At 44.2% G+C, this 144,179-nt stretch overlaps 1 protein-coding gene and 2 long non-coding RNA genes across 7 annotated transcripts; 2 read left to right on the top strand and 1 right to left on the bottom strand.

The window, feature by feature from the left end:
* Positions 1-40,392: 40,392 nt before the first annotated feature.
* Positions 40,393-64,407, bottom strand: LOC140468527 (NACHT, LRR and PYD domains-containing protein 3-like). 4 transcript variants are annotated; one of them, XM_072564615.1, is made up of 11 exons: positions 64,236-64,407; positions 60,859-60,955; positions 54,578-54,744; positions 53,707-53,878; positions 53,547-53,612; positions 51,332-53,063; positions 42,396-42,482; positions 42,108-42,278; positions 41,821-41,991; positions 41,521-41,688; positions 40,393-41,365 (listed from the first exon to the last, which is right to left on the bottom strand). In XM_072564615.1, exons 1-11 carry the CDS (start codon positions 64,299-64,301, stop codon positions 41,278-41,280), a joined length of 2,985 nt encoding a protein of 994 aa, XP_072420716.1. In that variant the 5' UTR covers positions 64,302-64,407; the 3' UTR covers positions 40,393-41,277. The 4 variants fall into 4 exon arrangements, with proteins under 4 accessions (XP_072420716.1, XP_072420717.1, XP_072420718.1 ...); XM_072564616.1 differs by lacking the exon at positions 64,236-64,407 and adding an exon at positions 64,120-64,198; XM_072564617.1 differs by lacking the exon at positions 64,236-64,407 and adding an exon at positions 61,734-61,847.
* On the top strand, positions 64,120-91,083 carry LOC140468530 (uncharacterized). Of its 2 annotated transcripts, none has more exons than XR_011955677.1 (4): positions 64,120-64,204; positions 84,250-84,366; positions 87,586-87,753; positions 87,867-91,083. It is a non-coding gene; the product is annotated as an uncharacterized lncRNA (long non-coding RNA). The 2 variants fall into 2 exon arrangements; XR_011955678.1 differs by having other exon boundaries at positions 84,250-84,375.
* Positions 91,084-96,400: 5,317 nt separating this feature from the next.
* Positions 96,401-101,041, top strand: LOC140468531 (uncharacterized). Its single transcript, XR_011955679.1, has 2 exons — positions 96,401-98,026; positions 100,830-101,041. It is a non-coding gene; the product is annotated as an uncharacterized lncRNA (long non-coding RNA).
* The last annotated feature ends 43,138 nt before the right edge of the window (positions 101,042-144,179 follow it).

Raw genomic sequence — 144,179 nt, 5'->3', positions numbered from 1 at the left:
CTGGTCCAGGTAGTGTGCAAACTGAAGTGTGTCTGACCACAAATAAATTGGCCAAATCGCAGAGAGCTCTGAAGATGTGAATGTAAAAGGATCAATCCACAACATTGTCGGCCCCTTAGCCCCTCACAAGCTGAAAATGGGCCAGGTGTGAAAGGCAAAAGAAATCATTGCCCTTCGTCCAAACCAACAAGCGGTGCAATTGTATTTTCACTGATGCTGGGTTTCGCCTCCTGTCAGCTTCCTGCTTTCCCGCACCAGGCTGTCAATTGATATAAATACAAAGCCAGTTAAATTTTACGATGTGGAGGTACCGGTATTGGATTGGATTTGTCAAGATCAGAAGCCACATGACAACAGGTTGTAGAAATCACAAGCTTTTGGAGCACTGCCCCATCATGCGGTGAAATTAAAAAAGGGGAGCATTTGGAAAGGTGGCGGATTCAAATAAAGATTTTGGACTATAAGTTGTTGGTTGGCGACTCGTTAAATTCGAGGTTGGAATATCATTCAAACTTATTACGATATCCAGCAGTAAGTGAACTAAGTCTTATCCCACAAAATCTCGGTTTGTCAGATCTGGGATTAAGCATGTGTGAGATCAGCCAAAATCATAAATGCAATGTTTATGTTTATAATTTAAAGCCACATTTTGTTTGGTACTAAAGTGAATATCAGACTGTATGTTTGGTTCAAACCTGTTCTCTTCTCTCCCCTGCAGTTAATTTAGTGGCGCTCTTGATTCTGTCTCAGGGAAGGTGTGGCCTGTCCTCCTGCACCACTTGCTACCTGGTGGCCATGGCCGCATCGGATTTGATGGTTCTTATTACAGAGGTTGTACTGAGGCACATCAATGGTTATTACTTCCCATTATCTTTCTTGGATTTGACTCCCATGTGCAGTATAATCTATGTCTTATCAACAGCAGCCACCTCCTGCTCTGTTTGGTTCACGGTCACTTTCAGCTTTGATCGATTTGTCATTATCTGCTGCCAGAGACTGAAACTTCAATATTGCACAAAGAGAAATGCAGTTGTAATTCTGTCAACAACCTGCACCCTGATCTGTTTAATGCATGTTCCTTTCTACTTTAGATTTCAACCTTACACAATACTGTACAATCTACCATGGCTCTGTGTTTCAAAGCCAAGTTACTATAGTGAGCCCAGCTGGGTGGGATTTAAGTGGTTCCTCACAGTTTTTAATCCATTATTACCATTTGTTCTAATACTGCTGCTCAACGCTCTGACAGTCAGACACATTATAGTGGCCAGTCGAGTCCGGAAAGGACTGAGGGGGCAGAGCAAGGGAGAGAATCGCAGTGACCCAGAGATGGAGAGCCGGAGGAGGTCTATAATTTTACTCTTTACCATTTCTGGCAGCTTTGTAATTTTGTGGTCCATATACGTGATAAATTTCATTTATACCATTATTCCTGGAATTGATTCCACAGATGGTGATCATTCTTTACTCGTATTTGGACAAGTCGGAGTCATGTTGGTGAATTTAAGTTGCTGCACCAATGCATTTATTTATGGGGCGACACAATCCAAATTTCGGCAGCAGATCAAGGAAGCAGTGAAATGTGCTTTTTGCATAAAGCAACATTGTAATTATCCAAATTAAACAAATGCATGTCCAGAGTTTACGTATGGGTGCTGTTTTAATATACTAACTTTGCATTACTAAACATCTCCATTGGCTGGTTTGAGGGGTAGCAGAATTAGGTGCTACTGGGAATGGCACAACCTTAGAATACAGGGAAGACCCTTCTGAATGGAGATAAGGAGAGACGTCTTTAGCCAGAGAGTGGTGGTCTGTGGAATTCATTGCCACACAAGGCTGTGGAGACTCGGTCATTGAGTATATCTAAGAGAGAGACAGTTAAGTTATTGGTTCACACGGCGATCAAGGATTACGGGAGCAAGCAGGAAAATGGGTTTGGAAAACCTATCAGCCATGATGGAATGGCAGAACAGATTCGATTGACCAAATTGTCGAATTTCTGTTTCGATGGTCTAATGATCATATGGTTCAGAGGTGGCAAAATTATTTACATATCTCCACGAGAGCTTTCTAGACCAGTATGTACAAAGTAACACAAGGGTGAAGGGTCCTAGATCTAATTCTGTAAGTGGAGTTGAGATGACTATTTCCAATTTTACAACTGAACAAAGTTCATAAATGTTAAAAAATGATGACCACTACTCAACTAGACTTCCAGTTGAACTTTTCTCACCTTCAATAGCACGCCACTTTGCAAGTGAGGTTCAGAACGAGGGTTTACAAAGCTAGCTCCATCACATCTTATGCAGTGATCTCCCACACAGAAAAGAATAAGACCCTCTGTATTCTGACACACAGTTAATATTTTACAAATAAAATGATCATTCATAATTTGAAATGGCTTGCGGATTTTGAAAACACCTTGAAATGAGAGCATCTGGGAAATTAAAATGTGGGACTTCTCCAGTTCTATTAGCAGGAATTTCTCCAGAACAACTTGTGTAAATTTGTTGTTAACTGCAATGAAAGACGAATATGTTAAATCCATCATAATTTTCAACGCTAACATTTACTTAATTCAATTCTGTACGGTTGTACTCTGAAATGTAAATATTACATTCACAAAAACGCAGTTGTAATTCTGTCAGCAACCTGCACCCTGATCTGTTTAATACATGTTCCTTTCTACTTTATATTTAAACCTTAGACAATACTTCACAAACAGCCATTATAATAGTCAGTCAAGTCTGGAAAGGATTGAGGGACAGAACAAGACAGCTTTTGTTACATTGTCATCAGTATATGTGATGAATTTCATTCCTAACACTATTCCTGGATCTAACGACTCTCTGAACATAATTAAATTTGAGAATGACATGGTAAACGATGAACACAGATTGAAGTTTTTGACATGTCAAATTTCCTGGACTACACAGCAATCCCAATTCAGGCAGCATTTTAAATGTTACATCAGTAAGCTGAGCTATGTCACATGCAGCCAGGTATACATATTCAAACATTGACTGAGCTGACTTATCTTCAGCAGTATTACAGCTCCATTCTAATGCATCTTGGTTCTATGTGGAAATCATTCATCTCATTTCCAGGTTTAAACTTCCCTCTCACTAGAATGTTTGCAAAGTGTCTGAACATTACCTGTTCCTGCCAAAACTTACGCTCAACTTTAACTAGATTTATCGTGAAACTTTGAAACTTGACATTTATGCCACTGCTTCAGACTCCCCAGATTCTGAAATTGCATTTATAGATACTTCAGTCGTCCAGAAAGTCAATCATTGCTGGAGGGTCAGTCCTTATGAAGTGCCTCATTTCAGGGAGTAAGCGTTGAGGGTGTGCATCACAATTTGGTGGTCAGTCTTCGGTAATGCAACTCAATTCGAGGGACAGTATTGAAGGACTGCTTCACTGTCAGAAGGTTAGTTTTAAGTGAAGGCCGCATTATCTGAAGAAAACTATTGTGCGAGTGCATTATTGTCAGAAATTCGCTCCTAAACATGTTCCACTTTGCGAGAGGATTCATTGTGAGACAATGACTCAACATAATGCGGTCAGATCTGAGGGAGAGCAACTAGATGAGGAGATGAGGACTGAGGCATTGCAGCTCTGTCAGAGGGTCAGATCTTCGGGAATGTGATGTGGTGGGGGCCAATACTGACAAAGTGCTATACTATGTGGGTGCCAGAATTGAAGGAGTTCCACCTGTTAAAAGGTCAGTCCTGTGTCTTGCTGCACTGTCAGAGGGGCAGTTCTGTGGGATAGCCTCATCAGCAGACCGTCAGTACTGATGCAGAGCCTCATGGAGGATCCTTTCTGAGGGAGTTTCTCATTGTAAGGGGTCAGACTGCCTCATTTTAGGGGTTCCATCTCCACAGTAAAATTGTTATAAAATATTAGTTCATTATCTCCCTCACTTCCTGTGCTCCCACACATAGGCTGCCTTGCCAATCTTTGATGGCAGCTATTAGCCTTTGGCATTAATGTATTAAAAATCCATTTGGAATCTCCTTAATGCCATCTGCTAAAGCTATCTCAGGTCCCCTTTTTTTGCCCTACCTGATTTCTCTCTGAGCTATACCCCTATTGGCTTAATCCTCTCTTAATCTTGATCTCCACTGTCTATACTTGACGTATGCTTCTTTTTTTTTTAACCAAACACTCAATTTCTCCAGTTATCCAGCATTCCCTACGCCAACCAGTCTTTCTTTGCACACAAACAGAAGTATACTGTATCTCAACTCTTTTTTATCTCATTTCTGAAAGCTTTCCACTTTCGAGTCGACGCTTCACCTGCAAACCTCTGCACCCAATCAACTTTTGAAAGTTCTTGCCCAATACGGTCAAAATTGGTCTTCCTCCAATTTAGAACTTTAACTTTAAGGTCGGGTCTATCCATTTCCATCACTATTTTGAAACTGAAAGAATTCTGAGCGCTGCCCCTAAAGAGCTCCCCCATTGACACCTCAGTCACCCGCTCTATCTTACTTCCCAAGAGTCGGTCAGGTTTTGCACTTTCTTTAGTGGGAACATCCACACAGCAAATCAGAAAATGTTCTTGGACACACAATACAATTCATGTCCATCTAATCCCTTAATACTATGGCCGACCCAGTCAATATTTGGAAAGTTAATATCTCCTAGCATAACCACTCTATTATTCTTACAGAGAACTGAGATATCCTTACAAATTTGTTCCCCAATTTCCCACAGATTATTGGGGAGTCTTGTCATATAATCCCAATAAAGTGATCATCCCTTTCTTGTTTCTCAGTCCAAACCAAAAAACTTCATTGGATGTAATCCCAGGAACAACCTTCCAAAGTAAAACTGTAACGCTGTCGCTTGTCACAAACGCTACACACTCTTCCTCAATTGCCCTCCTTTTCTGTTATTCCTAAAACATTCGTATCCTTGAAAATTCAGCTGTTAGTCCTGTCCATCCATGAGCCACGTTTCTGTAAAAGTTGCAATATCCCAATACGATGCTCCTAACCATACCCTGAGTTCATCTACTTTCTCTGTTAGGTCTCCAGCAGTGTAATAAATACAGTTTAATTTTGCGTTCCTACTTCATTCTCTGCTTTGTCCCTGACTGTCCTAGTCTTTGAATCGCTCATTCTCCCAACTGTACCAGTCTCAGACTGATCACTTTCCTTACTCTCTCCCTGGGTTCAACACCCCCGCCCCCACCGTACCAGTATAAATCCTACTGTGCAGCTCTAGGAAATCTCTCTGCCAGTGTATTCGCCCCCTTTCAAATCAGGTGCAAACAACCTTCTTAGACAGGTCACTTCTACCCCAGAAGAGATGGCATTGACACAATACACTGAACCATTCTCCCCTGCAGCATCTCCTTCGCTACTCCATCCTCGTATTTCCTCGCTCACACTCTCGTAGCATTGGGAGGTATTACTACAGACGAGAATCTCCTTTAGAATTCCTGACTAACTTTCTATATTCTCCCTTTTGAATCTCATTCCTTTCCCTTTCTGTGCCACTCGTTCCAATGTGTACATTGAGCTGCTGCTGGTCCCTCTCCATTTTGAGAACACTGTGTCCTCTCTCTGAGATATCCTTGATTCTTCCACCAGGGAGGCAACACGCCATTCTGATTTCTCACTGCAGAAACGTATGTCTGTAAATCTGACTGGATATTCCCCAAACACAATCGATCACTTGGAACTTGACATTACCTTTGTTACATTAGATTCAGTCTCGGTACCAGAGACTTGGATGTTCGTGCGACATTCCCCTGAGAGTTCATCACCCGTTACATTACCCGGAACAGAATACTTGTTTGAGATGGGGATAACCACAGAAGATTCCTGCACTACCTACCTCCCGCTCCCACCTTTCCTTACTGCATCTGTCATTTTCTTCCTTCCTATAACGTTCACCCATCAAACTCCCTCGCTCATTTAAATCTAACTCGTTTCCTCTAACTGCTACTCCAAACGATTCATGCGATCTGATAAGATTTGCACCAAAAGGCACATTCTGCAGACATAGTCTTCAGTAACATGGGGACCCTCCCTAAACTCCCACATCCAAAAGGGAGAACACATCCCTCTTTGCTCCTGTCCCGATGTGCAAATATGCAACAGAGTCAGGGAGCATCAGTCTGGGTTGTGGCTACCACGGGTGTATTACTTCTTGTCCTCACAGGACTGTGTGTTCTCTTTGGGAAATATGAAACTTTGAAAAAGTATAAACGTGCGGTATAAACATTTGAAATTGACTGTTGTTCAAAAGATTTTCTTTTCCAGAATTCAGTCACTGTTTGGCAAGTGAAGACAAAAACTTCACTTGATTTGCAGACTATTTATGTCCCTGCAATTATGTATTTATTCATTGAAAATTTAGAACCACATGTCCTTAGCAATTTATTACAAATTTCTAGTTTCAATTTGTAAACAGTCCACCTATTACATTTTCATTTTGCCTCATGATTCGAGCACGCTGATCATTTTAAAGTTTTGAAATATGTTCTTCGCTGACTGTTGTCTTTCTTTTAAAAAATGCCATATTCAGTAATTTTACCGAAAGTTGGGAAGGTATTCAGTAGTTTTTGTTTGCATGCTTCCCTTTCAGAATCCTCTCTATGGATATGGTCGAATCACTGAAAGATGATTCAATCCTTACTTGGTTTACAACCCCTGGATATTATACAACTTAATAAAACACAAAATGAAAGCATTCCATCTGTGTAACAGAAGTGCATTGTGACCGTTAATGGCAACATTGCAATCATCTCCTCAATTTCCAAAACAATCAACAGCACAGAGGAAATTACTTCCATCATACAAATACAAGGATGGGGCTACTTCGGATGCAGTACTGGGCAAAAGATACATTTAGAGTCATAGAATCATAGAGATGTACAGCACGGAAACAGACCCTTCGGTCCAACCCGTCCATGCCGACCAGATATCCCAAACCAATCTAGTCCCACCTGCCAGCGCCTGGCCCATATCCCTCCAAACCCTTCCTATTCATATACCCATCCAAATGCCTCTTAAATGTTGCAATTGTACCAGCCTCCACCACATCCTCTGGCAGCTCATTCCATACATGTACCACACTCTGCGTGAAAAAATGCCCCTGAGGTCTCTTTTATATCTTTCCCCCTCATTCTAAACCTATGCCCTCTAGTTCTGGACTCCCCGACCCCAGGGAAAAGACTTTGTCTATTTATCCTATCCATGCCTCTCATAATTTTGTAAACCTCTATAAGGTCACCCCTTAGCCTCCGACACTCCAGGGAGTACAGCCCCAGCCTGTTCAGCCTCTCCCTGTATCTCAGATCCTCCAACCCTGGCAACATCCTTGTAAATATTTTCTGATCATTTTCAAGATTCACAACATCTTTCCGATAGGAAGGAGACCAGAATTGCACGCAATATTCCAACAGTGGCCTAACCAATGTCCTGGACAGCTGCAACATGACCTCCCAACTCCTGTACTCTGTTCTCTGACCAATAATGGTAAACCTTACCAAACGCCTTCTTCACTATCCTATCTGCCTGCGACTCCACTTTCAAGGAGCTATGAACCTGCACTCTTTGGACAGCAACAATCCCTCGGAACTTACCATTAATTGTATAAATTCTGCTCGTAAATGATAGAGTGAAACAAAGCTCAGAATGCAGTATCTGTGACATGGATCAAATTTATCGTTCAGTCCCAGAGCAAGAAAGGAGGTTTAGAAATAATTATGCTTAAAGTTATCATGTGTAAATGGAAGAAATGAATGTAGTTGGAGAGTATTTTACCACAAAAGACAGTCGAAGAACAATAACAGACATTTAACATTTCATTATGTCTCAATGATGAAGAAATACTAATGGAAGTTTTCAAACTAACCATGGAAGTTAAGAGCCACACCACGTCACAATGTTTGAACAGCATTTGGGTGGGTATATGAAAAGGAAGATTTTAGAGGATTATGAGCTACATATTGGCAAATGCGACTAGGTCAGACTGGGATATCTGGATAGCTTGATTGGGTTGGATCGGAGGGTTTTTTTAACACACTCTATGACTCTGCATTTCTGTAAGTGCAGGTGTAGGCCATTCAGCCCTACTGGTCTGTACCATCATTCCATATGATAGCATCTGGTTGCCAGTAGTAACATCAAGACAGACAGCAAGAGAGTCTTACGAAGGATTTGAATACAGACACTGAGGAAATCATTCACTTCTTGGGAAGTGTGTTTGAGAAATGAAAACAGTAAAGCAGGAAATGCCAGATTTCTTTTAATATTTTTTGCTTCAGTCTTAATTGTGGAGAAATAAAAATATAATTAAGGTGGAGGACCAGTAGAAATAAATACCATAACTGAGCGAGTTGTGAGATTTGTAGGTCAGGTTGAGGTTCTGGTTTGTAGGTTTGTTCACTGAGCTGGAAGGTTCATTTCCAGACCTTTTGTCAGCTGATCAGTGCATCTTCAGTGGGCCTCAGGCGAAGCATTGCTGATAAGTCCTGCTTTCTATTTATATCTTTGGGATTCTTTGGGTTGGTGATGTCATTTCCTGTGGTGAAGTCACTTCCCGTTTTTTCTAAGGGAGTGCTGGAAGGGGTCAAAATCGACGTATTTGTCGTATTCGGGTCGAAATACCATGCTTCTAGGAATTCTCGTGCATATCTGTGTTTGGGTTGTCCTAGGATGGATGCGTTGTCCCAGTCGAAGTGACTCCCTTCTTAATTCATATGTAAGAGTATGAGTGAGAGAGGGTTAGGTCTTTTTGAGGCAAGTTGGTGTCCATGTATCCTGGTGGCTTGTTTTCTGCCTGTTTGTCCAATGCAGTGTTTGTTACAGTCCTTTGCAAGGTATTTTGTAAACGATATTAGTTTTGCTTGTTTTCTGTGTAGGGTCTTTCAAGTTCATTAGCTGCTGTTTTAGTGTGTTGGTGGGTTAGTGGTCTATCATGATGCCAAGGGGTCTGAGTAGTGTGACAATCATTTCCAAGATGTCTTTGATGTAGGGGAGAGTGGGGTAGGGTTTCTGGACATGTTTTGTCTGCTTGTTTGGGTTTGTTGCTGAGAAATCGGCATGGCTGTGTCCATTGGGTACCCGTTCTTATTTAATGCATTCTTTTGTATACAGTCAACAAGCAAAATTAATGTAATTTACAAAATACCGTGCAAGGACTGTAACAAACTGTAGTCTGCTCCAGCTGATCTGGCCTTCTTCTGGGATGCTGGGATGGGTCTTTGGCACCACGTTGCCTGCTGCCTTCATTCAGTCAGCTGGCACTGGCGATCGGAGGAGCTTCAAACCTGTGAGTTGAGAGAAAACAGAGTAATTAGAAATTTTTAAAAGCACGTGAGTAAGTATAAAGACTTGAGAATGATTATCGGAAATAGGAAACTTCGATCTGCACGCAGGAGTTCGTAAGGTGTCGACCATATCCAGCGACATGTTGTAGAACCTTTGCTGTGTATGTGGTTGCCCAAGACAGCGTGAGTGTGTGCGTGCAATGCTGTGACAGAGAGTGTGTCTGTGAGCGTGTATCTGTGTTAAGAGTGGGAGAGAGAGTTTGCGAGAGCGTATGTCTGAGGGAAGGGGTTTTGGAGAGAGAGGGTTTTGGTATTGCACAGTGAAAATGATTCTCAGGTAGGAACAGCAAGATCCCACAGGGCTGACAGAGAGAGAGGTGTGGGGAGAGAAGAGAAGGGAGGTTGAAGCTTGAACAGTTCCAGGAAAGAGGGAGGAACCAGAGAGTTGTGAGAAGGGAATTTACAGGAGAATGTGAACAGGGCAGAGATGGGAAGAATGAGGATTGAAGGAAAGATATGGGACAGACAGAGAGAGAGGTGTGAACATAAAGGTCGAGATGGGAGGGGTAGTGAGAAAAGAAAGCAGCTAAATTTGTGGGATCAGATTGTGCAGCATCTCCCTCTCCATATATTTGCCCCTTTGTCACCCCATCACCAGGTGAGACAATCTTAATCGCCCCCTCACTGTGTGTGTGTGTATGTGTGTGTGTATGTATGTGTGTGTGTGTGTATGTGTGTGTGTGTATGTGTGTAGGTGTGTGTGCATATGTGGGTGTGTGTGTGTATGTGTGTGTATGTGTGTGTGTATGTGTGTGTATATGTGTGTGTATATGTGTGTGTGCGTGTGTATGTGCATGTGTGTGTATGTGTGTGTGTATGTGTGCGCGTGTATGTGTGTGTATGTGTATGTGTGTATGTGTATGTGTGTGTGAGCGTGTGCGTGTGTATGTGTGTGTATGCGTGTGTATGTGTGCGCGTGTGTGTCTGTGTGTGTGTATGTGTGTATGTGTGTGTGTATATCTGTATGTATGTGTGTGTATGTGTGCGTGTGTGTGCGTGTGCGTGTATGTGTGCGCGTGTATGTGTGTGTATGTGTGCGCGTGTATGTGTGTATGTGTGTGTGTATGTGCGTGTATGTGTGTACGTGTATGTGTGTGTATGTGTGCGCGTGTATGTGTGTATGTATGTGTGTATGCATGTGTATGTTGTGCGTGTATGTGTGTGTATGTATGTGTATGTGTGTGTGTATGTGTGTGTATGTGTGTGTGTATGTGTGTGTATGTGTGTGTGTATGTATGTGTGTGTGGATGTGTGTGTATGTGTTTGTGTGTCTGTATGTATGTGTGTGTATGTGTGTCATGTGTATGTATGTGTGTGTGCGTGTGTGTGTGTATGTGTGTGTGTATGTGTGTGTGTGTATGTGTGTGTGTATGTGGGTGTGTGTGTATGTGTGTGTGTATGTGTGTGTGTATGTGTGTATGTGTGTGTATGTGTGAGTATGTGTGCACGCGTGCGTGTGTATATGTGTATGTGTGTGTGTATGTGCGTGTGTATGTGTGTGTGTGTGTGTGTGTGTGTATGTGTGTGTGTAAATGAACAACAGGGAGACAGGACAGTTTCTCATTATTCTCTCTCTCACACTCCCTCTCTCTCTCCTTCACCCCCTCCCCCCTCCCCCACCTCCCATCCCACCTCCCATTCCCAGTTCCAGCTCTTGTTTGCCGATTCCTTGTGGCAGAAATGGTTTAATTCTCTCTGTCTTTGCACCATCCCAATGTCCAGCTCCCTGATCCGATGGCGTGCTCTTGGCAGGGTAGGGAGGGAAACAGACGGAGGGAAACAAAGATCTATTTGAACTAAGCAAGATTCCAAAACTTTCCTGCCTTCCACAATCTCCCACTTTACCCTGTGACACTGGTTCAGTTTAATTATTGCATCATTAATGCGTTGCAGAACATCACAACAGCATCGAAATACATAGTAATCACGATAGAACAGTTGACCAGAGGCTAGAATCATTAACAAATACACACTGCAAGTTCCTATAAGCAGCAGTGTGACCGCAGACAGAGCGTGTGTGTCACTGACGCTGAGTAAGGGTTCGATTCTGTCCCCAGGACGATGGAAACTCGCTTTCTGTCACCATATCCACCCTCTCTCTCTGTCTCCATCTCCCTCTCTATCTCTCAGTTTCCATCTCCCTCTCTTTCACTGTCTACATCTACTACCCTCTATCTGTGTCGATCTCCCTCTCTCTGCATCCATCTCCCTCTCTCTCTCTGTCCCCATCTCCCTCTCTCTGTGTCTCCGTCTCCATCTCCCTCTCTCTGTCTCCATCCCCTCCCTCTCACTCGGTCTCCATCTCCCTCTCTCTCTCTCCATCTCGCTCTCTCCCTCACTGTCTCCATCTCCCTCTCTCTCTCTCTGTCTCAATCTCCCTCTCTCTCTGTCTCCATCCTCTCCCCCTCACTCGGTCTCCATTTCCCCCTCTCTCTCCGTCTCCCTCCCTGAATCTCTCTCTCTCTCTGTCCAATCCTTATTTATTTGATAGCTCAACAAAAGAAAACTGGAGAGGATTCAAGAGAGGGGACTAACGGAGAAAGACACAGCGAGTCCCCCCGCCTTCCCAGATACTGAGTGAATTGAATTGAAATGGCCAGCCTGCGGCTTATTTCTGCGATTATCACAATTTATCCCCCTGGCCTGCACACATCTCATATTATTCTGACATTACACTGGGTCTTTGGTGAGTTTTTCACATTAAAGGTTTTAATTCCTTCCTTGGTGAGTCCTCTGCCTGTCAGACACTCTCTGGGGATCGACATGTTGGTGTCAAATCCCAAGGACCCATTTACTTTAGCCACAGGCTTCAAATCTGTTTTAAAAATGACAGGGCCGCAATCCGACAGGACACAGTTAACCAAAGGCCCCTTAAAAGGCCACATTGCCCTCCACAAAGAGGAGAGTAAACCTCAGGGTAATAAGCAGAGAAAACTCACCTGGGCCCCACGGGATGCAGCCTGTCAAACATACCTCGGAACATTCTGAAGGTTTCCTGGTCCCAAACTCTATCTCTCTTCGAACCGTCAAGTGGCTGGAAAGATCCCTCTGGCAGGAAAGAGGCATCATCCGTTGAAAGGCAAAGCAGGAAAATCTTTTGCCGGGAGATGGCACAGCAAGATCCCACGTTTTCCCCTGTCAGTGACACAATCCGTCACCAACATCCAAACGCAAACATATTGGTGATGAGTTGAGTTTCCATGTTGAAAACCAATTGGAAATGATGGGTTAAAGTGCTCTGCCTTTAACAATGGCATTAGGGCAACTGGCACACAGCAAGATCCCACATGTGACAACTCTGCAGCAGCTTAATAACCTGTTCATTTTTTATTTCCCTCTGTGATGCTGGTTCAGTCTAATTAGTTCACGTCACCCTAGAATCGATCATTACACCTCCCGCACCCTCTCTCTTTCACTCGTTGTCTGTTGTATCTCTCTCTCTCTCTCTAAGGCTGTACTTTCCCCGCCTCTCCCTGGCGATTTTCTCTGTCTTTTCCTCCATGTTCTCTCTCTCCCTCTCTCTCTCTCTCTCTCTCATGGGTTGTTCTGTCTGTTCAGCTGTCTCTCTCTCTCTCTCTTTCCCTCTCTCGGTCTGTCTCTGATGGGTTAGTCAGTGTTTGTTCAGGACTCTGCCTCTGTCTCTCTCTCTCTCTGTCTGTCTGTCTCTCTGATGGGTTATTCTGTGTTTGTTCAGCAGTCTCTCTCTCTCTCTCTCTGTCTTTCTCTCTGTCTCTGTCTCTGTCTCTCTATCTGACGGATTATTCTGTGTTTGTTTAGCAGTCTGTCTGTCTGTCTATCTCTTTCTGACGGGTTATGCAGTGTTTGTTCAGCACACACACTTTCGCTGTGAGGGCTGTGTGTCTATGTCCAGGCTGAACAGTGTGTTTCTTGGTCAGTACTGAGGGCTGTGTGTCTATGTCCAGGCTGAACAGTGTGTTTCTTGGTCAGTACTGAGGGCTGTGTGTCTATGTCCAGGCTGAACAGTGTGTTTCTTGGTCAGTACTGAGGGCTGTGTGTCTACGTACAGGCTGAACAGTGTGTTTCTTGGTACATATTGAGGGTTGTGTGTCTATGTACAGGCTGAACGGTGTATTCCTTGGTGCGTACTGAGGGCTGTGTGTCCCTCTGCAGGCTGAACAGTGTGTTCCTTGGTCTGCACTCAGGGCTATGTGTCTATCTACAGGCTGAACAGTGTGTTTCTTGGTATGCACTCAGGACTGTGTGTCTATCTACAGGCTGAACAGTGTGTTTCTTGGTATGCACTCAGGACTGTGTGTCTATCTACAGGCTGAACAGTGTGTTTCTTGGTACATATTGAGCGATGCGTGTCTATCTACAAGCTGAATGGTGCATTCCTTGGTATGTACTGAGGGCTGTGTGTCTGTCTACAGGCTGAACAGTGTGTTCCTTGGTCTGCACTCAGGACTGTGTGTCTATCTACAAGCTGAATGGTGCATTCCTTGGTACGTACTGAGGGCTGTGTGTCTGTCTATTTTTTCTCTCTGTCTTTCTCTCACACTTTCTCTCACTTCTCTGTCTCCATTTGTCACTCTGTCTGTTTCTGTCTCTCTCTCTCTCTCTCTTTCTATCCATCTCTCTGTCTCTCTCTCTGTTGCTCTCTCTCTTTCACACACACACACAGTACCCACCCAGTCACACTTGCCCATATTCCATCCACCTCTCTTCCCTTGCCCAGCCATGCACTCAGCCTGCTCTGGGTTCAATGTGGCTCAGTGGGAGGCAGAATTCTCACAGCACACCATGAGGCCTCTCAGTTTTTCAGGCTGGCTCTCTGACGGGGGAATTCACATCCACCCATTCTCCTCCCATCCCACCCGTGGACCTACCCAGTCTTCCTTCCTGGCCGACGGGATTGGGATAAGGAGCAGATTGGAAATAATGTCTGCCTCCTGTCATATCTCAGCGAACCAAGTTGGAAAGATCTTTTATCCAGAAGGAACCTTTCGGAGTGACCCTGACCATCACCACGGCCTGAAGTCAGCCCCTTCAGCTGCCGCTGCACCCCCTCCACCCACCCCCCCACCCCACCCCCAGTTGGAGCTATCGCTGCAGATCAGTAGGAAGACTGCACAGGAAGATCCCAGTATCCAGAAACCCACCCATATCCCAAAACCCTGAGCCTCAACGAGTTCCTGGCTTGGCCTTCCCCCGAGCCTCGGACAAGCACAGCAAGATCCCAGGCTACGGCACCACTCTGAGCCTTCAGTGGGCACAGCAAGATCCCAGGCTGTGGCTTCAGGGAATCAAAGACCCTCAGGGGTGGTCAGGACGGTGAAAATCGAACCCATAACCAAATCAGAGGCGATCACATTGAGCAGGTGGAGGGGCCAAATGGCTTAGCACTTGTTCCTATTACGTGTGTTGGTGTGGAACACAGACTCGGTTTCTTCCCGCACATGCTGCCTGAGCCGTTCAGGGGATTTTCCGGACGCTCTGTTCACTCCGAGATGCAGAAAGGGCTCCTGGTGACTGTTAACCCTCAGGGAAGTGTATTGTACTCAAGGCTTCGGAAGTGCATGCCAATGCAGTGGCTTTGCTCAGCTGCCTCATATGCCAGTCCCTGGGCATGGTGAAGCAGGGCACAGATCCTGAATTCATTACCCGGCACAGCGAGGGGGCATCTATCCTCTTACTGGCACATTGATCCATTCAGCCCCTTCTCTGTACTGTCCCACAGGGCAAGGCCATTCAGCCCCTTCTCCAGCCTGTCCCATAGGGCAAGGCCATTCAGCCCCTTCCCTCAGCCTGTTCCATAGGGCAAGGCCATTCAGCCTCTTCTCCACCCTTTCCCACTGGAACAGGCCATTCAGCGCCTTCTCCAGCCTGCCCCACAGGGTGAGGCCATTCAACCCCCCGCTCCAACCTGTCCCACAGGAACAGGAAGTCCATTCAGCCCCTTCTCCAGCTTGTCCCACAAGAAGAGGCCACTAAGCCCCCTGCTCTAGCCTGTTTCACAGGAAGAGGCCATTCAGCCCCTTCTCCTTCCTGTCCCACAGTAGGAGGCCATTCAGCTCCTTTTCCATGCTGCCCCACATGAACAGAACATTGAGCCCCTACTCCAGCCTGTCCCACAGGAACCTGCCATTCAGCCCCCTTCTGCACCCTGTTGCACAGGAACAGGCCACTCAGCCCCTGCTCCAGCCTGTCCCACAGGAACAGGCCATTCAGCCCCCTGCTCCAGCCTGTCCATATAAACAGGAACAGGCCATTCAGCCCCTTCTTCAGCCTGTCCACATGAACAGGAACAGGCCATTCAGTCCCCTGCTCCAGCCTGTCCCACATGAATAGGAACAGGCCATTCTGCCCCTTCTTCAGCCTGTCCATATGAACAGGAACAGGCCATTCAGCCTCCTGCTCCACCCTGTCTCACAGGAACAGGCCATTCAGCCTCCTGCTCCAGCCTGTCTCACAGGAACAGGCCATTCAGCCTCCTGCTCCAGCCTGTCCACATGAACAGGAACAGGCCATTCAGCCCCTTTCCAGTGTGTCCCATCGGAACAGGGGTGGTCCATTCAGCCTTAAATCACAAGTGTACACGTTAGTCAGAACAAAGCTGATCAATATTTCTGGTTTATTTTGCTGCATTTGTTCTGAAACTTTTAATCTCCTTCCCCACAAGACACACGTTATCAGGTTTAAAGTTACACATTGGCCCCCAATATAGGGAGAGAGTTCCGGATTCTAACTGCTGTGTGTGGCTGTTTCTGAGCCCACTGCTAACTCTCTCAAATGTTCATGATCTATTGCCGTGTTCTGCACTGCTCCTTCTAATTCCTGTCCCCCACCCCTCCACCACGCCCTCATCCCAGTCAATTTAGATGGGATTGGATCAATCTCTCTGTACAGATACATCATCATCACTCATTGTCTCTGTCTGCACCACATTCACAAACATCCATTCCCTCCATCACTGACGCTCAGGAGCAGCAGTGTGTACCATCCACAAGATACACTGCAGAAATTCACCAAAGACCCTGAGACAGCACCCTACAAACTCATGCCCACTTCCGTCTGAAAGGACAAGGGCAGCAGATACATGGGAACACCAACCCATGCAGTGAATGAAATACTGTGTCCCTGTCCCAGTCAGTATTACTGAGACAGTGAATTAAATACTGTGTCCCTGTCCCAGTCAGTATTACTGAGTTAGTGAATTAAATACTGTGTCCCTGTCCCAGTCAGTATTACTGAGACAGTGAATTAAACACTGTGTCCCTGTCCCAGTCAGTATTGCTGAGTTAGTGAATTTAATACTGTGTCCCTGTCCCAGTCAGTATTACTGAGTTAGTGAATTAAACACTGTGTCCCTGTCTCAGTCAGTATTACTGAATTAGTGAATTAAATACTGTGTCCCTGTCCCAGTCAGTATTACTGAGTTAGTGAATTAAACACTGTGTCCCTGTCCCAGTCAGTATTACTGAGTTAGTGAATTAAATACTGTGTCCCTGTCCCAGTCAGTATTACTGAGACAGTGAATTAAACACTGTGTCCCTGTCCCAGTCAGTATTACTGAGTCAGTGAATTAAACACTGTGTCCCTGTCCCAGTCAGTATTACTGAGTTAGTGAATTAAACACTGTGTCCCTGTCCCAGTCAGTATTACTGAGTTAGTGAATTAAACACTGTGTCCCTGTCCCAGTCAGTATTACTGAGACAGTGAATTAAATACTGTGTCCCTGTCCCAGTCAGTATTACTGAGTTAGTGAATTAAACACTGTGTCCCTGTCCCAGTCAGTATTATTCCTATCAAACACCCACTGGTATCCTTTCTGTAACCTCTCAGTCTTCCCACCAACTGAAGTTGTGCTTGATGATTAACATCCCAGTTCATCTTGGTTGTTAGTGACAACATGAACAGTAAATACTGCGCCAACAGATTCACCAATAAAGCTCCATGATCAGAGAATGGAGTTGAATGTTCATCACTCCCTCAGAACTGACCCTCTGACAGGACAGCACTCCCGCAGTAATAACCCTCCAAGAGGACAGCACTCCTGCAGTACATACCATCTGACAGGACAGCACTCCCTCAGTACTGACCCCCGACAGTGCGGCATTCCCTCAGGACTGACCGTTTGGCAGTGTTGCACTCCCTCAGTAATGACCCCCTGACAGTGCAGCACTCCCTCAGTACTGACCCTCTGACAGTGCAGCACTCCCTCAGTACTGACCCTCTGACAGTGCGGCACTCCCTCAGTACAGACCCTCTGACAATGCGGCACTCCCTTAGTACTGATCCTCTGACAGTGCAGCGCACTCTCAGTACTGACCCTCTGACAGTGCAGCGCACCCTCAGTACTGACCCTCTGACAGTGCGGCACTCCCTTACTACTGACCCTCCAACAGTGCGGTGCGCCCTCAGTACTGACCCTCGACAGTGTGGCGCTCCCTTGTACTGACCTTCCAACAGTACACTGCTGCCTCGATCACGATGGCTTGGTCTGGAACACTACACTGTGGGGTGAGGCAGAGTTGATTTCGTCTCTTGATGAACATTGGCAATTTGCAATGGGATCGGGGCTGACCACAGGAAGTTCGGTTTTGGCAGTTCAGTGTTCAGGAGTCTATGTCTGTGTGTACAGGTCTATGTGTTTGTGTGTATTTACAGGATTGCATGTGTGTACAGGAGTGTGTATATTTACCAGGGTGTAAATGAAGGTCTGGAGAGAGAGAGAGGGGATAATTTTTCTTGAGGTTCGAATGGAGCAGCTCAGTGCCAAAGGAGTCTATAGTCCATGCCTGTTCCCGTTGTGTGAACCGGGAACTTCATCAATTCAATGAGAGATGCTGCAGTACTGACCGAAACTGACTGGTCTCCCACGGGAAAGAGTCATCCTTCGGGTGAGTGTTACAGACTGACACGTGCCAAGATCCTGGAAAACGTGCTGAAGGACTCACTGCAACTCAAGACAGTGAGTAATCCCCATTCAGGTAAATCCGACTACCTCAACTCGATCTGCTATTATGGAGTGAACGCTGGTACCTTGGAATGTGCTCACAGCTCCAATTAGCATGTATATATTTATTAGCATACTCAGGTAATGTTCCGTTTGGATGGCAACACATAACAGGCCATAAGAAATAGGGACAGCCTGCTCCATCACTCAACAGTATCATGGCTGATCCCATAATCCTCATGTCCACATTCCTGCTCTTACCTCGTTACCCACGATCCCCCACTGATCAGGAGTCTATCTGTCTCAGCCTTCAATATACAAGGACTCTGCCCCCACATCGCTCTGTGACAAGGAGCCCCTAAGAATCACACCCCTCTCAGAGGAGAAATTCCTCCCCATCTCAGTCGTATATTGGTGACCAGAGTACACCCTCTGCTCCCAGACTCTCCCATAAGGGGAAACACACTCTCAGCACTTACCATCAAACTCCTTCAGAATCTGATATATTTCAATGAGACACCTCTGATTCTTCTGAACTGCCGCAAGTAGAGTCCCAATCTGTTTAGCCTTTGCTCATAAACCAATCCCTCCATTGTGTCCAGTTCTGGTCGTCCGACTAGAGGAAAGATACACAGGTTTTGGAGAGGGTGCAAAGAAAGTTTACCGGGATGCTGCCTGGACTGGAGGGCTTGCTGTATGAAGAGAGGTTGAATAAGCTCGGACTTTTCTCTCTGGAGAGAAGGAGGAAGAGAGGAGCCCTGATCGAGGTGTACAAAATGATGAGAGGAATAGATAGAGCCAGAGACTTTTCCCCAGGGCAGGATTGACTGGTACGAGAAGTCCTAGTTTGAAGATATTAGGAGGAACGTATAAAGGAGACGTCAAAGATAGGTTCTTTACACAGAGTTGTGAATGCAAGGAATGCGTTGCCAGCTGAGGTGGTGGGAGCAAAGTCATTGGGGACATTTAAGCGACTGCTGGACAGGCACATGGATAGCAGTGAGTTGAGGGGTACGTAGGTTAAGTTACTATATTTTACATTAGGATTAAATCTCGGCACAACATCGTGGACCTAAGGGCCTGTTCTGTGCTGTACTTTTCTATGTTCTATATTCTATACCAGGAACCTTCCTCATGAATCTTCTCTGAACTGCCTACAAATAAATCATATCGTTCCTTAAATAAGTGACCAAAACAGCTCACAGAGCTCCAGATGCAGTCTCCCCAGCAGCAGTAAGACTTCCCTACTCATGCTCCAACCCCCTTTGAAATAAGGACTAACAGCCCATTCGCCCCGTTCCTGATTACCTGCTATTGCTGTGTGTTGGCTTTCTGTGTTTCACGCACAGGTCAACCCTTTGTGTTGTGTCTTACTGTTGCTTTTCTCCGTTAAAGTAATACTTTCCTTTTATTCTCCCTTCCAAAATGACGTTGACATTTTCCAACTTTACATTCCATTTGCCTCATACCTGCCCACTCATTTAACTGATCGATATCGCTCCGTAAATGCCTATATACCTCTCACAACCTGCCTTTCTTCTACCTTTCTCTCTTAAGGTAAACTTGCAGAGTTACGATGGCAAATGCATTGATGGCATTGATTTTGAGAGATGTATTTCTGAGGCTCTATGAGGCTCTGGTCAGACCACATTTGGAGTATCGTGTGCAGTTTTGGGCCCACTATCTCAGGAAGGATGTCCTGGCCCGAGAGCGCATTCAGAGGAGGTTCACGGGAATCGTCCCAGGAATGAAAAAGCTTAACATATGAGGAAAGTTTGAGGATTCTGGGCATATACTCAATGAAGTTTAGAAGGATGAGAGGTGGGGGGGGGGGGAGGAGCGGGTTCTAATTGAAACATACAGAATACTGAATGGCCTGGACAGAGTGGATGTTGGGAAGATGTTTCCATTGGTAGCAGAGACTAGGACCCGAGGCCATAGAGTAAAGAGAAGACATTTTAGAATGAAGATAAGGAGAAACTTCAGCCTGAGAGTGGCGAATCTATGGAATTCTTTACCACAGAAGGTTGTGGAGGCCAGGTATTGAATATATTTAAGATTGAGATAGATAGGTTCTTGAGTATCAATGGGATCAAAGGGTATGGGGAGAAAGCAAGAGAAGGGGGTTACGAAACTTATCAGCCATGATTGAATGGCTGAGCAGACTTAATGGGCTGAATGGCCTAATTTCTGCTCCTATGTCTTAGGGTCTGTTTGTGTTTGTCATCTGCAAATTTGGCTCCACCGCACTTTCTTCGGTCAATAAAGTGAAAATGCTCAAGTGAACATTTTGATAAGTTGTTGTATTAGGTGCTGAGCATGGCCATTGATTTAGTTTAGTTGGTTGGACAGCTGGTTTGTAGTGCAGAGCACTGCTAGTTGTAGAGGTTTAAATCCCAGCCTGGCTGAGGTGACTACGAAGGACTCTCCTCACACTCTCCCCTTGCCAGAGGTGTGGTGTCCCTCAGGTTAAACCACCACGAGAAGCCTCTCTCTAAAGAGAGAGCAGGGCTATGATAACTCTGCCTTATCTGTTATGTCTGATTTGAAGTGACTCTAATTTAGAGTCATAGAGATGTACAGCACGGAAACAGACCCTTCAGTCCAACCCGTCCATGCCTACCGGATATCCCAACCCAATCTAGTCACACCTGCCAGCACTCCGGCCCGTATCCCTCCAAACCCTTCCTATTCATATACCCATCCAAATGCCTCTTAAATGTTGCAATTGTAGCAGCGTCAACCATTTTCTCTGGCAGCTCATTCCATACACGTATCACCGTCTGTGTGAAACATTTGCCCTTTAGGTCTCTTTTATATCTTTCTCCTCTCACCCTAAACCTATGGCCTCTAGTTCTGGACTCCCTGACCCCAGGGAAAAGACGTTGCCTATTTATCCTATCTATGCCCCTCATAATTTTGTAAACCTCTATAAGGTCACCCCTCAGCCTTTGACGCTCCAGGGAAAACAGACCCAGCCTGTTCAGCCTCTCCTTGTAGCTTATATCCTCCAACCCTGGCAACATCCTTGTAAATCTTTTCTGAACCCTTTCAAGTTTCACAGCATCTTTCTAATAGGAAGGAGACCAGAATTGCATGCAATATTCCAACAGTGGCCTAGCCAATGTCCTGTACAGCCGCAACATGACGTCCCAACTCCTGTACTCAATACCCTGACCAATAAAGGAAAGCATATCAAACACCTTCTTCACTATCCTATCTACCCACGACTCCACTTTCAAGGAGCTATGAACCTGCACTCCAAGGTCTCTTTGTTCAGCAACACTCCCTAGGACCTTACCATTAAGTGTATCAGTCCTGCTAAGATTTGCTTTCCCAAAATGCAGCACCACGCATTTATCTGAATTAAACTCCATCTGCCACTTCTCAGCCCATTGGTCCATCTGGTCACGATCCTGTTGTAATCTGAGGTAGCCCTCTTCACTGTCCACTACACCACCAATTTTGGTGCCATCTGCAAACTTACTAACTGTACCTCTTATGCTTGCATCCAAATCATTTATGTAAATGACAAAAAGTAGAGGGCCCAGCACTGATCCTTGTGGCACTCCACTGGTCACAGGCCTTCAGTCTGAAAAACAACCCTCCACCACCACCCTCTGTCTTCTACCTTTGAGCCAGTTCTGTATCCAAATGGCTAGTTCTCCCAGTATTCCCAGATCTAATGTACTGTATACTTCTACAACATCAACAAAACATTAATTCATGTAAATTATCCAATTTTATTATTTAACAACTCAGTATCACCATTACAACACACTCTATTGCAACCATTTTTTGACACAGATTTGTTTTTCCCAAATCGTAAAATAGAACTCTTTGAAAATGTTGCAATCCTCATATCCCTGTGGACATTCCCAGAGAGTATAGATAATGGGCTTCATTAACTCTGGAGCTGAATTTAGTTAGATTGTTCATCGAGGCAGAGTAGTGCATTCGGAAAATGCATGGAATAATTCGGGTTGCCAACAGAATATGTTATGTGATCCTGGCTGTCATTGGTGTTCCAGGTAAGTGGGTTTCCACAGAAACTGTGTAAGTATGCTGCCCCTGTTTTTACTGTGGGACTGACACTGCGTACAAACCTTTATGCAGATACCGCATCACTCATATCATTTAATTTTCCGAACGTCAATTGACCTGAATTAACTCCGGTGTTTTGATTTACTGCAATCATGTGCAAGAGGGTTTCGGATTGTCGTTTGGAGATAGTGAGCGCGACAGATGCTAGAAAGTCATGTTCAGTAAACTGGATATAACGCAACAGGTGAGGAAGCGTCCGAGGAACTGGAGGGTCAGTGTTTCAGTCAGGACCTCATTTCAACCCTCCTGCTCCTCTGATGCTGCTTGACCTGCTGCACTTTTGTCAAGCTCCCCAGTTTATCCACTCTGATTGTAGTTTGCATGATTGTGTTTAGTACAATCACGCCTCATCTAGAAGCACCGATTGACTCAGGCTGATGAGGCATGTATTTACAGCACTGATAGCTCTCCTGGTTATCAGAAACATAAATTACTGGAGAAACTCTGTAGGTCTGGCAGCAAATGTGGAGAGAAATTACAGTCAACATCTCGTGTACCTTCTTCAGAATTCAATCTGTACAACCTGTGAAACATGAACTCTGCTTTCTCTTTCCGCGGGTACTGCCAGACCTCCTGTGTTTCTCCACCAATTTCTGTTTGTGCTTCAGATCTTCAGCATCCTCATTTCTTTGTTATATTTTTGAATCGATCTGTTTAGAGTTGTCATTACCTGAGATTATAAGATGGGAGAGGTGATTTTGGAAGTGTACAGGACCTTGGTGAAGCCACAATTGGAATACAGTGTGCAGTTCTGGTACCCACACTATAGGAAGCATGGGATTTTAGGGGGGGTGGGGGGTGGGGGGGTTGGTTGCAGAAGCGATTCATTAGAATGTCCCCTCCCCACTCCCACGGGATGGATTCAGAGATGGAGAGAGGCTGGATAATCTCAGGTTGTTTGGAGCAGAGAAGGCTGAGCGGGAAGTGTCTCCCATTCTGGGGATATGAGGACACCAATGGATTTTAGAAGGACTGGGGGAGGGGATAGGGAATCTGATTGAGATTTACAGAATACTGAGAGGCCTGGATAGAGTGGAAGTGGAGAAGATGGTTTCACCAGTAGCAGGGACTAGGACCCGAGGGGTACAGCCTCAGAGAGGAGGGATGACTCTTTAAAGCTGAGGTGAGTTTCAATCAGGAAACTCGCCAGCACGAGTTCATGTTCTCTCGTTATTTCCATACTCCTACTGCCCTGTCTTTTAGTGAAATTCAGGACAGTGATTCTGGTATAACTCCTTGATCCTGCCTTCCTCTCTCTTCTCATTTAACATCCTCATTATGACTTTAGACCAAACGTTTTCCTCCCCATCCTATCAGCTCTGGTGTGTTACCCTTCCTCCAGAAGCACCCTGAAAGAATTTGGTGTGGTTTTGGGGGGGTGGGGCATTCAGGAGAGGTGATGCGACACTGGATGTGTTTTCACCGGCTTCATTGCCCCACCACATCATGTTCTCCTGCCCCATTCCCCCCCCCCCCGCCCCACCCAAATTGGACATCCAGATTAAACAGAGATCCACCTGTACTCTGTTCACTTCACTGTTGGAGCTGCCTGCTCAGGGTCTGTTTCCTTGCACACTCCCAATTTGGATTCAGTCACAACTTTGATGAAAGCTTCATCCGATCGATTCAGGTGATCTGAAATGACCTGTCTCTCTCTCTCGTTCTCTCTTTGCCCCACTCCCTCTCTCGCTCTCTGAGAGAGCTGTTGTGACTCCCTCCCCATCTGTTCTTGCCCTTCAATGCTGTTGGACCGACCACCTTACCAAAGATCAGCAAAGTATCGGCACATTTTACCCTCTGGTTTTGACAGGGAATGAAGAGGTGGGGTTTCTCACTGGAGTTGAAGGTGCCACTTTGTAACATGACTAATGGGCTGCACCATAGCCCCGGCCTCCCTGTGGCTTTCCTGCTCCTACTGACAGTGACCCAGAGAACTCTCTGTTCTTCATTAAGGCACTTTCATTTCCACTAACCCGTCTTCTCGCTTATCCACCTCATTAATCTTTCAGTAGAATCAGATGTGAACCAAGTCAGACACAAACGTTATCAACCTGACAGCTTCACTCAGCTTCTTTCCCAACTGATGCGACCTGACCAGTTGTGAGTTTCCGTTTATTTATAAGTACATACTATTTTTGGTAAAATCACATTCCTGGCTCTCTGAGTATTTCCTTTCATTGTCAAGGATTTCCAAATAAATAGCTCGAGGTCATAGAGTCATAGAGATGAACCGCGCAGAAACAAACTCTTCAGTCCATCTTGTCCCTGCTAACCAGATATTCTAAATTAATCTAGTCCCATTTGCTAGTGGGAAATGAGTGTGAGGCATCAGGGGAGGTGGAATCTCTGATTGAAAATCCATGTCTTAAGATCAAAAGAAATATGAACAGGAGTAGGTCATTCGGCCCCTCGAGCCTACTGGTCTTTCAATAGGATCATGGATGATCCGACATTCCTCACTTTCCTGCTCTTATCCCAAACTCTGGCTGATCGAGAGTCTATCTGTCTCAGCCTTAAATACACTCAAGGACTCTGCCCACCACCACCCCCCTCCCCAGCTCTCTCCAGTAAGGATTTCCAAAGACTCACACCCTTCTGAGAAAAGAAATTCCTCCCCATCTTAGTGTTATAGTGGTCAAGGGCTATTCCTTCATCAGGTGAAGTGACAAAGGGGCAGTGTTAAGAAAGGTTGTGATTTCAAAGAAACCTGTTGGACTATAAGATGGTGGTGTGTGACTAGTTAAAATTGAGGTTGGGAATATCAATCAAACCTATTAAGCAGGAAGTGAACTACGGCTTAACCCATAAACTCTCGGCTCATTTGACCTGGGAATAGGCACGTCCGAGATTAATAAAAATCATAAATGTGATGCTTAAACAATTTAAAGCCATTTTTTGGTATCAAAGTGAATCCAGATAGTATGTTAGGTTCAAACATGTTCTCTTCTCTCCCCTGCAGTTAATTTAGTGGTGCTCATGATCCTGTCTCAGGGAAGGTGTGGCCTGTCCTCCTGCACCACCTGCTACCTGATGGCCATGGCAGCATCGGATCTGATGGTTCTCATCACTGAGGTTGTACTGAGGCACATCAATACTTATTACTTCCCATTATCTTTCTTGGATTTGACTCCCATGTGCAGTATAATCTATGTCTTATCAACAGCAGCCATCTCCTGCTCCATTTGGTTCACGGTCACTTTCAGCTTTGATCGATTTGTCATTATCTGCTGCCAGAGACTGAAACTTCAATATTGCACAAAGAGAAATGCAGTTGTAATTCTCTCAACAACCTGCACCCTGATCTGTTTAATGCATATTCCTTTCTACTTTAGATTTCAACCTTATACAATACTGTACAATCTACCATGGCTCTGCGTTTCAAAGCCAAGCTACTATAGTGAGCCCAGCTGGGTGGGATATAAATGGTTCCTCACAGTTTTTTATCCATTACTACCATTTGTTCTCATTCTGCTGCTCAACGCTCTGACAGTCAGACACATTATAGTGGCCAGTCGAATCCGGAAGGGACTGAGGGGGCAGAGCAAGGGAGAGAATCGTAGTGACTCAGAGATGGAGAGCCGGAGGAGGTCTATAATTTTACTGTTTACCATTTCTGGCAGCTTTGTAATTCTGTGGTCCATATACGTGATAAATTTCATTTATAACTTTATTCCTGGAACTGGTCCCACAGATGGTGATCATTCTATACTCCTATTTGAACATGTCGGAGTCATGTTGGTGAATTTAAGTTGCTGCACAAATGCGTTTATTTACGGGGTGACACAATCCAAATTTAGACAGCAGATCAAGGAAGCAGTGAAATGTGCTTTTTACATAAATCGACATCATAATTAACCAAATGTTTGTCCCAAATTATGGATGGTGCTTTAGTATATTAACTTGATATTTGTAAATGTCTCCATTGGCTGGTTGGAGGGGTGACTGAATTAGATGCTACTGGGACGTGTACAGCCTTAGAGTAAAGGGAAGCCCCATTAGATTGGATATTAGAGCAAACGTCTTTAGTCAGAGAGTGCTGAATATGTGGAATTCATTGCTGTAGAGGGCTGTGGAGACCGGGTCATTGAATGTATTTAAGATGGAGATAGATAAGTTCCTGATTGCCGAAGGGATCAAGGGTCACAGGGGAAAGGGGAAAAACCTATCAGCGATGGGCCAAATGGCCTAATTTCTGTTCCTATGGTCTTGTGGTCTTATAGCTTAGAAGAGGTAAACTTCTTTGCAAGTAACCAGGAGAGCTCTCTCAGCCAAAGTACAAAGTAACACAAGGGTGAAAGGACCTAGATCTAATTTTGTAAGTGGAGTTGAAGTAACTATTTCCAGATTAACAGATTGCACAAAGTTTATAAATAGTAACCAAAAGAGAAAATGCTGGAAAATCTCAGCAGGTCTGGCAGCATCTGTAAGGAGAGAAAAGAGCTGACGTTTCGAGTCTAACTGAGTCTTTGTCACAGCTTTGACAAAAGATCAGTTAGACCCGAAACGTCAGCTCTTTTCTCTCCTTTCAGATGTTGCCAGACCTGCTAAGATTTTCCAGCATTTTCTCTTTTGGTTTCAGCTTCCAACATCTGCAGTAATTTGCTTTTATAATTAGGAAAAGAGGTGACCACTACTCAATGAGACTTCCACATGAAACCTTCTCAACTTCAACAACACGCCATTTTGCAACTCAGGATCTGAAAGATGATTTGAAACGCTAATCCCACCATTTCTTATGCAGTTATGTCAAGTGCAGAAAAGAATAAGACTCTATATTTTGACACTTGATATTTTATTCAAAATTCATTTGGAGTTTGAAATGACTTGTGGATTTTTCGGAGACCTTGAAATAAACAGATCTGGAAAATTAAAATCTGGAACTTTTCTCATTCTATTCCCACATCCTTGCTGTCAATTCAAGAAATAGAAATAGAAATCCATACAAAAGAGCTTCTGGAAATTTATAGTTAACTGCAATGAAAGATGAGTATGTTAAACTCACGATGATTATCAACTCTAACATTAATTTAATTCAATACAGTATAGTTGCACACTGAAACTTAAATATTGCACAAAGAGAAATGCCGTTATAATTCTACCAACAACCTGCACTCTGATCTATTTAATGCGTATTTCTTTCTACTTTAGATTTAAATCTTATAAAATACTGTACAACCTGCCATGGCTCTGTGTTCCAAAGCTGGGTTGTTACAGTGAGCCCAGCTGGGATTTAAATGGTTCATTACAGAATGTTATCTATTACTGCCATTCATTCTAATTCTGTTGCTCAATGCTCTGACAGTCAGACACATTATAGTCGCCAGTCAAGTCTAGAAGGGCCTGATGTGACAGAGCAAGGGGAAGAATCACAGTGACCCAGCGCAGGCGAGCAGAAAGTGGTCTATGATTTTACTCTTTACCATTTCTGGCAGCTTTGTAATTTTGTGGTCTGTATATATGATAAATTTCATTTATAACATGATTCCTGGATCTGACGACTCTCTGAACATAGTTAAAATACAGGAATGATTCGATTCCCTCCAGTGTGGAAACAGGCTCTTCAACCCAATCAGTCCACACAGACCCTCCGAAGACTAATCCATCCAGACCCATTTCGCTCTGACTAATGCACCTAGTGCTATGGGTAATTTATCATAGCCAATTCACCTGACCGGCACATCTTTGGACTGTGGGAGGAAACCAGAGCACTTGGAGGAAAACCAGGCAGACATGGGGAGAATGTGCACACTCCACACAAACAGTCATCTGAGGCTGGAATCGAACCTGGGACCCTGGTGGTAGCAGTGATAACCACTGAGCCACCATGCCGCCCCAAATAACAATGTAAAATATGAACACAGATTGAATTTTTTTGAAATGTCAAGTTTCCTAGGCCACACAGCAATCCCAATTGAGGTAGCAGTTTACATTTTGCATCAGTTAGCTTAGCTTTGCCACATACTGCCAGGTATACGACTTCAATCGTTTACTGCTCAAACCTCATTCACCTTGGTATGTGAAAACATACATCTCATTTCAAAATTTAATCTTGCCCCTCCCTGGAATGTTTGCAAAGAGTCAGAACAATACATGTTCCATCCAAACAAGTTGCTCAACTTTAACTAGATTTAACTTGGGTTTTTAAAACTTGACACTTATACCACTGCCTCAGACTCCTCAGATTGTAAAGCAGTCCATGAACCTGATGCAGCAAGGCCTGAGCAAAAAATTAAATTTGGATAGAAGCATGAATGGAGTTGAAAAAATGTGGTGCTGGAAAAACACAGCAGGCCAGGCAGCATCTGAGGAGCAGGAAAATCGACGTTTCAGGCATAAACCCTTCTTTCAACTCTGGTACTTCAGCATCTGCAGTCCTCACTTTCTCCTAGAAACATGAATAGGAAAGGTTTGGAGGGATATGGGCCAAGAGCAGACAGATGGGTCTAGTTTAGATTGGGATTATATTCGGTATGGACTGGATGATACATGACTGGAATGATGGGGAAATCTGTATTTATGGATCCTTCAATCTTCCAGAGAGTCAATCATTTAAAATTGCAGTTGGTGCTAGCTACAACTGTACAACACGTGGACTTCGGTAGGTTGTTATGCTTGAACCATCAGACTGTAGAAAACAATATTACAACAGTGTCTACTGAACAAATTAAATCTGTTCCTAAATGACTGCTAACAGCAGCTACACAAAGCCTCATCCTTACAACCTGGAGATGTCACATTCCAAGTGAGGAGACAGTTTCAGACCAGGTCGTGATGTAAAATTTACCAAACGTGTGACGAACCCGATCCCACAATAACTGAGGTCCTCTGGTTAATGATATGCTTCACTTAAACGTGAGCTGACCGTGTCCGTCTCTCAGTACCTCACATTTGTAACAGGGGTCGTCTTATCTCTCCAGTACAAGTGACACTTGAACCTATGATGTATCTAACCCTGCTGCTTTTGTCCCACTACTGGTATTGATCACGTCTGACCATGTTAATCCCATACTACTGGTGCTACACAAATAACGAAGGTGGCCATGCTCTAGTACACACAAAATCCTACGCTGTCAGTCGATGTGACTACTTGGATATGAGGAGGACGATCTCATCAACATGAGATGTAGTAATATTAGCTCATTAATGCTGGTGCCCTGTGGATACAGCACAGAAAACCGTGCTGGTCTAGTACTAATGCCCAGCTACAGATATCTAGATGTGGTTCTCTGGTAATGTTTGTGTGTTGATACATGATGGAATAAAGATCGTCTGATAGGAGCGGTACTGCTACATGTACATGAGGTGTCGCAGTGCTTCTTTGAGATGAGACTTTGCTCTGAGAGTTACTGGTACCAGCCCTCTCATTTATTGATGCCCTGCACTAACTCTCCAGTTTATTGTTCTCCAACACCAATTCCCCCATTTACTGATTCTCTCATTGAGGGGTGCTATGCTCTAATTCTCCCATTCAGTATTGTCCTGTTGCAATTCTCCTCCTCAGCGCTACACTGCACTAATTCTCCCATTTCGTGCTGCAATACCCTAGTACTCACCCCAAAATCATTTGACACCCCCACAGTTCTAAAGCTTTTATAATAAAAGTACTGCCTCAGTATTGACCAGCTCACAGTGATGCATACCACAGTTTTGACCATCTGACAGTGCTTCAGTATCTCAGATAATGGGAGAACTGGTGCAATGTAGCACTAAATGGGTCAATACTGAGGCAGTGCCTCATTGCATTAGCATCAGAATTGAGAGACTGCCACACGATTAGAGGGTCAGTACTGAGGGACTGATGAACTGTGAGAGCTTGAACACTGAGGGTGTGACCCCACTAGCAATTCTGTGAGGACAGAATTGTGGGAATGCGTTATTATCGGAACATCCATCCTGAGGCAGTGCCTTATAATCCAGGATTCTGAATTGAGGACGTGAGATGTCATTACTGGGTAAGTCCTGAGCTATTCTATCATGGGTAAGTTCTGAGGGAATGCCTCTTTGTCACAGGGACATTCTGAGGCAGTGTCCTTTTGTCAGAGGGTCAATACCGAGCCGCTGCCTCATTGCATGGTGATCATAACTGTGTTGAGAGGTTCAGTACTGATAGTGTAGCACAGTGAGAAAGCCACTACTGTGGGAGCCCTCACCATCAATACTGAGGGACGACCTTATTGTCAAAGGCTCATTCCTAAGTGCATCATTGTCATTGTCAGACCATCTGTTCTGAGGCAGTGCCTTACTGTCATGGGGTCAGAAATGAAGGAATGCTACATTTTTAAAGGCTCAGTACTGAGGTATTGCAGCACTGTCAGAGGGTCAATGCTGAGGCCGTAGCTGATAGCCAGAGGCTCAGTCCTGAGGCAGGGCCCTGTTGTCACAGTCAGTCCTGATGGAGGGCCTCATTGTTACAGGGTCAGTCCTTACGGAGCGCCTCATTTTAGGAGGTCAGAGTTGAGGGTGTGCCTCTTAATTGGATGATCAGAACTGGAGTATTGCAGCTTAATCAGAGGGTCAATACAGAAGGGTTGCCTCATTGTCAGAAGTTAAAAATCACACAACACCAAGTTATAATCCAACAGGTTTATGTGGAAGCACTCGCTTTCAAAGTGCTGCCCCTTCATTAGGTGGTTGTTCACAACCAACTGATAAAGAAGCAGCACTTTGAAATCTAATGTTTCCAAATAGACCTGTTGGACTATAACTGGTGTTGTGTGATTTTTTTAACTTTGTCCATCCCAGTCCAACACCTGCACCTCCAAATCGTCATTCTCAGAAGGTCAGTTCTGAGGGAGGTCCTCATTATCAGAGGTTCAAGATTGTGGCAGTGCCTTATTGTCAGAAGTTCACTCCTACGTGAGTGCCACTTTGATAGAGGGTTCATTCTAAGACAGTACCTCAATGTAATGCAGTCAGAACTGAGGGAGAACTACATGATCAGAAGGTGAGTCCTGAGGTATTGCAGCTCTGTCAGAGGGTCAGGTCTCTGGGAATGTGTTATTATTGGAGGGACAATACTGACACAGTGCCTTACTCTGAGAGGGTCAGTATTGAGGGAGTGCCACCCGTTCAAAATTTCAGTGCTGAGGTGGTGTTGCACTGTCAAAGGGTGAGTTCTGTGGAAGCTCCTCACCTGCAGATGGTCAGGATGGAGGCACTGCCTCATTCTCAGAGGGTGTATTCTGAGGCAGTCCATCACTATAAGAGTCAGAGTGCCTCATTGCAGGGGTCCTTTTCCACAGTAAGCATTGATGCAAAATGCTTGTTTAGTATCTCCCTCATCTCCTGCGGCTCCACACATAGGCGGCATTGCTGTTTTTTGAGGGGTCCTATTCTCTCCTTAGTTACCCTTTTGACCTTAATGTATTTATAGGATCCCTTTGGATTCTCCTTAACACCATTTGCCAAAGCTATCTCATGTCCCCATTTTGCCTCCTGATTTAAGTATACTCCTACTGCCTTTATACTCTTCTAAGGATTCACTTGATATCCGGTGTCTATACCAGACATACTCTTCCTTCTTTTTCTGAACCAAAAACCTCAATTAGTCTAGTCATCCAGCATTCCCTATACCTACCAGCCTTCCCTTTCACCCTGACAGGAATATACTTTCTCTGGATTCTCGTTATCTCATTTCTGAAGGTTTCCCATTTTCCAGCCGTCCCTTTACCTGTGAAAATCTACCCCCAATCGGCTTTTGAAAGTTCTTTCCTACTTCCATAAAAATTGGTCTTCCTCCAATTTAGAACTTCAACTTTTAGACCTGGTCTATCCTTTTCTATCACTATTTTAAAACTAATAAAATTATGGTCTCTGGCCCCAAAGTGCTCCCCAACTGATATCTCAGTCACCTGCGCTGCCTTATCTGCCAAGAGTAGGTCAAGTTTTGCACCTTCTCTCATAGGTACATTCAAATATTTACTCAGAATTTTTTCTTGTACACACGAAACAAGTTCCTCTCCATCTAAACGCTGAGCACTATATCCCAATCTATGTTTGGAAAGTTAATATCTCCTACTATACCAACCCTATTATTCTTACAGATAACCGAGTCTCCTTACAAATTTGTATCTCAATTTCCTACTGACTATTCGGGGTTCTATAGTACTATCCCAATAAGGTGATCATCCCTTTCTTATTTCTTGGTTTCACCCAAATAACTTCTCTGGATTCATTTCCGGGAATATCCTCTGTCAGTACAGCCATAATGCTATCCCTTATCGCAAATGCCACTCCCCCTCCTCTTTTGCCCCCGTTTCGATCCTTCCTAAAGCATTTGTATCCTGGAACATTAAGCTGCCAGTCCTGTCTATCCTTGAACCACATCTATGTAATTGCTACGATATCCGGGTCTCATGCTCTTAACCATGCACTGAGTTCCTCTGCCTTCCCTATTCGGCCTCTTGTATTGAAGCAAGTGCAGTTTATCAGTCTTACCTTCTTCCCTGCTTTGTTCATATCAGTTCTGACTGTGTGACTTGCTCCTAATCCCAACTGTACCAGTCTCAGATTGATCTCTTTCCTCACTATCTCGCTGGGTCCCACCCCTCCACACCTTACTAGTTTAAATCCTCCTGAGCAGCTCTTGCAAATTTCCCTGCCAGTATATTAGTCCCCTTCCAATTTAGGCGCAACCTGTCCTTCTTGTGCAGGTCAGTTATACCCCAGAAGAGATTCCAATGATCCAAAAATGTTAACTCTTCTTCCATATACCAGCTCCTCAGTCATGCCTTCTCAAACCACTGCAGACCATTTGGTGTAAGAACACCCACATAGAGTCAATGGGCACGAAAACAGACCCTTTGGCCCACTCATCCATGCTGACCAGGAAACTAGTCCCACTTCCCTCTATTTGACCCATATCCCCCTGAACCTTTCCTATCCATGGAGCTGCCCAAATGTCTTTTAACTGATCCAGCAACACTGGAGGAACGGTGATATGTTTCCAAGCCAGAAAGGTGAATGTCCTGAAGGGAACTTGCAAGTGGTGTCATTCCCATCCATCTGCTGTTTCTGGACAGTAGCGGCTGTGAGGGTGAGAGGGAGCTGTCTGAGGGACCGCGGTGAGCTGCTGCAATGTGTCCTGTAGATGGTACACCATGCTGTTACTGAGCAGCAGTGGGGGAGGGGAACAGATTGAAGGTTTGTGGATGTGGTGATAATCAAGTGGGCTGATAATTCTGTAATAAAGGCAAACTATTGGAGATGCTGGATATCTGCAATAAACAAGGAAAATATTGGATAAACTCAATAGATCTGTCAGTTTCTGTGGAGAAAGAAACAGAAGTTACATTTTCGATTCAGGAATGTCTCTTTTTCAGAATTTTCCATGGTACTTGATGGTGTTCAGCTTCTTCAGTGTAGTTAGAGCTGCACCTATCCAGGAAAGTGGAGAGTATGCTCTCACACTCCTGACTTATGCCTTGTAGATGGTGGACAGTCTTTGGGGAGTAAGGAGGTGACACTTTTGCAGCAGACCTCCTAGTCTCTGGCCTACACTTGTACCAATAAAACTTGTCCTGCTGTGCTTTTCTAGCAGCACTCTGATCTCGACATAATTGAGAAGGTGTACGTCCCCAGTGACCGGTCAGTTCAACAACCAAAAGCTCATAGTTAACCAGCTCAGTTCCCCTTCAGAAAATTGTCGTGGTTGCTTGTGTATTACATCCCTGATTGGGTCCATTGCTGTAAAATACCTTTTCCTTATTACCACTCTAATTTGGTTTTTTTCCCCCTAGGAGAAGGTGAGGACTGCAGATGCTAGAGACCAGAGTTGAAAAATGTGGTGCTGGAAAAACACAGCAGGCCAGGCAGCATCCGAGGAACAGGAGAATCAATGTTTCGGGCATAAGCCTTTCTTTTTCACCGTGCCAGTTTAATCAGCATGAAAAATCTACTGAACATTTCGGTGAATTTGTCAGCATGACATAAAAATATTTCATTAATTGGAATTTTTATTCCTCATTGATTTGTTCATTTATTCTGTTTGCTCAAAACATGCATTCTAGTTTGCTTCATTCATTAGTTCCAAATTTTCACCATGGATGGTGTAATTGCGTTACTATATTAATCTGAGGCAATTGGTGTGATTTAGCAGACATATTAAGCTGATGTTTTTGCTGTGACTGTAATCATAAAGGAGTGTACCTTTCTTTATTTTACTTACAGTTAACATAATGGGAATTGTGATCCTGAATCGACAAAATTGTGGGCTCTCCAAATCCATCACTTGCTATTTGTTGGCAATTCCTACAGCAGATCTACTTCTCTTCATCCTTAATATCTTACTGGTCCAAATCAACAATCTTTATTTCCAGTTACTTTCCTCTCCATCACTCCTGGGTGTGCCTTGAGAGTTGTTTTGTACATTGCAACCCTGACCTGATCGATTGGCTCAAATTTGCTTTCACATTTTATCGGTTAGTAACAGTGTGTTGCCAGAAGCTCAGAGCAAATTGTAATACGAGAACTGTGTTTGTAGTTATAGTAACTGTGAGTGCGGTCAGCTGTTTGTGGTAAATTATTTGGCATTTTGTATTTATTCATCCAACTGTTATTGACAATGTGCCATGGTTTTGCATCACAAAATCAGAGTATCATACCTCATTATTTTGGAAAGTGTTTGCCTGGATTAACGTTATAATGATGCCAGTCATTCCAATTGTACTGATTTTGGTATTCAATGCCCTGAATGACAGGAATATTATCAGAGACAACACATCCATTATCGCCTCCAGATCCATGGACATAGACAGAATAATACTGATCCAGAGGTGATTACCTGGAGATAATCCATCATCTTGCTTGTCACACCATCTGCTAATGTTATATTGTTGTGGTCATCATTTATTGGATGAGTTTTAATCCAGCAAGAAGCAAACCATAATTATAAGGACAAGACGTTGAATGATCCAACATTTGTCTTTCAAGAAATTGGTTTCATGCTCCGGCTTGTGAGTTCAGACACAAACTAAATTCAGAAAGGAGTTAATCAACAGAGTAAAATATCCATTTACCTGAACTGTTAAACTGTGTAATAGGTCTGACCACTAGTTGAAGATGTATTTCCAGTCATACAACAGGATTTTCAGCTTGAAAGAGCTTCTGGAATTTTCCTTGGCTGCATTAAATGAAAAGATGTCCAGGTCCTTGTAATTAGAAATGTGCCTCTCAGCCACAAAAATTGAAATTAATCAGTTGTGCAAAAAATTAATTAATTTAATTTAGAATAATATATCATGAGATTGAGTATGCTTAAAGGATATTGCTGGTCAAAAGATAAAGTCTTCTCTTTTCTGTTTCATGTTAAGACCTGTTCCAATTTCTAATATATTTACAGCTTGGATTTTCCTCATTAATACATTTATGTTCGTGTGCTGAGAGGACAGTGACAGCCTCATTTGAGTACTTTCAAAGACCGACTACCATGGCAACCAAATACAAAGATTAAACTTAAAATCTTCCAAACTACGGTTTTTCTGGGACTGGATGTGACTAGCATTATTCTCAGCTGGGACCCATAACATACAAGATTTAAATGCATTCCACAATTCACATTCAGTCTCTGGCACTGTTACCTAAAAAAAGCTTGTCCACTTGTACCCATTGTCATATGCCATCTCCCACCCTCCATCATTGAAACTAGCCCATTGTCAACACTCGAGAACCTCCTTTGCATCTGCCTTGCATTTTGTTTTGTTTAATCTGCGATAAAATGCCAGTTGAGGTTTCAGTTCTACCCTACAATTGTGACTCTTTATTGTTACTTTCTCCCTTTTATGTCCGGCCACATTATTTACAACGTAGAATGGATTGTCACTTACCTCACCATATCTAAGCAGCTCCCTGAACATTGGGACTTAGCACCCAAGATTTACTGTGACAGAAATACTAACACTAATTAAGAACAAAATTCTTAACCACTGAGACTCATCGTGTAGGACATCCTGAAGCAGCCAGGATGTGCTGAAGGAAAAAGTAAGCAAAGTGCATGATCTCCTTTGCTGAGCAGATAAGAACATGGTAAACTCAGTGACATACTCCCCGCTGGCTATAAAATAATGGAACTGGGTGTTAAGTGATTGTCTTCAGTCATTCCTCTCTAACATGTGACATTTGGTGGCTCAGTGGGACATTGGGTAGATGTTCTAGAAGACCACGATGCCATAATAAATAAGAGCAGGAGGAGGCTGTTCGGCCCCTTGAGCCTGCTCCACTAGTCAATAGGCTCATGGTTGGTCCTACAGTCATCATGCCCACTTCCCTGTATTTTCCCGAGAACCAGTCATTGCCCAACGGATCAGGAAACTGTCTCTCTCAGCTTTAAATATGGACAAGGACACTTTCCCAACACCTCTCTGAGTCAAGGAGCTCCCAAGTCTCACAACCCTCTGGGGGCACAAATTCCTCCTCATCTCAGTCCTCTTAATCTACTTACCTGCATGAGTACAGACCCAACAACACTGAAGAAGCTTGACACCATCCAGGTCAAAGCAAATCACACGATTGTAACCACATCCAGCCCCTCCACCACAAATATTCAGTAATTCCAAACTCAGGACAATTTCCGTCTTGAAGGAGAAGAGAAGGAGAAACATGGCAACACCATACTCCACTCCAAGTCATTTACTGTCTAGTCTGGGAAATATATCGCTGCCCTTTCACTGTCGTTGCATCAAAATCCTGGAATTTCCTCCCACAGGGTATTGTGGGTCAGATAAGAAGCCATTTTCTCAAGGGGCAACTAGGGACAGGCTATCAATGCTGGCCCAGTCCCAATCACTGCATTATAACAGAGAGCAGTAAGCTGACTGGGTAACTTGTGCTGAAGTAAACAATTAAAAACATTTCGCTTCCTTCCTTGTGGCACCCAGCAGACACACTCTGCTAACACACAAGTGTCTATTCTCTTTTATTCCAGTTCAGATTTCCAATCAATTCTCATTTGTACCAATGGAATGCATTCATTTAACACTGAAATAACTGGACAGAGGCTAGTATCAATTCACCCAAGTCAACCTTTATTCACAAGCTCACAGTACATGGGCTCTAACGAGCCAGCTCAAAGAAGGGATTTTGCCAGAAACGTTGATTTCGAAGCTCCTTGGATGGTGCCTGAACTGCTGTGCTCTTCCAGCACCACTAATCCAGAAGCTCAAAGCCAGTGCCGAGAGTGAGGAGACCGTCCTGTTTTCTTTCTTTATTTTGCTCTTTGCTTCTTGTTGATTTATTCCTGACAAGACAGCAGTAGCGCTTGCATTTCTCCCACGTCACCCGTGTACCTGCGGCTGTGTGTGTGTAAACAGACTCAGTAAAAAAGGCACCATTGTGTCAGAACTTTATGCTGTAATTCCACCATCAGGGAAAAAAAAACGCACTAATGTGGTCAGGGAACCATGAACAAGCAAAGCCCAATAGGGGCAAAGCCTACATGAGTAAACAACGGGAATGGTAAAAATGAAATGAAAGCTCTATCGCCCGCAGTTATAACCACTCCCTAAAAGCATCGAGGGCATTGGTGGACACTGCATGCTCCCCTCTCAAAGGACTATCGGCCTCCAACATCACCACAGAAGAGAGACAGGCATTTGGCAGAGACAATCTCCAGTTGAACACTGTCAGCCAGGGCACCCTGATATTGGCCCTGGTTAACAGCACCAGTCAAGAATGTCATAATCAATGTGAGCCAGCTGGCCCTCATCCAATGACAACCTTACTCCCCCACCAAATCCAGGGACATGTGCCTGCTCTTTGTCTTGCAGCTCCTTCCGAGATGTTTTTCCCACAGGTCTGGTTCCTCCAACGCTGACACGCTGACTCAGATACAGGTGATGTTTACTGGACCATAAACAGTCTCTTGTCCCTGGAGCACCTCGGGAGAGTTTCCTCCTCTTCTTCAGGTGTAACAGCATCAAGGCTGCATCCATCTCAGACTCAGGTTTCTTCGACATGTCACAGAGGGGGGAGAACACCGTTTCTGACAGCCTTTCTCGCTGCTCTGGCGGGGGTGGGGGGGGGGGGGGGGGTGGTGAGGGCAGGTATGTTTTGCTCCAGCCCCGTTTGCAAGGGGGCAGCTCTCATGTGATCTCCATGTTTGTTCAGGACTGCCTCACTCACCCAGGAATTACATGTCATGAGATCTGACCTTGCATCGCCCGCCCCCATTCAGGGCCATTTCTGTGGTTTTGACATCAAACTTCATCCCCTGAAGTAAACGGTCTGCCTTGCTGCGAGGAAGCATGTGGCCGGTATTGGTGTTTCTGATGCTGTTTCAGCCTCCCCACCTCCCAGGTCAGGTTTAACCTGGTGCATCATCTCCTTCCCATCAGCAACTCTGTCGGAGCTATCCCTATGATTGCGTGAGTAGTGGACCAATAATGAAACAGGAACTGGGACAGTTTGGTATCAAGTGAAGCTGCATGATGTTTCTCTAAGCCTGCCTTCAATGTTTGGTTTGGCAGAAAGAGCAATCCATTGATCGACGGATGGTACCGAGAGCCGAACATGCTGAATGCTATTCAACATCTGGAAATATTCAAAATCCCTGCTGGAATAGGCCATCTCATTGTCAGTGACCAATACTTCTGGAAGCCCATGTACCGAGAATGCTGCTCACAACTTGCCAATCACTATCACGGAGATTGCTGAACGAGCTCTAACCATGTTGAATGGGCATCCACAATAACCAACAGCATTGAGCTCACATGTAACTGAGTCCATGGTTTACCCAGCTGGTTCCATGAGTATGGGGGGGGGCACCTGCTGGAGGTAATTTTTATCCTTGTTGGTACTCTGGGAACTGCCCCACTAACGTCGCTATGTTGGCATCCAAACCTGGCCAGCAGACATAATGTCACGCCAACATCTTTATTTTGGAAACCCGTGAGTGACTCTGCTGGTGTTTAGCCAGTAGGTGGGGAGAGATTTTGCTCAGGACAATCCCCCAGCCTCCCGATAATAAAATGCCATCCTCTATAATGAGGGATTGTTTTTTTTTAAAAATCTAATTGAGAGAATTGCTTCACAGTTTGTTTAAAATCCCCACAATTGGTATGCCTGGTCCTGCCCATTCTGCAAACTGTACTTGGTTGATGATTCCTTCCCTTTCCAGCCTCCTGAATTTCTGCCTCTGCTTTTCCCCGTAAGGAAAATGACACTGGGCGGGCCTTGCAGAATCAGGTGATCGCTTCCTGGTCAACATGCAAGGTGGCCTTTGCTCCTTTGGTAATCCTGAGACTTTCCTGAAAAAGATCTGGGTACTTCATTAGGACATTACCCAAACAGTCATTTTCTATCAAAAAATGCTGAGCCAATCAAAGTGAATCTTTCTCAGCCAACTTCAAACTCCCCCACCCTCCTCAGACTTGGGGTGCGAGCCTTTTACTCCAATCAATCAGTAGAAACTGAACCAACTGCTTCACTGATTAGCTTGCTATATTTTCATCATCTTTGCCTCTACTGGTATTTTGTGCAGCCAGGTATCACACTGCAACATTCTCTCCTGATTTCCACAACCCTACTGATAACCCCTCACACAGGTAGAACAAGTCCCAGGAATCTGAAGCACCTCCTTCCTGCATCATCTTTGCAGCTGAGCCTCATAGTCTTATTTCTGAACTCGCTTTGGCGTGGAGTAATCCTCAGGTTACCTTAGAGATCCTAGCTTCCTAAATTCTAATCGCAAGACCCGACCTCTGCTGCTGCCTATGCGGTTGGCTCCAATGGAGACCGTTACCTCTGCTACTCACCCTCCCTCTCAGAACATCCTGTAGCCACTCTGTGACATCCAAGACCCTAGCAGCAGAGATGCAATACACCATCTTAGAGTCACACTGACAGCCACAGAAATGTTTCTTTGCTCCTTTAAAGGACTCCTAACACGACTGCTGCTTTTGAGATGGGTATTCGGGGTTAGTTGGTAGGTCGGGCAATTTTTAAGTTGTTAAAATCCCTGACCCTGCCCTTGGTTAAGACAACATATCATTCAATTCAAAAACAAGCAACAACTGGCCTCAGTTCTTTACTTATTTAATCCAGGAAGCGTGTAGCAGAGGTGAAGTTTAACAAAGTAGGAAACATTTCCAAGTTGTGCATCATTATACAAAGCCACACAAATACAGGTTTATACAAGTCCGTTCATTAGTACCTCCATTTTGCAGTATGTTCTATGGGATCACCAGCTCTTTTGAAACATCTCATGATCCACAACGAATCCATTTTAAAATTCAGTCTGCAGTAATTCTAAATTTCCTTGGGTAGCACCGGTTCCCATGATGACGCCAGAATTACAGGAAGATCGGGGGCCTGAAAACTGCAAAGGCCCACAAAACAACCCCACAAGGGCAGATTCCCACGTAGCAGTTTGCTGCTTTCTCCTCTCGGCTTGTTGACCCAGCAGGGGGGGGGGTAAGCCGACACGAGATGCTCACCGCCTTTGGATGGTGGAATCAACCCAGCTGAATATACCGTATTTCCATCCTGAATTCACTCACGTTCATTTGCCGGGAGGATCGATGGGAACTGACACTGAGTGTGGGCACTGATAGTGTATTTAATAACCCAGAAATACTGAGTGTTCGTACTACAGGCCAGACTGAGCCCCAGGACTGCCCCTTCCTGAGCACGCATTTCCTCAGAGCTTGAGGCAGGGAACATTCAGGCCAAGATACCCCTGCAAAAGCAGAGCCCTGGGGCCAGGCGATTGAGTCTCATGACCCTGTGCCCCTGGCATCACGAACGGGGTGGCGGGGGTGGCACTAGGGCTCGGCTCGAGCTTGGAACGAGCAAACAGCCAAGAGGATCTCAACCCGGAGGGTGGCCGATTAAAGGGAAGGAATCGAAGATCGGCCCAAACTGTTCACGTAACAAGACCAGCAACAACAGCAAATTGAAACGTTCATACTTCGACGCTCAGCCCTGGTCTGGAGTTCTGCAGCAACTTGAGGTGTCTCTTTTTGCTTGGACTGAACCGATTTCGCCCCAGCCTGAAACAGATTAATGATGACACAGAAAGGTAAACAGATTCAACAACAACGCGACAGGAAGACGGGGCTTGGTATTCAGACAGATGCCACGCCGAGAAGTTACAAACCGAACCTGTCATTCACTTATTCCCTAGATTATCTACATGAGCACTCACCAAATCCACTTTAGACTCCTGCACGTCTGTATGAGGTGGGAGAAAGCGGGGACCGATCGATCCGTGAAGGCGTTTGACCCCAGGTTTAGATCCGTCAGAATCCGGTTTGTACTGAGAGCAGAAATGAGATCCTCGGTACAAGAATCAGTGATTCCAACATCCCACAGTCTGGGGGCAAGACAAGAGAAGCAACAGAGGTTAATGTAAATTCACAGTGTTTGCGAATACACTATTCCCGATAAGTTAAACTCTCAGACGTCCAGTTCCAAGCACACAAATCTCTCACAACCTGGAACTCACAGCAGTTTCTGGATCTTGCAGTCGGGGCTCCTCAGAGCTGCGGACAGTAGTTTCACTCCTGAATCACCCAGCTTATTCCCACCCAGAATCAGGTCCGTTAGCGACCGGTTTGTGCTGAGAGTGGAGGCTAGATCTTCAGTGCAAGAATTTGTGAGAGAGTTATTCTTCAGCCTGAGAATCAGAGAGAGAAAGAGAAGGAATTTCAGTGTTTACTAATAACACCATAATTTATCATCATACTCCCAACCAGCATCCAATTAAGTCACAGTACCACAATTTGACCTTACACTAATGTCTGGATTTTACAGTCCGGGTTCCTCAAAGCCACTGACAGCAGTTTGACTCCTGAATCGCCCAGTTTGTTATTACTCAGGGACAGAATCAACAATGTCTGATTTGTTCCAAGAGCAGAGGCAAGATCCTCAGCACAACAATCTGTGAGAGCGTTACTCTTCAGTCTGGGAGGATCAAGAAGAGAGAAGGAACAGGAATCAGAGCAAACCCACAGTATGGATCATTTCTTTTACTAACACCACGATGTGTGAGAGAAACAAAACTCTCAGTGTGATACTTACTCCAGTTTCTGTATTTTGCAGTCCTGGTTCATCAGAGCTGCAGCTAATAGTTTAACTCCAGGATCTCCCAGCTTATTTCTTCCCAGTCTAACCATAAACAGACAGACAGTGAGAAACAAACAAACAAGTCCATCTACAGATACAGTATTTCTTTGCCGCATATCAGTGGGGGGTGGGCGGGGGGAGAAGAGAGAGACAGAGAACTAAACAGTGAACTGGCAATGATTCGCACTCTGCACAACTCAGAGACTCACAGTGTGGAAGTGGGACATTCGGCCCACTGAGTCCACACTGACCCTCTGAACAGCATCCCGCCCAAACCCACCTCCCGTCCCCTACCCTACCCTGTAACCCTGCATTTTCCACCAAACCTGCACGTTGTTGTACTGTGGGAGGAAATCAGAGCACCCGAAGGAAACGCACAGAAAGGTGGGGAGAATGTGCAGACTCCACACAGACAGTCGCCCGAGGCTGGATTCAAACCCAGGCCCTTGGCGACGGGAGGCAGCGGTGTGTGCTGCCCTCACAACATTCACAGCAGTGTCATTAAACATTACACAAGGGGGTAACAGAAAATCAGAGATGATTCGTTGGTCTTCTTTAAAACTAGAAATGGTCCGACTGTCATCGAAGGGAAGTTGTGGATGGCAGACTATTTCAGACTCCAACGTTAGGAAAGACCTGCCTTGTGTCTCAAAGGTAGAAACATTCTAAAACAGAATTGGGGGTATGGAGAGAAACTTCTGAACTGTTTTATTTGAAAGACAATTACACTTGAGAGGAGATCACAGCAATGAGATGCAGAGCATGAGTGTGCTGGGTACAACATGGCGGGCACCTGGGATACGTTCAGGCAACAGTTCCCCGGGCACTTGTCCACCCAACAGGTACAATGCTCTGGGTACAGGGACTGTGATGGCACTTCACTGTGAAGGTTGCTCAGGAAGGGAACAGCTATTGTAATAAAGCAGTAATACAGGATTCTATCAAAAAGGAGACAGATAGTGTCCACTGTGGTGACACTAAGAACCCTGTAAGACATATTAGCTACCAGGTGCCAGGCTAAGGGATCTCTCATCTGGAAAGGGAGAGGGATGTTCAATATCTGGTGGTTCATGTTGGAACTGAGGGCACGGGTAGGAACAGGATGGAAATTCTGCTGGGCAAACATAACACATGTAGATCAAAGTTAAAATCTGGACGCAGGGAGCAATAATTTCTCAGTTATTGCTGTGGCCAATGAAATCTGACAAACAGGCTGTCAGATCTGAAGAATTAAAATGTAGCTAATGAGATGATCAGGTGCAGATATGGTCAGTTTTATGAGACATGAAAGAAATTGTACTAAAGAAATTGATTTCACTTAAAATGGGACGGGATCCCATGTGCCAGTACAGACGATTAATAGGGAGGTTTTCACAGCCCTCCACGCTATCCATCACTCCATCAATCTTTGTGTCATCAGCAAACTTACAAACCCACCCTTCCACTTCCTCATCCAAGTTATTTATAAAAATCACAAACAGCATAGGTCTCAGAACTGATCCCTGTGGAACACCATTGGTCACCGAGCTCCAGGCTGAATACTTTCCATCTACTACCACCCTGCGTCTTCTATGGGCCAGCCAATTCTGTATCCAGACTGCCAAATGTCTCTGTATCCTATGCCTCCTTACTTTCTGAATGAGCCTAGTATGGGGAACCTTATCAAACACCTTGCTAAAATACATGTACACCATATTCACTGCTCTACCTGAATCAATGTGTTTCGTCACATCCTCAAAGGATTCAATAAAGATTTGTGAGACATGACCTGTCCCTCACAAAGCCATGCTGACATGACATCAAACTATGATTTCCCAAGTAATCATAAATTCTGTCTTTAAGAATTCTCTTTAATAACTTGCCCACGACAGATGTAAGAGTGACTTGTCTGTAATTCCCAGGATTATCCCTATTCTCTTTCTTGAACAAGGACATAACATTTGCCAACCTCCAATCATCTGGCACCACTCCAGTGGACAGTCTGTGCTGCGGCTGGGACATAGGTAACCCAGGAACGGTGGGGGCAATAGTATCTGTGTGGTATAATTCTTAGAGCGCGGTTATGTTGCTTGACGAGTTTGTGAACAAGTTTCCATAACTTTGGCACAAGCCCCTAGATGCTAATCAGAATGGGTTTGCACAATTGAGGGGGCTGGGTCTGCCATGCTCATATTGTGTTGTTTCAGTGGGTGTTGGGTGGTCCATTCATTAGCTTGTTTGGGCATTATAGAAGTTCGTTACAATCGAGTCATTACTCGGCTTTCAGAGGGCAGTTACGGACAACTACTTGCTGAGGTGGGAATAAAATCCCGTGTCACCTGAATGTTAGCCTGGAGCTGAAGATTATTCTTACATTGATATTACCACATACCACCAGTGTCCTCACAGAAATAGTACATGACAGTAATGCAATGATTAAATTACTTGCTTTTAAGAAAAGTCAGAGTCACACAGCATGGAAACTGATAGACAACAGACAGTAGGTGCTGGAGTAGGCCATTCAGCCCTTCGAGCCTGCACCGCCATTCAATATGATCATGGCTGATCATTCCTAATCAGTATCCTCTTCCTGCCTTATCTCCATAACCCTTGATTCCACTATCTTTGAGAGCCCTATCCAACTCTTTCTTAAATGAATCCAGAGACTGAGCCTCCACTGCCCTCTGGGGCAGAACATTCCACACAGCCACCACTCTCTGGGTGAAGAAGTTTCTCCTCATCTCTGTCCTAAATGGTCTACCCCGCATTTTTAAGCTGTGCCCTCTGGTTCGGCACTCACCCATCAGCGGAAACATGTTTCTGGCTGCCAAAGTGTCCAATCCTTTCATAATCTTGTATGTCTCAATCAGATCCCCTCTCAGTCTTCTAAACTCAAGGGTATACAGCCCAGTCGCTTCAGTCTTTCAAGGTAAGGTAATCTCGCCATTCCAGGAATTGACCTCATGAACCTACACTGCACTCCCTCAATAGCCAGAATGTCTTTCCTCAAATTTGGAGACCTAACTGCACACAGTACTCCAGGTGTGGTCTCACCAGGGCCATGTACAGCTGCAGAAGCACCTTTTTGCTTCTATACTCAATTCCTCTTGTTATGAAGGCCAGCATGCTATTAGCCTTCTTCACTACCTGCAGTACCTGCATGCTTGCCTTCATTGACTGGTGTACAAGAACACCCAGATCTCTTTGTACTGCCTATTTACCTAAATTAATTCCATTGAGGTAGTAATCTGCCTTCCTGTTCTTGCCACCAAAGTGGATAACCATACATTTATCCACATTAAACTGCATGTGCCCACTCACCTAACTTGTCCAGGTCACCCTGTAATCGCCTAACATCCTCATCACATTTCACCCTTCCACCCAGCTTTGTATCATCAGCAAATTTGCTAATGTTATTGCTGATACCATCTTCTATATCTTTAACATATATTGTAAAAAGCTGCGGTCCCAGCACGGATCCCTGCGGTACCTCACTGGTCACTGCCTGCCATTCCGAAATGGGGCCATTTATCACTACCCTTTGTTTCCCATCAGCCAACCAATTTTCAATCCAATCTAGTACTTTGCCCCCAATACCATGCGCCCTAATTTTACTCACTAACCTCCTGTGTGGGACTTTATCAAAAGCTTTCTGAAAGTCCAGGTACACTCCATCTACTGGATCTCCCTCGTCCATCTTCAGAGTTACATCCTCAAAAAATTCAAGAAGATTAGTCAAGCATGATTTCCCCTTCATAAATCCATGCTGACTCTGTCCTATCCTGTTACTACTATCCAGGTGTGCCGTAATTTCATCCTTTATAATAGACTCCAGCATCTTTCCCACCACTGAGGTCAGACTAACTGGTCTAGAATTTCCTACTTTCTCTCTCCCATCTTTCTTAAAAAGTGGTATAACATTAGCCACCCTCCAATCCTCAGGAACCGACCCCAAATCTATCGAACTCTGGAAAATAATCACCAACGCATCCACGATTTCCCGAGCCACCTCCTTCAGTACCCTGGGATGTAGACCATCAGGCCCCGGAGACTTATCAACCTTCAGACCTAACAGTCTCTCCAACACCAAATCCTGGCAAATATAAATTCCCGTAAGTTCAGGTCCTTCAGCCACTGTTACCTCAGGGAGATTGCTTGTGTCTTCCCCAGTGAACACAGATCTGAAGTAGCCATTTAATTCCTCTGCCATTTCTTTGTTCACCGTAATATATTCCCCTATTTCTGTCTTCAAGGGCCCAATTTTAGTCCTAACCATTTTTTTGCCTTGCACATACCTAAAAAAAGCTTTTACTATCCTCCTTTATATTATTGGCCAGTTTAGCTTCGTACCTCATTTTTCCTCTGCGTATTTCTTTCTTAGTAATCCTCTGTTGTTCTTTAAAAGCTTCCCAGTCCTCAGTTTTCCCACTTATCTTTGCTATGTTATAATTTTTCTCTTTTAACTTTATATGTTATTTAACTTCCCTCATCAGCCACGGCCGCCCATGCCTCCTCCTGGGATCTTTCTTCCTTTTTAGAATGAACTGATCCTGCAACTTCTGCATTATACAAAGAAATATCCGCCATTGTTCCTCTACGGTCATCCCTGCTAAGGTATTGCACCATTGAACTTTGGCCAGCTCCTCCCTCAAAGCTCCATAGTTCCCTTTATTCAACAGAAGTACTGTCACTTCCGACTGTACCCTCTCCCTCTCAAATTGCAGACTGAAGCTTAATGTATCATGGTCACTACTTCCCAATGGCTCCTTCACTTCGAGGTCTCTGACCAATTCTGGTTCGTTACACAATACCAGATCCAGAATTGCCTTTTCCCTGGTCGGCTCCAGCACCAGCTGCTCTAAGAATCCATCTCTGAGGCACTCCACAAAGTCTCTTTCTTGAGGTCCAATACCATTCTGATTCTCCCAGTCTACCTGCATGTTAAAATCCTCCATAACAACTGTAGTAACATCTTTGCGACAGGCCAATTTCAGCTCCTGATTCAACTTACATCCGACATCCAGACCTTGGGGGCCTGTAGATGACTCCCAAGTGGGTCTTTTTACCCTTAGTATTTCGCAGCTCTATCCAAACTGACTCTAGGTCCCCCCGCGCAAGGGACTGAATTAGCTCCCTTACTAACAAGGCCACCCCACCCCCTCTGCCCGTCAGTGTGTCCTTACGATAGCATGTGTAGCCTTGAATATTCATTTCCCAGGCTCTGCCCACTTGAAGCCACGTCTCAGTTATCCCCACAATATCGTATCTGCCAATTTCCAAAAGAGCCTCAAGCTCATCCATCTTATGTCTAATGCTTCATGCATTCATGTGTAGTATTTTTAATTTGTTACTGCCCTCACCCTTCCCATCAACCCCTATTTCACTCACCTTACAGCATGATCCCTTTCCAAGTTTTCTGCCTCATTGATACAGTTGTCTTTCTTGACTTCTCTTGTTCTAACTTTCCCTTCAATTTCCTTTTTAAACATCCAGTTTGTCCCCTCCCCCCCCCGCTACTTAGTTTAAATGTAGCGGTGTTGCAGTAAGAAACCTGCCTGCCAGAATGCTGGTCCCTAACCTATTAAGGTGCAAACCGTCTCTCTTGTAGAATTTATGCTTGCCACAAAATATACCCCAGTGATCCAAGAACTTAAATCCTTGCTTCCTGCACCAGTTCCCCAACCACACGTTCAAGTCCATTATCTCCCTGTTTCTAGCCTCACCTGCCCAAGAAACTGGAAGCAAACTGGAGATAACCGCCTTGGACGTCCTGCTTTTCAGCCTTCAGTCCAACCAGTCCATGCCGAACATAATCCCAAAATAAACTCGTCCCACCTGCCTGCTCCAGGCTCACATCCCTCCAAACCTTTCCTATACATGTACCTGTCCAAATACATTTCAGACATTGCAATTGTAGCCACATCCACCACTTAATGCAACACAAACTAATAAAGGTCAGAGAAAGTGGAGTCAGAAAGCAGAATAATCAGCTTGATGCCTTCAAGACAGTAAGTGGAGAATGAGGATAAAGGGTAGTTATAGGGCAGTTATGGCGCAGTGGTAGTGTCCTTGCTCTAGGCCAGAAGGTCTGGGTTCAAGTCACAACATGTTCAGTCATGTGTCATAACATGTCTGAACAGATTGATTAAAAATACCTAAAGGGAGGTTAGTTAGAGTTATTAAGTTACAGAGTGATGCTCCACAAGCAAAATTGCTGACAGCATTGTTGTTCACAATTTGTATTCATAATTCAGATGTTTGTTTGGAATCAAAAACAATTGTCAACTTGCAAACGGAAGAAGGTGGGAGGAGGGGAATCCTCACTTCTGTAGTGAATGCAACAAACTATTAGACCTTAAAAGGAGTCAGCACATCACTCAGTAAATACACGTTATATTAGCGTAGAGGCTTACGGGAGGTGGGGAAACACAGAGACACTGGTGAATCGGTCCGTAAAACAAGCAGGCTTTATTTTCAATTCAGTCTGTCAACAAATAAAGGCAAACAGGAATGTAGCCCTGACCTCTGGCCTAGAGCTAGGGACACTACCACTGCGCCATACCAGCCTGATGTTGAGGTTTGCTTTAGACCACACGTGGAGTTCATTGTATAATTCTGGTCACCACCTCATTCTTGGAGAATGGGCTGATTTTCTGAGAATGAAATGATAAAGCGTCGATTCTCTTTATACATTGTAAGCACTAGATTATACTCAATATTATATAAATATCTATAATAAGACCAAGACAGTAATACCATTGAGTGAAATGTCTATGCCCATGGGGCAGCTCAGTGGTCAGCACTCTTGCCTCACAGTGCCAGGGACCCAGGCTTGATTCCAGCCTCGGGGGACTGTCTGTGTGTAGTTTGTGCATTCTCCCAGTGTCTGTATGGGTTTCCTCTCACAGTCCAAAGATGTGCAGGTCAGGTGGATTGGCCTTGATAAATTGCCCATCGTGTGCAGGGATGCACTGGCTCCAAAGATGGGCCATGGGAAATGCAGTGTCACAGGGAGAGGGTTAGATCTGGGTGGGACACTTTTCGGAGGATCGGTGTGGATTTGATAGGCTGAATGGCCTGCTTCCACACGGTAGGGAGTCTATGTAGCCTGACAGGACAATCCCACTGTACTGCCTTAAACATTAGCTCACCATTTCTTGCAGGTGTACCTGGCCCAGGGGTTTTTGGCAATACTGTGAAAACAATCCTATCCTTGACAGGCGCCCACACATAATGGCAGATAACAGGAAATTCCTGAGTTCATTATCTGCTGTGTGCACAGCCTCATTATTAACCATTGTGCACTCTGGGAACTCAGCCCCACAAGTCATTGAATGGGAGCCTTTTCAATTGGCATGTTTCAGCTGCGAGATATTGCAACTTAAACGATCAGATTGCAAACGCTTCCAAATAATTACAGCAGGGAAAAAAAAATATCATTTTCCTTACAGGCTATGCCCAGGAAAACTAAGCACCTGACAAAATGCACTTAATTTAAACTAATCATGGATTTTTCTTTTCAAAACTTGGGGTTTCTGTCCAGTGACAAGTTAAAATGGTAGACAGGAAAGGAAAAAATATTTTGTGTTAATTTCCTGACCAGCCTCACTATAATTCGTCAGACCCTGTACTTACTGATCTAACAGATACGGCAAAGCCCTAATGTGTCACAAGAATGCAATTTAGATTCCCCAGTCTTAAGGACGCTATGAACTGATCCCCTAATCATTGATAACTTCTCTGCTACATCTTGTTTGTTTCCCTTCATTATGGAGGACATGTATAATCATCACTGATAAGACAAAAATACAAAGTTAAAAATCACACAACGCCAGGTTATAGTCCCAACAGGTTTATTTGGACGCACTAACTTTCGGAGTGCTGCTCCTTCATCAGGTGGTTGTGGAGTACACAATTGTAAGACACAGAATTTATAGCAAAAGTTTACAGTGTGATGCAACTGAAATTATACATTGAAAAATACCTTGATTGTTTGTTAAGTCTCTCATCTGTTAGAATGACCATGTCAGTTTCACTTCTTTCATATGTAAATCACAAAAAAAAGTTACATCCACTTCAGAATGCAACTTTGAAAAAACGCTCTGCGATTCAGTTCATAGCGTCCTTAAGACTGGGGAATCTAAATTGCATTCTTGTGACACGTTAGGGCTTTGCCGTGTCTGTTAGATCAGTAAGTACAGGGTCTGACGAATTGTAGTGAGGCTGGTCAGGAAATTAACACAAAATATTTTTTTCCTTTCCTGTCTACCATTTTAACTTGTCACTGGACAGAAACCCCAAGTTTTGAAAGAAGTGAAACTTTTACATTAGATTCCCTACAGTATGGAAACAGGCTCTTCGACCCAACAGGTCCACACCGACCCTCCAAAGAGGGATCCACCCATTCCCATTCCCCTACCCCATGTTTACCTCTGACTAATGCACCTGACACGATGGGCAATTTAGCATGGCCAGTTCATCTAACCTGCACATCTTTGGACTGTGGGAGGAAACTGCAGCACCCGGAGAAAACCCACGCAGACACAGGGAGAATATGCAAACTCCACACAGACAGTCACCCGAGGCTGGAATTGAATCTGGGCCCTTGGTGCTGTGAGGCAGCAGTGCTAACCACTGAGCCACCGTGCTGCTAACATGGTCATTCTAACAAATGAGAGACTTAACAAACAATCAACTGTATAATTTCAGTTATATCACATTGTAAACTTCTGCTATAAATTCTGTGTCTTACAATTGTGTACTCCACAACCACCTGATGAAGGAGCAGCACTCCGCAAGTTAGTGCTTCCAATTAAACGTGGTGGGACTCTAACCTGGTGTTGTGTGATTTTTAACCTTGTACACCCCAGCCCAACACCGGCATCTCTAAATCAAGACAAAAACAGAGTTACCTCAACTCCCGACATTTGTGCAGTACAGGGCCCAGTCGCTGTAGTCCTTCGTACTGAATAAAGCAGTTCTCCAGATTGAGGTGTTTTATTGTATTGCAGAGTCCAATAACGTGAAACAGAACCACACAGTCAACCGGGGTCAGTCGCAACCCACAAAACTTAAATGTCTCGACAGACCCGACTGTGGATTGCGCCAGTGTTTTATTCTGAGACTCTGCCAAATAGTGCAACGTGTTCATGTGGTTCCTTTTCCCAATTTTGTTCTTTGTGTTTACAAGCTGTCCATTCACTTTCTCCTTCACCCAGTCAGTCACTCGAGAGGTTGTCTGCTTCAGAAAAGGACCCAGAAACTCCTCCAGGGGCTGAGCCGACTGCGGAGAGGAGAGACCAGCAACGAAACGGAGAAAGATCTCGAATCGCCCACCTTCCTTGCTTTGGGCTTCGTTCAGGAGCTTCCCAATGTCCTTTGGTTCGGGAGTCAGGAACTGTGCGAGCGCAGCCACAAACTCCTGGATGGTGAGATGTGGGAATGCATGCGTCGCACTCTGTGCAGAATCGTCTCTTCCCAAAAGATCCATCAGGAACCCAGACAGGAACCGGGAAGGTTGTAGATTGTACTTGATCAAATCTTCGTTTGTGAAGACAACTTTCTTCTCGGAGATTCCTGCAAAGGCCATCTCACCGAGGTTCAGAAACACATCACGGAGATCCTCGATCTGGCTATGGCTTTTCAGCAAGTTGCAAATATAGTGAGAATACAACTGGGTGATGGTCTTGGGAGCTTCCTGCTGCTTCCCATCTCCTGGCATAAAGAAGGGACCAAGTGACAGACCTAGGATCCAGCAGTAGGAAGGGTTATAGCTCATGGGATACAGGATCTCATTCTCTTCTAAGTGTTTGAAAACAGCTGCTGCCACTGCCTGATCTTCGAAAATCTTGTTGAAGTATTCCTTCCGCTCATCACAAACCATTCCCAGGATTTCAGCCCAGACACCGATCGCCGCCTTTTCCAACAAATGCAACGCTGTGGGACGGCTAGTCACCAGCACTGAACATCCCGGGAGCAGCCTGTGTTGTATTAAACTGCACACGATGTCCGACACCTCACACTGGAACTCTGGATCTGTGCACGTGGATTGTGATTCAATAAGTTTTGGATTGTCAAAGTTGAGACTCCCGTTAAACTCGTCTAGACCATCAAATATAAACAGCAATTCTTCTGGACTCTTCCACAGCTCTGCCAGAACATTCCCAAAATAAGGATAGAAAGTAAGAATAAGATTCCTCAAGTTTATCTTACAGTTAACAGAGTTCAAGTCCCGGAATTTAAAACTGAAAATAAATTGAAATTGCTGGTACATTTTCTCTGTGGCCCAGTCATAAACAATTTTTTGGACCATTGTTGTCTTTCCAATGCCATGGACTCCACTGAGTGCTGACGAGATCCCGGATTTGTTTTCCGATTCCGGAGGACTGGCCTGGAACAGTTGATCAGGTTGAATTTTGGTCATTTCTCTGCGGAGATGCTTCTCTCTCCACACGTCATGTTCTCGGCTCCTTGCCAGCAGCTCATGTTCCACGAGCTGAGCGTCCCGAGGAGTACAAATGATCGATAGCTCAGCGTAATGATCAACCAGCTCGAAAATCTTAACCACCTCCTTCTTTAAGATGGAATTCACTCGCAGCGACTCAGTCTGCTCCCGCAGCGTTGCTCTGTGCTTCACTTGAGCATCTTCAATAAGAACAGACAGGAAAGTGATTCCCAATGAAAGATAAGTGGTCATTAAAAAAACTCTTAATTATATTACCATAAAATCCATACCGTGTGGAAACAGGCCCAACAAGTCCACCCAAATCCATTCCCTTATCCTATTACTCTATAAATACCGCTAAATAATGCACCTAACTTACGCATCTCTGAACCATATGGACAATTTAGCATGGCTAATTCACCTAACCTGCACATCTTTGGATTGTGGACCACCCGGAGAAAACCCACACGGACACTGGGAGACTGTGCAAACTCCACACAGACAGTCGCCCAAGACTGGAAACAAACACGGGTCAATGGTGTTCGTCTTTTGTTCGTTTTCCATCAGCCTCTACACGTGATTCACAGAATTGGACAATTTTTCTAGGCAAATGGGAATGTCAATAGACATTCTAATTGTCACAAGTGAAACCAACAACGTGCAGTCTCTCTTTCATCCATTACCTTTCAGTTGATTGGGAATTTCAGATAAATCCTGCCCAATGTACATACAGTCGAACGAACCAGATCCTGTTGAAAGCAATTACATTTCATGAAGTCAGACTGGTTCACAGCCAGCAGCATCTGAATCTGAAATTAAATTACTTGTGAGATTTCACTGTACCCAGTTCTTCTATTTCTTTCAATATTTTATCTAACTTTGGACGCCCATCGCATTGTTTTGCGAAGAACTCCCACATCATCCTTCTTGCCCGAGAGCCCTTCTCCATCACCAGGTTTAGGAGAAGTTTGGAACTGTCTGCCCGGTTTCCCTTCTCCGTGAGCTCAGTGACTTTCTGTGTGGAATGATAAAGAATACATTTAGCAGCAGAGAGAAAAATATCAACAAATTTAGAGGGGAAAGAAAGGCTCGGTTACGGAATTTCCCAGCATTTTTCAGCAGGGGCTTATTCAAAATTGAGAATGAATCCTGTGTTCACAGCTTTTTTTGCAATCGCAAATAAATGTGAACAAACCAAATTCAGATTTGTCCTTTGTCCTTCAGTGTCTGACATTAAATGAGATTACTGACTGATAATACAATCTATGTGTCTCTTGTGCTTTATTTTTGCTGCTGTCACACTCGGCAATTTCCTCAGAAATAAAACTGCTGCAGGTCAAAACTTGAGTGGAGGGCTTTGAACTGAGCACAATAATGGCAGTAAAATATGATTTGGAGATGCTGGTGTTGGATTGGGGTGCACAAAGTTAAAAATCACACAACACCAGGTTATAGTCCAACAGGTTTAACTGGAAGCACTAGTTTTCGGAGCGACGCTCCTTCATCAGGTGGTTGACAACCTGATGAAGGAGCAGGGCTCCGAAAGCTAGTGCTTCCAATTAAACCTGTTGGACTATAACCTGGTGTTGTGTGATTTTTAACTTATTAAAATAACATTTAGAGTGGACTTGGAAAAGGTATTATCAAAAGTGAGATTACCAAATTCATTGGTGCCTTGATGGATCTGGCACAGCTGTGCTAAATTTAGACTTACACAATGTTCTTGGTCAGTGAAATATCCCTCTTCTTTGAGCAGGAGGCTGAGTCTGTCCGTCCCTTCTTCAATCGCCCGTTCCAGTCTGTCCCGGTAAAGTTTTAACAACTGGAACAGCTGGTAGTCGTCGCACATTTTCAATCGCTCAGTGATAGCAGAACCAGAATCTGTGAAAACAATTAGCTACACTATCAAATACTGTCCAACAACCCACTTACGTTGACTATTTTAGATCTGAATGGCAAATTTGCTTGGCCAGAAAACATTTCAAATTACAGAGGAACCTCGATTATCCGAATATCAATTGTCTGAATATCGGACTATCCAAAGAAAATTTCAAGATCCCGCAAGAGCGCTGTATCAAAGAGATAAATGTATTTGATTTATGTGCACTGAAGAACACATGAAAACGCTGGCAAAAACAAAGAAACACAAGCACCTCAAGCATCAGCGACTGAATGTTTTTTAGGTAAGCCCTTTGCAAAAGTAAGTGTTTTACAGTACTCCTGTCACTTCACCGGGCCATTCATGAAAAAAAGTTCAAAAATGCAATCACACGCACGAGGCGGTGCTTCTGTCTTTCGAGTCATAGAAATGTACAGTACGGAAACAGACCCTTCGGTCCAACCCGTTCATGCCGACCAGATATCTCCACCCAATCTAGTCCCACCTGCCAGCACCCAGCCCATATCCCTCCAAACTCTTCCTATTCATATACCCATCCAAATGCCTTTTAAATGTTGGAATTGTACCAGCCTCCACCACTTCCGCTGGCAGCTCATTCCATACATGTATCACCCTCTGGGTGAAAATGTGGCCCCATAGGTCTCTTTTATATCTTTCCCCTCTCACCCTAAACCTATGCCCTCTAGTTCTGGACTCCCCCCACGCCAGGGAAAAGACTTTTCCTATTTATCCTATCCATGTGCCCCTCAATTTTGTAAACCTCTATAAGGTCACTCCAGGGAAAACAGCCTATCGCGACACTGAGTTCCCAGAAACTGATAAATGCTCTTGCAATCGTAAAAGCTGTTTGGGACGTTGTTTAAGGTCTTTCATCATTTAAGGTAAAATTGATTATCCAAATAATCAATCGTCCAAATGAAATAGCGCCTGCCCACCTCATTCGGATAGTCGAGGTTCCTCTGTATATTTTTGATTGCAGGTAATGTCACCAAATGTATTATGACTTGGTAAGGGACGAATAACTTTTGTTTCTAAAATAAATGAAACAATCAAGATTGATCCTCTATCTCGATGATATATTCACGCTCTCTCTCCAAAACCTTGATGCCTTTAATAGCTAAACGTTTATCAATTACTTTCTGGTATATACTCAGTGACACAGACCTAACAACCTTCTGAGATCCAGTGAACTTACAAAGACAATAAAGTTGTAAGTTTGCACAGATTTGAACAAACTTACCAGTTAGAACATCATTATAATGTTTAAAATCCATTTCTAACACTCAGGATTAACACGTGGTAAACATGGGAAATATACTGCAATCAAACTCTCATTCATCAATTAGCAAATGTGGCCCACAATGGCTCCAGACGTTTCTCAGCAACAACCCTCAGATGTTAATAACAATCATATCTCCTTAAGCTGCACTAGGGGTTACAATTCTTCCACTGATCTAGTGTTGAATCACCCTCTGAAGAGCCACTGTACTGCCTTAACAAATGCTCCTATTTCTAGTTTATCGCTCTCCTGTCGTGGGTTCATCCTTCAGTGGACTCCAACTGCACTCTTGTGTTAACTCACTAACGAAACTGCAGCTCTTCACCAAGCTACAAACTGCCGTTGGGTTTTTCCAGCCTCCACTAACTCAGCTGTGCTGAAGTATTAATGACGGCAGGGCTTTGTCCAAGACCCTCACACACACACACAGCCAGTGGCCCTCCCACTTTCACAACCCTCCAGGATTTCCTCAGAGTTTTGATCCCATCTCGGCCGCTCCCAGAGATCATTCTAACAGCACCAGGCCCATACAGTGGCAATGCAAGCGAATAAGAGAATAAGGATTGCTTGCCTTTATCGGTCAGGGCATACAATGTAAAAATTAACAAGTCATGCCACTGCTGCATAGAACTTGTTAGGTCGTTTTGGAATATTGTGTACAGTCTAGTCGCCACACTAACAGAAGAATGTGCAGGCTTTGGAGAGAGTGCAGATAAGGTCTAACTGGACATTGTCTGGTTTGGAACATATTAGCTACGAGGAGACAGTTGAAAATTTTGAGTTTGTTTCACTTGAATGTTGGAGGCTGAGGGGCGACCTGGTAGAGACTTACAAAATTACGAGTGTCATGGACAGACTAGATAGTTGGGAGTATTTTTCTTCCCCCCACCAAGGATAAGAAGGTCAATTACTAGGGGATGTAGGTTTTAGGTCAATGGGAGAAAGTTTAAAAAGGATCTTTGAGAGGCAAGTCTTTCATTCACAGAGGGTTAAAAGTGCCCGGATGTGCTGCCAGAGTGAGGTGGTGAAAGCTGACGCAATAGCCACATTTAAGAGGCATCTTGACAGACAGCGGGGAGTAGAGGGATACTGACTGCATAGAGGCAAAAGGAGTTTAGTTTAGAAAGGCATGTGTCAGTGCAGGTTTGATGGGCTGAGTAGCTGGGCAGAACTGGGTACTGCAGATGCTAGAGATGAGAGTCAATATTGGCATGGTGCTAGAAAAGCACAACAGGTCAGGTAGCATCCGAGGAGCAAGAAAAGGAGCAATTACATGGCCAATATCATTCCTGAAGAAGGCAAAAACCAAAATGTCGATTTTTCTTGTTCTTCGGATGCTGCCTGACCTGCTGTGCTTCTCCAGCACCACACTAATCTTGTTTCTATGCTGTACTGCTCTTTGTTCTTGTTCGAATTGCTCTGCTGTTTCAGGTAGATATAAACAATTTAGACTTGAATGTACTAATGCAGGATAAAAGCAGATAGGAAAAAAGTTAAGTCCTGAGTTTTGTGAAACATGAGGTTCAGCTGAGCATGACTCAGATCAGAAAAGAACTTGCAGTTAACAATGGGGTGCTGGAGGCAAGGGTAATGGGTGAACAAAGTGGAAAAGTATTCATCATGTACAGCCATTTAACAATATTGGAAGCATTCAGTATGTAAGGTCAGTTAGCAAGGTGAAAAGTATTCACTGTGTGAAGCCAATTAAGGTTAAGAACGTTCATGGTGGAACAGATGGCTTAATTTTTACTGTTGATGCTCACTGATTGTAACGGGCATCCAATCAATATGTATGTTGCCTGATCTGGATGCTCCTCCCTGTAAAATGATTATACAATTCATCAAGAAACTGCTGTTCCAGAGAGAAGACCGAGAACTCATGTCTCTGTGCACATGGGCAATCCTTCTCTCCCTCCAGGGCCCGGAATAAAGATGAAGGAGGTAAAACCACACTGCATCTCAGTGTCTTGCTTAGACTGAGGGGGGGGGAATGGGACAACAGTAAGTCTGCAAACGATATGAAAATTGGTGGGGTGGTAAATAGTGAGGGGATAGCTTTAGATTACAGGAAGTTACAGATAGGCTAGTCAGCTGGGCTGATCACTTGCAAATGGAATTCAATCTGGAATGAGTATAGGCAATGCACTTGGGCAGAATAAATAAAGTAAGGGAATACGTGATGAACTGTAGGACCCTGGGAAGCACCGAGGATCATAGGGACCTTGGTATTCACATACACCAGTTCCTTTAAGTAGAAGGTCAGGTAAATAAAGTGGTTAAGGCAGCATACGGGATATTTGCCTTTGTTAGCTAAGGCAGAGTGTTTAAGAGCAGGGAGTTCCACTGGAACTGTTTAAAATGTTGATTAGGCCACAGGACTGTAGCGTGTGCAGTTCTGGTCCCCTCAAGGCTTCAGTTTAGCTCAGCTGGCTGAACAGATGGGTTGCAAAGCAATGTGATACAGCCAGTGTGGGTTCAATTCCTGCACCGGCTGAGATTACCACGAAGGACTCTTCTTCTCAAACTCCCCCCTCGCCTGAGATTTGGTGGCCCTCAATTTAAACCACTACCATTTGTCACGCTGTAACGAAAGAATAGCTGTTTGGTCCGGTAAGACCACGGCGACTTGACTTGATAGCATCAGTCAAAGTATGTCAAAGTGGTCCCCACACAATAGGAAGATATGATCGCGTTGGAGAGGGTGCAGAGGAGATGCACCAGAATGTTGCATGGGCTGGAGAGAGTCTCAGTTATGAAGAGAGGTTGGACAGACTGGGATTGTTTTCCTTCGAGCAGAGAAGATTGAGAAGGAAGTGACTGAAATATATAAAACTACGAGGGGGATCGACAGGGTAGTCAGGAAGAAACTTCTCCCCTTGGTAGAAGGATCAAGGTCCAGGGCTCATCGATTTAAGCTGGGGGTGGGGGTGGGGGTGGGGGTGGGAAGGCGGAGATGAGGAGGTTTAGTGGGGATGTGAGGAGAAACATTTTTAACACCGCAGGGTGAAAGGAATCTGGACCTCATTGCCTGAAAGGGTGGAAAAGCAGGCCCCCTAAGAGGCATTTTGAAGTGAACTTGTGACACCTAAGCATTCAAGGCAAGTGCTGGAAAATGGGATCAGAATAGTTGCCGATGCATTTTTAGCCAGAGCAGACTCAATGGGCCGAAGGGTCTTTTTTTTGTGCGACAGATCATTAGGACTTCAGCTGCCTTCCCGTATGTACAGCTCACTAGCCCACTGTTTTCTTAGTGACCCCTGAACTGATCTGGCTGACTGACTGGAGACTACACAATCAGCCCCAGCTCTATCACAGCGCAGAACTGGATGCTGCCACCTAACACACTCCAGGATGGTCTGCTCTCTGAACATTACATTCTATCAAAATCGCAGAAATGGAGTCTATTGTAATGACATGCTGCATACTACATTATGAATCCACGGGTTGTTCTGTTATAATGCGTGTTTTGTCAACGCGATTGACAAATTCTAAAAGGCGAACTTTAAAAATGCGTGCTGGTTGGAATGCGATTACACGGCCAACACATTAAGCGCTGTTTCTGAAGTCCGATTTTTCTATAATGCGGGGTTTCACAAGAACACAACCCTCACATTATTGAAGAACTGACTGTAGCCAATTCTTTAAAACAAAGTACACCAATTTGTCAAACTTATCATACCTTCAGTTTGTTTCCTTTAAATCTGTAAAAATTCACTAACTCAACATCAAATTATGGATCAATTAACTGCAAAACTGCCAAAAAAACTGAAAACATCCAGTCCTTTTTCTGAACTACACTGATCGAGTCCATACGAACTCGAGGCAATGACCTTAAATTCAAGTGTTGTCTCATAATTCATTAATCCAAGAATCTTCAAGGAGCTTTTCACTCTCCTCAAAGTGATTAGTATCAAAGTCACCTTACCAAATCCCATGTACGTGCAATATCATATTCTACTGATAGACAAGTAAAGAGATGTGTAAAGATTTGTAGCTCAGGTGCCAGTTGCCATGGTTGTGGGTGATAGAAATCTGGACCGCAGACGTTTCATCCCTGTCTTGGTGACACCTTCAGTGCTCTGGAACTTCCTGAGAAGTGATGCTGTACTGTCTTTTAGAATTTCTTTGGTTCCGTTCCTGCTGCTTACGGTTGTTCATCGCAATGGCTGGTATATTGGGTCTTGGTCTATGTGTCTGTTGATGGAGTCTGTCGATGGGTGCCTGGCCTCTGTTTAGCTTGTTCTATGATCGTTACGTTGTCCCAGTTAAATCTGTGTGTATGGCTGCTAGGGACAGATGCCTAACAGACAGACAACACGACGAGAACATGTCACGACGCAACCCACGAACCATGCTACCTTATATAAAAAACATCTCGGAACTGGCAGCCAGACTTCCCCGACCATGCGGATTCATGACAGCCATGCTAAGACAACAACTCACCAGGATAAAAGACTCTATACCCAACATACGCAAAATTAACGTAATTTACAAGATTTCATGCAAAGACTGCACAAAACACTGTATAGGACAATCAGGCAGATAGCTAGCAATCTGTATCCACAAACACCAACTAACCACTAAACGCCACGACCAGCTGTCCATGGTAGCCATCTCCCTATACACAATATGAACACCTCTTCAGCAGGTCGAGCACTGAGCGCCTTATTTTAACTTGTGACTGCAAGACCCCTCAACTTGGTCAATAGTTTCTTGTCCTCATCCTTCCCCTACTTCCTGTTCATACAGGTTCCAGCTTGAGATTGAACATTTCATCACCAAGGGAGTCATATTCTGTTCTACTTTATGACCTCACCTGGATCCATTTTCATTTTTTTTGGTGGTGATAGATCCTCTTCGCTGTTTGAACCTTCTTGTATTTCGGGTACGACATCGACAGGTGTTTCCAGGTCCTGAAGAGGGTTAAACGAAAACAATGAAGTGAGAAGTAGAAATTTTGCCTGGTTAAATTTGAAATCTGTAACACAGCAATTTAAGTCTCGGATTAAACATTTCCTACATTTATAATTAACTTTTGGTGCAGATACAGTGGGCCGAAGGGCCTGTTCCTGTGCCGCTCTACATCCTCCATATCAGGTGTGAACAACTGCTACATGAAACCCTGACAATTCGAGTGATCTCCACAAGTTAGCTGCCTTCAGGAAAGCTTCAACACTGGGAACACCCATGCATGATAGAACCACAACCTTAATCCCATGGTGAAGACAAAATTTATTTAATCAACCCATTCGGAGATGTCATTGCACTCCAGTGGGGCAGTTGGGACTTGAACACTGGCTCCTGGCTCAGAGGTAGGGACATTATCACTGTGCCACAAGAACCTCTGCATGCTGTAGAATAATCCGCAGGGAAACATGGACCAAGTGACAATAGATTCAAAAAGTGTGGTGCTGGAAAAGCACAGCGGGTCACGCAACATCCGAGGAACAGGAAAGTCAAGGAAGGGCTTATGCTCGAAACGTTGACTCTCCTGCTCCTCGGATGCTGCCTGACAGGCTGCGCTTTTCCAGCACCACACTTTTTGACTCTGTTCTCCAGCATCTGCATTCCAGGTGATGATAGATCAATCCAATGAGCCTGTGTTTGGATTTTCAGAGTCTCGTGATGCTTTATTCATTGATCAAATTTGAAAATAATCATAATATTCTATGCATGGTTTACTGCCATCACATTCTAAAACCGCCGTCTTCATTTAGCTGGTTAATTCATCACATCTCCAGTGGAAATGACATGACCCGCATGTTTTACGTATGACCTGGCTATCAATTAGATTATATTTATAGCAGCTCTCATAACTGAATAACTGCGGTGGTGCTGGGGGGAGGGGGTAGGGAAGGCGGTGGATAATGGGGGTTAGAGAGGGGATGGTGGTTAGAGAGGGGATGGGGAAAGAGGTCGGGGTGGGGGATGCAGGTTACAGAGAGGGGGTGGGGAAGGTGAGGGTACGCGGGGATGGGGGTGACATGGGAGAAGGTGGGGTTACCGAGTGAAAATGGGGAGGGTGAGGGATGTGGGTTACAGAGGAAGCTGGGGTGGGGGTTACAGAGGAGGTTGGGGAAAGTGGGGTGGGGATTACAAAGGGGTATTGGGGATTACAGAGGAAGGAGGCGAAGGTGAGGAATGCAGGTTATAGAGAGAGGATAGGGAAACTGGGGAGTACAGAAAGAGGGGGAAATGGCAAAGTTGGAGGGTTGGGGTTATCGGGGGATGAGGGAAGGTGGGGGTCAGAGAGGGGGGAAGGTGGGGGTCAGAGAGGGGGGAAGGTGGGGGGGATAGGGGAAGGTGGGGGTCAGAGAAGGGGGGATTGGGGAAGGTGAGGGTCACAGAAGGGGGGCATTGGGGAAGGTGCGGGTCAGAGAAGGGGGGATGGGGAAGGTGGGGGTCAGAGAGGGGGATGGGCGAAGGTGGGGGTCAGAGGGGGGATGGGGAAGGTGGGAGTCTGAGAGGGGGAATGGGGGAAGGTGGGGGTCAGAGAGGGGGGTGTGTGTGGGGGGGGTTATGGGGGAAGGTGGGGGGTGGGGGGGTTATGGGGATGGGGAAGGAGGGGGTCAGAGAGGGGGATGGGTGTGTGTGTGTGTGGGGGGTTATGGGGGAGGTGGGGGTCAGAGAGGGGGGATGGGGAAGGTGGGGGTTAGAGAGGGGGGGGATGGGGGAAGGCAGGGGGTCAGAGGGGGGATGGGGAAGGTGGGAGTCTGAGAGGGGGGATGGGGGAAGGTGGGGGTCAGAGAGGAGTATGTGTGTGTGGGGGGGTTATGAGGGAAGGTGGGGGTTGGGTGTGATGGGGGAAGGTGGGGGTCAGAGAAGGGGATGGGTGTGTGTGTGTGGGGGGGTTATGGGAAAGGTGGGAGTCAGAGAGGGGGGATGGGGAAGGTGGGGGTTAGAAAGGGGGGGGGGACGGGGGAAGGCAGGGGTCAGAGGGGGGGATGGGTGTGTGTGTAGGGCGGTATGGGGGAAGGTGGAGGTCAGAGAGGTGTGTGTGTGTGGTGGGGGGGTATGGGGGTAGTGGATGGTGGGGGTCAGAGAGGGGGGATGGGGGAAGGTGGGGGTCAGAGAGAGGGGATGGGTGTGTGTGGGGTGAGGTTTTGAGGGTGTGTTTGGGGGGGTATGGGTGTGATGGATGGTGGGGGTCAGAGAGGGGTGGGTGTGTGTGGTTATGGGGGTGTGTTTGTGTGGGTATGGGGGTGGTGGATGGTGGGGGTCAGAGAGGGATGTGTGTGTGTGTGTGTGTGTGTGGGGGGGGTTATGGGAATGGGGGAAGGTGGGGGTCAGAGAGAGGGGATGGGTGTGTGTGGGAGGTATGGGCGTGTGTTTGGGGGGGTATGGGGGTGGTGGATGGTGGGGGTCAGAGAGGGGTGTTTGGGTGTGGTGGGTGGGGGGGTATGGGGATAGTGGGGGTTATGGGGATGGGGAAGGTGGGGGTCAGAGAGAGGGGATGGCTGTGTGTGTGTGGGGTGTGTGGGGAGTATGGGGGTGGTGGATGGTGGGGGTCAGAGAGGGGTGTGTGTGGTAGTGGGAGGGGTTATGAGGGTGTGTTTGCGGGGGTGGATGGTGGGGGTAAGAGAGAGGTGTGTGAGGTAATGGGGGGGTTATTGGGGGGGTGGATGGTGGGGTTCAGAGAGAGGTGTGTGAGGTAATGGGGGGGTTATTGGGGGGGGTGGATGGTGGGAGTTACAGAGGGGTGTGTGTGGTAGTGGGGGGGGGTTATGGGGGTGTGTTTGCGGGGGGAGTATGGGGGGGGTGGATGGTGGGGGTCAGAGAGAGGTGTGTGAGGTAATGGGGGGGTTATTGGGGGGGGTGGATGGTGGGAGTTACAGAGGGGTGTGTGTGGTAGTGGGGGGGGTTATGGGGGTGTGTTTGTGGAGGGGGTTGGGGGGGTGGATGGTGGGGATACAAACGGAGCTGGATGTTCTGGGGTCGGCGAATGCGGAGGAGGCTGAGCCGCCTTTTGTCCCCGCCCCCCTGATGACGCCCACCCCTCACTGGTTGGCCAGAACCATTACCTGACAGCCCGCTTCACCAATCGGTGCACGCCTCGCAATGACGTAGGACAGATTACCTCATTTCCGGTCGGGCCTACAGTTTGGGTTTCCCCTCCGCCCCCGTGTTCAGAAATCCCGCGCGAGCGCGCGCACACGATCAAGGTAATTATGTCGCTTAAATCCCAGCACCGACCTGAACCGTACAGGTTGTTAATTGCTCCTCCGGTGGTGCCGGGATTGACTCTGTTGAAACCTCCATCTTTATTCTCTCTCTCTCTTTTTTCTTTCAAAGGACCGCGCGCGTTCCGCAACGGCCGGGAATCACTTCAGGGAAGGCGCTTCTTCTCCTGCGCAGGCTCCCGGCTCCAACGCAAGCGCGTTGAGTTGCTGTCGGCGCCCGGCCCTGACGCAGGCGCATTGAGACTCCGTCGGTGCCCGGCCGTAATGCAGGCGCGTCGACGAGTGGTCGGCGCTTGGCTGTGACGCAGGCGCGTCGATGTGCTGTCGGCGCTTGGCTGTGACGCAGGCGCGTCGATGTGCGGTCGGCGCCCGGCTGTGACGCAGGCGCGTCGATGTGCGGTCGGCGCCCGGCTGTGACGCAGGCGCATTGAGACCATGCTCAACTTGGTGACATTTGTATTTTCCTTGAGATGTCAGTTAAACTATTTGTGCTAAAATGGATCACATTCTATTATCCGGCCTGTTTAAATAATGGTGACTCACATTCATGCTCCTTAATTTGTTTTGAAGAGTGTGGTGCTGGAAAAGCACAGCAGGTTAGGCAGCATCTGAGCAGCAGGAGAATCTGATCAGCCCTTTATCAGGAATGAGGCTTGTGGGCCAGGGAACTGAGAGATAAATGGGAGCAGGGAGGGGGTGTGGGGTAGCTGAGAATGCAATAGGGAGATGTAGGTGAGGGTGAAGGTGATAGGTTGGAGCGGAAGGAAGATGGACAGGTCAAGAGGGCGATTCCAAGTTCGAAGGTTGGAACTGGGATAAGGTGGGGGGAGGCGAAACTGGGGAAATCTAGATTACTTACAGTGTAGAAACACGCCCTTCGGTCCGACAAGTCCACACCGACCCGCCGAAGCGCAACCGACCCAGACCCATTCCCCTACATTTACACCTTCCCCCCCAACACTACGGCCAATTCACCTGATCTGCACACTTTTTTGGACTGTGGGAGGAAACCCACACAGACACAGGGAGAATGTGTAAACACCACACAGTTTGCCGCCTGAGGTGGGAATTAAACCCGGGTCTCTGGTGCTGTGAGGCAGCAATGCTAACCACTGTGCCGCCAATTGATCCCGTGTGGTGGCAGACTCCAAGGCTCCTGAGCCCATTGGCCCATCTGGTCCAGATCCTGCTGTAATCTGAGGTAACCTTCTTCGCTGTCCACTACACCTCCAATTTTGGTGTCATCTGCAAACTTACTAACTGTACCTCTAATGCTCATCTCCAAATCATTTATGTGAATGACAAAAAGTACAGGACCCAGCAGCGATCCTTGTGGCACTCCACTGTTCACAGGCCTCCAGTCTGAAAAACAACCCTCCACCATCACCCTCTGTCTTCTACCTTTGAGCCAGTTATGTATCCAAATGGCTAGTTCTCCCTTTATTCCGTGAGATCTAACCTTGCTAATCAGTCTCCCATGGGGAACCTTGTCGAACGCCTTACTGAAGTCCATATAGATCACATCTACCACGTTGCCCTCATCAATCCTCTTTGTTCCTTCCTCTCTAAACTCAATCAAGTTTGTGAGACATGACTTCCCACGCACGAAGCCGTGCTGACTATCCCAAAAGAATCACCTGTGGAGATGCCGAGGATTGAACCCGGGGCCTCATACATGTAAAGCCTATGCTCGACCACTGAGCTAGTGGCCGGAAATGGGAATAGAGATGTAGAGGTCCAGGAAAGGAAGGGAGATGTCAGAGATGGTCCAGGTGACTTTGATGTCGGGGTTGAAGGTGTTGGTGAAGTTGATGAACTGTTCAACCTCCTTTTGCACGAGGTCGCACCAATATGGTCATCGGTTTAGCCGAGGAAAAGGGGGAGATTGGTGGTCGCTGGGATTGGTTGAACACTGCCCTATCTCTCATGCGATTATCTACCTACTAGCACACCAAGGTCTGCTGGATGGACTTTACAGAGTCACCCCTGTATGCCCCTTTCTCACTGAAGGCACTCTCAGTTTGTGTTAGCAAGTTTACAATCTGCTATAAGTATAACTCTGTTTCTGTTGTACCTTTCTGTGTTTGCCTACGTATCTGCTCCTTGAGCTCCCTCTGACTAATGGGAAAGAGAGTGGAAGCTCTTTAGATCAATGTACAATTAAAGGCAGCATATTTAAACATGGTCGATGAAATCTGAAAGTGGGTATCCTTGATGAGCATGACCTGTAGGAAGCCAAGATAGAAATAGACTGAATATTTCCAGACTCTCATGTTCTCTGCTGCCATCAGGATTGGCTTTGGCTTTCTGCAGAGTTACAGGGAAAGGGACTGACTCTCATAATGAAGGGGTTCAGTCGTATATTGTCAACGCTGCCTTTCCTTAGAACTGTTTACTGGGTAAGTTAATGATTTCCTCATTCCCACCCAAAGGGATGTGCAAGTTAAATCAGAGCACAAGACTAATTTCTGTGGTCACCTTATCCTTGGAAAGGGTGCATCAGCGTACAAATCTCATTCGTCAGATTGCAATCTCAATGTGTAGTTGGTAGAGTTTAATTCAAAGGAGTTAAGGACAGGATCTAATTCCATCAGTTCAAACAGATGTTGAAGTATTGAGCCAAATTCCCCATCTGCTGAAGATAAACGGAAATTATAAAGTCCATGAGCTTTCAGTTGGTTTTTCTCTGGCTGGCATCTCAGGTTTTGAATTCGAGGAACTGCATTAGGCAAACCATAGACAAAAGTGGGGACTGCACGTGCTGGAAATCAGAGTTTAGATTAGAGTGGTGCTGGAAAAGCACAGCAGGTCAGGCAGCATCCGAGGAGCAGGAAAATCAATAACGTTTCGGGTAAAAGCCCTTCATCCGGAATGAAGGCAGGGAGCCTCCAGCGTGGAGAGATAAATTGGGGGGGTTGCTGGGGAGAAGGTAACAAGAGTACAATAGGTGGATGGGGGGGGTTGCTGGGGAGAAGGAACAAGAGTACAGTAGGTCAGAGGGGAGGGTGGGGGAAGGTAGCCAAGAGTGCAATGGGGGGTGGGGGTGAAGGCGATAGGTCCGAGAGGAGGGTGGAGTGGATAGGTGGGAAGGGAGATAGGCAGTTAGGATAGGTCATGAGGATGGTGCTGTGTTGGCAGGTTTGAACTGAAGGGGAAATGAGGAAACTGGTGAGGTCCACAAACCATGTTGTATTACTTAGCTTCAGAAGTTCCAAACGTTCTCTCAGGACTGACTCTCCAACAATGCAGTGCTTCCTCTCCACACAAACACACGCAGCCACGGATACAGGGTGACGTGGGGGAAATATAAGCTCTACTACTGTGCAGTGATCATGTAGGGGATAAATTTAACAAAGAGAGAAAAGGCAAGCAAAGAAAGGAAGCGGGAGGGTCTCCTCACTCTCGACACTGGCTTTGAGCTAGCTGGTTGGAGCCCGTGTATTGTGCACTTATAAACAAAGGTGTGTCTTGGTGAAGGGATACCGGCCCCGGGGCAGTTATTTCAATGTTAAATGAATGCATTCCATCATTATGAATGAGAATTGATTGGAAATCTGAACTGGAGTTTCACACAGAGGGTGGTGTGTGTGTGGAATGAGCTGCCAGAGGAAGTGGTGGAGGCTGGTACAATTGCAACGTTTAAGAGGCATTTGGATGGGTATATGAACAGAAAGCGTTTGGAGGGATATGGGCTGGGTGCTGGCAGGTGGGACTAGATTGGGTTGGGCTATCTGGTCGGCATGGACGGGTTGGACCAAAGGGTCTGTTTCCGTGCTCTACATCCCTATGACTCTGGAGTAAAATAGATCAGGCATTTGTGCGTTGCCAGAGTGAGTCTGCCAGGTGCCACAAAGGACGAATCTCAATCCACAACTGTTCTCAATTGGTTACATGAGCACAAACTACCAGGTCAGCTTTATTTCCTTTATGCATTGATGTAGGCATTGGGGCTGGGCCAGCAGTGATAATCCGTCCCTAGTTGCCCCTTGAAGGTGGAGGAGTTGTGCTTGTTGTCCATGTGCTGGCAGGCTGACCCACAATGCCCTTGGAGAGGGAATTCCAAAATTCTGGCACAACGACAGTGAAGGAACAGGGATATATTTCCCAGTCTAGATGGTGACTGACTTGGAGGGGAACGTGTAGGATGTGGTGTTCCCATGTATCTGCTGCCCTTGTCTGGATGGAAGTGGTCACGTGTTTGGAAGGTGCTGCATGAAGATCTTCAGTGAATTTCTTGCAGCTGGTACGCAATGCTGTTCCTGTGTGTCAGTGTTGGAGGGGCTGGATGTACGTAGATGTGTTCGCAATCAAGCAGGCTGCTTTATCCTGGATGGTGAGAGACAAAAAGTGTGGGGCTGGAAAAGCACAGCAGGTCAGGCAGCACCTGAGGAGCAGGAGAATCGACGTTTCAGGCATAAGCCCTTCATCAGGAATGTTGGGGGTGGGGCTCAGGGGGTCTGAGAGATAAATAGGAGGGTGGGTGGGCTGCAGGGGGAATGGTCACATTCTGCTTGTCCTGGATGGTGTTAAGCTTCAAGAGTGTTGCGGCTGTGCCCATGCAAGTAAGTGGATTAACGGGCATCAATTTAAGACTGAGATGAGGAGGAATTTACATTCATAGAGTACCTACAGTGTAGAAACAGGCCCTTCGGCCCAGCAAGTCCACACTAACCCTCTGAAGCATATCCCACCCAGACCCCGGTCCCCCATTACTCTACATTTACCCCTGACTAATGCACCTAACCTTCACATCCCTGAACGCTGTGAGAAATTTAGCGTTCCTCTGACCTGCACATCTTTTGGATGGTGGCAGGAAACTGGAGCACCCGGAGGAAACTTGGGCAGACGGGGAGTATGAGCAAACTCCACACTGACGTCACCCGAGGCTGGAGTTTAACATGGGTCCCTGCTGCTGTGAGGCAGCAGCACAAGACACTGAGCCATTGTGGCGCCCTCAAAAAACGTTGAGACTTTGGAACTCCTTGACACAGAGAGCTATTGTATAATTGTCCTGAATTTAAGACAGAGACAGAGTCCTGATCAGTCAGGGATTGACGAATTCTGGGGAAAGGGTAGGAAGGTGGACATGAGGACTGTAGGACCAGCCATGATCCTGTTGAATAGTGGAGCAGCCTCAAGGGGCCTCCTCCCGTTCTTATTTATTATGGCATTGTCATCTTATAGACCATCTACTCAATGTCCCACTGAGCCACCAAACGTCTCACATCCCTTCTTTGAGAGGAATGACTGAAGGCAACCATTTGACACTCCGTTTCATTCCAGTCATCAAATGGTTTATTTTACAGCCAGTGGGGAGTAAGTCGCTGGGTTTACCATGTCCTTATCCACTCAGCAAAGGAAATCACGTACTTTGTTTACTTTTCCTTCAGCACATCTTGGCTGGTTCAGGATTTCCTGCACAATGAGTGTTGGTGGTCAAGGATTTTTGTTATTATTCGTGTCAGTGCTCAGTATTTCTTTCACAGTGAATCTCGGTGCTGAGTCTCAATGTTCAAGGAGCTGCTCAGATACGGTGAGGTAAGTGACGACCCACTGTGAGTTGTAATTAATGTGCCCGGACACAGGCGGGAGAAAGTAACAATAAGGAGTCACAATTGTAGGCAGGAACTGAAACCTCAACGGGCATTTTATAACAACTTAAACAAAACAGAATGCAAGGCAGTACCAAAAGAAGTAGGATTCTGGGTAATCCAAGATGGAGGGCGGAAAAAGCTTGTGGCTGTAAGAAGTGCTTTTTTTTTTGAGGTATTTTGGGTTGGAAGACATTTCCTCGAATTCCAGGAGCAGTAATTACTCTTTTATAAGCTGTTGCTTTGGTTTGGAACTTTAGGGAAAAGAGATCAAAACAACATCACTTTTAAAAGGAGGAAGACAGGCAAATCGGGGACCACATCGTCAGAGCCAGAAAGCTACACTGATGTCTGAAACAGCAGTAAATCTGTTGAGTGAATCCTTTTCTGTTTGAGTTCAAGTATCTCTGGACATCTGAGTGCGTCGAAAGAAAATTAACAAACAGCGAAATTGACGGCTGACCTTGGAGGGACTTGTTTGGGAGAGCTGACAGCATGGGAGAAGCAAAGGGCATAGTTTTTCAGTGTAACCTTGCTGAAAATCTACAATGGTGAGTAGAATGGGTTCTTTTGTGATTATATAGTCAAAGAGATGTAGAGCATGGAAACAGACTCTTCGGTCCAACTCGTCCACGCCGACCAGATATCCCAACCCAATGTGCTCCCACCCACCAGCACCCGGCCCATGTCTCTCCAAACCCTTCCTATTCATATACCCATCCAAATGGCTCTTAAATGTTGCAATTGTACCAGCCTCCACCACTTCCTCTGGCAGCTCATTCCATACACATACCAGCCTCTGTGTGAAAACGTTGCCCCTTAAGTCTCTTTTATATCTTTCCCCTCTCACCCTAAACCTATGCCCTTTAGTTCAGGACTCCCCGACCCCAGGGAAAAGACTTTGTCTATTTATCCTATCCATAATTTTGTAAACCTCTATAACGTCTCCCCTCAGCCTCTGACGCTCCAGGGAAAACAGCCCCAGCCTGTCAGCCTCTCTCTATAACTCAAATCCTCCAACCCTGGCAACATCCTTGTAAATCTTTTCTGAACCCTTTCAAGTTTCACAACATCTTTCCAATAGGAAGGAGACCAGAATTACATGCAGTATTCCAACAGTGGCCTAACCAATGTCCTGTACAGCTGTAACATGACCTCCCAACTCCTGTACTCAATACTCTGACCAAGAAAGGAAAGCATACCAATTGCCACCTTCACTATCCTATCTACCTGTGACTCCACTTTCAAGGAGCTATGAACCTGCACTCCAAAGTCTCTTTGTTCAGCAACACTCCCTAGAACCTTACCATTAAGTGTACAAGTCCTGCTAGGATTTGCTTTCCCAAAATGCAGCACCTCGCATTTATCTGAATTAAACTCCATCTGCCACTTCTCAGTCCATTGGCCCATCTGGTCTAGATCCTGCTGTAATCTGATGGAGTCCTCTTCGCTGTCCACTACACCTCTAATTTTGGTGTCATCTGTAAACTTACTAACTGTACCTCTTATGCTCACATCCAAATCATTAATGTAAATGACAAAAAGTAGAGGACCCAGCACCGATCCTTGTGGCACTCCACTGGTCACAGGCCTCCAGTCTGGAAAACAACCCTCCACCACCACCCTCTGTCTTCTACCTTTGAGCTAGTTCTGTATCCAAATGGTTAGTTCTCCCCGTATTCAATGAGATCTAACCTTGCTAATCAGTCTCCCATGGGGAACCTTGTCGAACGCTTTACTGAAGTCCATATAGATCACATCTACTGCTTTGCCCTCATCAATCCTCTTTGTTACTTTTTCAAAAAACTCAATCAAGTTTGTGAGACATGATTTCCCACGCACAAAGCCATGATGACTATCCTGAATCAGTGTGTGCCTTTCCAAATACATGTACATCCTGTCCCTCAGGATTCTCTCCAACAACTTGCCCACCACTGAGGTCAGGCTCACCGGTCTATAGTTCCTGGCTTGTTTTTACCGCCCTTCTTAAACAGTGGCACCACGTTTGCCAACCTCCAGTCTTCTGGCACCTCACCTGTGATATAAATATCTCAGCAAGAGGCCCAGCAATCACTTCCCTAGCTTCCCACAGAGTTCTCAGGTACACCCGATCAGGTCCTGGGGATTTATCCACCTTTAACTGTTTCAAGACATCCAGCACTTCCTCCTCTGTGATATGGACATTGTGTAAGATGTCTCTATCTATTTCCCTACAGTCTATATCTTCCATGTCCTTTTCCACAGTAAATTCTGATGCAAAATACTCATTTAGTATCTCCCCCATTTTCTGCTGCTTCACACAAAGGCCGCCTTGCTGATTTTTGAGGGGTAAAAACAATGACTGCAGATGCTGGAAAGCAAATACTGGATTAATGGTGCTGGAAGAGCACAGCAGTTCAGGCAGCATCCAACGAGCAGCAAAATCGACGTTTCGGGCAAAAGCCCTTCATCAGGCCTTTATTCCTGATGAAGGGCTTTTGCCCGAAACGTCGAGTTCGCTGCTCGTTGGATGCTGCCTGAACTGCTGATTTTTGAGGGGCCCTATTCTCTCCCTAGTTACCCTTTTGTCCTTAATGTATTTGTAAAGACTCTTTGAATTCTCTACATTTTATTGAGATTCGTCGCTTAATTAAATTTTAAAATATGAAACATAGTTTACTAAGTTAGCCTGAGCAGTGTTTTTTTTAAAGAAATAAGATGGTGCTGTATTCTGGGTCTGTAGATTGCTAGGGATAAAGATGGCTTTAGTAAAGTAATGTGCTCTTCCTGTCAGGTATGGGACATTAGGGAGAGTTTCTATGTCCCTGATGATTATTTCTGCAGGAAGTGTCTTTCATTGCGAATTCTATCAGATGGCCGGGATTGGTTGGAGCGGCAGTTAGAGGCAATGAGGAATTTATGGGATCTAAGGGGGGTGTGATGGGTGGCAGTTATAGGAAGGGAGGGAAAAAAACACAGATACAGTCAGGTAGATGGGTTACCTCCAGGAAAGGTAGGAGAGGGAGGCAGGTAATGCGGGAGTCTCCTGTAGCTATCCCAGTTTCAAACAAGTATGCTGTTTTGGAAAATGTAGGGGGTGATGGAATCTCAGGAGAATGTAGCACAGAATGTAGCCAAGTTTCTGGTGCCAAGACTGGCTCTAATTAATGAGGGGTAGGTCAGGTTCCAAGTGATCAATTGTGATAGAGGTCTCTCTAGCCAGAGGCACAGACAGATGTTTCTGCTGCTGACAGTGAGAAATCCGAATGATGTGTTGCCTCCCTGGTGCCAGGATCAAGGGTATCTCACAGAGGGTGCAGAATGTTCTCAAAGGGGAGAGGGACCAGCAGGAGGTTGTTGTACACATTGGATCTAATGATGTAGGAAGGGAAAAGGACGAGATTCTGAAGGAAGAATAAAGAAAGTTAGGCAGGAATTTAAATAGGAGATCCTTGAGGGCAGTAATATCTGGATTACTCCTGGTGCTACAAGCTAGTGAGGGCAGGAATAGGAGGATAGAGCAGATGAATGCATGGCTGAGGAGCTGGTGTATGGGAGATGTTTTGAATCATTGGAATCTCTACTGGGGTAGAAGTGACCTGGGCAAGAAGGATGGATTGCACCTCAATTGGAAGGCTAAAAATAATATTGGCAGGGAGATTTGCTCGAGCTGCACAGGAGGATTTAAACTCGTAAGATGTGTGCTGGGACCCAGAGAGATACTGAGGAAAGAGATCAGTCTGAGACTGGTAGAGTTGGGAAAAGCAGCAAGTCAAACAGTCAGGGAAGACGGGGGGTGGGGGTGGGGGAAACACAAAGAATGAGGTAGGACTGATAAGCTGCATTTATTTCAATGCAAGAGGCTGAACAGATCAGCATGGTTAGGAACGTGGGACTGAGATATCATAGCAATTACAGAAATATGACTCAGAGATAGACAGGACTGGCAGCTTAATGTTCCAGGATACAAATGTTATTGGAAGGATAGAAAGGCGGGGTGATGTTGGTGGGGTGGGGGTGGGGGGGGGGGGGGGAGCAATAGAGGAGGAAGGAAGAATACAGTCTTAATGCTATCCCTTATCAAGAGTTTTTGATAAGTATAGCCTTGATGCTATCCCTTAGCTTCAATATTCCTGGGAATACATTCAGGTAGATATTCAGATGGAACAATGAAATAAGTGAGGGATAATTAGATTAGATTACTTACAATGTAGAAACAGGTCCTTCAGCCCAAGTCCACACAGACCCACCGAAGAGCAACCCACTCAGACCCATTCCCCTACATTTATCCCTTCACCTAACACTACGGGCAATTTAGCGTGGCCAATTCACCTAACCTCCACATTTTTGGACTGTGGGAGGAAACCCGCACTGGGAGAATGTGGGAAGTCCACAGAGAGTCGTCTGAGGTGGGAATTGAACCTGGGTCTCCAGCACTGTGAGGCAGCAGTGCTAACCACTGTGCCACCGTACAGCTAGACCAGAGAGCTATAGATTAGATTCCCTACAGGCCCTTTGGCCCAACAAGTCCACATCGACCCTCTGAAGACTAATCCACCCAGACCCATTTCCCTCTGACTAATGCACCTAACACTGTGGGACAATTTAGCATGGCCAATTCACCTAACCTGCGCATCTTTGGACTCTGGGAGGAAACCGGAGCACCCGGAGGAAACCCACACAGACACGGGGAGAATGTGCAAACTCCACGCAGACAGTTGCCCAAGGCTGGAATCGAACCTGGGACCCTGGTGCTGTGAGGCAGCAGTGCTAACCGCTGGGCCACCATGCCACCCCCATTATTGGGATGTAGTAGACACCCCACCCCAATAATCAGTGGGAAATTGGGAAACAAATCTGTAAGAAGATTTCACTTATCTGTAAGAATAATAGGGTGGTTATAGTAGGGGGTTTTAACTTTCCAAACACAGAATGGGGCTGATATAGTGTTAAGGGTTCAGATGAAGAGGAATTTGTCAAATGTGTACAAGAAAATGTTCTGATTCAGTATGTGGATGTACCTACTGGAGAAGGTGCAAAACTTGACCAACTCTTGGCAAATAAGGCAAGGCAAGTAACTGAGGTGTCAGTGGGGAAGCATTTTGGTGCCGGCGACCATAAATCTATTAGTTTTAAAATAGCGATAGAAAGGATAGGCCAGATCTGAAAAGTTCTACATTGGACGAAGACTAATTTTGACATTATTAGGCAAGAACTCGCAGCACGGTGGCTCAGTGGTTAGCACTGCTGCCTCACAGTACCAGGGTCCCGGGTTCAATTCCAGCCTTGGGGGGGGACTGTCTGTGTGGTGTTTGCACATTCTCCCCATGTCTGCGTGGGTTTGCTCCGGTTTCCTCCCAAAGTCCAAAGATACGCAGGTTAGGTGAATTGGCCATGCTAAACTGCCCGTAGTGTCAGGCGCTTTAGTCAGATGGAAGTGGGTCTGGGTAGGTTACTCTTTGGAGGGTCGGTGTGGACGCGTTGGGCTGAAGGGCCTGTTTCCACACTGTAGGTTATCTAATCTAAAAACTTTCGAAGTTGATTGGGGGCGGATGTTTGCAGGTCACGGGACAGCTAGAAAATGGGAAGCCTTCAAAAATGAGAAAACAGAGTCCAGAGACAGGATATTCCTGTTATGGTGAAAGGCTAGGCTGGTAGGTGTCGGGAATGATGAATGACTTGGAGAAATTGAGGTTCTTGTTGAGAAATAGAAGGAAGCATATGCCAGGAACAGACAGAGTGAATCCTTAGAAGTGTACAAATGCAGTAGAGGGAAATCAGAAGGGGAAGAAAGAGAACATGAGATAGCTTTGCCAAATACGAGAATCCAAAGGGATTCCATAAATACATTTAAGGATAAAAGGGTACCTAGGGTGAGAATCTTGTGTGGGTGAGTTGTGTGTGTGGGTGTGGGAGTGAGTGCGTGGGTGAGGGAGCCAACGTATGGAACCGCAAGAGATGAGGGAGATACTAAATGAGTATTTTGCATCAGTGTTTACTGTAGAGGACAGTAAAATGTCATGATGGTAGAAGATAGAGAGGGTGCTGGAGGGTTGATTTTCAGACTGGAGGCCTGTGACCAGTGGTGTGTCACAAGGATCGGTGCTGGATCTACTGCCTTTTGTCAGTTATGTAAATGATTTGGGATGTGAACACGAGAGGTATGGTTAATAAGTTTGCAGTTGGTGACATCATGCAAAATGTCCATGTTACAGAAGAGGAGGTGCTGGATGTCTTAAAATGCATAATGGTGGATAATCTCTGGGACCTGATCAGGTGTACCCTGCAAGTCTGTGGCACGCAAGGGAAGTGATTGCTGGGCCACTAGCTGAGATTTTTTTATCAGCGATAGTCACCCTGCAAGACTGGAGGTTGCCGAACAATTGAAGGAAAGCCAGGATAATATAGACCAGTGATCCTGACATCAGTGGTGGGCAAGTTGTGAGAGGGAAACCTGAGGGACAGGATTTACACGTACTTGGAAAGGCAAGAACTGATCATGGATAGTCAACATGGCTTTCTATATGGGAAATCATGTCTCACAAACTTGATTGAGTTTTTGAAGGATGAACAAAGAGGATGAGGGCAGAGAGGTGGATGTGACATATGTGGAATTCAGTAAGGTGTTCGACCAGGTTCCTCATGGTAGACTGGTTAGATCGCATGGAATTCAGGGAGAACGAGCCAGTTGGATACAGAATTGTCATGATAGAAGACAGAGTGTGATGGAGGGTTGATTTTCAGATGGAGGCCTGTGACCAGTGGTGTGTCCCAAGGATCGGTGCTGGATCTACTGCCTTTTGTCAGTTATGTAAATGATTTGGGATGTGAACACAACAGGTATAGTTAGTAAGTTTGCAGATGACCCTAAAATTGGAGGTGTAGTGGACAGTGAAGAAGGTTACCTCCGCGTACAACAGGATCTTGATCAGATGGGCCAATGGGCTGAGGAGCGGCAGATGGAGTTTAATTCAGATAAATGTTGCAGTTTGGAAAGACGAATCAGGGCAGAATTTACACACTTACTAGTCAGATTCTTGGGGTGTTGATGAACACAGAGACCTTGGAGTGCAAGTTCATGGATCCTTGAATGTGGGGTTGCAGGTAGATGGGACAGTGAAGAAGGCATTGGTGTAGTTTCCTTCATTGGACAGAGCATCGAGTACAGGACATAGGTTAGATGATTTTTGGAATACTATTTGCAATTCTGATCTCCCACAGACAGGAAGGATGTTGTGGAACTTGAAAGGGTTCAGAAAAGATTTATAATGATGCTGTCAGGTTTGGAGGGTTTGCAACACAGGGAGAGGCAGAATAGGCTGGGGCTGTTTCCCTGGAGCATCAGAGGCTGAGGGGCGACCTTATAGACATTTATAAAATCTTGAGGGGCATGAATAGAGTAAATCGATAAGGTCTTTTCCCTCGGGTGGGGGAGTCAAGAAGTGGAGGGTAGAGGTTTAGTGTGAAAGAAAAAAATCAAAAAGGACCTAAGGGACAACTATTTCATGCAGAGTGTTGTGCATGTATGGAATGAGCTGACAGAGGAAGTGGCAGAGGCTGATACAATTACAGCATTTAAAAGGCATCTGGACGGTGTATGAAAAGGAAGGGTTTAGAAGGGTATGGGCCAAGTGCGAGAAACTAGGACTGGATTGATTCAGGCTATCTGGATAGCGTACAGGAGTTGGACGGAGGGTCTGTTTCTGTCTCAATGACTCTTAAGAAGGCAGGCAGATTGACAAAGTGGTAGTTTCAGTTATGGATGGTGGAAAATGGTACGCAACAATGGAACAAATGGTCAAGTTGGTTTTAGGAAATAGTGTCAAGGACTGAATGTAGAAGACCGTTTTAAATATTGTATGTTATGGTCCCAGCTGTTAAGGGTACCATTCAAATCAGATTCCAGCTTGACAACAGTCTCAAATATTTTAAGTTTTTTATTTTGTATTTGGCTGCCGTAGAACATCTTCATGTGAGGCTGCCACTGTCCTTTTAGCACAAGAACATAACCTTATTAATGAGATACAGCAAATTTTAGAAATATATTAGCAACCAGAAGAGCAAAGAGTCTGCCTTTGACCAGCAATGTCCTTTACAGATACTCGATCGCTGTGAAGTATTATTCTGAGTTCAGTTCGTTAATTTTTTGCACAACTGATTATTTCCGATCTGCATAGCTGAGAGTCATTTTTTCCAGTTCTGAGGAAGTGGACTCCCTTTCAGTTAATGCAGCCAGGAAAATTCCACAAGCTCTTTCGACCTGGAGATTCTGTTGTAAGACTAGAAATACATCTTCAAATGGAGGTCAGACCAGTATGCTTATTTGCACAATTTAACAATTCGAGTAATGGATATTTTACTGCATTGATTAACTCCTCTGTGAATTTAGCTTGTGTTAGAGTGTATATGCAGATGTTGGTGCACGAACTCCGATGCTGGAGCATGAATTCAATTTCTTGAAAGACAAATGTTGGACTATTGAGAGTCTTGTCTTTATAATTATGGTTAACTTCTCGTCAGATTACAGCACATACGACAAATAGTGGCTATCACAGCAGAAAATTGACAGACAGTGCAAAGAGGAATATCATCGATTTTCTCTGGTTTACCACTTCTACATCAGTATTATTCTGTTCATTTCTGTGGATCTGGAGGTGACAGTAGATGCGGTTGGCTCTTATAATATGCTTGACAGTCAGTGCATTGAATATCAAAATCAATACAATTGGAAGGAATGATATCATTACAACATTAATCCTGAGATACACTTTCCAAAATAATGTATCAGAGTCTGATGTTGTGATGCAAAACCAGGTACAATGTCAATAACAACTAAAGGAGTAATAGCAAAATACCAAACAATTGACTGCAAACAGCAGACCACACTCACTGTTACTATAGCAACAAATGCAGTCCTCGTATTACAATATCTTGCTGTTAGCTTGTGGCAACAAACTGCTACAAACCAATCAAATATGAAAGCAACTGTGAACCAAACTGAACAGTCCAGGGCTGCAGCATTGAAAACAACTCTCGAGGCACACACAAGAGTGATGGATAAGAAAGTAACTGGGAGAGAAAGGTTGCTAATTCAGTCCAGTAGGACATTAATGATGACGAGAAGCAGATCTGCTGTAGACATTGCCAACAAATAGCAAGTGACGCATTGGAGAGCCCACAATTGCCTCGATTCAGGATGACAATTCCAACTAAATTAACTAAGCAAAATAAAGAAATGTATACTACTTCATGACTGGAGTCACAGCAAAAACATCAGATTAACTTGTTTACGAAATCAGACCAATTGCCTCAGGTTAATACATTAACTCAATTACACAATACGTGGTGAAAATTTACAATAGAATTATTGACTCAAGCAAACCAGAATGAAATAAACATATGTTGTGAACCAGTGGACAAACCAATAAATGAACAAATAAATGATGAGTAAAAACTGTTACGAATCAAATATTTTAATGCAAGTATGTTATGGTGACAGACAGATTCTGTAGAATTTTCATGCTCATTAAACTGGCAATGGAGAAACAAAAATTGAAGTGGTAATAAGGACATGGTAATTCAGAGCAATGGACCCAATCAGGAACATTACACATGAGCGGCCATGACAATATCTGCTTTCTGAAGGGGATCTGTGATGGCTGACTATGATGTTTAGGTTGTTGGACTGACCTGTCTCTGAATGGAGGCGCACAAGTTCTCACTTATGCTCATCTACAGGGACTGTCAATCAGGGAAGGGAGAGGCAGGAGATCAGGAAGCATAGAAGCATATGAGAATCATTCTGGAATTCGGTAAATGTGGTACTTTGAAAGAACAATGTTATGGAGTAGACCAAACCTTCCTCAAAATATATGAAGAAGCAAGCCTAGATCCTAACCTTTATTTTAAAGGCAGATGGAAGATACATGTATTGCACTTCAGATGCAATTTGATTGACCAAACTAACAGATTTGAAGCAAAACATTTCATTCATGCGCAATAGTTAAATCAAAACAGAAGAATGAAGAAGTTAGAATGACTTCACTCAATCGGAAAACTTAACAGAATAATAGAATATTTAACTACATAGTAAACAGTAACTATTCTGATATTGCAACATTCCATAAACACGCCCATGGGAAAAGGCAAATTCAGTAAAACAGGTTGTCTCAACGCGATCCTAGCAGCAGGTAGAGAACCCCTCGTTTTTAGCTGTAATTGAGAAAGGGGAAAGAAACAGCTTCTACATAACTGATCTTACTGAAAAACTTAAAGTAAAACCCCTGACACTTTAGGGAAGTGGAAAAAAAACCCAGCTATTGTCACCTAGGGTGTTAGCCCACTACAATCCAAAGCAAGGGGTGATGCTGACATGTGATGCCTCCCCGTACAGTATCCGGGTAAAGTTAATGTGGGCTCACTGCTGGCCTAACAGAGAGGAGAGCCTGGTAATGTACCCTTCCCAGGTATCAGCTGATGCTGAACGCAGTTACTCTGAGGTAGAGGGGGGAGGTTTGGAGGTCATCTTTGGCATGAGAAAGTTCCACCAGGTCAGTCAGAGATGTACAGTATGGTGACAGACCCTTCGGTCCAAAGAATTTGACATAGTAACAGATCACAACAGACCCATCCCTCGGGCTCCTTAAAGAAGATAAGACCGTATCCCCCAATAGCTTCTGGTTGAATTCAGCGGCCGGCCATTATTCTCAGTGCGTACAATTACAAGTTGGAACACCACCCAACAGGGCAAGTGGCAAATGTGGGTGTCTTGAGCCACCTTTCACTGACAGATGCACCATTGGTGGTGCCTTCTCTGGAAGCATCCATTCTGGTTTTAATCTTTCTGGTCACCATTCCAGTCATTGCTGACAATATCTGACTGTGGACACAAAAAAAGAACCCATCCTGGCAAAACTAAAACAGCTGGTGGTAATAGGGGGCAACAGTCTCTGTGCTGTTACATTACCCTATACACCACTTGCCATCCTGACTACCTAGCCTATCCTTATAACTCAAACCCTTCAGTCCTGGCAACATCCTGGTATATCTTTTCGGAACCGTCTCCAATTTAATAATAGAGGCCTTCTGTGCAAGGATGACTAGACCTGTACAGGGTACTCCAAAAGTGGCCTCACCGATGACCTATACAAGCACAATGCAGACTCCCAAATCCTGGACTCCATGATCTGAGCTATTAAGGCAAGCATGCTAAATGGTTGCTTTACCTCCCTGTGTACCTGTGGCACAAGTTGCAAAAAGCTATATATTTGAACCTTGAGGTCTCTCAGATTGACAACACTATGGCATGGTGGCTCAGTGGTTAGCACTGCTGCCTCGCAGTGCCAGGGCTCTGGGTTCAATTCCTGCCTCGGGCAGCTATCTGTGTGGAGTTTGCACATTCTCCCCATATCTGCATGGGTGTCCTCCGGGTGCTCCGGTTTCCTCCCACAGTTCAAAGATGCACAGGTCAAGTGAATTGGCCGTGCCAAATTGTCCATAGTGGTAGGTGCGTTAGTTGGGGTAAATGTAGGGAAACTGGTCTGGGTGGGTTACTGTTAGGAGGGTCACTGTGGACTTGTTGGGCTGAAGGGCCTGTTTCCATTCTGTAGGAAATCTAATCTAATCTACCCAGAGTCAAAAAGTGTGGTGCTGGGAAAACGCAGCATCCGAAGAGCAGAAGAGTCGAAGTTTTGAGCATGAGCCCTTCATCAGGAATGAGGGCTACACTACCAAGGGCCCTTCCATTAACTGTATAAGTCCTGCCATTGTTCATCCCAGCAAAATGCAACCCATTTATCCAAATTAAATTCTGTCTGCCATTCCTTGTTCCATTGGCCCAATTGATCAAGAGTCCTCTGAAATCTTCAGTAGCTTTCTTTACCGTCTGCTCCACCACCAATGTTTGTTTGTTGATGAGAAAGCTTTTCAAGGATTATGGGGAGAAACCAGGAGAATGGGGTCTGTGTTATGATACAGGGTAAACCCCTCTTAATTTAAACCCGACACACACAAAAGCTCACCTCACACTGTAATCTGTTACATTTTGAGTGACAAAGAACAATCCCAAATGTCACTATTGAAAGAAAAATCTAACAATTTTTCCAAAACAGAACATTAAACAACTATTTATAACTCCTTTCTCTTAGTCTTATTTCTCGCTCCCACTCTACAATACACGTAAATTTATGGCAAATCAATTTCAAACCCAGTTGTCGTCTTCGGATGTCGAACGTTCTGTCAGCTTCGGTGTTCTGCTACACAAATTTCTTATGGACAGGTACCTTTCCAAAAGCTGATACATTAATGCTTGGCAGCTCTTTGCTGTTCTCCCCTGAACTGTTCAAAATTTCCCATTTTATACCCAAAACATTGGATCATTTCATTGGTTTGATATCATCCAAAACAGTAAAATTCAAATTCTGGGGCATAATTTAAACTGATTGGCCAAATTTGAATTTGTTTTGAACTATGGTATCGCAGCTTCAGCTCTGTGTTTCAACCAAATGTTGCATTTTAATATTTTTCAGCACACTCTTAAAGGTACAACATACACCTACACTTTCAGAACACCTCCCCCCTTAAGAAAAAAATGAACCATCACAATGGAAAGATGACTTCTTTTATTTTCAATTGCTTAGCCACATTTACTATGACATTCATATAACTTTAATCTAAGTTCATCGTAACTTCTTCCCACATATATGTAACATTGAGTAAATACCAATCTCATCAGCATGTAAGTTTGCTCGCTGAGTTGGAAGATTTGTTTTCAGACATTTCACCACCATACTATGTAACACCATCAGTGAGCCTCTGGTGAAGCACTGGTGGTATGGCCCGCTGTTTATTTACATGTTTAGGTCTCCTTGGGTGGTTGATGTCACTACCTGTGGAGGTGTCATTTCCTGTTCTTTTTTTCTCAGTGGATGGTAAATTGGATCCAAGTCAATCTGTTTGTTGATAAAGTTCCGATTGGAATGCTGTGCTTCTTGGAATTCTCGCACGTGTCTCTGTTTGGCTTGTCCTAAGATGGAAGTGTTGTACCGGTCGAAGTGGTGTCCTATCTCATCTGTACGTAACGATAGTAGTGAGAGAGGGTCATGTCTTTTTGTGGCTAGTTGATGTTCATGTATCCTGGTGGCTAGTTTTCTGCTCGTTCCATGTGATTATCATCTTCCTGTAACTGTATAGTTCTATACCCTATGTCATTAGCATTGATGGCAACTTTCAATTTTCTTGAAAAGTTTGGTGTAGGTAAACTTGGGGTGGAAGTTAATATTGCTTTTAAATGGTAAATTCCTCCTGGCATTGTATTGTCCACCGAAATTTTGTGTTCTTCTTCAGCAAACCTGTAGTGGTGCCACTACACTGCTGAAGTTTGGAACAAACTTCAGATAACATCTCCTTCGTCCCCAAATTGAAGCACCTCTTTACTTGAGGTTGGTCGTGGAAATCCCTAGATGGCCTTTGTCTTTGTGCTTCAGAGAGTTAATCTTCATGACCGATATTATGTCCCGAGAATGTCACCTCTGCTTTAGAAAATGTAGTTTTGTGTAAGTTTATCACCAGTTTTGCCTCTCTTAGTCATTTAAAGAGCTCTGCTAACTGTGATCTTTCCAGGACTTACCAAAGATCACTACATCATCTAACTAGACTGCACAGTTTATTAACCCCACCACAACTCTATTCATGGTGTGTTCTTCATTCCAAAGAACATCATTTTGAATTGATATAGTCCATTTTAGGGTTACAAATGCAGAAATTTATTTTGCCGGCTCTGATCAAGGTAACTGCCAATAACCACACAATAAGTCCAACTTAGTGATGTAACTGACTTGTCCAACTTTCTCGATCCAGTCCTCCAATCTCAGTTTTCAATATGAGTCCGATTTTGTTATGGCATTGACCTTCGGATAATCCACACAAAATCGTTGAGTCCCATCAGGTTTTGGGAACTGAGATCAATAGTGAACTCCACTCGCTGTGGCTCAGTTCGATGATATCCTCGTTGATCATGGCCTCCGCCTACCTCTGGACATGTCTGGCTTCAGCCAATGAGGGTGTTATTTTATTGGAGCAATATTCCCTACGTCTACTTCATGTACAATAGCATTAGTCACATTTGATTCCTTCATGTGTCTTCATACTGCAGTAGCAAACCTCTCAATGGTGTTCTTTGCTCCTGAGATGGATTGTTTGCTAACCTTTCACACTCTTCAAGGAATTCTTCATTGTTTAACAATTTTGGCCATAACAAAATCATTGTTTAGCATTTTTTTGAGGCACTTCAAAATCCACAACATCTGGATTTGATTCCTCATTCTATGGGGCAGTAACTAACATCTGCTTCTTCAGTGCTTTCTCTCCATGATAATAACCCTCAAGAATAACATCTGCCTCCTTTTTGGGGTACAGAACAACATGTATATCTTTTATTGTCTCGTCTTTCTGTTGCAGGTCCATTACCCTTCCAGGACCAGACACTATCAGAGCAAGGGGATGTGATGGATAGCAGTTATAAGAAGGGGGAAAAGTCGCAGATACAGTCCCAGAGATGGGTTAACTCCAGGAAAGGTAAGAGAGGTAGGCAATTAGTGCAACAGTCTTCTGTGGCTATCTCCATTTCAAACAAGTATGCTGTTTTGGACAATGTAGGGGGTGATGGATTCTCAGGGGAACATAGCACGAACAGCCAAGTTTCTGGTATTGAGACTGGCTGTAATGCGAGGAGGGGTATGTCGGAGTCCAAGAGATCAATTGTGTTAGGGAACTCTCTAGTCCGAGGTACAGACACGTTTCTGTGGCCAGCAACAGAAAATCAGAATGGTGTGTTGCTTCCCTGGTGCCAGGATCAAGGATGTCTCCGAGAGGGTGCAGAATGTCCTCCAGGAGGAGAGGGGCCAGCAAGAGATTATTGTACACATTGGAACCAACGACATAGTAAGGGAAAAAGTTGAGATTCTGAAGGGAGATTACAGAAAGTTAGGCAGGCATTTTTTAAAAAAAGGAGGTCCTCAAGAGTAGCAATATCTGGATTACTCCTAGTGCTACGAGCTAGTGAGGGCAGGAATAGGGGGATAGAGCAGATGAATGCATGGCTGAGGTGCTGGTGTATGGGAGAAGGATTCACATTTTTAGATCATTGGAATCTCTTTTGTGGTAGAAGTGACCTGTACAAGAAGGACAGATTGCACCTAAATTGGAAGGGGACTAATATACTGGCAGAGAGATTTGCTAGAACTGCTCAGGAGGATTTAAACTAGTAAGGGGAGGGGGGGGCACTCAGGGAGATAGTGAGGGAAGAGATCAGTTTGAGACTGGTATAATTGAGAACAGACGCGAGTCAAACAGTCAGGACAGGCAGGGACAAAGCAGAGAACAAGGTAGGACTGATAAATTTAAACTGCATTTATTTCCATGCAAGAGGCCTAACAGGGAAGGCAGATGAACTCAGGGCATGGTTTGGAACATGGGACTGGGATATCATAGCAATTACAGAAACGTGGCTCAGGGATGGGCTGGATTGGTGGCTTACTGTTCAAGGATACTAATGCTATAGGAAGGATAGAAAGTGAGGCAAGAGAGGAGAAGGTATGGGATTTTTGATTAGGGGTAGCATTACAGATGTACTGAGGGAGGATATTCCCGGAAATACATCCAGTGAAGTTATTTGGGTGGAACTGAGAAATAAGAAAGGGATGTTCACATGTTTGGGATTATATTATAGACCCCCAAATCTTAGCAGGACGTATACACTTAATAGTAAGGTCCTAGGGATTGTTGCTGAACAGAGACCTTGGAGTGCAGTTTCGTAGCTCCTTGAAAGTAGAGTCGCAGATAGATAGGATAGTGATGAAGGCGTTTGGTATGCTTTCCTTTATTGGTCAGAGTATTGAGTACAGCAGTTGGGAGGTCATGTTGCGGCTGTATAGGATATTGGTTAGGGCACTGTTGAAATATTACGTGCAGTTCTGGTCTCCTTTCTATCGGAAAGATGTTGTGAAACTTGAAAGGGTTCAGAAAAGATTTACAAGGATGTTGCCAGGGTTGGAGGACTTGAGCTACAGGGAGAGGCTGAACAGGCTGGGGCTGTTTTCCCTGGAGTGTCGGAGGCTGAGGGGTGACCTTATCGAGGTTTACAAAATTATGTGGAGCATGGATAGGGTAAACAGACAAAGTCTTTTCCCTGGGGTCGGGGAGTACAGAACTAGAGGGCATAGGTTTAGGGTGAGAGCGGAAAGATATAAAAGAGACCTAAGGGGCAACTTTTTCACGCAGAGGGTGGTACGTGTATGGAATGAGCTGCCAGAGGAAGTGGTGGAGGCTGGTACAATTGCAACATTTAAAAGGCATCTGGATGGGTCCATGATTAGGAAGGGTTTGGAGGGATATGGACCGCTTGCCGGCAGGTGGGACTGGATTGGGTTCGGATAACTGGTCGGCATGGAGAAGTTGCACTGAACGGTCTGTTTACATTCTGTACATGAGATTTGTCATATTTGTATCTATCACTACCTTCTCTTTTAATCTCTATCCTGTTAACTTAACTTTGATGACAAAGTCGCAACTTCTCAAGTTCAAATTATGTCTCTTTTTGCTCAGCTAAGAACATTCTCTCTTTTTGTTTTCTATTTCTCTCTTCTCTCTTTCACTCTGCCTTTCTTCTCTCTCTCTTTGCTCAACTAAGAACCTTTTTTTTGTGTTGTCTCTCTCTCTTCTCTCCTCTCTCTCTCTCTCTCTCTCTCTGTTCATCTTCTCACTCAATTTTCCTTAATTGTAATTTAAGTTTTTCTAACTTTGCTGCACTTGTCTGTTTGTCTGACACACCTAAGTGTTTGAGTGCTGACCTGAAAATTCCCACTTTACTTTCCTCGTTGGTTCAACCAAATTCCAGAGTTTGGTCTTTTCTTTTGTTTCTATACTTTCTTGGCAAATTTGGGAATCATCTTCAAACCCCAGAACCTCTTTCACAATTTGAGGAGCCAATTCTCTTACTTTTAATTTTCCCAACCACAAGTCACCGACATTAAACAAATTGTCTCATCTACATTTTGTTTAAAGATCTAGGACAGTAACCTGCAAGTGTTTCAATCTGCTGGGCTTTTCGTGGAAACAAATCTACTCAAATTTGTCCAAACCTCAGACTGGATCTGCCTTACCCTGTCCAAATCACAAATGTGAGACTCAAACTGTTAAATATCCAGCGAAGAGCCCCCAAAATGTTATGCTATGCGGTAAAACTCTCTGCTAATTTAAACCCACACAGAGAAAAGCTCACCTCGTACTGTAATCTGCTAAATTTCGAAGGGCAAAGAACCATCACAAATATCACTATTTTTACAAATTAACAATTTTATTCTTTAGGTACAAAACAGAACTTTAAATAATAAATATTTATAGCGGCTTTCTCTGAAACCTATTTCTACCTTACACTCTACAATGCAATAAATTCCCTCGTAAATTTATGCCAAATCAATTTCAAAGCCAGTTGTTGATTTCAGATGTAGAACTTTCTCTGCAGATTTCTCTAGGTCACCTTTGGTGTTCTGTTGCACAAATGTCTTATGGTAAGGTTCCTTTCAGAGAGCTATTCTGCTGGTTGTGTTGGTGCTTGGCAGGTCTTTGCTGTTCTCCCCTGAACTGTTCAAAATGTCCAGGTTTGTACCCAAAATATCGGATCATTTCATTGCTTTGATGTCATCTCACACAGTAAAATTCCAATTCGATTGGATTTTGGTATCTGGGGCATAATTTAAACCGAATGGCCAAATTTGAATTTGTTTTGTACCATAGTAACACAGCTGCAGATATTTGTTTCAACCAAACTCACCTCCAGACCTTATGAAGCCTGTCCCATCATCCCCAAGGCCCAAGTCAGAAGTGTGCGGGAATACTCCCAACTTGCCTGGATAGGTGCACCTCCAACGACATTCAAGAAGCTAAATATAATCCGGGATCATGGCAAGTTTTGATGTAGAGTCACATCAGACTCAAAACCTTTAAATTTATTTTCTTTCTCCGCAGAAACTGCCAGATTTGCTGAGTTCATGCAACATTTTCTTTGTTTATTGCAGATATCCAGCATGTGCAGTGGTTTACCTTCATTCCAAGATTTATCAGTCCACTTGATTGTCACCACATCCACAACCCTTCAGTCTGTTCCGCTCCCCCACAGTCACTCAGTAACAGCAGGGTGTACCATATGCAAGGCATATTTCAGCAGCTCACCGCGGTCCCTCAGACAGCTCCCTCTCACCCTCACAGCCACTACTGACCAGAAGCAGCAGATGGATGGGAATGACACCACTTGCAAGTTCCCTTCAGGACACTCACCTTTCTGGCTTGGAAACATATCACTGTTCCTCCAGTGTTGCTGGATCAGTTAAAAGACATTTGGACAGGGAGAGGAAAGGTTCAGGGGCATATTGTTCAAATAGAGGGAAATGGGACTAGTTCAGTTTAGGAAACCTGGTCAGCATGGATGCATTGGCCAAAGGGTCTGTTTCCATGCGCTATGACTCTGTGCGGGTGCTCTTAGACCAAATGGTCTGCAATGGTTTGAGAAGGCAGCTCACCACCAACTTCTGTAGTGTAACTCTGGATGGGGAATAAATACTGACTCAGCCTGCTCTCTATTGGAACTAAATACTCTGTAAAACATTTATAAATCAACCTGCTTCAGCAGATGGAAGGAGGTAACAATAAAACTGAAGTACTTGTGAAACCAATACGAACACATAAATTGGACAGAACCAAAGCCAGGGAAAGTATGTCAGATTTCAAGAAAGAATGAGGGAGTTGAGTTAAATTGCATTTACTTAAACATAACTGGATTTGACAACTTATCAATAATGCCAACAGCTGCAAGTATTGGGTAGTAAATAAGTGCTAGCTATAAGATTGCTAAGTATTTTATTCTGTCCCAGTCAGGGCTGTCTGTTCCTATGGAGTCAATGACCACCGCAATACATTAACATTGTCAACACAGTCTCATTTTATTTGGAAGCTAAATGTCCAGTGAGACAATAAATCTGGTTGAATCACTAATTACATTAGTTGCAGTACTCTGAACAAGCAGCAAAATAACCACTTTCCTCTGAGGGTTATTATGCAGTGGAATCTATTTTTAAGAATAAAATGTTAATTTCTTGATAATTGGAATTAAATTTTATTGTCATGTGTACTCATGTACTTCTGTACTTGAGTACAGTGAAAACTGTACAATGGCACCATCCTATCTACAAAGGTACCTTGGTATAAAATCAGAGGTACAAAGTGGAATAATTAAGCACAAATTTAAAGTTAAATATTACCGTCTGTCTTAGCATTAAAAAAAAAGGAAACAAAGTTAAAAGAATAATTTTGAAGTATTTTCAAAAGACAGAACAATGCACTACACTTTTTAATAAAGTTATTCTGTGAGATGTAGCTTTTCCTTCATTACCGCCTTTTACCAACAAAACACTGAGACGGGTTTTCCAGTGAGTAGGATTGCTCTCGAGCCCTTTTCCTTCTCATGAGAGAAGAGAGCTCTGCATTTCTTAGAGGAGGCTCTGTTCCATGTTACCCTCAGCAGTGTGGAACCCTACTTCCATCCTGACAGACCTTTCCTGGCTAGAACTGTTCTTATAATGCATAAAGCAAGTGTGATTTGACAGTGCTATAACAGCAAGGTGCCATGTGGGTCATGATATAGGGCCCCAGGTTAATCAGGTGCCAGGTGGTTAGGTGCCAAAGTGCCAGATATGTAGGGTGCCAACTGGTGAGGGATTAGAATACCAACTGGGATGTGAGTAGTGTCGTGATTGAGTTCCCTGATTGGGACTGTTAACCTGTTCCGATCAGGGAGACCTGGCTGACAGATATAAACAAGAGTGTTGGGGGTTCTGCTCACTCCAGGTATTGGCTCTGATCTAACTGGGTCAATGTCACGTACTATGTCCTTGTAAATAAAGGGGTAGTTGGTGACAGGGTACCAGCCTTCGAGGAATTATCCCATAGGTGGCAAGAATGAGGTTAATGATGTAAGCAGGCAAAAGCACATGCGAACTGAAGTGCAAACTAGATGTCAATCAGGCTTTGTTATCAGGAAATGTAGCAAGTGGAGTTTGAGTTAAGGGTAGGACGATGGAAGTGAAGACAGTCAGCAGGCTGCCGAGCTTGGAGGCTAGGACTTGAGTGAAGACAATTGCACAGCCTCACTCTGGACACTGAACATAGAACTGTACAGCACAGGAAAGATTGGATAATTAGATTACTTACAGTGTGGAAACAGGCCCTTCGGCCCAACAAGTCCACACCAACCCTCCCAGACCCATTCCTCTACATTTACCCCTTCACCTAACATTAGAGCTAATTTAGTATGGTCAATTCACCTAACCTGCACGTTTTTGGACTGTGGGAGGAAACTGGAGCACCCGAAGGAAAACCATGCAGGCACGGGGCGAAATGTGCAAACTCCACACAGACAGTTGACTGAGGCGGGAATCGAACCTGGGTCCCTGGCGCTGTGAGGCAGCAGGGCTAACCACTGCACCACAATACCGACCATAGGCCCTTCAGCCCACAATGTGGCACCAAACATGACGACAGACCTAATTAATTCCTTCCACCTGCCCTTGGTCGATAGTCCTCTCTTCCTTAAATATCCAAAAAAACAACCCGAGTTGTTCTAAACTCTCCTTATAGCTCATACCCTTTAATCCAGGCAGCATCCTGGTAAACCTCTTCTGCATCCTTCCAAAGCCTCTGTGTTTCATTTAAAGTGGCGGCCAGAATTGAACACAATACTCTTAAGCGTGACCTAACAAAAGGTTTATAAAGCTGTAACAGATAAATTTTTTTATCAAAGTGAACAGTATCATGAGAGGCATGGACAGGGTGAATGTACTCAGAATTTTTCCCAGGGTTAGGGAATCGAGGACTAGAGGGCACCAGTTTAAGTTTAGAGGGGAAATAATAAGAGATCTTGAGGAGAAACTTTGGTTACACAGTGGTTAGTCTGTATATTAAATGAGCTGCCAGTGGAAGGGGTGAGGCGGGTATACTAACAGCATTTAAAAGGCATTTGGTCAAATATATGGAACTGAAAATTTTAGAAGGATGTGGGCCAAGTTCAGGGAAATGAGATTAACGTGAATGGGCATTTTGATTGGCTTGGAACAGTTTGGGCCTGCCTCGGTCCTGTATGACTCAATGACTTGAGAACTCTATATCATAACATTCTGACTCTTGTACTCAATTCCCTGACCAATAAAGGCAAGCACGCCATGTGCCTTCATTACAAACATATCTACTACAAACAGATTGGTAAGGTAACGAGTTTATTTTTTTATTCCTTATTTTTTCAACAGTCTCTTTAGGAATTTAGAATAGTGGGAATGGAGGTTAGGGCAGTTGAATGTTCCTCCTGCAGAATGTGAGAGGTAAGGGCCACCACTAGTGTCCCTGCTGACTACATCTGCGGGAAGTGCACCCAACTCCAGCTCCTCGAAAACTGCATTGGGGAACTGGAGCTGGATGAACTTCGGATCATTCGGGAGGCAGAGGGAGTTATTGAGAGGAGTCACGGGGAGGTAGTCACTCTTCAGGTACAAGAAAAAGGCAAATGGGTTACAGTCGGGACGGAAAGGGAACCGGCTGGCAGTGCAGGGATCCCTTGTGGCACCCTCAACAATAAGTATACCATTTTGGATACTGTTGGGGGGGTGAACTTACCAGGGGGAAGCAGTGGGGCATGGGCTCTGGCACAGAGTCTGTCCCTGCTGCTCAGAAGGGAAAGGGGAAGAGGAGCAGAGCAGTAGTCATTGGGGACTCCATAGTTCGGGGGACAGATAGGAGGTTCAGTGGGGACGAGAGAGACTCACAGTTGGTGTGTTGCCTCCCAGGTACCAGGGTTCATGATGTCTCTGCGTTTTTGGGATTCTTGAGGGGGAGGGGGAGCAGCGTCAAGTTGTGGTCCACATAGGCACTAATGACATAGGTAGGAAGAAAGCTGGGGATTTAAGGCAGAATTTCAGGGAGCTGGGATGGAAGCTGAGAGCTAGGACGAACAGTGTTGTTGTCTCTGTTTTGTTGCCCGTGCCACGTGCGAGTGAGGCGAGGAATAGGGAGAGAGAGGAGTTGAACATGTGGCTACAGGGATGGTGCAGGAGGGAGGGTTTTGGATTCTTGGATAATTGGGGCTCTTTCTGGGGTAGGTGGGACCTCTACAAGCAGGATGGTCTTCATCTGAACCAGAGGGGTACCAATATCCTGGGGGGAAATTTGATAAGGCTATTGGGGTGGATTTAAGCTAATCCAGCAGGGGGATGGGAACCAAAATTGTAGTTCGAGCATAGAAAAGGTTGAGAGTCGGGAGGTCCAAAATCAAGTTTCAGGGACGCAAAGTGGCACCGGCAAGCAAGAAGTTGGTTTGAAGTGTGTCTACTTTAACGCCAGGAGCATCCGGAATAAGGTGGGTGACCTTGCAGCATGGGTTGGTACCTGGGACTTAGATGTTGTGGCCACTTCAGAGACATGGATACAGCAGGGAGAGGAATGGTTGTTGCAGGTTCCAGGATTTAGATGTTTCAGTAAGAACAGAGAAGATGGTAAAGGGTTGGGGGGGGGGGGGGGGGGGTCGGTGGTTGGTGTCAGTGTGTGTGGCATTGTTGGTCAAGGACAGTATTGGAGTCACAGAAAGGATGTTTGGGGACTCATCAATTGAGGTAGTATGGGCTGAGGTTAGAAACAGGAAAAGAGAGGCCACCCTGTTGGGAGTTTTCTACAGGCCTCCAAATAGTTACAGAGATGTAAAAGAAGGGATAACAAAGATAATTCTCGCTAGGATTGAGAGAGACAGGGTAGTTGTCATGGGGGGCTTCAACTTTCCAAATATTGACGAGGAACACTATAGTACGAGTACTATAGATGGGTCAATTATTGTCCAGTGTGTGCAGGAGGGCTTCCTGACACAGTATGTAGACAGGCCAACAAGGGGCGAAGACACATTAGATTTGGTACTGGGTAATGAGCCCGGCCAGGTGTTAGACTTAGAGGTAGGTGAGCACTTTGGTAATAGCGATCACAATTCTGTTATGTTTACTTTAGTGATAGAAAGGGATAGGTGTGTACCACTGGCAAGAGTTACAGCTGTGGGAAAGGCAATTATGATGCAATTAGGCAAGATTTAGGAAGCATAGGATGGGGAATGAAACTGCAGGGGATGTTCCGCTTATTCAAGGAAAAGCTCCTGTGTCTCCTAGATAAATATGTACCTGTCAGGCAGGGAGGAAGATGTAGAACACGGGAGCCGTGGTTTACGAAGGAAGTGGAATCTCTGGTCAAGAGGAAGAAGAAGGCTTATGTTAGGATGAGATGTGAAGGCTCAGTTAGGGCATTTGAGGGTTACAAGGTAGCCAGGAAAGACCTAAAAAGAGAGCTCAGAAGAGCCAGGAGGAGACATGAGAAGTTGTTGGCGGATAGGATCAGGGTAAACCCTAAGGCTTTCTATAGGTACTTAAGGAATAAAAGAATGAATGAGAGTAAGATTAGGGCCAATCAAGGATAGTAGTGGGAAGTTGTGTGTGGAGTCAGAGGAGATAGAGGAAGCACTTAATGAATATTTTTCGACAGTATTCACGTAGAAAATGACAATGTTGTCGAGGAGAATACTGAGATACAGGCTACTAGACTAGGTGGGATTGAGGTTCACAAGGAAGAGGTGCTAGAAATCTTGCAAAGTGTGAAAATAGATAAGTCCCCTGGGTCAGATGGAATTTATCCTAGGATCCTCTGGGAAGCCAGGGAGGAGATTGCTGAGCCTTTGACATTGATCTTTAAATTGTCATTGTCTGCAGGAATAGTGCCAGAAGACTGAAGGATAGCAAATGTCGTTCCCCTGTTCAAGAAGGGGAGTAGAGACAACCCTGATGATTATAGACCAGTGAGCCTTAATTCAGTTGTTGGTAAAGTGTTGGAAAAGGTTATAAGAGATAAGATTTATTATCATCTAGAAAATAATAATTTGATTAGGGATAGTCAGCACAGTTTTGTGAAGGGTAGGTCATGCCTCACAAACCTTATTGAGTTCTTTGAGAAGGTGACCAAACAGGTAGATGAGAGTAAACCAGTTGATGTGGTGTATATGGATTTCAAGAAGGCATTTGATAAGGTTCCCCACAGTAGGCTATTGTACAAAATGTGGAAGAAAGGGATTGTGGTTGATATAGCAGTTTGGAGCAGTAAATAGCTTGCTGAAAGAAGACAGAGGGTGGTGGTTGATGGGAAACGTTCATCCTGGAGTCCACTTACCAGTGGGGTACCACAAGGGTCGGTGTTGTCCTCTGCTGTTTGTCATTTTTCTAAATGACCTGGATGAGGGCATAGAAGGGTGAGTTCGTAAATTTGCAGACGACACTAAGGTCGGTGGAGTTGTGGATAGTGACGAAGGATGTTGTAGATTACAGAGAGACATAGATAAGCTACAGAGCTGGGCTGAGAGGTGGCAAATGGAGATTAATGCAGACAAGTGTGAGGTGGTTCACTTTGGTTGGAGTAACCGGAATGCAAAGTACTGGGCTAATGGTAAGGTTCTTGGTAGTGTAGCTGAGCAGAGAGATCTCGGTATCCAGGTACACAGATCCCTGAAAGTTGCCACCCAGGTTGACAGGGTTGTTAAGAAGGCATATAATGTTTTAGCTTTTATTAATAGAGGGATCGAGTTTCCGGAACCCTGAGCTTATGTTACAGCTGTACAAAACTCTGGTGCGGCCGCACTTGGAGTATTGTGTACAGTTCTGGTCACTGCATTATAAGAAAGATGTGGAAGCTTTGGAAAGGGTGCAGAGGAGATTTACTAGGATGTTGCCTGGTATGGAGGGGAGGTCTTACGAGGAAAGGCTGAGGGACTTGAGGCTGTTTTCGTTAGAAGAAGGTTGAGAGGTGACTTAATACAGACATACAAGATCATCAGAGGGTTAGATAGGGTGGACAGGGAGAGCCTTTTTCCAAGTATGGTGACGGCGAGCACGAGGGGGCATAGCTTTAAATTGAGGGGTGATAGATATAGGACAGATGTCAGAGGTAGTTTCTTTACTCAGAGAGTAGTAAGGGTATGGAATGCTTTGCCTGCAATGGTCGTAGATTTGCTAACTTTAAGTACATTTAAGTCGTCATTGGACAAGCATGTGGACGTACATGGAATAGTGTAGGTGAGATGGGCTTCAGATTGGTATGACAGGTCGGTGCAACATCGAGGGCCGAAGGGCCTGTACTGCGCTGGAATGGTCTATGTTCTACGTACTTGCATGGCCACTTTCCAGGAGATATGGATGTGAACCCCAAAATCCCTCTGTATATCAATGCTGTTCAGGTACCTGCCATTAGCTTTATACTTTTCCTTATCATGTCATCTTCCAAAGTGCAGAATCTCACACTTAAACATCTGGTAAAATGGTCACCTGGTTTTATTAATAGAGGGATCAATGTTGACGTTCTTGTAAGACCTCGGCTAGACTGAGTATCTATACGGGGGAGTATTTAGAGATTACGGGGATAACTTCTGTTCCGATCTCAAATGAGAAGCTGCAGGTTCAGTTTCCACTGATTGTAGTAGAAGACTCATACCCAAGGCTGAGGGGGGAAAATTGGCTGAGAAAGATTCACTTTGATTGGCTCAGCATTTCTCGATTAGAAAATGGCTTCTTAATTGAAGTCCGAATGAAATACCCAGAGGTTTTTCAGGAAGGTCTAGGGGTTACCAAAGGAGCCAAGTCCACCTTGCATGTTAACCGGAAAGCAATTCAGTGATTCTGCACGCAGTGCACAGTGTCATTTGCCTTATTGGGAAAAACTGAGGGAAAGATCAGGAGGCTGGAAAGGGAAGGAGTCGTCAGCTCAGTCCAGTTTGCAGAATGGACTGCATTGGTTGTACTGGTTATGAGGCCCCAATGGGTCGGTTTGCTGGTGTGGGATTTTAAACAAGCCATACATAAATTCTCATAGCTGGATAAATACGTAATCTCTCACTGTAAACAGCAGCATTTTATTATGAGTCACAAGAATAATTGTCCCAAGCAAAGGTAAACCCTGGACTCAGTTAAACGCGTACTTTAATAGTACTTTCATAGTCTCAATATTGCTTATTGTGGTTGGCTATCCAAAGTGCTTAGATGTATAATTTGTCAAACTCTGTGATGGTGATTGTAAAGTGTGAGCATCGTTTGCAATTCACGGACACCCGGATGTATTGGTCACGGACAATAGGATGTCATTTTCCAGCAGGAATTTCCAGTATTTCCTCAAGTCGAATGGAATTCAGCATGTTCAGATACCTTTTTAACATCCACCGTCCAATGGTCTGGCAGGAAGAGCAGTCCAAACATTGAAGGCAGGTTTAAAGGAACAGCCAACAGCTTCACTTGAAACTAAACTGTCCCAGGTCTTGTTTAATTAATGGACCACCTCTCACACAACAACAGGGATAGCTCCAGCAGATTTGCAGATGGGGAGAGTATTCCACACCAGGTTTAAACCTGATATTCCCAGACGTGGGGGAGGGGGAGGGGGAGGGGGAGGGGGAGGGGGGGGTGGGGTGGGGGAGGTGTGGAAGGTGAAACAGCATCAGGAACACCGATACCAGCTACAGGGGCAGGAGCAAAACATATCTGTCCCCTCACAACAGCCAGAAAAGGCTTTTAGAAACCATGGGTTTTCCCCCTCTATCTAGCATTGAAGGAAACTCATGAGTCTGAGATGGATGCAGCCTCGATACCGTTACCACCTCAAGAAGAGGAGGAAACTCTCCTGAGATGCTCCTGGAGCAAGAGACTAGTTATGTTCCAGGACACATCACTCGGGTCCTAGTCAGTGTCAGAGGAAGCAGGGCTGGGGTGAAAAAGTCCCAACAGAAGCCACAGAGAACGAGCAGCCGTACATCCGCAGATTGGTGGGGGATTAATGTCATCATTGGAACAAGGGCCAGATGGATCACATTGACTATGAGCTCCTTGACTGAGACTATTAACCTGGGCTAATCAAGGAGCCATGGCTGGCAGAGCTAAACCAGAGATTGTCTCTGCCAAGTGCCTGTCCCTCTTCTGCAGTGATATTCAAGGCCGTGTGTCCTCGGAGAGGGAGAATATGGTGTCCACCAATGCTCTCGATGCCTTTATGGAGGGGTTGTCACTACAGGGGTAGAATGCTTCATCTTTACCCTCCACTTTCACATTCTTTTCTCACGTAGGCCCTGCCCTTGTTGGGCTTTGTTTGTTAATGGTTCCTGGTCACATGTGTGTTTTTCCTGGTGGTGGAATTATAACATAAAGTTCTTGCACAATGGTATCTTTTTTCTACTGCATCTGTACACACACAAAAACACACACAGCGACAGGTACACCAATGCTGTGGGGAGGTATCAGCACTACTTATGTACAGAGCTCATGGAGGAGATAAATTAACAAAGTAGAAAAGGATAATAAAGAAAACAAAACAGAAGGGCCTCCTCACTTTGGGCACTGGTTTTGAGTTGGCTGGTTGGAGCCCTTATACTGTGTTCTTGTAAATAAAGGGTGACTTGCTGAAAGGATACCAGCCCCTGGACAGTTATTTGTGTGTAAAATGAATGCATTCCATTGTTATGAATGAGAATTGATTGGAAATCTGAACTGGAGTAACAGAGAACAGTCAGCAGTGTGTTGGCAGATTGAGTCTGCCGGGTTCCACAAAGAAGGAATCGAAATCCCCAACTGGTATTAATCAGTTAGAAGAGCACAAATTACCAGGTAGGCGTATTTGCTTTGTGCGATGATGCAGCCATTGGAGCTAGGCCAGCGTTGATAGCCCGTCCATAGTTGCCCCTTGAAGGTGGCGGCCTGCTGCTTCTTGTCCACTTGCTGCTAGGCTCACCCACAATGCCCTTTCGGGAAGGAGTTCCAGGATATTGACACAATGACAGTGAAGGAACAGCAATAAACTTCCCAGTTTAGATGGTGAGTGACTTGGAGGGGAATGTGCAGGGTGCAGTGTTCCCACGTATCTGCTGCCATTGTCTGTGTGGAAGTGATCATCGGTTTGGAAGGTGCTGTATGAGGATAGCCAGTGAATTACTGCAGTGTATCTTGTAGCTGGTAAACACTGCTGCTGCTGAGTGTTAGGGGAGGATGGGTTTGTGGATGTGGTAAGGATCGAGCAGGTTGCTTTATCTTGGAAGGTTTCAAGCTTCTTGAGTGTTGTTGGAGCTGTACCCATGCAGGTAAGTGGATTAAGGGGCATCAATATAAGACTAAGATGAGGAGGAATTCCTTCCTCAGGGGCTTGTGAGACTTTTGAACTCTTAGCGTTAAAGAGCTGTGAGGGAACACTGCTTATGTATGTTTCTGGCAGCGAAAGAAAGATTAGATTCCCTATATTGTGGAAACAGGCCCTTCGGCCCAACCAGTCCACACTGATCCTCTGAAGAATAACCCACCCAGACCCATTTCCCTCTGACTAATGCATCCAACACTATGGGTAATTTAGCATGGCCAATTCACCTGACCTGCACATCTTTGGACTGTGGGAGGAAACCGGAGCACCCAGAGGAAACCCACGCAGACACCAGGAGAATGTGCAAACTCCACACAGGCAGTCGACCAAGGCTGTAAGTGAACCTGGGACCTTGGTGCTGTGAGGCAGCAGTGCCATATCAACCATGATCCTTTTGAACAATGGAGAAGACTTGAGGGCCCGAATGGCCTCATCCTGTTCTTATTTATTGTTGCATTATGGTCTTATAGACTGTCTACTCAATATCCCACTGAGCCACCAAATGTCACACAACCCTTGTTAGAGAGGAATGACTAAAGGCAACCACTTGACATAGTTTCATTCCAATCATCAAATAGGATATTTTCCAGACAGTGGGGAATAAGTTGCTGGGTTCACCTGTACTCATCCATTCAGCAAAGGAGTTCATGCACTTCATTTACTTTTCCCTCAGCACATCCTGGCTGGTTCAGGATTTCTTGCACAATGAGTCTCAGTGATCAAGAATTTCCTTCATAATTACTGTAAATCCTCAGTATTCCTTTACAGTGCATCTTGGTGCTGTGTTTCAAAGTTCAGGAAGCTGGTCAGATATGGTGAGGTAAGTGGCCATCCATTGTGTGTTGTACCTAATGTGCTCGGACATAACCAGGAGAAAGTAACAATAATTGTAGACAGGAACTGAAACCTCAACTGTTATTTTATAACAGCTTCAACAAAACAAAATGCAAGGCACATCCAAAGACAGAGATTCGGGGATGTTGCCAATGGGATAGTTTCAATGATGGGCAGTGGGAGATGGTATACAACAATGGGAACAACTGCACAATTTTTGAGAAGATTTGTAGCTCAGGTTGAGATTCTGGATGTAGGTTTGCTCGCTCAACTGCAAGGTTCATTTCCAGACGTTTCGTCACCCTACTAGGTAACATCTTCAGTGGGCCCTCCAGGCGACTTTATTTCAACGAGCCAACACACACTGCAGCACAGAGGAACTACGCAAAGCAGAGGAAAATCATCTAAACTGTGTGTTAAAAAAGAATGGTACCCAATGAACACAGTCCGCAACAAACCAAACCAAGCAGACAAAACCTGTCCCGAAACCCTAGCCACACTCAGCTACATCAAAGTCATCTCAGGAATTACTGCCTGACTACTCAGACCCTTTGGTGTCATGGTAGCCCACAAACCCACCAACACACTAAAACAGCAGCTAATGAACTTGAAAGACCCTATACAGACAGCAAGCAAAATTAATGTCATGTACAAAATACTGTGCAAGAACTGTAACAAATACTACGTTGGACAAACAAGCAAAAACCTAGCCACCAGGATACATGGACACCAGCTATCCACAAAACGACATGACCCTTTCTCATTAGTATCCTTACATACAGATAAGGAAGGGCACCACTTTACAAAATTATGAGAGACATTGATAGGATAAATAGACAAAGTCTTTTCCCTGGGATGGGGGAGTCCAGAATTAGAGGGCATAGGTTTAGGGTGAGAGGGGAAACATACAAAAGGGACCTAAGAGGCAACTTTTTCACAGAAAGGGTGGTATGTGTATGGAATGAGCTGCCAGAGGAAGTGGTGGAGGCTGGTACATTTGCAATATTTAAAAGGCATTTGGATGGGTATATGAATAGGAAGGGTTTGGAGGGATATGGGCCAGGTGCTGGTAGGTGGCACTAGATTGGGTTCGGGTATTTGGTTGGCATGGATGGGTTGGACCGAAGGGTCTGTTTTCATGCTGTACATCTCTATGACTCTATGACTGGGACAACACATCCGTCTTAGGTCAAGCCAAACAGAGGCACCACACGAGAATTCCTAGAAGCATGGCATTCCAACCAGAACTCTATCAACAAACACATCGACTTAGACCCCACTTACTACCCCCTGTGAAAAGAAACAGGAAATGACATCACCACAGGAAAGGACATAATCAAAGGAAATGATATCACCAACCCAAAGAAACCCAAACATATAAATAGAAAGCAGGAATCATGTACAGTGCTTCACCTGAGGCCCACTGAAGATGTTACCTAGTAGGGTGACGAAACATCTGGAAATGAACCTTCCAGCTCAGTGAGCAAACCTCCATCCACAACTGGACAAGTTGTTTCTTTTTGGAAGGAAGGCCTGACACTGACTGTGAATGGTGGAAAAGAGCTTTGAATTTGACATAGTCTCAGCACACTTGGTAATGATGCCAATAAAATCAGATTGCAGAATGACAGTAGTTTGGAAGATTTTAAATTTAATCTTTGCGTTTAGTTGGCATGGTAGTCAGTCACTGAACATATTCACATGCGGTTGCTGTCCGTTCAGCACAAGAGCATTAAACTTTGCTTTGTGTCATCAATGATTTTATATACATTAAAAATCAGAAAAAGGCTTCACATGAAACACAACAGCGGAGGCACAGCCTTTTGAACAGCAATATCCATTACAGATACTCAATCTCAGTGAAATATTATTCTGAATTCAGTTCATTAATTTGTTGCATAACTGATTATTTCCAGTTTTCATAGCAAGAGCTGTCTTTCCAATTCTGTGGACATGAACTTCCTCTGGACATGGACTTCTACGTAGTTAATGCAGTCAGGGAAATTGTACAAGTTCTTTCAACCTGGAGATCCTGTTGTAAGACTGGAATTGCATCTCCAAATACAGGTCAGACTTGTATGCTTATGTACACAGTTTAATAATTCGAATAAATGGATATTTTACTCTATTGATTATCTCCTCTCTGAATTTCGTTTGTGTTAGAGCGTGTTGGTGCATGAATTCAGAAGCCACAGCATAAATCCAATTTCTCGGAGAACAAATATTATATTACTGAAAGTCGTGTCTTCATAATTATAGTTTAATACTGGCCAGTTTAAAGAGAATATGACATATGTCATCCATAAAATTATGAAATTAGCAGACAATGCAAAGAGTAAGATGATTGATTTTCTCCGGTTTACCACCTCTGGATCAGTATTATTCTGTCCATTTCTATGGATTTGGAGGCGACAGTGGATGCGGTTATCTGTTATAATATTCCTAACCGTCAGAGCATTGGACACTGAAGCGATGGTGTAATTATACTGTCAAACCATTCATACACTTTCCAGAATAATAATGTATAATAGTCCGATGTCATGATCAAAACCATAGCACATTGTGAATAACAACTGAAGGAATAAAAAAAAATACCAAACAATTGACCACAAACAGCAGATCACACTCATGGTTACTATAACCACAAATGCAGTTCTCATATTGCAATATCTTACTCTTAGCTTCTGGCAACAAATTGCTACAAACCGATCAAATGTGAAAGCAACTGTGAACCGAACTGAATAGTCCAGGGCTGCACCGAACAACACAACTCTCACGGCACATACAGGAGTGATGAATAAGAAATTAATTGGAAAATAGAAATTGTTAATTCGGTCCATTAAGATATTCAGAATGCAAGACGTAGATCTGCTGTAGACATTGCCATCAAATAGTGAGAGAACCCAAAATTGCCTCGATTCATGATCACGATTTCCACTAAATTAACTGGAAGAAAAATAAAGAGCGTACACTTCTTCATGATTAGAGTCACAGCAAAAAACTTCTTTCTTAAAACGTCTTTTAAATCACACCAATTGCCTCAAATCAATATATTAACTTAATTACATGATGCATAGTGAAAAGTTTCAATAGAATTATTGATTCAAGCAAACCAGAAGGAAACACAGAAATGTTGTGAACCAATACATAGTAAAGGAAATCAGCAAATAAATGAGAACAAAAAACATAATGAATTAAATATTTTAATACATGTATGTCATGCTGGCATATTTACCGAAATGTTTACAGATTTTTCATAAATATTAGCCTGTTCATGGAAGAAAAAATCAAATCAAAATGGTAATAAGGATAAGCTGTTTTACATCAATAAATCCGATCAGGAGCTGAATGCATGAGAATTCACAACAATATATCTATTATGAAGTGGAACTGAGAAGGTCAAATATTCGTGTTAGGTTGTTGGCCTGACCTGTCACTTAACTGGGTCCCATCCTTTCTCATGTATGCTAGTCACAAATCTGCAGAGGTTGTTAATGAGGCGAGGTCGAGGTCAGAGATGGGGAGGCATAAGAGCAAATGGAAATCATTGTGTAACTTGGGAAATATGGCAGTTTATCAGACCTGTAGCACTGTAATTGGAAGTCATGATTGTGGTCGGCTTGATTGGCACCACAAAAACAAAAAAGAAAAATACAGGTTCTCCACCACGACCACTCTGGAGCAGCAGTGTGTACTACCTACGAGATTCACTACAGAAATTTACCAAAGATACACAGACAGCACCTTCCACACCCACAAACACTTCCATACAGAAGGACAGGGTGTCGGATACATGGGTACATCACCTCCTTCAGGTTCCCTCGATGACACTCACCATCCTGACTTGGATATACATTATCATTTCTTCAATGTTGCTGGGTCAGAATCATGGAACTCCCTGCCCCAGGGCATTGTTGGTAAACCCACAGCAGGCAAACTGCAGTAGTGCCACCATCTTCTCAAGGAGCAACCTGGGACAGCCAATACATGCTGGTCTGCCAGCTCACCTCCCACCCATGAATGAAATAAAGGGCTAATCAGAACTTAAAGTTCAGTTTGAATATATCAGTTAGTGTTCAGAGCACTTGTATGTGCAAGGTTAAATTATGTGGAGTGAGATGAACAGTGATGTTTAGGCAGAATGACGAAAGTAATCACTCAGCACCCTGAGTCCACTTCCAGCATCAAAGAGTTTATTGATGTTCCACTGGTGGGAGGAAACCTTTGGGTTCCAGAAGCTTCTTCATCGAACAAAGGAAAGACATAAATGTTTATGCATTCATTTTATCCCATTAAAGACCAATCATATTATTAATTACTTACATACACATCCAATCCAATTAGTCACTTGACTCTATGGTCAGTGATGGACAGCATTCGAGAAAACCCTCTGTCTTCTATGATGTCATGATGTTTCCCAAATGCCCTTATCTCTATCCTTGGAGCTTTCACAGTGCCTAATCACATAATCACATTCCAATACTGTTGATGTCTTCAGCTTTAATTCAATCCTCACTGCTCACAGTATGAGGGCCGTCGCTTACTTTCCCAAGGATTTTCATTGGAATCGCTAATGCTTTTTGTGTTTATTTTAAGGATATGTGCATATGTATTCAAACCCTGTAACTAATTCAAGACATATCTGGTCGGCATGGACGAGTTGGACCGAAGGGTCTGTTTCCATGCTGTACATCTCTATGACTCTATGACTCTATGTGGAAATCTCAACTAATGGAAGCTATTGGTGATGCATCTCAGACTCCAAAGCAACTGCGTGTGGAACTCTTCTATCAGCATACTCAAGTGTTATGAAGATGTGGGTGAACTATACCTTTTTAAGAGAATTAAAAGCTAGCACTGACTTCACCAAGTGTTCTCAATAAAAACAAATGTAACATGTGCTCCAGCTATTGTAGTAGCTGGTTGCCTAGAAATGACAAAAAAATCGAATTAGGCCAATTAGTTTAAATTATATCCCGAAATATACCAAATTCCAATTAAGTTTGAATTGAGTATATTGACAATCTTAAAAGCTGGAGAAATGTATAAAACTGGAGAAATGTTGAACAGTTGGGAGGAGAACTGTCCAGCTACCAGCATGTGAATGACTGCTTGAAAAATGGCTCTTTTAGAAGCTCTCTTTATCGATCAGTAGCTTGTGAAGCAGCATCCCAAAGAAGATGAAAAGACACAGAAAGACCTAAATAGAAGAACCACAAGCTGCCTAGTTTTGAGATAAGAAGTTTTGTTTTGTAAATCTTAATTGGTAGTTTTATTAGACCAGTATTATAGAAGGGGAGGTAAAAGCTAGGTTAAGAGTAAGGACTTGTGAACAGTTCTAAGTTAGTTATTTTCTGTTGTATTTTAAGAAATAAAGTTATTATTTTTATTTTAAATGGCTCTTGGCCACTCAAAGTTTTTTTTACAGATTACTGCATGGGATAAATCTTTTCTGTGTTGCTGGTTTTAAATTAAGCAAGAGGGTTTACCCTGTGAGTTAACACAAAGGTGTCCATTTCCAGCTGTTTCTGTGTCAACAGCTGTAGCTGCATATCTCTAACCAGACACTGTGTGTATTATCTTCATATGTTACCTGAGATAAAATCTATTTTCAAAGCTACAATTGTCCTAACTTATGGTTTACTTTAATACTGCAAAAACAAGTGTTATGAAGTTGAAGATATGTACTGCACCATTAAGAGAGAGAGAGAATGTTAAAATGAACTGAGAGATTACAAGCAGCGGTGTATATGACAAGATGGCAGTCCCAGAGTGCACTGAAAATTGAAATTGTGTAACCTTTGGCTGTGAAATGTATACCTGAGTTTTAGTTCCTATTTTGAGTACAATTTAAATTTAACAAATCAGTTTAAACTATGCCCCAGGATACTAAAACTCAACTGAGTTTAAATTTATTGTTTTGCCAACATCGAACCAATGAGATAATCCAATGTTGGGGGTGGGTAGATGTAAAACTGTGGATATTTCGAAAATTGCTCAGAGAGCCACTACCATAGAGAGAGAAACTAGTGGAGAGCTAATTGTCCATCTAACATCTTGCTCTCAAAGGAATTCGAAAACACTCTCTATCAAAGGTCCTTTCTCATGTGAAACATACTCACAGTAAAATGAAAGAAGACAACACAGAGAGATCAGCAACCATAAGAGTGAAGACACAGAAGAAGACAGAGACTGTGTGCTTTTGAAATTAGTTGATGTGATTTTAATAATTGTCTTATTGGAACAGCATGTTGTTATAGAGTTGAGGCAGATATTAAGCTGTTAAGAGAAAGGAGGGCTTAGATTTGTGAATAGTGTTTTGTTTAGAACCAGAAAATAAATTGATCTTATTTTCTTTAAATGGTGGAATTTGGGATTCCTCTGTCATCCATATTTTAACAGATTGCAAGGCAAGACGATGTTTGCTGAGAGATTGGTTTAATTAAGACAGACGTTCGATCTCTGTGTCATAACACAAGTTATTTCTAAGTCAACTGCAAACCACTTTCAGTCATCTTTGTAGTGATGAGAACATGGTCAGCCAGGGGTACCTCACATTATATGAGTTCCCTGATTGGGGCTGTTAACATGGTCCAATTAGGAATCCCCGGCTGACAGATATAAACAGGAGGGGAGTAGAGTGGTGCTGGAAAAGCACAGCAGTTCAGGAATCCTGATGAAGGGCTTTTGCCTGAAACGTCGAATGTCCTGCTCCTCGGATGCTGCCTGAACTGCTGTGCTTTTCCAGCACCACTCTACTCCAGAATCTTGTTTCCAGCATCTGCAGTTATTGTTTTTACCTAGATATAAGCAGGAAGGTCAAGGGTCCTATTCACTCTGAGAGTTGGCTCCAGGGAAATAGGACAAGTATAATGTCCTGTAAATAAAGGATGACTTGGTAATAGGATACCAGCCACTGTGGAGTTATTTGAAGCTTGTGTTGGTTTCAACCAAGGGCAGCCCCTAAAGCGGCTATGCAAATATGCAGTTGATTGCAACTGAAGAATCATCACTTTGTTCCAATGAATTAGTGAAAGTGTAATGTCCTGACATTTACCTTGATGAGGCAAAAGTAATTTTCAAGTTCCACATTTGGGGGCGAGGTTAAGCTGAGCCACATTGAGGTTCTGAAGGGAGAAATAACAGCTACTGCATTCATTTAAAATCACAGGAAGACAGCATCTATACAGTTAGCTTCAATGATAAACGGGTAGAACATGGGGAATTTATTTTGCCTCTTATCTACAAATTTATACCTGAACCCCGAGGTCTCTCTATTTGACAGCACTACTCAGGGCCCTTCCATGAACTATATATGTTCTCCTCTTATTCATCTGATCAAAATGCAACACCTCACATTTATCTAAATTAAGTTCCATCTGCCACGCCTCTGCCAATTCACCCAATTCATCAAGATCTCTTTATATTCAGAGATAGCTTTCACAGTCTGCTACACCACCAGTGTTGGTGCCATCTCAAATGTACTGCCCGTGTTTCAAAGGGATTTCTTTTCTAAGAGGGCATTCTTTGCCAGTAAAATTTGGAAGCTAGATCAATGAAACAATTTGAAACACCGATCGATAGATTTATGAAATATCAAGAAGTTGAGGGCGATGTGGAGCTGGAACAGACCTACAGACATCAGCCTACATCTGCTCCCATTTCCTGTGTTCTTATATCACATCAAGAATTGTAAAGATCATGGAAGTGTGAGAATTTAAGAATTGACAAGATCAACATGCGGGAGGAAGAGCGTCAAAAGGAGTAAGAGAAAAAGAACTTAATGTACCACCATGTTTGATCTTTGAAGTGTAAAAAGAAACCTGGTTAAGAACAATAGAGTGCAGAACTCCAAGAAGAAGGCATTGAGGACCACACTCAGAAATGGAACCGTTGATGTAAGGAGGAGAAATAGACAAAGGTGGACAGACACCAAGCAACTGTTTGGGGGTGGCACTGTAGTCAGTAGTTATCACTGTTGCCTCACAGCGCCAGGGACCCTCGAGCAACTATCTGTGTGGAGCTTGAAAGTTTCCCCCGTGTCTGCATGGGTTTCCCCTGGGTGCTCTGGTTTCCTCCCATGGTCCAAAGATGTGCAGGTTAGGACGTACATCTAACCTGCCTCCTAATTTGTCCCATAGCATTGAGGTTTGTGCACACTCGGTGAGTTAGCCATTGGGATTAAAAGGTACAGGAGGATGGTAGGAGGGGGAGCTGGGGTCTGGGTCGAATACCCTTCGGTGGATTATTAGGGGCTCGATGGGCCGAATGGCCTGATTCCACATTGTAGGGCTCCTCTGAGATGTTCTGCAGAAGGAAACTGAGGGTGTGTGAAAGTGCTGAAATGGCAGAACTGATCAAAAACAAAAGTACGTTCCAATGGAATCCGTTATCCTGCAGGTCCACCTTGAGAAAAAAAATGTCTATTTGATAAAATGATGACATTAAATTGCACAAGTGAAATTTATTGCTATTCCAGAAAAGAAAGAACACATTTAGCTCAATGTCTTGGAATAAAAACCTGATGGAAGTGCTGCAACGCGACATATGATCTGATTGACTTCCCTTCATAGACAGTGCCAGATATTTGAAGACATTGATATGTTTTCCAAACCAACCTGCTCAGAGATGTCCGACACACTTTTGGAGCAGGTGGAACTTGAAGCTTGGACTCCCTGGTCCACAGACAGGGATTTATAGCATCGATATTACAGAGTTGAATTTTGCTGGGAATGTACCGGAGAGCCAATACAACTCACCTGTTTGAAATTGTAACAGTCAGATTGTCAACATACATATTAACTCGTCCCAAGGCATCATGCTATGTAATTATTTATTCAAGTTCACAAGAGACAGACCCAGTGGCAGCAGTCATTATTTGGGCATAACACGATGATGCTAATCCGATGGTTTGGAATCAAGGTTATTTTGCATTGCTGTGTATGATAATGTACGCATTATTTTAAATCTTCTGCTAATCATTGTCCTTTGAAAAACAGTCAAGCAACAAAAAATTGGACACTGGACCACTCGATCACCAGGAAATGGAAAATATATTGTTCAATACTAACAATTACTGGAAAGTTATTGTAATCATCACTAAAAGATAAACTTATCGTGAACTATGTGGAACATGTAACCAACTCACATATGTAATAAAAGTGTAAGTTTCCTGTACTCATTAGTTTCATGTACAAATTTAAAATAAAATGATTTAACATCTTACATAAGATATTGTGAGCAGTTTTGCGCCTGGTCTCGAAGGAAGGATGTGTTGATCTTGAAGGGGGCTCGGAGGAGGTTCATGTGAATGATCCTGGGGATGAAGAGTTTGTCAAATGAGGAGCAGTTGAAGACTCTGGATCTGTACGCACTGGGCTTTAGAAATATGAAGGGGAATCTGATTCAAACTTACTGCACACTGAGAGACCTGGATAGCATGGGTGTGCAGAAATTATTTCCACGAATAGGAAGATCAGGATCCAAAGGCACAGCCTCAGGTTTAAGGCACAAGCCTTTAGAACTGAGATAGGGAGAAATTTCTTCAGTGAGAGCATGGCAAATGTGTGGAAGTCATTGCCGTAGAGAGGCTGTGGAGACCAAGGCACTGACTGTATTTAAGAAAGAGGTAGCTTCTTGATGATTGAGAGAATTAAGGGTTACTGGGTGAAAGCAGGAGAATGAAGTTACGAATCATATCCAGCACAATTCAATAGCAGAGCAGATTTGCTGAGCCAAATGGCTTCATTCTCCTGCTATATCTTATGTTCATATGATCTTATGGACAAGTAGTAAACAATCCTTGATCCACACCAGTGTTAGGCAATTACCATCTTTAACAAAAGAGATTCTAAACAACACCCTTTGATATTCAATGACAATGCCATCACAAAACCCACCATTATCAGCATCCTTGGGATTATCAAAGACTCAAACCAGTCCTGGCTAAGCCATATAAATATTGTTGTTGCAAGAGTATGTCAAAGGCTAGGAATCCTGCTGTTGAAAAGTCAATTCCAGACTCCTCAAAGCCTGTCCACTATCTGCAAGGCACAAGTCAGGAGTGTGAGGGAATACTCCCCACTTGCCTCGATGGGTGCCGCTCCAACAACACTCAAGAAGCTCAATACCATTCAGGCCCATGGAAGATTATGAAGAAGAGTCATACCAGGCCCGAAAACTTAACTTCTGTTTCTTTCTCCACAGAAACTGCCAGATCTCTGAGTTTATCCCAACTTTTCTTTGTTTATTGCAGATATCCAGCATCCGCAGTAGTTTGCCTTTATTCCAGGATATATCAGCCCACTTGACTGCCACAACATCCACAAACCTTCAATCTGTTCCCCTCCCCCACTGCTGCTCAGTAACAGCAGGGTGGACCAGCTACAGGACACATTGCAGCAGCTCACCGCGGTCCCTCAGACAGTTCCCTCTCACCCTCACAGCCGCTACTCTCTAGAAGCAGCAGATGGATGGGAATGACACCACTTGCAAGTTCCCTTCAGGACATTCACCTTTCTTGCTTGGAAACACATCACCATTCCTTCAGTGTTGATGAATCAGTTTAAAAAAATGCACAGCTCCATGGATAGAAAAGGTTTAGGGGGATATGGGCCAAATACAGAGAAGTGGGACTTAGTTCAGTTTTGGAAACCTGGTCAGCATGAATGAGTGGGCCAAATGGTCTGTTTCCATGCTCTATGACTCTATGCGGGTGTTCTTACACCAAATGGTCTGCAGTGGTTTGAGAAGGCAGCTCACCGCCACCTTCTGAAGTGTAACTAGACATAGGGAATAAACGTTGACTCAACCTGCTCTGTATTGGAACTAAATAAGCTGCAGAGCTGGGCAGAAAGGTGGCAAATGGAGTTCAATGTAGCTAAGTGTGAGGTGATTCACTTTGGTAAGAGTAACAAAAAGATGGGGTACTGGGCTAATGGTCGGATACTTGGTAGTGTGGATGAGCAGAGGGATCTTGGTGTCCATGTACACAGATCTCTGAAAGTTGCCACCCAGGTAAATAGTGCGGTGAAGAAGGCATATGGCGTACTGGCTTTTATTGGGAGAGGAATTGAGTTCCGGAGTCCTGAGGTCATGTTGCAGTTGTATAAGACTCTGGTGCGGCCGCATCTGGAATATTGTGTGCAGTTTTGGTCGCCATACTATAGGAAGGATGTGGAGGCACTGGAATGGGTGCAGAGGAGGTTTACCAGGATGTTGCCTGTTATGGTAGGAAGATCCTATGAGGAAAGGCTGGAGCACTTGGGGTTGTTTTCATTGGAGAAAAGAAGGTTTATGGGTGACTTGATGGAGGTGTACAAGATGATTAGGGGTTTAGATAGGGTTGACCGTGAGAACCTTTTTCCACGTATGGAGTCAGCTATTACGAGGGGTCATAGCTTTAAATTAAGTGATGGTAGGTACAGGACAGATGTTAGGGGTAGATTCTTTACTCAGCGAGTCGTGAGTCCATGGAATGCCCTGTCAGTAGCAGTGGTGGACTCTCCCTCTTTATGGGCATTTAAACGGGCATTGGATAGGCATATGGAGGATAGTGGGCTAGTGTAGGTTAGGTGGGCTTGGATCGGTGCAACATCGAGGGCCAAAGGGCCTGTACTGCGCTGTATTCTTCTATGTTCTATGTTCTATGTTCTATGTAAATTCTCTGTGAAACATTTAAAAAATGAACCTGCTTCAGCAGCTGCAAGGAAGCAACAATAAAAATGAACTACTCGTGAAAGCATGAGGAACACATAGATTGGACATAACCAATCTCAGGCAAGTTTGTCAAATTTCAAGAAAGGATGAGGGAGTCGGGTTAAATAGGATTTACACAACATAAAAACCGTAAGAACTGCGGATGCTGTAAATCAGAAACAAAAACAGAAGTTACTGGAAAGTGTCTGAGGAAGAGTCACCGGACCCGAAATGTTAACTCTGATTACTCTTCCCAGATGCTGCCAGACCTGCTGAGCTTTTCTAGAAAATTCTGTTTTTGGTTACAGAAACATAACTGGCTTTAAGGACTTACAAATAATGCCAACAGCTGCAAGTATCGGGTAGTATATACGTGCTATCTGTAAGATTGCTGAGTATTCCATTCTGCACCCGGTCAGGCCTCTCTATTCCAGTGGAGTTAATGATTCTATACATCAAAACAGAGTAACATTGTCAACACAGCCCCATTTTATTTGGAAGCTAAATTTGCAGTGAGACAATAAATCTGGTTGAATCACTAATTACATTAGTTGCAATAAACCAAACAAACTGCAAACTAACCACTTTTCTCGAAGGCTTGTTTCACAATAGAACTTATTTTGAAGAATGAAATGTCTGTAATTTCTTGAGAATTTGAATTAGATTTTATTGCTATGTGTACTCAAGTACAGAGGTACATGAGTAAAGAGAAAAGTGCACAATGTCACATCACCATTTTAGGAACAAAGGTACCCCAGTACAAAATCCTCCATGCAAAATAGAGAAGAAAGTTAAAAGATTAGCTTTGAAATGTTTTTGAAAGGTGCTCCATTTCGCAATAAAGCTATTTTGTACCAGACTGAGATGTAGCTTTTTGTTTGCTTGTTATCACCTTTTAGATGAACAAATTACTGGGACAGGTTTTCCAGTGAGTGGGAATCGCACACGGATTTCTTTACTCGGGCCCTTTTCTTTCTGATGAAAGAACGGAGCTCTGCATTTCTGATCGGAGATTCCATTCTGGGTTACCCTCAGGAAAGTGGAACTGTATTTCCACTCTAACAGAGCATTCCTGGCCGCAATTGTCTTATAATCCTTAAAGTAAGTGTGATTGGACAATGCTGTAAGAGTAAGGTGCCAGGTGGGGAATGACGTAAGCACCAGGTTAATCGGGTGCAAGGTGGTTAGGGTGCCAAGGTGCCAGCTATATGGAGTGCTGACTGATGAGGTGTTTGATTGCCTTCTAGGATGTAAGTGGTGGAGTGAATGAGTTCCCTGACTAGGGATGTTAACCTCGTCCAATCAGGAAGCGTTTGCTGACAGATGTAAACAGGAGAGGTTCACTGGCCACTCGGGTGTAGATAAAAGAAAAAAAAAGATGACCAGGAGATGGGTGTTTCCTTTCTTCCTGGTGGGGGAAATTTGAATAAAGATTCATGCAAAAAAAAAAGAAAAAAATAAACAGGAAGGTCAGGGGTTCCGTTCACTCTGAGAGCTGGTTGTGTGGAAACCAGACTAGTGTCAAGTACTTTACATGCGTAAATAAAGGGTGACTTGATGAAGGGATACCAACATTTGTGGAAGTATTTCATTGGTGATGACAGTGAGGTTAACGATGTATTCACACAAAAGTGCCTACTAGCTGAATTCCAACTGGACTTCGACCAGATATTTCAAATGGCATTGTCATTCGTGAAGCTTAACAGTTGTTGAGTATGCTAATGGAAGTAGACACTCTCACCAAGCCAACTGGGCTTTCAGGACACGACTTATGTGAAGGTAATTGCATCGCCTCAGCATATATACTGAGCAGATGGACTCCAGGCCAGCTCACACCAAAACTCCTAAGCAAAACTAAACCAAGCTGTTATCATTTTCTTCAAGATCGGAGCCAGCAAGAAATTGCAGTTGTATTCAGTATGGGGACTTGTGACAGTGAAAAGGTCCCACTAGGCCTGAACTGAGGAAGAAAACTCATAGGCCAGTATCCAGGAGCATGCATACCTTGGAAAGCCCACCTCCAGATGGCTTGAAATTGCTCAGCAACATCAAAATTAGATCCAGTCAAAAGAAACATCTGCTTAAATGGTCACCTGGTACTAATGGAGATAGACGCCAGTACAGCTGCATCAGTGATTGTAGAACCAATCTTTAACAAAGTTCACTTGGGACTCCAACTCTTCAGTTGGTGTAAGACCTCAGCTAGATCGAGAACCTATCCCAGGGAACCTTAACAGATTAAGGGGACAACTTCGGTTCCGGGCTTGTATCGAGTAAGAGAGTTAGTGATTGGAGTTTATATCAACTACAGTCAGTTCTGCAATAACACGGTGGTTCTGTTCTCGTGCAATCCCAGGTTATAATAAATTCGCATACTAGCAGCATGATTTAAAGTAATGGGGCTGGAATCACGTTATAACCAATGCCCCGCTTTAAAAGTTCACAGTGTAACAGTGTCTCCAATTTGTTGATCATGTTATACCGATTTCACGTTAACGAGACGTGCATTATAGCAGAACGACCTGTACATTGCATTTGTGAATTCAGGGGCTATTATATGTAAAATTACAAGCACACTCACAAAAGTGAGTGCTGTGGCACTAATAGACGCCAGGTTCAAGAACGGGTCGGACTGGGTGTTAAATATACCTGATTGTGTCAGTGCAGGAACATCTGGACAGATGCTAATCAGCACAGAGCTGTCCTCAGTGGGGCAAGAGCAGAGCAGGAACCAGAGATTGACAGGAGAAGCAATGGCTGAGCAATTGGCTCCAGGCAAAAAGGATCAGGTGCCGATAAGGTGTGTTCTCTCAAGCCTGGAGGCCTTGGAAGAACGAGAGGTGAAAGACCGCGATTGAAAAGTACAAGATGGTCAGGATTTTTTTGTTAAATCGTTCTTTTCATTTGTCATCCATTTTTCATTGTCCCTGACTTGAGTGGTTTGCAAGAGAGCAGTTGAGAGGCCACTGAATTGAACAGGCGTGCAGGTAGTCTTGTTCTGAGCAATATCGCTCTAACTAAGGCCAGTCTAGTCAGTAACCCAACTCCTTTCCCTATTAGTGAAAATATGTATCTTTGCAACATTTGGTGAGAGTAACAATGCCCTGAAATTAGGATAGTTTTGAATTCCAGATTGATTGCTGTAATTGGCACAGTGACTCTCCGTGCCAAGGACCTGGGTTCGACTCCAACCTTGGGCAACTGACTGTGCGGTTTTCACATTCTCGCCGTGTGGGTTTCCTCCCACAGTTTAATGATAGACAGGCAGGGTGGATGGCAACCTGAAAGGGTCCAGCGTGTCCAAGGATGTACTGGTTGGGTAGATTGGCCATGGGAAATGCAGGGTTACAGGGATAGGATGGGAGTGAGATCTGGGAGGGATGCTGTTTGGAGGGTTGGTGTGGACTTTACTCGAATGGCCTACTTCCACACTGTGGGGCTTCCCTGATTCTATAAGAAGGTTTGAACCAGGGATTCCCACAGCATTAGTCTGCCTTTGAATTACTCATCCAGTCACATTTCCACTGTTAGTAATCTGAAAGAGTTCTGCCCTTTCAGGAAAGAGAGGTGAACTCGTTAAATTGCAAGTATAAAAGTTATAATTTTTGGTCTAGTCACTCTTATAAGAATACACAATTTCAGCCAGTGTAGTCAAGCAAGATAAATCAGATTGTTACTGTGAATCAATTGTTGCAGCTACAGGACATCACAACAGACCTTACATATCATAGCACACGTATCTTCAGCTGTTTCACTGACGTTTTTCCTTCGACCATTCCATCAGTAATGGGGGCTATTCCCACATCAGTGCAGCTGCATGGCAACTCCTTAAATACTGCTGCAGTTCCTGCCTGTGTGCACCATTACCAGGCTTGGGCTGATAACTGGCAAATAACATTCATGTCAGAGAAGCGACCATCTCCAACAGCCATTGCCTCTTGATATTCACCACGTTACTATCACTGAATCACCCACAATCAACAGTCTGTGGGTTACAATGGGCCAGAAGTTGAACTGTGTCCGTCAAACAAATACTGTGGCTACAAGAGCAGGTCGGGCAATTGGTGTCCTGCAGCAAGGCACAAGTCAGAAATGTGATAGACTATTCCCCACTTTCCTGGATGTGTACGTCTCCAATAACACACACGATGCTTCACACCATCCAGGATACAGCAGCATGCTGAACTAGCATCATATCCACAAGCGTTCAGTCTCTCCCTGCACAGCAGCAGCAGTGTGTGCCATCTACGAGATGCATTGCAGAGGTTTGCCAAGGCTGCTCAGACAGTACCTTCCAATCCCACTAATATTTCATGTGAAAACGAACAAAGGAAGCAGACGGTGGAATGCCACCATCTGCAAGTTCCCCTTCAAATCACTCACCATCCTGACTTGGAAATATGTTAGAGTTCTTTCAGTGTTGTTGGGTCAATTTCCTGGAATGCTCTCCCCAAAAACATTGTGGGTGCACTAACACCAGCTGGGCTGCAGCAGTTCAAGAAGGCAGTTCAACCACCTTCAGGGGCAACTGGGGACTGCCAATAAATGTTGGTCCAGCCAGTGAAGCCCATATCACATGAACGAATCAAAAATAGAGCTTATAACCATCTGCATTTGACCTTCAATGATATTGCCAACAATGTATCCAAAATGCAAGCATTTGGTGTTAGCCAATACCAGGAGATTTCAATGTTGAATTTCTGTTGCAAGTAACTCTTAATTCCTCAAGGCTCTGTCCACTATTTTAAAGGTGCAAATATGTAGCCTGCTGGTAAACTGTCTTCATATTCTCATGTCATTGATGGTGCTATCAAGCAGTACCTGGTCAGCAATAACCTGCTCAGTGACACCCAGTTGGGTTCCACGAGGGCCACTCAGTTCCTGGCCTCATTACAGCCTTGGTTCAAACACTACAGCAGGTTATCTGCAGCGGTTCAAGAAGGCAGCTCACCCCCACCTTCTCAAGGGCAACGAGAGACAGGCAATAAATTAACGTTTACAAGTGAATAAAGTAACTGGTCATTATCCAACATTCTACAAAATTATTCTCCAGTCAACCTTATATAAATTTACTAGTCTAATGTATTAGATGTCCCCAATGGATGTTGAACTGAATTGATGACAATTCAATTATGACTTATTTGTTGCTCTGTACAACAGTATAACTACAATTTGACATTAGCCACAAGGGTGCAGAAAAGATCTACTGGGATGTTGCAAAGGTTGGAGAATTAGTGCTGTAGGGAGAGGCTGAAGAGGCTGGACTTATTTTTTCTAGAAGATAAATGCTTCAGATGGACCCTTGGCATACTCCCCCCAGTAAGAGATTGATTTCAACCAAACCACATACCATGAAACATTTCGCTGGCTCCTGCAAATTTTAATACAATTGACGAATTTGTTCAAAACATCTGTTTGCTACATTTAACTCCTATTTGTGAAGCATCCCGTGAACGGATTTATATACAGATTCTTTTCCTTTATAACCAAAAATAAAACCCAAATGTATATGCAAATTTATGCAAAAATATAAGTCCTTATGTATTTCATTGTTCTAAATCTTTGACAAATTCTTTGTATTCCATCAATATTTCTATTCTCATTATTTAATATAGCACAAGGCCATCCTGTTTGAGAACCTCCAATAACTTATTCAAGCAGCAACTTCTTTTTTGGAAAGCAATCTAATAGATGAACACTTGTGTCAAACTAGTTTCATTTTGAAGAGTTCTTTCATTCCAGTATCTGTTTTATAACTGTGAGATCAATCCTCAATCTCTTGGTCACAACTCACTTTGTCGAACTGAGATTGTACCACAGTTAAAGGGAATGAATATAACTTTTTTTTTGCAGATCATCCTATTATACAGGAAATCCGTTGAAAAATTAGAGCATTAATTTTCCCAGCCCCCGGGAAGTTGATACGCTGCTCGTTGGATGCTGCCTGAACTGCTGTGCTCTTCCAGCACCACTAATCCAGTATTTGCTTTCCAGCATCTGCAGTCATTGTTTTACCCTGGGACGTTGATAACAGTTGTTCAGGATGTCTGGCGAATGAGGTTGGGTGGAATGAGGGGACACTGTAAGAATCAGAGGGCCCTCTGCACTGCCCAAATCAAACACTCCCAACACAGGAACATCATGGGATTTTCTTATTCATTGTTGGGATGTCTGCTTTGCTGGTGAGGACAACATTTATTGCCCATCAATAATTGTCCTTAAGCCACCATCTTGAACCATTTGGTATAGGCCGACACACAAGGCCATTGAAGACGCAGTTCCAGGACTTTGACCCAGTGTCAGTAAAGGAATGGAAAACATATTTCCAAGTCAGGATGGGGAGCGGCTACGAGTAGAACTTGTATGAGATGGTTTTCCCATTGTCCCTCCAAATATAAGTGGTCATGGGTTTGGAAGTCACGGTCCAGGAATCCTTGGAAAGTTTCTGTAGTACATCTTGGGAATGCTGCCACTGATATCAGTGAGAGAAGGGCAGCATTTTTATGTGGATCTAGTGGACTCTTTGTCGTGGATAGTGTTAAACTTCCTGAGTGTTGCTGAAGCTCGACCCATCCAAGCAACTCATCCAATGGAGACCATTCCTGCTTATTGTTGACCCACCCACTGTGAAGGCACTTTTCTCACTCCCCCATGGTCATTCCTCTTGTGATCACTAAGGAACCATGCTTACTTTAGCGACTCTCCTTTATCTATCTTCAGCCAATTTAGCCTTGTACTCGTTCATCCCCTGAACTTTATCAACTTTTGGAATCCCTTTAATGGTCTCTAAAACGTTCCCAATCCTGATTTATTTATCAACATGATTTATTTATCAACATTATTCAGTGCACCTTTGAGTGTAAAACATTCTCAAGTCGATTAACTTATAATTCTTTCTCAAGATGATTTTTAAAACAGAATATAGTTTTGAGCATTTTGAAATATCGATTTAAATATTCAGCAGTTTATGAAATTTTGACCCATTTAATCAATCAACCTTCAACAATTTTCCTGTCATGCTAATGTATTTTCTTTTGATTCAGTTAAAAGTTTGCACTGTGACTGGAGTGTGCCACTCCTCAGTCCATTGCATTGCATTATATGGTTCTTTTTAAATAATATAACAAATTACCTCAGCCTTATCTCACAACCCTACAATGTAAAACCAGCTTTTTATTCGTCCTTTCCACCCTGTGTTGTTCCAGAAAATGGGCGCAAAGCATTCTACAAAATAAATCTCCAGTCCACCTCATCTAAATTGGCTCATCTAATCTATTAGACGCTGCCAATGCGTGTTGAACTGAATTGATGACAACAATTCAATTATTTCTTGTTTACTGCTCTGTACAACAGTATAACGACAATTAGACATTAGCCAACAGGGTGCACAAAAGATCTACTGGGATGTTGCAAGGATTGGAGAATTAGTGCTGTAGGGAGAGGCTGATCAGGTGAGATTTATTATCCCTGGAGCGTCGGAGGCTGAGGGGTGACCTGAGAGGTTTATAAAATCGTGAGGGGCAAGGGTTGGGTAAATAGACAAGGATTTATTTCCCTGGAGCGGTGGAATCCAGAACTAGAAGGCATAGGTTAAAGGTGAGAGGTGAAAGGTATAAAAGGCAGCTAAGATGCAATATTTTCATACAGAGGATGGAGCGGGGAAAGTATGAGCTGTCAGAGAAGTTTGTGGAAGCTGGTACAATAACAACATTTAAAAGGCATCTGGATGTGTGTATTTACAGGAAGGGTTTGGAGGGACATGGGCCAAACACTGGCAATTGGGACGAGATTAAATGAGGGTTATCTGGTCGGCATTAGGCATAATGGACAAGTATCAAACACATTCTTCACCATCCTGTCGACCTGTGACTCTACTTTCAAGAAAGTATGAGCCTGCACTGCAAGGTCTCTTTGTTCAGCAACACTCCCCAGGACCTTACCGTTAAGTGTGTAAGTCCTGCACTGATGTGCTTTACCAAAATGCAGCACCTCACCTTTATCTAAATTCAACTCCATCTGTCACTCCTTGGCCCTTCAGCCCTGCTGATCAAGGTCCCATTGTATTCTAAGGTAAATGTCTTGGCTGTCCACTACACTACCCATGGGGTACACTACCCATACTCGAAGGGCTGAATACTCTAATTCTGCTCTGGAAGCTAATGGTCTTGTAGAGACTTCTTCAGAACCAACAGCAGCTCAGAAAAGGTGGCATCAATACTAATGATCGGGGTGGTGCTAAAGGAGTCAGCAGCTGAGTAGAGCGGGAAAGAGAGAATGAAGAGACACAGACCAAAGTATTGTTGATGGTCAATCTGGGATGAAGAGAAACTAGACGGCTAATAAGGAAGTGGCTGGAAGGAAACCATGTTGTGGCAGAACCTGGGACTGTGGGGAGTGGGGAAAGAAAATAGAAGCTATTGCTCAGACTCTAACCAGTTGAATTCACTATTGAGGCCTGAAGGCTGTAGGGTCCCATGTGGAAAAGGAGATGCTGTTTCTCCAGCTGGTGCTGAGCTTCACTGGAGCACTGCAGCAAGCCTGAGACAAACATCGTGGCCAGGGAACAGGGGGGAGTGTTGAAGTGGAGGGCAACAGGAGCCTCTGGGTCATTATTATGGACAGAACATTGGTGTTCTGCAAAGCGGTCACTCAGTCGATGTTTCATCCCCCTGTGTAGAGGAGACCTCATTGTGAGCAGCCAATACAATAGCCCAGATTGAGTGATGTGCAGGTAAATCACTGATTCAACTGGAAGATGTTTGTCTAGAGCCTTGGGTAGTGAGGACAGAGGAAGGAAACAGGTGGGTGTTACACTGTGGGGCTGCAATGTAAGGTGCCATGATGATGTCAGGAGGTGTTGGAAATGGGGGAGTGGATCAGGGTGCCCCAGAGGGAAGGCTCCCTGTGTAAAACTGACAGGCCGAGGGAAGGGAGTGGAGTATGTATGTGGTGGTGGCATTCCACTGGAATAGTGGAAATAACGGGAAATGATCCTATCAATGTGGAAGCTGGTGGCAGAGGGAGAAAAACCCGGGGTCCTGAACCTTGTTGTTGGAGGGAAGTGAAGGGGTGTGGAGGGGTGGCAGGCTACATACTGGGATCTGCTCATCACTTTCTGGAGAAAACCCAATAAAATGGAAAATAGATATCGTCATTCTTAACTTGCACTGATTATTCAATTACAGTGCCATAAGACTCGCTTCATAAACTGTGTACTGACAGCACTTTATACTTCAGCTCTCTGTGCAGTGATTAATACTTCCTGCTTAGAGAATTTGCACCGACTGATTAGCTTCCTTACACTGTTATTAAGATTTATTTGGGTGACTACTATATGTTCATTCTGAACTTTCAGAATCTTAACCAGACTGCCATTGCTTCATACTACTTAAAGTTGTCAAATAGATCTTCTTGTTTGATGTGAGAACTGTTTTCCCAAGAGGTCCCGCAACCCCATATTCACAATTTGGCCCTTGGTTAAGTAAAGCACCCTGTTCTTGGTCCGTCTGAACCCTGAGTGATCGCAAATGCGATTAAACATCACCTCAGAGGGCTGTTTGGCTCTGGAGCTTTCTGCCTCAGATGAGGGTCAAGGCACATTCTTTGAATAATGGTGATGGTGGTGGGAGGGAGATTCAGGGACGGCAAGGCATCGAAGGTCACCAGGGACAGACAGAAATTTAAAATGTGGAACTTAGACCGATCAATCACGATCTTATTGGATGATGGAGCATGGCTTGAAGGATGAATGCCCTGTTTCAGCTTCTTGTTTGACTGTTAATGTCTGATATTTCCTTATTTCCCAAGCTACATTCCCCAAATACATCCTTTTGCAATCAGACATTGGCCTTTCACTTTTTTGTTGTTTAAATGTGTCTTCAGAAATTTTTGCTGTTTGTTGTTAAACTTATAGTGGTATTGTGGTTCCCCTTCCTTCTGCATTTTTTAAAATCTAAGTTTTGGTATACTACCTGTTCTTCTGTACTACCTACTCCTTTTTTTAAACTCAATGTTTTCAATGTTTCATTTCCTCAGTTCACTTTGATAATTATTCCCTTGCATTCTTTTGTTCTTAATTAAAATGCACTTCTGCTGATCCTTCCGAAATATCTTCTTCAATGTCAGACACTGTCTCTACTAACTTGACACTAAACCTGATTTCCAAATTCTCTTTGTTTTTATGCCCTCACAATCACCCCAATAAAGCTGGAATCACCATGTTTCGATACACTCAAGTTCCCATCAAACCTGATGTGAGACCTTGTTATGGTCACATTTAACTAAAGCTGTCTTCAACATGGCGTCATGAACAATCTTGTGTCTTTGTAATAGTTCCAGGTCTGGTATTGCCTACTCTCCCGTAGCTCTAGAGTGTGACACTCGTCGAGACTGTCGTGAAAACACATCACAAACGGTCATCTGTACTATCTCAAAATAAAGAACATTTCTTTTCTGAAGAGAAACAAAAGGAGTGTGAATGTGAGAGATCGGAAACAAACAAAAACACAAGTTGCAAGAGAAACTCAGCTAGTTTGGTGGCCCCTGTTGTACAATAATAGAGATTAACTATGTTTTCCCTCCATCAGTGCTATCAGATCTGAATGAAATTCATCAGTGTCAGCCAGTGTACACAATGATGAAAATCATCCGTGATTATGCCAAGCCTTTCACAAAACCACCATTACTTCGCCCTAACCATCCTTGCTACAATTAATTAATGGAAAAGCATCTTGATCCCAAAATTCTGAACAACATGTTCCTTTTACTCTTTCTCATCTCTAACCAAAACATTACTACACCTTGGTCTTTATACTAAAGTTTTCTCTCCATCGTATGAATGTCATCCTTAATTTAACAGTTACACCCACCCATCTTTCTCCAAGCTTCCCATATCTCACAGATTCTTGGTAGTCTTGCATATTTAGGTATCAGTGTTTGTCATCTTGGAACCAGAGCTGAGTACTGGATACCATTTCCTAATTACTCCATTTTTTAATTGCTGATGTAAGTTAAACTATCTTCCTGATGAAAAATAAACATTATGTTGAACATCTATTTCTCACGATCTGAAGTCCTGAAAGACTCCTAATTTTCAAATCAACATATTTACAGATGTTATTACACACCTCTGGAACTGTACTATTTTCCGTTAAAGTGACATATGCAAAACAGCTGACCTAACTCTATTTACTGAATGCTTGTAACTAACACTAATTATGATTTCATCATTGGTTGCCTGGAGAATCAAAATGTCTATAAATAAATGGTTATTTTCATTGCCTTGGTTGTGCAGCAGCTAGAAGGTTAATCTCTAAAAGAATACTTCAACCACCAGAAGATGGGGCAACCAGTTATTCTGCTGATAAAAGGCATTTATTACCCAATACTCGTGGCCATTGGAATTCCTGGTAAGCATTTCTAAGTCATTTGTTCCTTGCCACTTGTTGGATAATGTCAAATGATATAATTTTTTGAACAATGCATTTAAACAATATCAACCTGCACTCTCTTTCTCTTTCCAGCAAACACCTTGACAATTGTGATTCTTTGCAGGGGAAACTGCAGCCTTTCCAAGTGTATCTCCGTCTATATGTTGGCCATGGCAATAGCAGATCTCCTGCTCATGATCAACAATGTGCTGTTATACCATATCATCAGTTATAATTTTCCCCTGTCATTCCTGTCACTCACTTCAATATGTAAGTTACTTCTGTATATAGCACCTGTCGCAATCGATTTGTCCATTTGGTTCACTGCTTCATTTACATTTGACCGATTCGTAGTGATCTGCTGGCAAAGGTTTAAGGCGAGGTATTGCACCAAGAGAACTGCAGTTCTGGTTATAACAACCCTCTTTGTTGTGATTATGTTAAAGAACATTCCCATCTTATTTGCCTATGACCATCAGCGAGTAATTCACAAGCTGCAGTGGGGGTGTCAGACTAGTGTAGCATTTTTCTCCTCACCACCAGGGGCTGCATTTGCCTGGTTTCACACTGTGTGGGTTGTCTGGCTTCCCTTTACATCAATCGCCTTGTTCAATTCTCTGATAATCAAACATGTCTTGCTCAGCAGCAGAACACGGAGCAGTCTGCGAGGTACCCACGGTGAGAATCATCGAGACCCTGAGATGGAGAACCGAAAGAAATCCATTATTTTCCTCTTTGCTGTATCAGGCTCTTTCTTACTGCTGTGGCTGACAGCGGTGATTAGTTTTGCAACAACCAGAATGGTCAACAGCATTTACTACAGAGGTGATTTCAGAAATCCTGGGTACATCGCCACTGAAACTGGAACCATGCTAAAATTTTTGAGTTCCTGCCCAAACACATTTATTTATGCAGCAACACAAAGGAAATTCAGGGAGGAGCTGAAGAAGGTGCTGAACTCTCCGTGGTTTCTGATTTTAAGAATCATCCAAAACCGAGCAACTGCAAAGTAGCCTCTGTGTGGAATATTGGGTCTCAGTTTTGTTTCCCTTGCTGATCTGGACTGGAACCTGATTTTCTTTAATCTGACAGTAACCTGATGAATTCCTGGACTGCAAGCCGACCTTTATCGTATATCAATTTAATGCAGAGTCTCCTTGAGTATTGCTATGAATCTCCGTGGCTCCTCGATCCTTATTCTAACACTGAGACCCACTGGAGCACGGTAAAGCCTCAGGGAGAGCTCTAGTGCCACAGTGGTAGTGTCCCTGCCTCTGAACCATGTGACAATACTGTCGCATTCAGAGTTATTTTGTGCAGGCTTTTTTTGAAGAGAGGTTGCAAGGCAGAACTGTGGAGCTATCTGTAAGAAATTAAATGAATTGTGAGGCCTTTAGGGGGGGGGGGGGGCGGGGGGGGGGGCTGTTTTTTATTAAAATGTTGGAACAATGGAAGCAGCCTAGGCATAGCCAGCTCTCATCGAGCAGCTTTTCTGCTGTTATTTCGTGTTTAGGTTTAGTATTAGGAAAAAGGTATTGGGTATCAAAAGCTTTGGTATATTCACACTCCTTGCTGTTACACTCTCTGAAAACTCTCTTGTGTGTTCTTTGCCTCCTGGATTAGAAAACTGCATGTGAGAATCCTTGTCTGAATGTTCCTTTTTTGCCGGGAGGTGTGTTTATGAGATGGTGTCTATATTGGAACTATAGTGTTACTATATCTATTATCCAGCGATGTTTTTCAATAGTTAAGCTGTTCTAAATTCCTCTTTCCTTTGTTTATAGTTTAACAGCAGTGTTTAAATAAATCGTTTTGCTGACCAGTTACATCACATTTGGAAAAGGGCATTTCACATCTACCTTTAAAATGGGAAAACATGAGGGTCTCGGCTTCTTTCCGAAAATATTTTGAAAGGGTCTGGTCTGGTCTGGTCCAAAACAGCCAGGAGCCCCCAGGTTTCCATTTGTACCTGCTTCAGGGGTGAGTCATCCTGTTCCAGAGTATCTCAATTGGGAAAATATTTACATAGTGCTTCACAGGCCTGGGTTCAACAATATTTATAAAAGGCTTCAGGGCAAAGCTCATGGGATGAAATATCCTTCTGTAGTTAGTTTCACTTTGAAACGAGTTAGTTTCTATGGAGCTCTTCAGCACCCTCTACCAGGGCTCATGTGCACAGTCAGACATTGAGTGTTAATCTGCATTGAGTGTCACAATATATTTGGATAATGAGACCATTGTTCTCCCATCTGAGAGAGATGACCGGTCATCAGCTTTAATCTGATGTTGAGAAGGTGGGGCTTCCATGGTGACCTCATCCGATGCTATTGTCATCATTCCACATCACAGCCCAGCCATTCAGCCAACTGAGCTAACCAACCCCTGAGCAGTGTGTACAGTCTAAAAGATACGCTGTAGAAATTCGATAAGAATCAGCATCTTAACAGCATCTTCCAAATCCAAGGCCAATTCCATCTAGTAGTCCAGGGTGGGGGTGGGGGGAAGCAGACGATACATGGGAACACACACCTCCCGCAAGTTCCCCTCCAAACCATCCTGACGTGGAATAGATATTGTGTCACTATCGCTGAGTCAAAATCCCAGAATTCCCTGGGACTGTGGCGGTTCAAGAAGGCAGCCCACACCACCTTCTCAAGTGGAAACTGGCAACGGGTAATAAATGCTGACCCAGCCAGCGATGCCCATGTCCCACAGGTGATGGGAAACAATGGTCAGCATTTCTGGGGTGTGATACCTTTTAATGAGGAATTACACAACTCTATCTTAATTATGACAAACCAACATTCAGGTCAAAATTTGTTTCTTGATCCTTTCAATAAGGTGAAATATAATGGTTAAAGAAAACATGTTTAAAAAGTGGAGCAGGTTACAGGCTCAATATGAAACACATCTTTTTTCATGATATTACCAAGCTGAAACAGAATGCAAGGCAGATGTGCAGAATAAAGAATGTTACCTGAGGTACACAGCCACTAAGCAGGTTTATTTACAGTGACTGGTCTTTATATCAGAGAGTGACAGGAACCTCCTAAATGTGAGTCTTTAAAGAAAAATAACAATTTATCTTCTTGACTCTAAGAGTGAACACTAAATAAGAACTATTCACAAATCCAAGCCCCGTTCTGTGAACTACTCAGTATCTGACCCCAAATCCGTAAATAAAAATGCTGTTCCAATAAGACATTTATTAAACATTACATTAACTTAATCTCAAGGCCACACAGTCTCAGTCTGCTCTGCTATCTTCAATCTTCTGTCTCTGACTTCCCTGGGTCATCTGCTTTCTTTCTTTTGACTGGAAGTAGGTCTTCCACGAAAAGGTACCTTGATACACAGTGTTTTCTAATTTCTTTGGAAGCGAGATGTGCAATGGGCAGTTTGCTCTCCGACTCGATGGAAATTAGCTGTCTGGCTCTATGGTAATTAGTTGTCGAGCTCTATGGCAATTCACTGTGTGGATCTATGGCAGTTAGCTGCCTGGCTTTATGGCAGTTAGCTGCCTGGCTCTATGGTAGTTAGCTGCCTGGCTCTATGGCAGTTAGCTGCCTGGCTCTATGGCAGTTAGCTATCAGGCTCTATGGTAGTTAGCTGCCTGGCTCTATGGCAGTTAGCTGTCTGGCTCTATGGCAGTTCGCTGCCTGGCTCTATGGCAGTTAGCTATCAGGTTCTATGGCAGTTAGCTGCCTGGCTCTATGGCAGTTAGCTGTCTGGCTCTATGGCAGTTCGCTGCCTGGCTCTATGGCAGTTAGCTATCAGGTTCTATGGCAGTTAGCTGCCTGGCTCTATGGCAGTTAGCTGCCTGGCTCTATGGCAGTTAGCTGTCTGGCTCTATGGCAATAAGCAGTGTGGCCCTATAGCAGTTAGCTGTCAAGCTGTTTGGCAGTTTGCTGTCTGGCTCTATGGGAGTTAGCAGCCTGGCTCTAAGGGAGTTAGCTGTCCAACTCTATGGCCGTTAAGTGTCTGGCTATATGACAGTTAGCTGTCCGGCTGTGTGGCAGGTGCTCGGCAAATCAGTGGCAGTTGCTCTCTCTCACCAATTTTCAAAATGCCTTCACATTTTTATACGCCCCATCCCATTGGTCAAATGTTGCCAAACAATAAATTTAAATGGAATTAGATTTTAGTATCCTGGGCATAATTCAAACTAATTGATTAAATTACCATTGTTGTCAAAACAGCCACCAAAACTTGGGTATCCATTTCACAGCTATTTGTTATGTGTATCTATTTTGGGAACAGCCTGTTTGCCATCCTTTCTATTCGGAAAGTTGAGCCTGCACGTGAACTTCACTTCAAACTTCAGGAAACGCTTTCTCTTTTCGAGTGAACATATATGTCTTCAACTTCATAACAGATACAACAGCGGAAAATGTTGCAAAGGTGATGAGTGTGGATAAGAACAAATATATTCCACTGGAAAGACAGAAACATTGGCAAATGGGAATGTACCTGTGGAATCCATATTCAATTGTAACTAAAGATAATGCTTATACACTGAAACTTGCCAAACAGTGAGAGATGGAGGGAAGTTAAAAGTAGCAAAGACAGCCTCTGCCCACTGTCTGGGTGGAGTTTGCACTTTCTCCCCGTGTTTGCGTGGGTTTTCTCCGGGTGCTCCGGATTCCTCCCACAGTCCAAAGATGTGCATGTTAATTGAAATGGCCATGCTAAATTGCCCATAGAGTTCAGCGATGTGTAGGTTAGGTACATTAGTCAGGGATTAATAGAGAATAATAGGATAGGGAATGGGTCTGGTTGGTTTACTGTTCAGAGGGTCGGTGTGAGCGTGTTGGACCGAAGGGCCTGTTTCCACGCTGCAGGAATTCTATGATTCTATGAAAATTCAACAGGATTCTGAAGCAAACGTAACCTATTCTGCTGACACGTTTATGGCTTAATTCATCCCTAATTAATGATTGGGCTTCTTGGGAATGATGAAATGGCTGATCATAACATTGCCCACAGGTCAGACATGACCTTCAATCCCAAGATGAAGAACAAGACCAAACCTTTAAGGTGAAGGAGAGAAAATAATGAATAAATCAGTGAAACCCAGAAAAGGTGAGGTAAAGGCTGAGTGAGGCAATATTCGTATTCACACTTTCAGCAATAAAATAGAGGAATGATTGTTTTTCATTGCTCATTACCAGGCAGAGGTTGTCACTGGCTACAATCAGCATTAATTGTGCATTCTCTTATTGCCCAGCGGACAGCTAAGTGTTAACCACATTGCTGTGGGTCTGGAGTCCTGACTAGGCCTGAGCAGGTAAGGACACCAGTTTCCTTCCCTAATGGGCATTAGTAACCCAGAGGGGTTCCTCCTGACAATTGTAAACTCATGTAGTTATAGAGCACAGAAACTGACCTTTCAGTCCAACCAGTCTCTCCTGACCATAAACCCAAACTAAACTAGTCCCACCTGGCTGGGCTTGACCCACATCACTCCCAATCTTTCTTATTCATGAATTTATCAAAATGACTTTTAAATTTTGTAATTGTCCCTGCATCCACCACTTCCCCTGGCAGTTCATTCAACACTGTTAAAAAACGTCCCCCATGTTTTGTTTAAATCTTTCTCCTCTCACATTAAAACAATATGTGCCCAGTTTTGAAATCCCCCACCCTCGGAAGCATTCACCTGCCTTTCACCTTACCTGCACCTCTCATGATTTCATAAACCTCTAAGATCACCCCTCAACCTCCTATGATCCAGTGAAAAAGGTCCCAGCCTATCCAGCCTCTCTTGAAAAACAAACCTTCTCTTCGTGATAACATCGTGGTAAATCTCTTCTAAACCCTCTCCAGCTTAATAAAATCCTCCCAAAACAAGGTGACTAGAATTGCGCACAGTATCCAGAGAAGCTTCACCAATGTCTGTGCAAGCTCAACATGATGTACCAATTCCAATACTCAAAGCTCGGAGCAATGAAGGAAAGCATATTAAACACTTTCTTAACAACCCTGTCTACCCATGACACAAAGAATTATCTACCTGAACATGTGGGTCTCTCTCTGTTCTACAATGCTATCTCAGGTCCCACTTATAATTTGTAAGTGCTGCCCCTTTGTTTGTTTTTCCAAATGCAATACCTCACATTTATCCAAACTAAACTCTTTCTGCCCCTCTTCAGCCCATTGAGCTAATTGATGAATATGTCAATGTAATCTAAAATAACCATCTTCACCAGTCTTGGTGTCACCCACAAACTTAATAAGCAGGCCTTATATATTCTCATCTGAATCTTTTGTGTAAATGACAAACCGCACCAATTCCTGTGGGACACCACTGGTCACAGGCCTCCAGTCTGAAAAACAACCTCCCCCCATGACTCCCTATATCCTACAGTGAAGGCAATTCATATTCAATTGGCAAGCTCCCCCTGAATCCCATGTGATATTACTTTGCTAATTAGCCCACCATGTGAAAGTCTATTATAAAGTCCAAGTAAACAATGTTTACTGCTCTGACTTAGCAATCTTCTTGGTCTTCTGAATCCCATCCACCTCCACTCTGCCTTGTCCTCCTACCCAGAGGGCCTGTCAATGGAGGAGGCAGTGAGAAGGTGTGGCCTGTACTCACTGGAATGTAGAAGGAAGAAAGGAGACCTTATTGAAACATATAATATTCTTAGGGGGCTTGAGAGAGGAGATGTGGTTAGATTGGTTCCCCTTTTGGGAGAGCCTAGGAATAGAAGGTATGATCTCAGAACAAGGAGTCATACCTTTCAGACAGAGATGAGCAGTAATTTCTTCTTTCAGAGGGCAGTGAATCTCTGGAATTCTTTACTGCAGCGGGCTGTCAAAGTTGGGTCATTAAGTATATTCAAGGCTGAGAGAGACAGATTTTAATCAGGAAGGGAATGAAGAGTTCGGGGGAAAAGGCCGAAAAGTGGAGTTGAGGCTTGTCAGATCAGACATGATCTCATTGAGTGATGGAGATTACAGGAAAGGACAAGTTACCTACTTCTGTATCTAATTTGGATTTTAATATCCATCATTTCCTTATTTATCAACATATATTCCCCAAATATATTCTCCAGAAAACCAGGTCATGAAAATATTGCTTTTATTTTCAATAATGCCGATAGATCCACTCACTATCTGTTGGTCCATTTCTCACTATTTTGTTTGTCTCCTAAACAAGTTTCCCTTCTTTATGAGTCATTTTAAAAATAAAATCCTTGCAATGTTCCTACTCTTTTACATTCTTCTTACTTTGGAAATGAATGTGTTTTCAATGTTTAAATTCTTCAGTTCACTTCATGCATTACCCCATTGCAAACTTTATTCTTGTTAAATTGTACTTGTGCTGTGTATTCTGAAATATCTTCTCAACTGTCTGACACAATGTCTGGACTAACCTCGTGTGTGACCTAATTCTCAAATTCACTTCATCTTGGTGTCCTCACAGTTGGCCCATTTAAAGTGGAATCACTATCTTTAGATCCACTCATTTCCCTCTCAATCCTGAAATGATACCTAATTATGTTAAGATCACTGTTACCTTGGGGTGCCTTCACTTTGCGGTCATGAATAACCCTGTTTTATTGCAGCATTAGCAGACCTAACATTGTCTGCTGTCTGGTTAGCTGTAGAATGCGTCATTCTGTGAAAGTGACCCACAATCAGGCAATGGATTAATTTTTAATCTCCTTGAAGATAAAATAAAGAACTGCAGATGATAGGTTCCTGACACAAACAAAGACAGAAATTACAGGGGAAACTGAGCTGGTCTGACAGTACCTGTGGGGAGAGAATTTGACTTGATCTCTGTATTTTCTCCAGCAAAGCTGCTAGACCGAAACTACCTCGGTCTGTGTGTATGTACCTGGTGTATAAGTAGATTAAAGTCACTCATGACATACAGTATCTTTCACACAGTCATCGTTATTTCTTCGCATCTATTTCCGAGAGGGTGGTGTGTGCATGGAATGAACTGCCTAAACAATTGTTGGAGGCTGGTACAATTACAACATTTAAGAGGCATCTTGATGGATATATGAGTAGAAATGGATAAGAGCAATATGGGCCAAATGCTGGTAAATGGGATGAGATTTGTTCAGAAAATCTGGTCGTCATAGAGTAGTTGGATCGAATGGTCTATTTCTGTGCTGTGCTGATTGGTAAGTTTGCAGATGGCACTGAAATATGTGGTATTGTTGACAATGAGGAACGTTATCAGAAATTGCAGGAGGACCTTGATCAGCTGGGGAAGTGGGCCGTGAAATGGTAAATAGAATTTCATATGGATAAGTGTGAGGTTTGGAAAGTCAAATCAAGGTAGGAGTTTCATGGTGAATGATAGGATCTAAAGGTGTGTAGTGCAACAGAGGGATCATGGTGTTCAGGTGCACTGTTCTCTGAAAATGGAGGCACAGTTAGAGCAGTGAAGAAGGCTCTTGGCTCAGTGGCCTCCATCAGTCAACCCTATGACCTCTGACACTCAGCCCAAGCTCCTAACAACACTGTCCCTTCACTCTCTCATCTCGAACCAAACGATTTGACATCTTGATCTGAATGCTAAGGTTTTCTCTCTAATTGGATAAATAACATATTTAGTTAACAGTTACACATACTGGACCTTTGCTCAACTTTGTGTCGTTCACAGACAGCATGTAGCCCTGGCTATTCAGGTTGTCATTTTGTCTAAGTGCTCTGAGTTCTGGATCCCAATTCTTGTTGATTCCTTGTTTGTACTTTGTGTTCTCGGATTGTGAGAAACTAAACATTACATGGAAGCCCGATGTCTGATTGTCACACTTCGTGGGGGAAAATGTTTCAGCGCAGCACAGTGCGATAATTTCCACATTGAACATTTTATTTCTTTTTACTGTCTAATAGCAATGCTATTTTTCTTTAACCTGATATGTACAAACCAACGGAACCGACTCTAATTACCGAATGCTTGTAACTAACACTAATTATGATTTCATCACAGGCTGCCTTGAGAATCAAAGCTTCTATAAATAAAAGGTTATGTTCATGCCTCAGTTGTGCACCAGCTGGATACTGCAAATCTGAGAGAATACTTTAACCACCAGAAGATGGGACAACCAGTTATTCTGCTGATAAGAGCCATTTATTACCCAACACTGGTGGCCATCGCTATTCCTGGTAATCATTTCCAAATAATTTGTTCATTGACATTATTTGGATACTGTCAAATGATGCATTTCTTTCCTGCAATGATTTGAGACATTATAACCCTCCTCTGTTTTCCTTTCCAGCAAACACCCTTACAATTGTGATTCTTTGCAGGGGAAACTGCAGCCTTTCCAAGTGTATCTCCGTCTATATGTTGGCCATGGCAATAGCAGATCTCCTGCTCATGATCAATAATGTGCTGCTGTTATCAGTTATAACTTTCCCCTTTTATTCCTGTCACTCACTTCAATATGTAAGTTACTTCTGTATATAGCACCTGTTGCAATTGATGTGTCTGTTTGGTTCACTGTTTCCTTCACATTTGACCGATTTGTAATGATCTGCTGGCAAAGGTTTAAGGCGAGGTATTGCACCAAGAGAACTGCAGTTCTGGTTATTACAACCCTCTTTGTTGTGATTATGTTAAAGAACATCCCCTTCTTATTTGCCTATGAACATCAGCGAGTAATTCACAAGCTGCAGTGGGGGTGTCAGATTCGTGTAGCATTTTTCTCCTCACCCCCAGGGGCTGCGTTTGCCTGGTTTCACACTGTGTGGGTTGTCTGGCTTCCCTTTACATTAATCGTCTTGTTCAATTCTGTGACAATCAAACATGTCTTGCTCAGCAGCAGAGCACGGAGCAGTCTGCGAGGTACCCACAGTGAGAACTATCGAGATCCAGAGATGGAGAACCGAAAGAAATCCATCATTTTCCTCTTTGCTGTATCAGGCTCTTTCTTACTGCTGTGGCTGACAGCTGTGATTAGTTTTGCAACAACCAGAATGGTCAACAGCATTTACTACAGAGGTGATTTCACAAATCCTGGGTACATCGCCACTGAAGCTGGAACCATGCTAAAATTTTTGAGTTCCTGCCCAAACACATTTATTTATGCTGCAACACAAAGGAAATTCAGGGAGGAGCTGAAGACGGTGCTGAACTCTCCGTGGCGACTGGTTTTCAGAATCTTTCAAAGCCAAACAAACACAAAGTAGTTTCTGTTTGGGGATTGTGTCTCAGTTTTGGGTCCCTTGCTGATCTGGATCGGATTATGAGTGTCTTTTATTTGTTAGTAACCTCAATAATTCCTGGTCTGCTATCCTCCCGCTCTTGGCTCTGAGTGCCAGCTATGACGGTGGATTTGCAAATAAAAGGAAACAAAGTATGGATGCTGGAGATCTGAAATAAACATAAAAATGGTAATTACTGAAGAAACCCAGCAGCGAGTGGTGAGAGAAAGCCGAGTTAATGTTTCGAGTCCAGTGACCATTCTTTAGAACAGAACAATAAGGTTCCCTTCCCACAGATGCCAGCAGATCTGCTGAGTGTTTTCTGAGCAATTTCTGATTTGAAGTTATTCAAAAGTTTGTTCCTGTTTTGTTTGCCACAGGAGCTCATTGGGAATAAAGGGTTTGGGGGCAGGCTGGTGGATGTCATCGCTGTTACATTTTCTTACATTGCTCTTGCTGAGTGAGGTTATGTTCCCAAGAACATAATTTGTTCTTTATGTGGTTTATGACAAGATATTATTGTTACATTCTGGGAAAACAATTTATCTGACCACTCTATTGAGTAGGCATTCCTGAAATAAAACCAATGAACACACGGAATCAGAATTATCCACAGTATTCATTCTTCCCTCTGTTTTGGGGAGACAGAATGCCTACTTGTAGAATGCTTCAGAGAATATCTCTGGGACACAGGCACGAAACAAACCCCACTATTCCATGGCCAAACACTTTAACACCCCCTCCAACTCTGCCAAGGACATGCAGTTCCTCAGCCTCCTCTACCACCAAACCTAAGCCTGGAGGAAGAAGGGTTCATCTTCTGCCTTGGGAACCTCCAACACATGGATCAAAGTGGATTTCACCTTTTTCCTCATTTCCCCTTACCCCCACCTTATCCCAGATCCAACCTTCAGCACCACCCTCTTGACCTGTCCCTCCTGTCCATCTTCCTTCCCACTTATGCGCTCCACCATCCTCACTGACCTATCATCTTCCACCTCCACCTCCATCGACCTATCGCATTCTTGGCTACCTTTTCCCCACCCACTCCCATTTATCTCTCAGCCCCCTTGGGCTATCCCCACATTCCAGGTGAAGAGAACGTGCTTGAAACGCCGATTCTCCTGCTCCTCGGATGCTGCTTGTCCGGCTGTGCTTTTCCAGCAATACATTCTTCGACTCTGATCTCCAGCATCTGCCGTGCTCACCTCTTCCCAGCAAACAATATTGCACCAAGTCAGTCAGGTGCTCATGGATTTACAGGATAGAAATCAAAAAGATTGAGGCATGACCTTCCTCTGACAAAGCCATGCTGACTATCCTTAATTAACCCGTGCCTTTCCAGTTGGCTACTAATTCTCTCCATCAGAATTATCTCCAATAATATCCCTAGCAGTGATGCAAGACTCCGGTGTGTAATTTCCTGGGTTCATCTCTACCTTCTTGAAAAGTTGAACCACAGTAGCCATCCTCCAGTTCTCTGGCACATTCCCCGTGGCCAGAGAGGAGGCAACAATCTGTGTGGGATACCCTGCAGTTTCCTGGCTACCTTCCCACAGTGGCCTGAGGTGGAAATCACCCGGGCCAGGGGACTTGTCTGTTTCAAGCCCAACAAATACTCTCCCATTCTCTCAGTCAATCTACGGAAGTTCCTCTCAGTCCCTTTTTCCTGAATTCCATACCTATGTTCTTCTTTACCAACGTGAAGTTGAGGTGAAGTATTCATTTTACACCCTTGCAATATCCTGCTGCTCACACACAGGCTGTCCCTTAGTCACTAAAGGACCCTACACTTGCCCTGGCAAACCTCTTCCCTTTAATGTGTTTATAAAGCATCATAGGAACCTCCCTCATCCTGTTTGCAAGTCCTTTCTCATGCCCCCTTGTTGTTCTTCTAACAGCTTTCTCAAGTTCCCTCCTGCACATCCTGTCTTCCTGTGGGGCTGCAGCTAAAAGCCCACTCGTTTCTCTCATTCAGTCCCGAATTGCCCTGGACATCCAGGATTCTCTGAACTTATTGCTGTTACATGTCCCTCTGCAGGTACAACTTGGAGCAGTACCCTCCCCAGCTCCTGTTTGAATGCCCACCACTGCTCTGCTGTCGAGTTACCCACAAGGAGATGTACTGAGTCGCCTTAGGCTAGAAGCTGCATTATTTTAATAATATTTGCCTTTCCCTAATCCCAAGCCATTTTTTGCCGACCTTCTTTTCCAAGGTCCATAACAAATTTGAACCGTGTTGTGGATGTTATTGCTAAAATGCTCCCCTTACACTGTGCTATTTTGGACCCTTGTCAGGTTTCAATCCCCAGGACTAGATACAGATCTGCACCATCCCTTTTATGTCTTGTTAGAAAAACACTCTCCTGCATGCATTTCAAAAAATCCACTGCCCCTCACCCTTGACTCTATGACTATCGCCCTTTATGTTGGGAATGGTGAAATTTCCCCGTGTAATTATCCGATTCTTTGCACACACGTCTGTGAGCTGTCTATGTATTTGCTCCTCTATTTCCTGCCAGTTCTTCAGGGGTATATAATACATTCCCAGTAAACTGGCTGCTCCCTTGACATTCTCAAGTACGACTCACAAAGCCTCCGTTTGAGGATCCTTCCAAGATATCATCTCTCCTTATTGCAGTAATTGATCCCTTCGCTAATTGTGGTACACCACCAAATATGTTTACACCCTCCTCTGTCTCACCTGAAGACCCTGAACTCCAGAAGTTTGAGTTGCCAGATCAGCCCTTCCCACAGCCATGTTTCTGTCAGGGCAACATCAGCACACTTCCATGTGTCAATGTCATCAGTCTAATCTACTGCACTCCTTGCATTCAAGTAACGACGACCCAGCATTGCCTCAGTCTCTTGACACACAACATCGCTGAATTCACGTTGAACTGTGACCTTTACTGCAGCATAATGTGACTCTATTTCATCAATATTGTGGGACCCCTCCCCCTGCCAGACTAGTTTTCAATGTGCATATATTAATTCTTTTGTAGCTAAAACACTGACTTTCCATTCTGTCCATCTCTCTCCCAAAGTTGTAAACTACTATCATGTCACCTCATCTTCCTTTGATGCCCCAAATAAAAAAAAATAAAGTGAGGGATGTTTTTTTACTGAAATACGAACACGTGAGGTGGCAGGTTCGGTTGACAAACTGAAATGCTAGCTAATTGCAAGCAATGTGAACATTCTCAAAGACCCTGAACAGACCAGTTTATAACCTTCAAAATCCATGGCAGAACTAAATCCAATCTATTTCCTAACACCATCATTTTACTACTGGACAAAATAAAGAAACATGGTCTTTCCATGTCCACGAGCTAAGTTTGAATTAACAGCTTCTTCTCCTTTTCTGTTCATTGAGCTGAGAATTCTTTTCCCCTGAATACATGCAAAGTTGAAAACATGGATTTTTCAGTCATTAATAATTGTGACCAAACACTTCGGGTCTGCAATTCTCAAAAACGACCCTCTTCCTCCTGTGTATTTATTACGCTGTCTGCTCTGAACAGCTGATGTGTTCACACAGAGACTAGATTTGCTTCTGATTTCAAATAGGTGTCTTTCAAACTTACGCTGAAAGGATTCAAGCCTAATAACTGTTTTTAACAGGTCATTCAGAACGGAAGCAGACCCTTGAGTCAAACCATTCCATGCCGATCATGTTCCCAAACTAAACTCATCCCATCCTGTCTGCGCTTGGACCATATCCTTCCAAACATTTCTTATTCATGTACTTATCCAAATGTCTTGCAAACATTGTAACCGAACCTGCGTCCATTAAATCCTCTGGAAGTTCATTTCACACACGACCACTCGGTTATAATTCTGTGTCAAGATGTTGTGTGACCCTACGAGCTACAGCTAATGGTCGTTCCCCAGAATACACACTGAGAGAAACATCAACAGCACCTGGAGGAGTGTCAACTCGGTGAAAGACGGTCTCTGGCCTTTCTGAAATTTGTTGGTCTTTCAGAGCTAGGAGTTGACCCTGTCCGAGCGTTGCAGACTGGCACAGTCCACGGTGCAGGCAAAATGCTGTGGGGATGTATTAAAGCTTGGGGCAGCTACCACCAAGGCACAGTGGGGAAAGACCACTGTCTGAGGTCATTCGCTGAAGAGAAATTGGGGTCTGTTCAGTTAGCAGACCCTCTGGTGCCTCAATATTTGTAAGGCACAGGGTGGAAAAACGACTCTTTGATTTACTTTCCTCTTGTGCCATTGTACAGAACCGAAATGCTTTAGTATCTATGCATGTGTATATGGAATAAAGTATATTTTTGAAATAAGAAGATTTGAAACCGTGATTATCGCAGAAATGGTGACGAAAATACAGCTGTGACTAACTTTGTTTGTTTGCCAAACAGAAACATGTCCTTCGTGCAGAATATAAACCAGCAGAATTTACCTTCCTGCTTCTAAACAAAACAACTGCTTTGACACAAGAAGCAGATGTATACAAACACCAGAAGGCAAATTAAAATTACAGATTGATCAAGAGGAGATTGTTTCGAGAGTCTTGGTCTCACACAGCGTTCGCTCCAGTGCTCATGTTCCAATGTGTGACATAGTCAATGTTGAAAGCTAATAAAAAGAGATAGAGGTATCTAAAAGGCAACTTAGTCTCATTAACGAACATATTAGCTTCAGTCGTTCCTGCATATTTTTCTCTTGCACGCTGCTTCAGTTAAACTGCAAAGTGGTCTTTGTCTCTTGCTATCTGTGACCTTTGACACTCAGTTAGTAAATACACAAACAATGATCAGGAGCTGAATGTTAAGGATTCAGGATTAATGCTACCAATAGACACAGAACAATTTGCTTCAGGCTCAATGGCAAGTTTTATTATAAAATGGTGGAACATTTTCAATGGTGTTTTGGATAAGAGACAAACATTTGATGAAAAGGTTTTGATTGAGAAGAATGTGCATGTTAAAACCGAGCTCTTAGTCAGACCATTATAGCAGGGAGCACTTGCACTGATCTGGCTGAAGATAATCTTTATCATCGCGTTAATGATTTTTGTTTTTAGAAACGTAATGACTTGCCTTTACTCAGGGTGTGTTTAGCAAAGAGCTGAACCTCATTGCTCATGATAACGAGGGATATAAAGCAGTGAAAAGATTGGAATACATGAAACAAGAATAACCTTGCAGTGATAACATTTATCAGACAAGACACAAGTCCAATCATAAGGTCAGGTTAAGGAGTGAAACCTTTGCACTGGGGTTTGGAATGAATTGATTAAATATCACATGTTTTGTGTTTTGAGGTTCTGTCCAATCGAGGTTCTGTACAATCAGCACATTCTGCTGCAGGGGCTGCTACTAATTCCCAAGTGGTGTTTATAACATGCATGTGAAAAAGGACCTTCTTGTGGTGCAGTGATAACGTTCCTATCCTAAAGCCAAGGGGCCTGGCTTCAAGTCTCACCCTACCCCAGGTGGTGTGTAATGGAATCCCTACAGTGTGGAAGCAGGCCATTTAGCCCATACCAAATCTCCAAAGAGCATCCCTACCAGGCCAACACCCTGCTATATCTCCGCAACCCTGTATTTCCCACAGCTAACCCACATAACTTGCACATCTCTGCACACTACGGGGTAATTACAGATGATCAATCCACCGGACCAGCGCACCTTTGAACTCTGGAAGGAAAATGGAGCATCCAGAGGAAAACCAGACTCCACACAGACAGCCATCCGAGTGTCGGATCAGTTTCAGGTCACTGGCGCTGTGAGGCAGCAGTGCTAACCACTGAGTCACTGTGCTACCCAACTCTAAACCAGTTGGTCAGAAAAATAAGTTCAATGAGAAAACTGATAAGTTGCAAACATCCAGTAAATAGCCAAGTTCTGAAACTGCGACACAAAATAGGGTTCAATAATATTTTTTTTTTAATACTGTTAAAACAGAAAGTCATTTATATCCAACTCTATTTCTCAGAGTGGAGATGACCTTCAGTTTGCAGTAAATAATACTGGTAGCTGATAATCACGTTTACAGAAATCCTATTCGTTGATGAATTTGTTACATATTAACTAAAGTGTATGGGTTAGGGAGAGCCATGTTATGCCCATGTTCCATGTGTACACTCAGTCACAGGTTTGTGTGTGTGTGTGTGTGTGTGTGTGTGTGGGGAGGGGGGGGGGGGGTGGGGGGAGTGACATTCCAGATCTCCAGCCTAATTTTCCAGCAGCAAGGTTCCACATTCCTGGATGAGGACAGTTTGAATTCAACAAACCCTCCTTATTTTAAAAAAAAAATATGTCAGCATAATAATGAGCATTGTCATTTTTTGTAGAACTATCCCAATAATGTCCCTTAGTCTGAGTAAGATAAGGGCCTATGGTTTTCGAGGCAAGGTACCAGCCTGGATAGACAATTGGCAGTCTGGCAGAAAGCAGAGAGTGGGCATAAAAAGGTCTTTCTCACGATGGCATCTGGTGACACGTGGTGTTCCACAGGGGTCAGTGTTGGGACCACAACGTCTCACTTTCTCCATGAACAGTCTCGACGGAGGAACTGTGGGCATTCTGGCTGAGTTTATAGATGATACAGAGATAGGCAGAGAGACTGGTTAGGAGAGTGGACAAATAAGTCGCAGATAGAATATAACGTGGGGATGTGTGATGTCATGCACTTTGGAAGGAAGAATCGAGACATTAACTATTTTTGAAATGGGGAGAAAATTCTGAAATCTGAAGTGCAAAAGGATTTGAGAGTTCTAGACCAGGTTTTGCTTATGGTAAACGAGCAGGTTGAGTCAGTCGTTAGGAATGCAAATACAATGTTGTCACTTACCTGGAGAGAACAAGAATATAAAAACAAGGGTGTACTTCTGAGTCTTTTTGAGGCTCTGGTCAGACCACAGTTACAGTATTGTGAGAATTTTTTTACACTGTACCTCAGGAAGAATATATTGACTATGGAGCGGTCCCCGAGAATGATCCCAGGGATTAAAGGTAAGGTTTAACATATGAGGAACGTTTGAAACTTCCAGGATACTGAATGGCCTGGAGAAAGTGGATGTTTGGAAGATGATTCCATTGACAGGGGAGAGGAGACCTGAGGGCACAGCTTTCGAGTAAAGTGATGACCCTTTAGAACTGAGAGAGGGAGAAACAACTTTAGGCAGAGAGTGGTGAATCTGTGGAATTCATTGCCATAGAAAGCCGTGGAGGCCAGGCCATTGGGTATATTTAAAACAGAGCTAGGTAAGTTCTTGATTGTCAAGAAGATCAAAGGTTATAGACAGAAAGCAGGAAAATAAAGTTGAAAAATCTATCAGCTATTATTGAATGGCTAAGCAGTACTGATGGGCTGAATGGCCTAAATTCTGCTCCTATGTAATATGGTCTGAGTGAAGGACATCTTCAAGTCTTATATGGTCTGGTCTTCGAATGTCTCCAGACACAAAGCAATGTGGATGAATCTATCGTGTCAACCTTCTGCAATGTTTAATTGTAATTAATTGGAACAAACTCGTGGAATTAACTGGTATCAAATGAGACTCCGAGATTGATCCTGTAAATCCCTCAAAAACAAAGATCAGGACCTTTGCCAATGTTGGGAGAACTGTCTCACAGACAAAACACAGAATAGCCTGCCATATCCATGAACACTGAATCCTATGTGACAGGCCTGTTAGCAGACACCACCATTCCTGGGTATGTTCCCACCCAGTGCCAGGACTGACCCTCCAGAGGCGAAGCCACCTCACTGTGTAATCGGGATTGAGCTGCCCAGCGATTCCCCTTTAAGGACACGGAGTCCCGTAAAATGTCATGGGCAAGGAAACCTTGTGCTTCATCTCCGGGTACATCTTGTAATTTGTTGTTCAGCTATGCTCTTTCTTTTTAGATTTTTTACTCTAACTCCTGGTTGCAGAAGTGGGGTAATCCCCAGGCTATGGCACTGGAGGAAGGCCAGTCAGCAGCAGTGTGGTAAGGGTCAGGCTACAGCAGTAGTGTCAGGTCCAGGCATCTGCAGTGGCATCAGGTGCATTCTGCTGCAGTGGAGTCAGGACCAGGCAGCAGCACGGGAGTCAGGCCCAGGCTGTTGCAGTGGTGTCAGGCCCAGATTGCAGCAGTAGAGTCAGGCACGGGCTACAGCAGTGGGGTCAGGCCCAAGCTGCAGCAGTGGAGTCAGGGCCAGGATACAGGAGTGTGGTCAGGCCCAGTCTGTAGCAGTGGTGTCAGGCCCAGGCTGCAGCAGTGGTGATGGTGACTGCTTTGCGCAGCTGAATACATCCCAATAAAAAAAGGACACCCAGAAACACAAAAACATAACACAAAAATGTAATACAACTGATAACTTCCCCCAGTACACTGGCTGTGTCTAGTCAGCTTGGAGTCAGTCCACAGTTGACGACATTGCCTGATTATAAATCAGACTTTTTATTTTATTCACTTATTTTTTGTAAATCTCCACACTATTGCCAAACTGCGGTAGAGTTTATTTATTCCCAGCATCCATGTTGTGTGTATGCAGGTGTAGGACACAGTGAATACTAATGAGTGCATTAATTTTTATTCCTGATCCACCACCAGGAAGTAAGTGGCCAGCGAGAAGCAGTGCCCTTCACAAGAAAAGGGCAATGCTGGGTGACGAAGGAAGGGAAGGGGATGGCAAGAACTGAATCAAAATAGGGTTGGAAGGGGAAATATTACATTCCCCTCCCTGTGTTGTCCACCACTCCCTGAGCAGAGCAAGGGTGTTCGTAGACACCCTCTGCTCTATCTCCAGGGATACCCACCAGTCAACACCACACTCCAAGCAACCTCCCCTGCCAATGCAGGAAGTGCAAAACCTGCACCCACACCATTCCCCTCACCTCCGTCCAAGGCCCCAGAGGATCCTTTCACATCAGACAGAAATTCACCTGTACCTCCATCGATGCCATCTACTGTATCCGTTGAATCCAACGTGGTCTCCTCTACATCGGGGAGACAGGATTCCTACTTGAGAATCATTTCAGAGAACATTTCTGGGATGCCTGCACCACCCAACTGCACTGCCCTGTGGCTGAACACTTCACCACCCCCTCCCACTCTATCAAGGTCATGCAGATCCTAGGTCTCCTCCACCACCAAACCATTACCACCCAATGCCTGGAGGAGGAACCCCTCATGTTCTGCCTCGGGACCCTGCAACCACATGGGGTCAACTGGATTTCAAAGTTTCCTCATTCCCCCCCCGACATTTTCCGAGTTGCAAGCCTGGCTCCTGAACTGTCCATCACCTTTCCCATCTATTCCCTTCACCCTCCTCTCTGACCTTCCCCTTCTCCCTCACCTTCTTCTACCTATTCATTTTCAGCTGCCTTCCAACCCAAACCCACCACCCTCCCATTTATCTCTCAGCTCCCCTGGCCCACAAGCCTCATTCCTGATGAAGGGCTTATGCCCGAAACATCAATTCTCCTGACCCTCCGATGCTGCTTGACCTGCAGTGCTTTTCCAGCATCACACTCTCAACGTTGTCCTTCTGTGCTGAATGCCATTTGACTTTAGGAAATTTTCAAAATTCCTGATGGTAAATGACATTCCCTTGTCAGTGACTCATACTTCTGAGGATCCGTGTATCACGAACAATGCTTGCACCTTGTCAATCATTACCCCTGAATTTGCTGAACGAATCTTACCCACGTCCAACATTTTTGAATGATTATCTGCAATGACCAAGAAGTTTGAGCCAATGAAAGGATCAGCATAGCCAATGTGTCCAGGGTGTTCCCGTACATTCCCATGAATGTAGGGGTACTGTTGGTGACAATTCATGTCGTTGTTGCCTCTCGGGGCACTATCCCACCAACGCAGCTAGGTTGGCATCCAATCCTGGCCATCATAGCTCCTCACCAGCATCTCCACCTCGGAAATCCCTGGATAATCCTGGCAGAGATCGGCCAGTATCTGGTGGTGACCATTATTTGGGACGATCACACTTGCCCCTCAGCCATTTCGGTCCACAGGACAGGATCTTCTTGTGTCCACAGTCAGATAATGTTCACAGTGGGTGGACGTGCATCCAGAAAGATTGAGCTAAAACAGATTATTCAAAGGAAGACACCAACGGGGAGTCCCAAAGCACCTATATTAGCCACTTGGCTTCCACGACGGTGTTCGAACTTGTCCTTGTAGGCACTGAGAATAAGGATCCAATGTTGAATTTGACTGGAAGCTGCATCACCTTTTCTTCCTTCAGTAGCCCGAGCAGAGATTTGTGATCGATACAATGACATCCATAAAGATACTGGTTTAACTTTCTCATGCCTGCCTATGTATTGTACTAAATAAATATCGAGAGGCAGGTAATTCTCTCCATTGAAATCTGACTCACGTAGGTAACGTAATGTGGATAATATACAATGGGAGGTTTTGCACAGTGTTAAATCTTTGTGAATAAATACACCGCCCAGGTCATTAAACAAAGGAGCTAGCAAACGGGAGGCAACAGCATCCAATAGAAAACACGACTAATTACAACTTCTGTAGAATATTCCAAAGGAGGCTGTGCTAGAGCAGGTAACTTTGTCATGGGACGTGTTTGAAATTGATGAGGAAGGAGTGTTGAATGGACTGTTGACAGTTAACATGAACAAGGCATCACGAGCTGGTGAAGTCCATCCGGGCATACTGAAGGTAGTGAGAGTGAGAACTGAAGGGACACTGACCGGAATCATTCAGCCTTCCAAAAGGGCAGGGCAAGGGTCAGAGGGCTGGAGAATAACAAACTTTACAGCTTTGATCAAGAAAGGTTTTAAGGATAAAGGCAGCAGTTACAGGCTGGGGTTCTGGATCACTAGCCCAGTAAGATTACCACGACTCCAGTACCGCCTCTATGAAATAATTAGATTAAATCAGTTGATCAATGCAATACCATTTTCACAATTACAAAAACAGGCACAAAAGCAATTGCAACGTGTTGCTTTGTGAATGCCATTTCTGTAATTTATTGGTTAGCATTTTCATCATAGTATCATTCTGATAAATATTGCCAATATGAGTGGTGCTGGTAAACTTGTTGAATATTTAAATTTAGATACAAAACGGCAGCACAAAGATTCCCTTCGCAAAAAGAACGAGAATCTAACAATCACAGGAGAAAACAGAATAATTCGAAGATTTCCACTGAGTGACAGATATATCAAAGTAACTATTGTTCCTTCACTGGGTGATCAGGAACAAACAGACCATACACTGAAGACCAGGAGTACGGCTCGTGGAGAATTCTGGAGGAAAGCTGAGCAAAATCATTGGGAAGAAATACCATTAGATAGGTTACTGAGAAAACATTGTAATCAGACAGGAGGCACTGGGACCACTCTCGTCATTGGACCGTCAGGTTTTGGGAAAAGTACCACAATACAGAAAATATTACACGGCTGGGCAGCAGGTGAAATGTACCGAGGGATTGACGTGATCTTTCCATTTAAAGTGCAGCGATTGAATTCCATCGGAGGGGAAACCTGCTTAAATGAACTGATATTAGATTTCTTCCCCAATTTCACAAACTACTTAGAGACTCTGTGGAACAAACCAGAGAAAATATTGTTCATATTCGATGATTTAGATCTTTTCCAGAAACCCTTCGATTTCACCGAGATGCCGAGTGACAATGATGATGGATCTCAGAGTTTCGGGCCTGAACATTTGTATGAAATATCCCACATTGTGTGCAGTCTTATAAAAGGGCAGTTGCTGAATGGCTGCTCAGTGTTGGGAACAAGTTCCCCGTGGAAACTGCAGGCTCTTGGGAAAGTCGAAACAAATCAAGTTGTCGATATCCTGGGTTTCAGTGCAGAGATTAAGAAACAATATTTTCATCGCTGCTTTGTACCTGGACAGCTTCCTTCAAATATTTTGGATTATGTTGAGCAGAATGAGATGTTATACACCATGTTCCATAATCCTCGCTTCTGCTCGGTTCTGTGTTCAATAGTGGAAGCCC

This window comes from Chiloscyllium punctatum, chromosome 47 (assembly GCF_047496795.1).
Source record: "Chiloscyllium punctatum isolate Juve2018m chromosome 47, sChiPun1.3, whole genome shotgun sequence".
Lineage (NCBI taxonomy): Eukaryota > Metazoa > Chordata > Chondrichthyes > Orectolobiformes > Hemiscylliidae > Chiloscyllium > Chiloscyllium punctatum.
This window is presented reverse-complemented; position numbering and strand designations above follow the sequence as displayed.

What these genes read in the sequence shown, in the direction of transcription:
- LOC140468527 (XM_072564615.1), bottom strand. Translation starts at nt 64,301, where the DNA reads ATGGAGGTTTCAACAGAGTCAATCCCGGCACCACCGGAGGAGCAATTA. An exon ending in GAAAGAAATAGAAGAACTGG is followed by an intron (nt 53,613 to 53,706) that starts GTACAGTGAAAT and finishes TGCTTTCAACAG; the next exon opens with GATCTGGTTCGTTCGACTGT. An exon ending in CACAAATGTCGGGAGTTGAG is followed by an intron (nt 42,483 to 51,331) that starts GTAACTCTGTTT and finishes GTTTATGGTTAG; the next exon opens with ACTGGGAAGAAATAAGCTGG.